At 36.4% G+C, this 144,179-nt stretch overlaps 7 protein-coding genes, 3 long non-coding RNA genes, 2 other non-coding genes and 1 pseudogene across 18 annotated transcripts; 6 read left to right on the plus strand and 7 right to left on the minus strand.

Annotated features, from left to right (window-relative positions):
• Positions 1-20,488: 20,488 nt before the first annotated feature.
• On the minus strand, positions 20,489-22,753 carry LOC147479371 (aerobic coproporphyrinogen-III oxidase (DUF1218)). Its single transcript, XM_086581552.1, has 3 exons — positions 22,448-22,753; positions 22,142-22,347; positions 20,489-21,033 (listed from the first exon to the last, which is right to left on the minus strand). The coding sequence occupies exons 1-3, from the start codon at positions 22,538-22,540 to the stop codon at positions 20,739-20,741; spliced, it is 594 nt and encodes a 197-aa protein (XP_086437678.1). The 5' UTR covers positions 22,541-22,753; the 3' UTR covers positions 20,489-20,738.
• LOC147479372 (uncharacterized) lies at positions 20,931-24,308 on the plus strand. Its single transcript, XR_015207017.1, has 2 exons — positions 20,931-21,065; positions 22,748-24,308. It is a non-coding gene; the product is annotated as an uncharacterized LOC147479372 (long non-coding RNA).
• On the minus strand, positions 23,769-31,707 carry REP (Rab escort protein). The gene is given in 9 exon segments (XM_086581551.1): positions 23,769-23,968; positions 24,422-24,502; positions 25,058-25,234; positions 25,236-25,248; positions 25,951-26,026; positions 26,123-26,372; positions 29,507-29,606; positions 30,257-30,379; positions 30,773-31,707. Coding segments are annotated over 9 exon segments (1,596 nt in total). The 5' UTR covers positions 31,465-31,707; the 3' UTR covers positions 23,769-23,884.
• A 1,868-nt stretch (positions 31,708-33,575) lies between these two features.
• Positions 33,576-36,314, plus strand: LOC147479374 (putative glutamine amidotransferase GAT1_2.1). Its single transcript, XM_086578396.1, has 4 exons — positions 33,576-33,987; positions 34,607-35,337; positions 35,444-35,650; positions 35,756-36,314. The coding sequence occupies exons 1-4, from the start codon at positions 33,894-33,896 to the stop codon at positions 35,987-35,989; spliced, it is 1,266 nt and encodes a 421-aa protein (XP_086434522.1). The 5' UTR covers positions 33,576-33,893; the 3' UTR covers positions 35,990-36,314.
• Positions 36,315-36,976: 662 nt separating this feature from the next.
• LOC147479375 (kinesin-like protein NACK1) lies at positions 36,977-45,505 on the minus strand. The gene is given in 17 exon segments (XM_086578395.1): positions 36,977-37,523; positions 37,687-38,012; positions 38,112-38,153; positions 38,155-38,442; positions 38,444-39,070; positions 39,172-39,264; positions 39,634-39,771; positions 39,987-40,185; positions 40,990-41,114; positions 41,217-41,276; positions 41,370-41,437; positions 41,614-41,695; positions 41,785-41,901; positions 42,067-42,167; positions 42,287-42,376; positions 42,490-42,891; positions 43,811-45,505. Coding segments are annotated over 16 exon segments (2,925 nt in total). The 5' UTR covers positions 42,731-42,891; positions 43,811-45,505; the 3' UTR covers positions 36,977-37,195.
• A 153-nt stretch (positions 45,506-45,658) lies between these two features.
• LOC147479376 (uncharacterized) lies at positions 45,659-52,105 on the minus strand (annotated as a pseudogene). The gene is made up of 6 exons (XR_015205396.1): positions 51,278-52,105; positions 50,986-51,194; positions 47,062-47,354; positions 46,866-46,951; positions 46,668-46,759; positions 45,659-46,520 (listed from the first exon to the last, which is right to left on the minus strand). The product of XR_015205396.1 is annotated as an uncharacterized LOC147479376 (transcript).
• LOC147479377 (small nucleolar RNA snoR80) lies at positions 48,848-48,981 on the minus strand. Its single transcript, XR_015207132.1, has one exon. It is a non-coding gene; the product is annotated as a small nucleolar RNA snoR80 (small nucleolar RNA).
• On the minus strand, positions 49,097-49,193 carry LOC147479378 (small nucleolar RNA Z157/R69/R10). Its single transcript, XR_015207143.1, has one exon. It is a non-coding gene; the product is annotated as a small nucleolar RNA Z157/R69/R10 (small nucleolar RNA).
• A 14,147-nt stretch (positions 52,106-66,252) lies between the features above and the next one.
• On the minus strand, positions 66,253-66,885 carry LOC147479379 (uncharacterized). The gene has a single exon (XM_086578405.1). It carries the CDS (start codon positions 66,883-66,885, stop codon positions 66,253-66,255), a length of 633 nt encoding a protein of 210 aa, XP_086434531.1.
• Positions 66,886-78,143: 11,258 nt separating this feature from the next.
• LOC147479380 (uncharacterized) lies at positions 78,144-80,023 on the plus strand. The gene is made up of 4 exons (XR_015203653.1): positions 78,144-78,257; positions 79,041-79,207; positions 79,319-79,551; positions 79,926-80,023. It is a non-coding gene; the product is annotated as an uncharacterized LOC147479380 (long non-coding RNA).
• A 36,376-nt stretch (positions 80,024-116,399) lies between these two features.
• On the plus strand, positions 116,400-124,403 carry LOC147479381 (mitotic-spindle organizing protein 1B-like). 6 transcript variants are annotated; one of them, XM_086577929.1, is made up of 4 exons: positions 116,400-116,541; positions 119,865-119,916; positions 123,284-123,533; positions 124,267-124,403. In XM_086577929.1, exon 3 carries the CDS (start codon positions 123,320-123,322, stop codon positions 123,527-123,529), a length of 210 nt encoding a protein of 69 aa, XP_086434055.1. In that variant the 5' UTR covers positions 116,400-116,541; positions 119,865-119,916; positions 123,284-123,319; the 3' UTR covers positions 123,530-123,533; positions 124,267-124,403. The 6 variants fall into 6 exon arrangements, with proteins under 6 accessions (XP_086434055.1, XP_086434053.1, XP_086434052.1 ...); XM_086577927.1 differs by lacking the exon at positions 119,865-119,916 and adding an exon at positions 120,965-121,031 and having other exon boundaries at positions 116,407-116,541; XM_086577928.1 differs by having other exon boundaries at positions 116,429-116,541; positions 119,829-119,916.
• A 12,268-nt stretch (positions 124,404-136,671) lies between these two features.
• LOC147479382 (uncharacterized) lies at positions 136,672-137,891 on the plus strand. The gene is made up of 4 exons (XR_015205289.1): positions 136,672-136,737; positions 136,826-136,892; positions 136,992-137,058; positions 137,162-137,891. It is a non-coding gene; the product is annotated as an uncharacterized LOC147479382 (long non-coding RNA).
• A 1,389-nt stretch (positions 137,892-139,280) lies between these two features.
• Positions 139,281-141,461, plus strand: LOC147479383 (uncharacterized). Its single transcript, XM_086581126.1, is given in 3 exon segments — positions 139,281-139,366; positions 139,460-140,148; positions 140,150-141,461. Coding segments are annotated over 2 exon segments (1,962 nt in total). The 5' UTR covers positions 139,281-139,366; positions 139,460-139,463; the 3' UTR covers positions 141,427-141,461.
• Positions 141,462-144,179: the final 2,718 nt, after the last annotated feature.

Raw genomic sequence — 144,179 nt, forward strand, 5'->3', positions numbered from 1 at the left:
ATAAAATTAAATTACATTGTAATATAGTTCATTAAAACACAACTCATTAAACACATAAGAACTTCTTGGAATTACATAGGAAATACATTAGGAAATACATAGAAAATACATTAAGAAATATATAGGAAATACATTAGGAAATACATAGGACATACATAGGAAATACTTTGGAACTTCATAGTTCACGTTAGGAAATACACTTTCATTTCCATTTTAATTTTTCCCTCCTTCTCCCTCCTCTGGATCCGACCAATTTGGATCATAAATTGGTACCGAATCTGCTGTTTCTTCAATACCAGTCCAATTAAAAACATGCTCAACTAAGTCCTTTTGAAGATTAGCATGTGTAACTTCATTTCTGATTTTATTTCTTGCTTCAATCATCTGATAGACAAAATGAAAACCATCATCTTCTTGAAAGAGCGCAGGCATTATTTCTTTCCTCTGACCTTTCCAATTCCAAACTCCACTTTCACGTTCATTCTCAACAATCATATTATGCATTATAATGCATGACTTCATTATGTCTCCAAGAACAACAACACTATGACAACGCGCAGAAGCCTTAACAATATGTCATCGTGTCTGCAAAACTCCAAATGTCCTTTCAATATCCTTTCTTGCAGCTTCTTGACGTTGAGTAAAGATCTTTTCATGCTTATTTCTTGGACAACGAATGACTTGAACAAATGTGCCCCATTTTGGGTAAATACCATCGGCAAGATAATATCCCATATCGTATTCATTATCATTCACATTAAATGCAACAGCAAGAGCCTCACCTTTGCTCTAATGATTCAAAACATGAGAACTTAACGATGAAGCACATTAATGTCATTATGCAACCCACGTAAGTAAGAAGCAATGCCAGTCCAATGAAGTTTGTCTGCAACAACTCTAAGTACCAAAGTTGGTTCCTTCTTGTACCCTACATGTGTTCCATCCCATCTAGTTGGACAATTCTTCCACACCCAGTGCATACGAATGATTGATCCAAGCATTCCCGGAAAACCCGCGTTCTTGCATTTTCAGCTAATATCCTAGCAAACCAAACCGCCTCAGGTTGGTTGTCTCAAGTACTCTTTCTCAAACGCCCGTGATTATTGCCTAGACCAACGCTTCATAGATACATTTGCTGTGGAATCTCCAATTTGTAAATACTCATCCGTTGAATCAGAAGAACAACCAGTTGCTAATTGTTCAACTGCAGCTAGTCCCTTCTGCAACCCAGAAGTTGCTTGCCAACCCAATCCATCCACCTTGTCTTTGAAGTAATCGTTGAATGTTGCAACAGTTTTCAGCATATACATAAAAAGCTCTCTTGTCATCTTGTACCTTCGCCTAAACTTATGAGGAGGCCACCTACAAGGTGTTGTGAAGTAATCCCTCATTATCTTTTGTTTACTGAAATCACCACCATTTCTAAACGTGCAATCTCTGCCCAACACAAATCCACCGCGTTTGTTTGTATCCACATCTTTAATTTCAATAGTTGCTTGAGTCATTAATGCCCCTACAATGGATAATAACTTCAACCTCCTCCTCCTTCGCCTCATCATATCATTATGTTTATCTCTTACTCTTTCCATGTAGTCATCTTCAGCGGAAGTACCAGAAGACGACCCGATAAAACCAGAAGACGAACTATTACTACTAGATCCTCCCCATAACCTTTGGTTAAATACAGTTCTTTCTTCTCTAGACATTTTTTCAATTTTTAGCTTGGTTGTGGAGAAGAAGATGGTTGTTTGTTTGTTTGATCTAAAAGAAAGAAGAATAAAACGAAATATGAAAGGTAAGGTCACATGTGATAGTTAGATTTTGGTCCACTCTCCAATTGACAACACATTTTATCATATTTTTGTTCACTCTCCAAGTGACAACACAATCTATCCAAATGTACCTTCAATAATTCCAAATGTATATATGGGCCACCATCAATAATTCCTATGTATTGAATGAAGAAGAGGCGCAGTGGCATGGACCTATAAACCAAACGGGATGTTACATTCCGTCTCAGTCTAAAAATCCCAGAAAGGATGTTACATTCCGTCTCGGTCTACACCATACACTATTCCTGTCAGAACCTGTCATAACCAAATCTGAAAAAATGAGTGATATTCCTTCAAAATTTCCTGTCAGAACCAAGACATAGGAAATGAGTAGGAAATGAGTGAAATGCAATTTATATTTCCTGTCATAACCAAGCCTGAAAAATGAGTGAAATGCAACTTATAATTCCTTCCTGAAAAAATTATACAGTATACTTTGGAAACATACTAACTTATAATTCCTGAAATTTTTTTGCCATAACCTCATTTGTTTTATTGACATATTCATATCCAAAACCTGCTAATATACTTTGGAAATAATAAATAAGACAAACAACAATCCTGAAAACACCCAAGTCTAACATAGAAACTCAGTAAAAAAACTAACTTATAATTCCTGAATTTTTTTTGCCATAACCTCCTTTGTTTAATAACATATTCATATCCAAAACTCATCAAAGAAAAACTTGCTAATAAAAAGAAGTTGTTACAAACAACAATCCTAAACGCCATATTACAAGTAATGGCGCACAATTTTTACAAACTAGAAAAAAAATATCTACTAAGACCTCCTCCCCCTACGAGAAGACTCGGTCGAAGAGCTTTCCCCCCTACGTCGTTGTCGCTGCTCTGGTTGAGGTTGAGCTTGAGGTGTGGCACTTGCAGTATTCTCCAACTCTTGCACACGTCTCTGAAACTGTAAAGTTTGATTTCGCTCTTGTTGTAAGATTTCAAAACTTTGATGAGATGACTCCATGAACGACGCACGCATGGCATAACTGAGAGAGCTGTAATTAAGGAGCTCCGACCTTACTTCATCCTGTTTAACAAAACAAATGCATGTTATATGTTATAGTGAATAATAATAACAAATCATAAATAAATTTAAATCATACTAACCATGGCTAACTGCTCAAACTGTTTTGACAAATCTGTGACCAATGCGGCATTTGCTGGTGGAATAGGTATGCTCATCTCTTGCCCCTGAGAAGTAATCATGCTCCAGTGCCAAATGTTAGACTCATCAAATATCTGTGGAGTTCTTTGTGGCATCTCAATATCATGAAACACCCTGGGTTATGACTGTGGCAACTCCACTCTTTCCGGGAAATGAATGTCATGCCTCAATGCTTCGGAAGTAACCCCTTCAAAATTGGTGCCCCGGTATAAGGCACCTAGCAAGAGAACCTCGACCAACCCAGCCCTCATCCAATACAAGTCATAGTCTCCCGTAAAAATGAAAGTTGATGCGTCTAGCCAATCATTTGGGTTTGCTCCATATTGTGAAAGAGTTGCAGGAAGAATATTAGAGGCTGTCATATCTATGGGTGGCGGGTAAGGTTTAACAATCTCTCCGGATACTTGACGCTAACATCATCCCCAAGGTACCATCGCGATTCTTGACCCAACAAGTATCATTAAGCCATTGATAAAGAAACCTTACTCTATGACACATATAGGATAGTCTACGATACTCGTTCTTCTGAACATCCGGAATATCCGCGTAAAGGGTCCGAAATATGAAGGACTTCGACCGGGGTTGCCACTCAATTTAGGTAGCTCCTAAAAACTCAATCTGTTGACGAGTATTATGAATATTTTGTGATAGATCCCCATACCCCCTCTGCCTGCGATGAAGCCCCTATGCTTGAATACGTGGAATCAGGTCATGAGTCTCATTCTCTTCCAACCTCTTCAACACAGGATGCATCACACAAAAATGTTCGTACCACCAATACTAAATCAATAGATAAAATACAATATCAATATATATATAAACATGTCAACATTAATAATTAGATAAATAAATGAAATGAAACAATAACTTAATAAATAAAACTTACCGGTATAATCCAAATAAAGCCACACAAATTACCTTTAGCGGCTTTCGTCTCAACTGCAAGGTCTAGCTAGTGGTAAAGGTATGCCAAGATGGATAAACCCCAGTCATAATTCCACATCCTCTCTACGTCTGAGACAGCGGCCATCCACCCGATACGTAAAAAACTATCAGCGTATCCGAATAATACCGCACCAACAAAGTAGAAGAGGAAGGCACGTACATATTCTTGATTCGACTCCTCACCAATATGATAGTCTTTCGGCTTCTCCTTTAGCCTATTCAAGTATCTCGAAGTAAACCAACTCATATTTATAGCTCCTCCCTTAAACTGCTCAGCCGATAATCTCAAGAACCCGTCTTCCTCATCATCTTCTACCAAATCAAAACCCTCAAAGAAACTCATTGCCGTAGTAAAAACCTCCAAATTTTCATCAAAAAGAACAACATCTCCATAACCAATTGGGATACCCGTGAGCATTGTGAAATCAAGAGGGGTAATCCCAAGCTCACCCCATGGGAAATGGAATGTGTGGGTAGATTTCCATCACCGCTCAACTATCCCAAACAACAATGCTTGATCATTTTGTCCCAAATTAGAATTCAAAAAGTTCCCAAATGGTGTGGCGGCTATAATGTTGGTAACCGTGACAAAATTAGGATCCGTTTTTTATTTCAAACAACGTCACCACGACACAGCATTTGAAAGTGCACAATGCACTTTCTATAGGTGTACTTCCTACATTCATATTACACGCAATACAACAAACTATTCAATACGATATAATTTAAACTCAAATTTTTTTAACACAATGCAACAAATTCAAACTAATTACACAACAACAAACTTGATATAAACTAACATAAATAAAAATAATTAACATAAAAAAAAATCTAAAACTTACTTGAGACTCCGCCACTCGATTTGCTACGTCTCGGACCGATGTTGACGCTAATGGTGTGTGTTCCTCGATTTCACAACACGGTGGAAAATTAAACCCAAGTTCAATTTCGTCCTCCTCGCCCACATTTTGCGTTCTTGACGATGATCCGTTTTGCCCCTTTTTTTTTTGAATATTTTAAAACTTCCAGACCATCTAAACCTACATGACTCTGGGAGCTTCAACACACCACTTTCTAGAAGAGCAGGAATGATTCTATCAAAGTCAGGAAATTCTGAGCACACTTTCTTTACAATCTTTGCAACTTCTTCAGGAGAAGACTTAAAATGGAGTTGTGAAGGAGGTCGATTTTTAGAATAAACAGATGCTTGCTCTAAAACAACTAAGACAGTTTGCTCCCCTAAGTCGATTCCCAACTTTGATAGAAGTAGACGAATTATATATTGTGGTCCACAATCCGTACCAGATTTAAGAAGTCTCTCGATATGGCTTCTTTTCTATACTTGACTATCTTTCCCAGATTCATTGGCAATGGTGGGAAATGTATTCAAAACTTTGACAACAGCTTAATGGAGCAGCTTGTAATTGAATCACTCCGTGGATTTAACACCTTTCCTTAACAAAACTGCCTAAATCGTAACATTTCTTAACTTTGATAAGAGAAGGCTTACGGATACCAATCTCTTCTTTAATGTGCTTCTCTGAAATCTTGTAAGTTTTAGCTACTGCCTTGATAAGATCAGATTCACCGATGCCAAGTTCTACACCTGAAAAAGAAGTGGCAATATATCTTGTTACTCGAAAGGTAAACAACAGCTGTCAGATCATTCGGCGTGGTAGTAATGACAATCCGAAAAGTGTTACAAAGAATTTCAGTCATCTTCATTCGACTTGATTTATTTATTACCATATACCAAATCAAAAACCTGGGCAAGAAACAAAAAACAGCACTGATTCTCCCTCATTCCAAAATGCAGCAAAATTAGTATCGAAATCTGCAAGGTTTTTCTCCGACTGAATGATACCTTGTCCAATCCTTTCCTATTTAATATTGAGTGAGTGAGGTTCATTTTAAGAAGGCCTTGGAGTGGTGGATTCTTTAGGTTTCTGGTTGTCTAACTTTGGTCTCTTGGATGATGGTGAAGAAGTATAGGATGATGGTTGTTTACGTGCTTGAGCTCGAGCAGCAGCCATGAGAACAACATTAGCATTAGCAGAAGACATCGTAGCCTCAAGAGAAGTCACAATGCAAAGCAAAAGTGTCGATGCATACCTAGAATGCAAACCCACATGGACGGTTATGTTGATATAGCGAAGAAAAAAAAACCCATGTTGTCTAAATGTCAAATTACCTGTAATAGAGGTAGATCTCGTAAAATTATGTCTAATTTAATAAACTTTTACGCTAAAAATTATTAAAGCAATCAAAATCAAACGAAAGGGAACAAATTGAAGACGATGATTTTGCGTGAAGAACAGCTACTTTCATAATCTGTTTTCACAAACACTTAAAATCCTATTTGAAAGCCATGTGAAAAGGTGGATAGATACAATCTATTATCACATCATTCATATGAACTATCAATACCACATTCATGTAAAACGGTTCACCCAAAAAAAAGTAAAAATTGCTCCAACATCGACCATAGATCTACTGTGAATAAAGGATGGTAGTGTGTTTGTTTGAGTAAAAAATAAAATAAAAAACTGATTACCAAATACTTCCTTATATTCTCGGTCCTTTTAGCTAACTACCTAAGTAAGTCAAATTTGATTGCACAATCTACTACAGTACCAATTTTACAAAATACCTTTTTATCATTTTTTGTTTTTACAAAATACCTCCAACCATATAGCAATTTGATGTGCATTCCATAGCTAGTTAATTCACATTAAAGTTGAATAAATAAACAAAATAAATGGCGCAGAGGAATAATGGTTACCTTAAAACTTGGAAGCAAACAAAGACTTTGATTTCTTCAAGCCTAAATGTAGTTGGCATATGATACTGCAGAAAAATAGGTGCTACTTGTGGCACAACCTATGTTTCCCATCAATATAAGCTGGTACATCTAACTTAGTTAAAAGCGCGATTCACCCCATCAAAATTGAACCTTGGGTCCGAATAGCCCAAACCAGGAATGCCTTTACAATTCAAACCCCTCGCCCGTATGGACCATTTTAGTTCAGAGATAAGTTTGGCTGGCTTAGTCTCACATATAAATGTTACCGAAAACTGTGCGCACATAATTCTCCACACAATTTTGATTTCCAAAATTTTACATAAATAACGACAAATTTATACAATAGCCAAAAATTATTTTCTGACGGTAACCTCAACCTATAGTTACACTAAAGCCCACAAAAATATAAACAATACTTCATGTAACGTCGGTTCTTTGTTAAAAAATATCAAGTTATGTGTTGAGGCTCTTAACATATAGATGAAAACCACCCTCCAAACAAAAGATGCAAGTGAACGGTGCAAGTGGTCAAGTACATTGTTCTAAAGTTTAAATGTATTGGTAAACCTAGTTTTCATTATTCCAATCATGGAAAAGTTGGAAACATAAATCATAGAAAAATTAGAAAGAGGAGGAGAAGAAGATACCCAGGGTTCAAATCAGGCTATATATTTGAAACCACTTGAGAAATACATAAACTAATGCCTTTTTACTTTAGCAGTGTCGAAGCCCTTACACATACCATCAAATATCAATCAATATGTGAATCATTAGTTTTGTTCCTAATCAATAAGAAGCAATCACATAAATAGATTAAATTCCATTAATAAGTATGTAACGATGAACACTGCTACATATGAAGTGAGCAAAGAAAACTAAAAGTATAAAATACATTATAAAGGTGTGCAATAGAAAAGTATACTTCTATGAATTTCATGCATAACGTAGATTGAGAGTGTAAATTGATATTATATGGAATGACCTTTAATGTTATATAACTTTGAGCAGCAACCTCTTCATCAATTGACGGATACAAACATTGTCCAATCAGTTATGTATTGCCTTCATAGAAATCTCTATGGCCCTTGGCCCTTACTTGTAAGCACACATTTGTCTCTTACTGCTACTACTTTTCGTTGTCGTGTCTTATTCGGTTCTCAATGCTACTGGATTAACCTGAAACAAAGCTAGAGCATAATCCTTAAATTACTTAATTCTAAGAGAAGTAAATAACAACGAAGAAAACGAAACAACCAAGTAAAACAACAACTCATGAAAGTTTTGGAGGATGGCGGCTCCCATAGCTTTTCGAGGTTGGGGACTTAAAACTAAAAAAGGTTTTGTACACTGAAGAAAATACAGTTGATAACAATAGTATACAATCAGACTTTTAAGCCATCAACGTGCCTTTAGAGGCCTCCTTCCAACCAGCCCCTCATTCCAAACTCAACCAAAAACATATGAAAATCACCCCTTCTTGAAAATAATATCAAAACGTTCTCAGAAATATATATTCTCAACACCAAAATCTGAACCAGATTTACAAAATGAAAGATGGATAACAACAACTTGGGCTGACAAGGGATGTAGTGATTTCAGTCATGTCGAATTAGTCAGAGTTTAAGCTCCTACTTTATGAACTATAAAAGAAATGTATAAAAATAAACCACATAATGTCTCCTAACCCCCACTTCAAGTATTGAGCTAACTTTGTATCACCAAGAAATACATGTGTTTCTAACTTCATTACATTTCTCTTTATGGAAAAACAGAAACCAACAACACGCTTCAAAGCGCTAAATCTTTAGTACCTTAATCAAGCAGGTGTATTTTAGAACCATTCTCGCTCATGGGGTGCATATCCTTATAGAGAAAAATAGCTTCAATATCCTCATTAGTTCATATCAAAGCCATCCAACATAATAACAATCACCCAACACAATCCATGTAGACCAACCAAATATAAATATCTCATTGTTCCCTTAAAAACAGTCAACAATTCTTTCCTAACATTTTCTTTTCTATTGTTACAGTAAAACTTTTCTAACATGTCTTAGAAGGATATGTTCGTGTAACCAGTAACTTGGCCCACAACCAGTAGCCGTCCCCCTAAATGTTCGGTTCTAGACTTAACCGAATAAACTAAAATCCAAAATTGTTTCAACTCCGCAAAATAGGAAATTTGCAAACAAACATGTGATAAAAGAGCAATTCATGACACCTGATTTTGTGGTTACTCATGTCAATCACAAGATATAACTTAGCTAAAAGAACAATTTGTCAACAACTAACATAAATTTATATGCCTGTGACTAACAAAATTCTAATAGTACCTCCACTGTTTTTTTCCCCCATCTATATGGTTTTTTATCTCCTCAACCAATACTTGAAAATCTCAGCCATTCCTTGACTGAGATGAGTCCAGGACATATATATGAAAAAACTAAGCTCATATATACATGGAAAACTCCAAGACCAAGTTGAAATGAAATGTTTGTCCAAGTTGAAATAAAATGTTTGTCTAAGAATAGTTAACAGCACGGCAAATAACACAAACATACAAGAGATGAATGATTAGTTTGATATTGTGATCATTAGTGAGGAAGCCATACACACATATTTAGCTCAAACTTTGAGAACTGGCCAAGATGCATTTAAGCTCACTATAGTTACTTAAGTTTCTTCATATCTTCTAAGATGTGATGCATACATATACGATGAACCCATAGATAAAGGACTATAAGAAAATCAGATTGTATCAATTCTTACTGAAGTTTATAGCGTATGTGTTGTCCAATGACGATCAAACCATAGAATCCATAGTTCCATACTGGAAGCCATCTGATATAATAAGCAGTGAAAAGCAAGCAAATCAACCTGAAGGGACTAAATAATTTTAATCCCTAATCAACTATAGGAACCACAATAACCACACCAGTCACGGTAAATGCAGTAGCATAACTTGTCTTCATTACCACCAAACCGAAGAAACTGATAAGTAACACAACATATTGAGTTACAATACAAAATCTTACACATTCACTTGGTGTTCAAGTCTTCGTCACCATTGTCGGATTGTAGTCATAATAACTAACTGTAGAAAATCAACCAAAAAAAATCATATAGACTTCACTCAAGGAGTACAAATAAAATAATGTTATAGCTAACAAAAAACTCCCAATATAAACTCACAGACCACCCAGTCGAAGGATGGTTACCCCCCAAATGTAGGAACCGTTATTTCATAATGTAAATTTTTACAAACCGTGAAAACCATGCGCAGTGGAATTATTGGCGTTCACAATTTTGATTGGAAAACATACCTTTTGATCGACTAAGATAACTCTGAGAATATAAGATATATGAATCAGCAACCTTTTGATCTTCTGTTGTATTCCTATTCTTAGATTGGACGTTATGTGGGCAACGATCTACCAACCCTTTCATTCTCTCTTTCCTTGCCTCTTTTTTCCAATAAAATGAAATCTTGAATAGTGAATTAACTTAGAGGAGAGAAGGGTTTCTATTTATAGGCTACAACAGGGGACCATGAGGAGAAATTAGGGTTGGGCCTCCCCGACGGGCTTGAGCTTCCCATGTTAGCCTGCACACACGACCCAAGTCCGTCAACAAATGACTTATTCCATTAAAGGCCATTATTGCACTACCGCCCTAATCCCAAATTACGTGTTACGTTTATGGGCTCCATATTATATGCTTGTTGATCTCCCCGTGTTTAAGATATCGAATGCCCGTTGATTAAGTCAAGTTACTGACAACTACATCAATCAACTTCTTATGTCCTTGAGTAGTACCACTCAATCTCATTGTCATGTCGGAATAAATCTACCTGCAAGGTTTACATGACAATCCTTATGAGCTCCTTAAGGGGACATCATCAACACGACTTCCTGCGGGTCACAGATTCCTTCTGTAATCAACAGCACACCTTACATACAATGTCATTACCCAATCCATCGAGTTTGTTTATTCACAAATGAATCTCACTCATTGATGATTTAAAGCAATATACAATGCACGTAAGTACTCATTATTATATCCGGATTAAGAGGACAATCATCCATAATAACAGAGGTTTTTGTTATCTTATATAGTCAGTATAAAGAGAACTAACCTCACTTGGTCCTGTTCAATACACACAAAGTGTACTAGTATAATCTTATAGTCAAGATAGACTAATACCAGATTATACTACAACCTGACCAATGGTTTGTCCAAATCCATCTAGGTTGTGAACGTTTACTTATACTTTATAAGATACTGATGATATGATCTTCTGTGTGTCACCACACACCATATCATCTACAACATAAAGTATTAGACACATGCATATAACTAATAACATATATAATATACATAATATTTGCCCATATAATTCTCATTCAAAATATAAAGAATTAGAGTTATTACAAAAGTAATAATTTTAGTATATAACCCTATCACAAAAGCCACAATACCCCAAATTAGTCACTTAAATGAAACAATTTTGAAGATGGGGGGAGGGGTTTAAGGGTTTAAGTGTCAAATGAAATAACAAAAAGGAACCGATAGTATTCAACTTCGTATTAAATTACTCCCCTGAGCATTTAAATAAATACTACAAAAACTAGAATAAAAAATGCTTCAGAAGCTCATTTAATTATAACCATTACGTTATGATACTTTAGCCTCTCCCTCCCTCAAAATAAACGAATTAAAGAGGTCTGTGGCCCTGCTTCCAAGATCCGCAATTTTGTTTCTTATGGATACTGATTTTTTCTTACTCATAATAGAAATATGTAAAGAGAGGGTGGTCTAATGACATAAGTTTCTTTCAAAAAACTATTTTCCATTTCTTAGTTGTCTTTGTACATAGTCTAAGAAATTATACTGGAAAATTTTATTTGAAAATTAAAATAAAAAATGCTCCACAAAAAGAAGCTTGAATTGATTGGAGGTAGATACATTGTAATATTCTTGACATTCACCAAGGCCACTCAAAAACAAAAATCAAGCAGAATGAATTAGAGTTGAGTTTATAACAAAAAAATCTAATATTACAAATTGCAGAATGAAAGAAACATAGTATCATGAACAAATATGCAACATATTAAACCTTTTATTTGACATCCAAAGGTTTGAAGAGTTCCGAACCAAATTTTTTAAAAAAAAAAAAATTGCAACCTATTTAAACAAAAATGGAAGAAAAAAAGGAAAAATATGGAATCGAGCAGATACTTTGAGGGCTCGACAATGGGTATAAAACCCCAGCAAGAAGATGGTGTAAAACTCAGGCGGAAGGAAAGTAGTGGTATACTATCAATCGCAATACACAACACTTATCAATCTAAAACATATTTTCTATATATACTCTAAGATCCAAATAAAAAGAAACTAACAACATAATGCTACAACTCAATTATTAAAATTTAACAACCCCTAGATAATGAGTGGGTTAGTATCGAACCTGAATAGTAAAAAGAAAAAGATAATTGATTTAGTATAGTCGAAACTGATTGAGGAATCAGAAGTTGTTGTTGTTAGTGTTGTTGCAGTTGGATTTGTGTGTGTTAGAGAAACTTATTGAGGAATCTAAAGTCGAGAAATTTTCTGGTAATCAAACAATTTGTTGAAGGTGAGAAGATAGGAATAAAACCCCAGCAAGAATTTGGAGAGCAATGAGAGAGAGAGAGAAGGGAGACAGAGAGATTGGGAGAGGAAGGGATTGTATAATGGCTAATTAAAGTCAATTAATGGCTAATTAAAGTTGGCAATAATGGTGGCGTACAATTCAAATGATGCGTGGAGTTTGTTTTTTAATTCACCAACACATGAAATGACCAATTACTCATGTTTAAAGTGTCATAAACAATACTTTAATTTAAGGACGCTATGGGTACCAAAAATTCACAAAAGCTAGAAAGACCAAGTAGTCCTTCTAATTATTATTTGGGCGTTTTGAGTTAATTATTTATCTAGGGATATTATGCGTAAGAAAAAAAACCCGAATGAATTTAAGAGTCCACGATCATTATAGGAGATACTACTAGTAGATATATAATAAAAGTTTACTTATAAAAGGTCTGTTATCAAATTGCAAACTTTTTACTTGGGGCTGTCTGTGAGGGAGTAATATTCACATCTAATTAGAGATGTCCATCTTGCCCGAAACCCAAAATCCACTCAAAACCCGAACAAAATACCCACACCGAACCCTGTCCGAACCCGACAAAACCGGAACCCGAACCCAAACCGAAATACATAGGGTAGGGTTTGGTCACACTCTCTAAACCCAGCCCGACCTGATAATTTAGCCCTAAACCCGTTAAAAGGGCTAAAAAATCCGAAATCGAACCCCAAATTCGGTTTCAATTGCATACTACTAATCTCATATATAAGAATGAGTTAGATAAATATTTGGATTATGATCTCATTCATACTTACAATGATAAGTTATTTAATATATTGGATTATAAAAAAAATTATGTCGGGATTTCCAATTTTTTCAGTAATTGCACGTGATCATGTGTCTATAGTTCATTCCGAGTCCATCTATTTTTAAATCATATCAAATAATTATGTCAGAGTATAGGTGATAATTACTTCCAAGTTTATTAGAAGTTTTATTTTGTTTGAAGGATTGGTGGATAACCGAAGAAGGAATAAAATGTAGATATATATTTCAAATAAAGTTTCTTATTGTCTTCTTTCTTCATTTATACCGGGTTTTATCTTACCCGAAATTCGAACCTGAGCCCGATGGGTACCCGAAATATAGGGTTAAGGTAGGGTTTGGTCACACTTCTCAACAAAATACTCGACTCCGAACCCGATCCGTTGAAAACCGGTCTGGGTTCGGGTAACCTGATACTCGTTCAAAACCCGAAAAGTCAGCTTCGGGCTGGGTCGGGTACCCATTTGGACATCTCTACATCTAATGAATATCAAGCGCGCGTCTAGCATAAGCAGAAATATCCTACCGACCTCGTGTCCTCGTCCCTCCGAGATCGCTTTATAAGCAACTCGCCTCATGTAGGTGGTCTACTTCAGCTCGTACTACAAGCAACGACATCAACACCCGATCTAAGATGTTCGTTCTACTAGCTCGCTCCAGAAGAACGCATGACGACCTCATGATGTTCGTCCTCGTCCTACTAGCTTGCTCCAGAAGAACGACATCGCACGACCTCATGACATCATCCCTTATCCAGATACAATCATTACCAAGGCCATACTTGCGCAACCCCTTACCGCAATATATGAACTACTGCAACCACTTCCCATCATTACAGTATTCGTACCAACATCAGACATACACACCTCTTCAATCTCAACTATACATCTATTCTTGTCAGTACACATGTCTTGTGGATCCTCATGTTCAACAACTATAAATACCCTCTACATGAACTACATGACTTGATTCAACTCTCCCCCCATAAGTGAGAGCTTGATACATAGGCAATTCGCTCAAAACGAACTCGGTCTTTCTAAATCTCCAAACCCATTCTCCTCCTAACTACATTTGTAAGGTAAAACCAAATCACACCTTTCCACTGTCAATTGAAATTTCCGTGATTCGGTGATTTGCTCTATGAAGTATGAATTGGTGATTTGCTCTATGAAGTATGAAGTAGACTAGTCAACAATATCTGGTTTGTGTGGAGGTATTGGATCTAAAGGAACAAGATCCTAGACACCTAGTACTTGAATCGAATGCCATATCATCAGCCCAAACAGAATGGCAAGAAGAAAACTTAAAGCTTTCATGCGTAAACTATTCAAAATTCTGCGCATGAATGCTCCTCGTACAGCAGGCAGCTTTGCCATGTGGGCGGCTGTTTTCTCCGTTTGCGACTGTTCTACCGTCTATATCCAGCAGAAAGAAGACCCGTGGAATTCAATTATCGCTTCTGCAGCTACAGGTAGACTTATGTGGATGGTGGAGTGAACTGCGTGCCGCTTCCAAGTCCGCACTAGGACTTGGGATTTTATTCGGTTTGGCGGAAGGAATGAATATCATCAGGAAGAAATTTTCAGAAGAACGAACTCGTGCACTTAGTGAAGCCAAGGTCGTGCTGCCTAATAAGGTCCAATGGTCCATGAGACAGAAATTTGGAAATATGTTGCACCCCAAGAGCTTAGTAATTTGCCAATGCAAAGTAATAATACGTCTGCTAAAGTTTTCAACATGCTACCTAATGAAGTATCTGAAAAACTTTTCGAGGTTCCAATGCCAATGCAAAGCAATACCTCTGCTGGAGGGATTTAGATGAAAAGTAATCAAGATTTATTAGTTACCAGTTGTAGCTTTGTTCGTTATTCTTAAACAATATTTTGCATATATTTTTGGGGGCAGATAAGCCAATTAGGATTCCCTTCCCCCTCTAAATGGGAAATTAGGGTCTCCCCCACCTAAAATGCCAGATTCATCATCCTTGACTCCTTTCAACCAAAAATAATGTTGATTCAGTCTCAATAAAATGATTCAACATGGAAATTGAAGGAATAAGGTTTGACAACGAGGAAATAAGGTTAGAAGATGAAAAAATTATGTTTAACAATAAAAAAACAAAGTTTCATGAAGAAATTAGATTGTACCATGAAAATTTTATTACTCTCTCAACTGTTGTTAATCATCAATCAGTGGTGTTGTATTTCTTCTTGTTCTTCTTGTTCTGTTTTTAACAAATAAGGCTCCCATCACTATTTGTTTTTGCATATCAATTCCACCACGCAAATTTAACTTTACAAAATGACTTTTGTATGCAAGTTTAGTATTACATAGTTAATTTTAAAACAGTGATTTTCCTATAAAAGTTTATTAACATTGTGATTTTTTATTTATCTATTCTTCTTCTACTTATCCTATTTTGAAAAAATCTAGTTTTCATCGCTATGAAAATTTGTTTTTGCATAAAAGTGTATTGTGCAAATTTATTTTTTCATAGTAATTTTTACTGCAAATCCGGTCAATCTGAAAAGAAAAAAAAAAAAAAAATCATAGAAATTTTACCATGCAAAGTTATTTTCACATATTGTTTTTCTATGAAAATTTATTTACACAATGATTTTTCTACAAAGTTATTTTGTTGTGCAAAATTGTTTTTTCACACAAATTTGAAAGTATGTGTTATTTGTTTGAGATAAGAATGTTTGAATCTCGAAATCAAGATTGGAACAAGTTTTTTTCAAATAATATCATCTTCAAATAGTTAAAAAATCAGATCTACAACCTTTCATGTCAGATCTACAACCTTTCAAGACCAACGATGTTTCACATCTCTTTTCGAAATGAGGCCAAAGTATCATTAATGCTAGATGGAAACTTCTTTTCGGTTTCGTTAATGATGGTTGGAAAATTCAACTATTTTTTTATCGAGGTTCCTTTAGGTAATTTTTTTTCCTGAGGGTATTAATTGTGTATCGTAGACTTGTAGTATCGTATCCGTAATATACATGTGTAGAGATCAGAGCACTGAACAAACTGTACATGTCAAATTTGGGCCTGGTGCAAGCTATGCTATCAATATCGGATTAATCGGCCAATTAATTGCCGATTAATCGCGTATCGCTCGTAAACCGATTAGTTTTTACTGATTTTTTTATTTTTTCTCACCGAACCGATTTAATCACTGAATTGACCGATTAATCGGCCGAGATGATCGATTTCTCGCTAAACCGAGAAAAAAAATTATTGAAAATATCGGTTTCCCATCCAAAAAAATACATAAAATTAACGAATTAGATTCTTAAACTGTATTAATAATAATAGAACTCAATCAATACACAAAGTTAAGAGTTTACTTATTTTTTCCTCCTTAACGAAAGTTAAATATATAAATTATTGTATTATCTCTCTAATAAATATTATCGCTTCTCAATCCTCTTATTCTTTTAAATATTTAACGTAATTTTTGTGTTTGATATATCTGTAGTATTCCAAAATTGAGCTAGTTAGATGTGATTATGAGAATTTGATATTTTTTTTTGTATCTCGGATCACTGTTTAGAAATATTTGGTATGATTATACTAATATATATTTTGAAAACATCAAATATATACATCCGATATAACCGATTAAATCACCGATTAATCGCATATCGCTCCTCGACCGATTAGTTTCGAAAACCGATTTTAACTGCTTTGGTTGCAAGAGCCACCAATGACCAAGCTAACTAGCTAGTAGCAGTATTGCCAGGTATGCTACGTGTGTATTGCACTGATAAGAAAATCAAGATTCGTTAATACAGAAAAGCTAACCTGATGGACCAATATATCAGGTGAATTATTGAGGACAATCAAGTGTTGATAAAGTGAGAAACTTTCATAATCACAGTATGGCGTGTCATGTTTATTGAGCCTTAGCCCTCACACGAGAAAAATATGATTAATCGGGTAAATCATTAATCATGCAGCTAAATTACCTTTTTTCCCTATTTATTGGGTTTTCCTCACACTCATTCATCTATAAATAAACAAGGTACCCTACCTTAATGCACCCATCCTTAAGCGTTCTTTCACTCGCTCACTCTTTGTTGCGTGGAAGAAGTTTAAGATGAAGGTATCCTACTCGGCTATTTTCTTCGCACTCTTCTTAGTATTGAGCGTTGCAAATGTCTCCATGGCACAAACTTGTAATCCATTACGGCTGATCTCTTGCGCGGGTCCTATTACGTCCGGAACTCCCCCAAATTAAGCATGTTGTAATGGTTTAAGGAGTCAGAGACCGTGCTTTTGCCAGTACTTGAAAAATCCTAGCCTGCGCAATTATGTCAATTCTCCCAACGCTCGACTACTTCTTAGCAGATGTGGTATACCTTATCCCAATTGCTAGACTTGACAAGGGGGGAGCACAACCATGGTTCAGGTTCATTCTACAGCATATTTTGGAGTGAACATATATAATAAGAATAGAAATGTTGGTGGATCCTATGTTTCCTTTTGAACTCTGTCTAGCTATATGCCTATGTTGAAGTCTGCACAAAGATTATGATGAAATGAAATATGTTCTTTAAAGTATAATATAATAAAAGTTACTCTATAGAAGGTCTGTTATCAAATTGCAAACTTTTTACTTGGCTGTCAATTGAAATTTCCTCGATTCGGTGATTTGCTCTATGAAGTATGAAGTAGACTAGTCAACAATATCTGGTTTGTGTGGAGGTATTGGATCTAAAGGAACAAAATCCTAGACACCTAGTACTTAAATCGAATGCCATATCATCAGCCCAAACAGAATGACAAGAAGAAAACTTAAAGCTTTTATACGTAAACTATTCAAAATTCTGCGCATGAATGCTCCTCGTACAGCAGGCAGCTTTGCCATGTGGGCCGCTGTTTTCTCCGTTTGCAACTGTTCTACCGTCAATGTCCAGCAGAAAGAAGACCCGTGGAATTCAATTATCGCTTCTGCAGCTACAGGTAGAATTATGTCGATGCGGAGTGAACTGCGTGCCGCTTCCAAGTCGGCACTAGGACTTGGGATTTTATTTGGTTTTGCGGAAGGAATGAATATCATCAGGAAGAAATTTTTGGAAGAACGACCTAGTGCGCTTAGTGCCTAATAAGGTCCAATGGTCCATGAGACAGAAATTTGGAAAGATGTTGCACCCCAAGAGCTTAGTAATTTGCCAATGCAAAGTAATAATACGTCTGCTGAAGTTTTCAACATGCTGCCTAATGAAGCATCTGAAAAACTTTTCGAGGTTCCAATGCCAATGCAAAGCAATACCTCTACTGGAGGGATTTAGATGCAAAGTAATCAAGATTTATTAGTTACCAGTTGTAGCTTTGTTCGTTATTCTTAAACAATATTTTGCATATATTTTTGGGTTAACTAGTATTACACTTCCCACTAGATGAGCCAATTAGGATTCCCTTCTCCTTCTAGATGGGAAATTAGGGTCTCTCCCCCCTAAATACCAGATTCATCGTCCTTTCAGCCAAAAATAATATTGATTCAGCCTCGATAAAATGATTCAACATGGAAATAAGGTTCAATGATGAAAAATTCATGTTTAACAATGAAGAAACAAAGTTTCATAGAGAAATAAGATTGTACCATGAAAATTTTACTACTCTCTCAACTGTTCTCTCAACTGTTATTAATCATCAGTGGTGTTGTATTTATTCTTCTTCTTCTTCTTCTTCTTCTTTTGTTTTTAACAAATAAGTTTCTCATCACTATTTGTTTTTGCATAGCAATTCCACTATGCAAATTTAATTTTACCTAATGATTTTTGTATGCAAGTTTAGTTTTACATAGTTAATTTTAAAACAGTGATTTTTCTATGAAAATTTATTTTACATTGTGATTTTTTATTTATCTATTCTTCTTCTACTTATCCTATTTTGAAAAAATCTGGTTCTCGTCGCTATGAAAATTTGTTTTTGCATAAAAGTTTACTATGCAAATTTATTTTTTCATAGTAATTTTTTCTACAAATCCAATCACTCTATAAATTTGTTTTTTCATAGAAATTTTACAATGCAAAGTTATTTTTACATATTGTTTTTCTATAAAAATTTATTTTACATAATGATTATTCTACAAAGTTATTTTGTTGTGCAAAATTGTTTTTTCACACAAATTTGAAAGTATCCGTTTGAGATAAGAATGTTTGAATCTCGAAATCAAGACCGAAACAAGTTTTTTCAAATAATATCATCTTCAAATTGTTAAAAAACTGGATTTGCAACCTTTTAGTCAGATATTCAGATCTACCACTTTCATCCTTTTTTTTGCATGAATTGAATCATGTTGAAGTGATTTATATGCAAACATATCAAAAATAGAGAAAAGAAGAAGATAGTAGAGGGTATTTCCGTCTTTATGATATTTTTCTATACCAAATTCTAAAATAAGGCTGTACCTGCGCTATGACATCCGGCCCTCCATCACAGAAGGGTGAGGGTGTATTGCATGGCAGGCTCTATATGTTTGCGCACCCATAATCCCGCATACTCCAGCAGCTCTATTTTTCTAAAGAGGGATTCTAGAATAAGCAGGATGCAACTTTTGCTGGTGGAGTACACATGCAGCATGCATATTCTAGAAATTGCATTTTCTAAAAATAGGAGTGTTTCGCGGGTTTGTCCGTTTTGGAGGATGTTTCATAGAACTGTTTACCGAGTAGGGAGATTTATCCTAAACCCGGCTGAAAAAAACACTCTCAACCCAATTTACATCAGAACTATTGGGATGGAGGGATGAATTGCCCTATCTTGCTGGGGAAGAGGTTGGGGATGGGTTCAAATCGAAGAAGAGGTGCGATTTAACTGGGGTTAGGTTTATTTTATTCAGTTGTAAATTGGTATGAATATGAAAATTTGTTTAATTTTTTCATATAGACCTATTGTGATTTTTGTAATGATCCACCACATTTCTTGTATCAATACTATCCCTAATTAGCCCTAGGTACTTCTATCAGTTTGGGATTTTATTTAGACCAGGTCAGAGAGCTTCTATTTCAATCTTCCTCGGGCTCTCTGCGTCTCTGTACGTCTCTCTTGGCCATTGTTCTGTAAATGAATCTGATAACTGAGAGTTCGTCCTCAATATATAATCACAAAAGTATATATGTGTGCTAAAATGAGCTTTATCGGTGAGGTTTACAATGTCTACCGTAGATAAATACTTGCAATGGGCATGAATCTATTTTTATGAGTAATGCCCATTGTAACCTGTTACTCCATGTGGATAGAACGACTGAAGTACTTACAACTGCTTTTGACAAAAACTTGAAGTTGTGATTTCGTGTAGATAAATCTTATAACTTTTCAGTTCACAAACATATAGATCCCCAGGAAGGAGTATCTGGTTGTTTTCGCTTACAAACCTACAAGGATCCTTCGACTTCGCCACCATTTTTAAACAAAAATATGTTACTGACCACTACACAATTCGTCTGACCGTCGTCTTGGCTGAGACACCCAATATATATTTCAACCTACAAGCAAAAACATAAAAGTATCCAACTACACCTTTTCAAAATCCTTTCTTTCTTGTTCTTCTTGGAAGGTAGAAGTCATTCCCAGTCCCTCATTCCGGTGCTTCTGCCATCCACCTGTATCAGCTTTTGAATGTGCCCAGTAGTACAAGATGGAACTAATCATAGAAATCAATGTTAATGCTGCGCCGGCACTAAATACTCCTTTACGGAGTGTAGCGCACGATAAGGCTTGTGCACCAAACCATCCTCGGTACTTGGTGTGATACGCATTCCTTGCAGATCCCGCCAGTAGACACGCCTCTGCTGCCAAGAAACCAGCCCTACAGATGATTTCATCAAAGACAAAATCCAAGTAAGTTTCATCAGATTCTGATATTATCGACAGATTTGTTCATATATGTAGAAATCTTTCTCAACTCCAATTTCCTTGTCCTCATTCAGAAAGAGAAAACTCTAGCGTCGGTAACTTGCACCAAAACCTACAGTCCCAAGTTTTGGCTGGTTGAAAAATCTAAAATCTTAAACCAGACTCAAGTATGTAATGTGCTCCCACTTCCTACTAATCTATATGAACAATGCCTCATATCACTCCTTTCGTATAAGAGATTGAAATTGCTAATATATCTCCACACAAGTGTTTTCAGGTGAACCAAAAAGCATAGGCATAATTTTGTCCTCACGAAAACTGCGTTCAGTCATTATCATCCTATCACATATAGTCCTATCACATTCTCTTCACCAATCGCCAGTTCGCCACTGAATAGTGAATACCTTTGCCGCCACCACCCATGAACAACTGAGACATGGTATAATGGGTGGTTGCTGGTAAAGAGAATAGGCTGCAAAGACAATGGGTGCCCCTAATAAGTAATTTTATCACTATTGCTTTCCTTCCGTGTTCTTAAGCATTCCAAATACACTTGGTTTAAATAAGGCTACTGTTTATATTAAAACTGAAAGTTAAACATATTCTACATTTAATCAACACAAGTTATCAAGGTTCATCAAGAATATTATAGAGGCTTTAGCCTGTATCCCAAAGCCGCATGAACAGAGATGTCACGCTAACTATGAGTCTATGACACATTTGAGTAACACATTGTCACGTCCGCAAAATCTACATTCCGTCGAAACTCATGACACTCGTTCGCGTGTCTCATGGGTCATGGTGCATTAGACGGGCAGTGTGTAAGTGTGTTACCCATTATCATCAATTTACCAGTCTTTCTTTTTCTGGTCCCACATTTCAAAGTTTCCACTAGGCCAGTGGAAACGGTCATGGTAAGTGGGACATACACGTGATTGGTCACCAAAAAAGACAAAGTTTCCAAACTATTAGCAACTTTACTAAAATTGACTGATTCAACTCACTAAAATAAACCGAACCAACTCAAACAAGGTGAGACTTGAGAGAGCTTGCTTACTTACCATGAAAGAGTGAAAAAGATGACGGTAATAACCTTCATACTCCCATCCATAAGTCCTTTTCCAAAACAAAGACATCTTGTAACGCTATTGACTAAAGCATGACTCAAAAGAAGTAATCCAAACGCTGATAATCCATACACAGTTGACGCGTCCGAAGTGTACTTGCAATAAGTTCGTTCATCATACTGATCGGGTACCACTTTACTCTTCACATAATAATAAAATATCACAAGTTATTTAAGCTTAAAACAACAATTAAGTAGAGAGTAAATAGTAAGACTGTAAGAGAGTGGGGAGAAAAAATACATTGCTCCGGCGGCTTTCAGCGCCTATAGCGAGTACGAATGCTATGAGACTGAGTGATGTTACAATTGCCAAGATCGAAATGGACATCGCCATTACTCTCTCTCGCTCTCGCTCTCTGTCTTTGTGTTCTTTTGGTGTTTGGTAAAGTGATGTATTTTTGTTTTTCTTGCTGAATAATTTAGCTTCTTTTTGTTTCCTACTTTAGAAAAGTAGAAGATATTTGCTTTTCTTTTTTTAGGATGTTATTGCTGTGAAAATTATTTTGGTTGATTCTTTTTTTCGGGTTTTGTCATTCGTTAGGTTTCAGAGGTGGGACCAAATATGTTTTTGAGATTCGGATTCGTGAGTGTGAACACAATTAGCTGGATGGTGGCTTCATTGTCGGGTTCCTTGTCTTTTATTAGAAGTGAAACTGTTAAAGTGACGACAGAAAAAGAAATAGATGGGTCATGGGTGTGAGGTCCACAACTTCACAATAAGTCCAGCCCAGTATGAATTATGTCTACAAGGCTACAATTTAATGGTAATGGAGCCTTCAATTGGGTCTATATGAAAATGGTTCATTAGAGCTCCATCAACATCTAGACAAATAAAAGATTCAAATGGTGTTTTGTCCATAGTAGTACTATATTGGACCTACTTTTTAGACCTACTATTGCGACTCATTATTTGGATAACGTTGGTTTACATTGCAATTTAAGTCAAATAAATGGGTGAATATAGCATTACTAGTTTTATGTGCATCATCCTTGTCAAAATCTTGAAAAGTCAAATTTGCATAAATGGAAACGGAATTGATGTCTATAATTTATCTCTATGACGAAAATTAGTTATTTACTGGGAAAAAATTAACTAAATCCTTTGGCAACCATTATAAGTATAAATAATTATGTTTTTAAAATTAATTCTAACATAAATAGTTTTGAGATAAATTCTCATATTATAAATGATAACAAAAAATAATAATAAATAAACAAAATATGGCAAGTCATTTCAACATAAAATCTCTATAATTTTTGTTTCTCATTTTTTAAGCTATTTTTTCTGTTTATGTTTTAATGAATTATCTCATTTTGAGAATTAAATAATGGTTTTTTTTTATTTTCACCAAACAACTTTTTTTTATACACAATCAATTATGGGACTCATAATAGATTATTTGTCATAAAATAGATTATTATAATGGTTGCCAAACGGCCCTAAAAGAACGCATTTCCATTCATATGACCTCACAAAGATTATCTAGAAGTTGGAGAAGGGCGGACATGTTGTGGCAGAATAACTTTTCGACAAGAAACAACTGACTGAAAGCATAACCATTCCAAAAATATATCAGCTGTTTAATTTCCAAGTAATATCACTGTTCGTAAGTTCTTACAGAACAAAGCACTGTCAATATATAATGGATTCCAAGTTTCCAACATACACTATTAGGAATTAGGGCTCTTGTTCATCAGCAATATCCTTAGTGGTGTTCCTCTCTGGCATGAATTCATCATCAGGATAGATCTTGTGAAACAACTGTCCAGTAAACATGCAATTTTTTCTAGTCAGACAAAATTTACTGCAAGAATTTGATCTGGACTCAAATCCCCTAAGGATTATGCAAGTTTGAAATGTGAATAAAAGAAGGTTTGCTCAAAATCTTGGAAATAGATTAAGTTTGACTATTTTCGTATAAGCCTTCTCTAATAAACTGTAAAACTTATAAGTGAATGGTAAACAACACTGACAAGAGAAAAATGTCTCTTGTTTAGATGTGTCCAAAAGGTACAAAGTTCTAAGACAACATTTGTGTCTAGCAAAGGGATCACATCGCCGCAACAAGGTGAAAATAAGATCCTTAAAAAATTAGAAGGCAGCTTGCATATGGAACTCAAGAGATTCGTGCAGATGGTGGTTTTCTTGATGAAAAGGGAGGTCTTCCATTATGAAATCAAGTAAAAAGGGGGAGTATATAGAATTCAAGAATACCTTCTCAGTTGATTCCAATACATTCCTGTAGTCCAGATTACCGTCTGGCATGGGACACGAGCTGATGGTATCGAATGAAAACTGCAGTTATATATGTTTGAATATAAGTCATAACCAAGTAAACATCACAAAGGTAGTACATTCATCTAAAATATACGAATCTTCACATATATAAGGTTATCTGTGAAAGACATCATAACACCTTCATAAAATAGAAGGCTAGTAAAGTTTTCATTCTTCTTTTACTTTCTTTTTGGTTTCTTGGCGGATGGGATCAATAGAATAACTACTTTTGTCCCACACAGGCTGATAACAGATACACAATTACACTCGACAAAAGATGCTGCATATATTCTGTTTTATCAAAAAAAAACGATAATGAACAAAATATCTTTTCGGCCAAGTATACAGTGGTTACTGCAGACCCATATGGATTGTATGTTACAATGTCACATTACTTGCTCAAACTGAGTCTGAACTCTGGATATACTATAGTACGTGGCATCATATATCTTTGCTACATTAAACAAGTGGGATCACAGTCTACCTACCAAATATACAATTTTTATTCCAACATAAGTTGCACCAGAAAATATGGAAAATCAGACTTCAAATAGAGCTCATCTAGAAACAAACCTTTGTCAACGGTTGGATATATATAGCACTCCATAATAAAGTCGTGGGTTCTACACTCTCATTCTGTTCTGATGCACTTGTGTCATGGCTTTCAGATATAGAAAATGTGAGAAGAGCCTTTATAGCAGCATGTACTGACTCCTTTCCTTGAGCATCATCATCACACAATGCCGACAAAGTACAAAACAAATCTGAGTAACAACAAAACAAAGAACTAGTGTTTCAAAATCGTGTGCATTCCTTAAGTGTTTATTGAAACAAACTTCGAAAGGGAACTTCTGTCATTCTATCTCGGAGATACATGCAAATCTAAACTCATGCTAAAAATCTTGTGTCTTGGGTTACTTCAAATCCGAAAGGTAGCATCAAAGCTTCAAGATTATATGCATTCAATCATCTCTCATTCCATAGATAATATTCGAGCTTTGATTTACATTAACAGATTTACAAGACCAACAGCTCAAACGGTCATACTCAATAGACCAGTAGAGCTTGAGAGGGGGGAAGGAACTAGCATCCACCTAAGATCTACAACCTATGTGAAGGGATAAGTTGAACAGTATGAATGACATGTTACCAACAATTGAGCTAGTCAAAATTGCAGACCTCAAGGTCTCTCCAATCTCTATGAATTCACCATGTCAGGATCATGAATGTAAGACACGGTACATTCTGATAGGACCCCTTTGTTGCAACTATGTTATTTCAGAATGTCCTAGTGTCTAGGTACTACTCTGTATATTGGACATACCTAAAAGTCTAACACAATTCTTCCAATGTAGAATCCATGACATCTCTCAGTATTGAGAACACATTGTTTAGGAAAATAAAATCTTTTAAAGAATAAAAGAGGAAAACTGGAAAAGCAGTGTGTTAGATGAAGGTAAACTTACAAGCCTGATGGACAAACGGCTAAACCACTACCCAACTGGAGTACTCGAACCGAAGTCACCTGTTCAGGATACAAAGCTGGAGGAGAAGGCACTCCAGTAAATATACTACTTGGGCATTCACCATAAAAATCAAAACATAAAATGTTATAAAATTTGAAAAGAGCAGTCTTACATCTAGGAGGAAATATAACCAGCAGGTTTGATACACCTGACACAATTGAACCCCGTGTAATGCACACTGCCCTAGCTACTTGTCCGTCGACATCTTTCACAATGGAACCATCAGATGTTTCTTGCTGCAAATCAGATAGTGGGGACGAGACTGATGGTGATGGAACTATAAAGGATGGACCAGTAACTAGCTTGTCACTGAATACATCTTGACCAGATGCCAATCTAAGACCTTTATACTGCCTACTTTCCTGCACATTATGAACTTTGATTATACTCAGTAAGTAGAAGTTGGAAACCATACAGCCAGAAACAGTTTATTGAAACTCTTTCACAAGATAAGGGATATAAAGAAATGAATGTGTACATGTGGTGGGAAAAAGTGAGACCAGAAAGTGATCTAAAATTTTGACAAGAACCAAACTATCTACAAACACATATAGTTACAAATGACCACTAGAGATCACAGATTCCCAACCAAATATGTCATTGTCCAATAGCATAGAAGAAACAGTTGAAACAAGATCAGAAAAAATAAAGTTCTGATCCCAACACCCAGACAATTATTTCAGTCTGATTTAGTATAGTTACACACCCACCAATGGCAAATGTGGATGGACTTTAATCACTGCACAAAAAGTCTACAACTAGAATAGTCTTTTTCTCAAAGCAAATTTGCATTCTAATTGTGCACAAGCAAGTAAGGGTGGAATTCGAGCTAATCAAGCCGAGCTTCACTATGCTCAAGCTCAGCTCGTTTATTAAGCAAGCTTTGAAAAAAGCTCAAGCTTGGCTTATATAATATATGGAAGAGCTCGAACCGAGCTTTTAGCTAGCTGAGCCCGAGTAGCTCGGTTATTTAACACTACGATGATGCTATTTGAGCTTATCGAGCCAAGCTTCATCAGGCTCGTTTGTTAGACGAGCTATAATACAGGCTCAAGCTTGGCTCATTTATTAAATGAACGAGCTCAAGCTGAGCTAAACAAGCCAAGCCCGAGCCTTTCGGCTCAAGTTCCACCCTTACAAGCAAGTTCTATTTGGTGCCTGTACATTATGGTGGCCAGCCTACCAATGATTCTTCACGCCTTCAACTAGAACAGAAATAAAATCTTCAACACATTAGTTTCTTCAACAACTTGAATAAGAAAGGCATGAAACTGAGGTTCCAAAAGCTACAAGAGAAGCAAATTGTAGCAATGTCCGTACCTGCTGCAGTAAGAAAAGAGCTACGGAATGCTGCTGCAGTACATCTAATGGTTCAACTATGGAAGACCAGGAACAAAATTCTTTTTGAAGACAAGAAGTTGAACACAACTCAACTGAAGAATGACATAATTAAGGGTGTTCGAGCTGCTGGCCTGCTTACTATAGGTACTATGTTCAATACCATGGAAGATCTAGACCTTCCAACTTTCTTTAACTTGAAGGGCAGGGACAAAAAAATCAATATTAGAGAAGTGATATGGTTTGCACCTCAGTGGGGAGTGGTCAAAGCAAACACCGATGGTTCTGTGTTGGGAAATCCTGGAACAGGTGGTGCCAGTGTGCTATTTAGAAATCATAATGCAACCGTTCTAGGAGTACTCACATATGGCATGGGAGTGACTACCAACTGTACAGCAGAGTGCACTGCCATCGTCATGGCAGCAGAGATAGCTAAGGGTGGAATTCGAGCTAATGAAGCCGAGCTTTACTATGCTCAAGCTTGGCTCATTTATTTAGCGAGCTTTGAAATAAGCTCAAGCTTGGCTCATATATTATATGAACGAGTCCGAGCCAAGCTTTAAGCTTATCGAGCCCGAATAGCTCACTTATTTTACACTACAAAGATGCTATTTGAGCTTATCGAGCCAAGCTTCATAAAGCTCGTTTGTTAAAATATAGGTTCAAGCTTGGCTCATTTAACTAAACGACCAAGCTCGAGCCGAGCTTAAACAAGCTGAGCCCGAGCTGCTTGGCTCAAATTCCACCCTTAGAGATAGCTGCAAGGCACAATTGGAAGAAGCTTTGGATTGAAAGCGACTCAAAGGCAGCTGTCCAATCTTTTGGGCAGAACCAAGTGCCTTGGATGCTGAAAGCAAGATGGCTGAGAGCAGTAAACAAGCTTGACTTTTGGTGTATTACACACATCTTAAGGGAGGCAAATTTTGGAGCAGATTCAGCTGCAAAGAAGGGTACTTCACTAATCAGCGGAGTTTCTTTATGGAGCTCTACCAGACCAAGCTTTATCACCTCTCTAGAGAGTCCTTTGAGAACCTACTACAGATTTGATTAGTCTTGCTTGTAACTCTTAGTTTTAAAAGCATGTAACAAACTCACCTCTCTGTAACTCTCTGTAACTCATTTCTGGTTCTATTCTAATAAAATCCCTACTTGTGTGCAAAAGACCACGTCCGTTACCTTCTCAAAAAGCAAAGCTCTTACTGGCATTAAGTAAAACCTGATCAAGAGAACATGGGATTTAGACAGTTAGAGCTTGTTAACAGTGATCACCAATAAAAAATCAATGCAGAAGAGAAGAAAAATAACAAAAGTTTCAGCAAAGATGAAGCTTGATCCATTAAAAGTGAATTTCAGGCGTTGTTTTTATTTGTTTTTCAAACGATGGACTAATTGGTCAATTGGAACGATAGCATCCTACTCTAGTGTCTTAAACTATATGCAGTGTTAGCCTCCGCCTAGAAGATTCCTAGGTGCTAGGAGATGCCTGCCGACTAGGTGGTGTGAGCAGATCAGGGATAATATTACCAGCCAAAACGGGCTAAAAAACAAAAAGCCCACTCCAAATATACAGAGACAAACAAAGCAACAGCATCGGTAAAAGCAACTAATCACTAACATAGAGTCGTATCCACGTAGTTGACTAGTTCATATTTTCATTTTGCGTTTGAGTTGTGGAAGATTCTTGGTTGGATAACCATTATGCCTTTTTTAAAAAAATTCTGGGCTTAAAATTGAGTAATGGAAAATCTTTGGTAGGAATACATATAATCGGCCGCCAATGCCTAGGCCGCATAAGCAATAGTTTACCGCATAAAAATTCTACAACATTAACTATATCCTAATTGCTTTAAAGGAAAAACTAACACAAAAAATCAATTGTCTGCCGCCAAAGCGAACGCTAGGATAGAGAAATGGTAAACCAGTCATAATGAAATCCAAAAAGTGGGACTTTTTTAGGGTAATAGAAAGTGTTACAATTTAGCGTATAACTCTACAAGTTTCACCTAGAGTATGAAAAAGCATTGGAAACATTCTTCCACACTATGCAAGCTACTACAAATGAAAATTTGAAAATAAATGTGCAAGTACCAGCATATTTATTGACATGTATAGTGTAGGAAGCACCAGTATTAGTGGTGGAAGCAGAAGGCCTACTTACATAAAGAGCACCTTTCACAGCAGCACAACGACAAAAAGCTTGTGGCAGTTCTCCTTGGCCATATATAGGATAAATTAAAGCTCCAAGTGCATTTGTAAACCTGAAAAGTATTGAGAACTTGAGATTTTAATAGTGAAGTATGAGTTCCAATTTATGCAAGACTATTAAGAAGAACATGGAGAAATGTCCATGTTTCCAAATGTATTGTATCCTGTACAGTACACTATTTCAAATTACAAGTTTCAAGTTGAAACAAAAGAAGACAAACTAATCTATTGCAAAAACTAATAACATATCTGTTAACAAAATTAAATATATTTAGTTTTCAAAAGAAACAGGTGTAGATAATAAAAAAATGGTGTCAAGCATTTAACAAAAACAAACATGGCGGATTTCATAGGCTTGATTGTAATAACCAACTAGAATGTTGATTGTAATAACAAACTAGAACGTTGATATATGACGGCTTTCATGGGCTTGATTGTAATAACAAACTAGAACGTTGATTGTAATAACAAACTAGAACGGCTTTCATAGGCTTGATTGAAATAACAAACTGAAAAAAAGTACTTTATTGTAATATTATAATGTTCTAGAACGTTGAAATATGTAAGAGAAAACTAAAAAAAATTATATTAAAAGCATATCTAAACTCATATGTAGCATCATTAGTTCAAGTAAACCTGTGTGTATGTAATATCACAAATTGTATATGAAAACTTCATAGTGAAAAGAAATGCAATAGCGGACCTGCCAACCGAGGAATGGTAAATAGCTAAACTGTCAATTCCATCTTTTGTTGTGACTAGATTTTTGCAAAGCTCTGGACTCTCTTGATCATAATCTGCCATGGCTATCGCATATAGAATTATCCTGCAAATAATTTAGTTAATATAGTGACAATGTCAAAGCACAATAGGTAACTAAGCATGCAAACAACAAAGAAATATCATTTGATATTTATACATGTATAAGATATATAAAATGATATATGAATACGTATATATCACTCGAACGACAAGATTGAAGATCCATTCAGTGGAAACTCTACATATAAAACTAAAATTCCTACTAAAGTGTAGCTCACACCAGTTAAAAGATTAAGTTATTAAGAAAATACCCATCATATGTTATCAGTTTTATATTTCAAGTAATTTTCAATAAATTGAATAGCCTAGACAGAATTATCTCATGCTCAAATTGTAATTTCAAGCACAGAAACAAGAAAGCTTACAAACAAAAACAAAAGGGCAATGCGATCAGTACGATTTTATCTTCGGCGGCAACTTTTGGTTTGTTAAGAAATCGACAAATGGGCTTTCCAAATCATCATTGGATATCATTTTATCCATCTCTTGTGTTTTTTGGAATTCAATATGTTTCTGAACAAGCTTGAAAAACCTCATCAATTGATTCTTCTCCATCAGACCAAGAGTCCGGTCTTTAAAAATCGCAGATCGAGAATCTGGAACAGTGTATAACTTCCCATCCTCCTCACTGTATATAAAACTAGCATCTATGCTTTTAAATTCAACATGATGGCTAGCTCCAGACTTGAGCATTAGTTCCACAGCAGAATCAGCACAAAACATAACCCTAGGCCCAGATAGATCCAAGTTGAACTTTCGAGAATCCCCCATATCTTCCGACGATCCAGGAGAGGATATCTCAACATCAGTATAAAGACAACGGTGTTTTAAGTAAACAGAAATGAAATCGCTACCTCCATCTCCGGACTGCAATTGTTGTTGTTGGGAAGTGAGAAAAGAGGTAAAGTCATCAAGACAGAGAGAGGAAAAATGTCCTCCATAAAACGAGTTAGGGTCAAGATGGAGAACGGATTTTCCATTGGCTGAAGAAGAAGCAGCGACGACAGACTCAGGTAAGCCTGTCCCCACAACAATGAGATCAAACTGAGAGGGTTCGATCGATGGATATGACACGTCATCATCGTCCATAACTGGTTAACAACTGTTAGATACTGATGTTGTTTGGAGAAAACTTCAAACGGTGACTTAACAAGCAAAAATGAATAATTCAAGCACAATCAAAGGCAATGGTATACACTATATATATTTTGCTTCTCCAAGAAGTTTCTAAGTTGCCGATCCAAAGTTTCACAAAACAACTCGTTTCTAAATTTTAGACTGAAAGAAAGACGTGAACGAGGAGAGGTGGAACTTGGGTCGGGATCGCCCTAGGCCGATGGACTAAAACCCGATTTTTATTGGTTCTGGGCTGACATGTCAGATCTGTGGTTTGGATTTGGTTTTGTAAAATCAAAACCCGACTCGGTTTTAGATTGGACTTGGGTTAGAATATTAAAAAACAAAAAAATTCGAGCCCATATGGTATGCATATATGTACGTATATATTTCATTCCTTCTATTTTTATAAAAAATAAGATTGAGAATTTCTATTTTAGAGAGAATAATGTAGTCAACAAAGTTAGTTTTACTTTCAAACAATCAAATCTCTTTGATTTCATTAGAAGATTTCAATTTCGGTGTTTTGTACTTCATAATTCCGAAAAAAATTTAAAAAATTTGACCAACCTAACATAACCCGACCCAATCTGAATTGGTCAGGCTAGGGCTTAGGCTGGAAACTTAAGGACCGACTAAGACTTGGTCCCAAGCTCGGGTTAAAACATTTGAAACTTGGATTGAGCTCGGGTTATACCTCAACCGGCCCAAGTTCCACCTTTATGAACAGACCAATAACGAGCTGGGCCATGGGTTATAATTTGAAGTTAGAAAAGCCCATGGGTTGATTAATTGAGCCCAACTAATTTATTTGGACTGGGTTTAGATTTGGGCCCATGTAATATGTCTAGGCGTCTGTTTGGGTTCGGACTTCGGCCTTTGATCCGTTATTTTAGTTCGTACTGGCAAAACTACGTAATTGCAATGGACTGGATAATGTTTTTTCTTTTTTGTACCAATTTAACGTCTTTTATTTAGCAACTGAACGATGTGGGCATCTGTATCTGTCGTGGACACTTTGACAAAAGAAAAGAAAATTGAGTTCCAATATAAGCTTGATGTGTTTGATTCATATTTCTACAACTTTCAAAAACTGATCGATTGTGCTGACGCCTGACGGCCATGTAGGATTATTACAAGTGAAGTCAAATAAAATTGAAAATTGCTGCGGGTATTGCTTAGATTTAATTCTTATTAAGTTGGGCTTAAGTGGACTAGTTTCATAGTCGTGTTTGATTTTGATTGCTTTTAAACGTTATTCAGCCTTTGTGCATGGAACTTTGTCTCATTTTTGCCTCAAATGATGAATTAATTAAAACCTTGGTTGCCAATTTGATAAGCTCTTCCTAGATGGATCCTGATCGAAAAAATAAAAAAAATAAGTTCTTCCTACATCCTTGTGCATTTTCTATTGAAGCTCGTAAAGATCATCTACCATATCCCTGGAATGTATGTTTCAAGAAGATTGTTTACAAAAGAAAAAACTAAGGTGCATGTTAAACATGGATTTCCTAGGTGTCGTTGATATCAATAGTGCAAGCTAGCACGCATTGCGCGTGCTATTTATATAGTGTTTTCGTTTAAAAAATAATAATAATTTTCTTTATGTACTCTTGTGATATCATATGCTCACATGGAAAATGATCAACATACCGGTAATACACACTGTAAATTTCCCTTATATCATGATCATATCATAATCACACTCATATGACAACTAGATTACTAGAGATCGAATGCAGGAAAATACATTCTACCTCATCCTGTCATCCACCTACGAAAATCTAAAGATAGAACTGCATCAGACAATGCCTTCACTGGTTAGTTGCAGTGTCGCACACACAGAAGAAGCTTTGGATATGCACATTGAAAGTGACTCTTCATAAAGCCCATCCATCATATCTCAGCACCTGGTCAACATTGAGATCATCTCCACGTGTTGGATTGGTACTAATAAACTGTGACCACACCATTTAAGATCACCTGATTCAGAGGCCGCTGACCTTTTCAAATTACCTTTTACCAATCTCATGTTGTAAAAAGAAGACCATGCATGTGAACTTGAGCTTCGATCATTTTATAAACTTTAGGTCACTACTTACTAGGAATGGTAGAACATCCACACATCAAATAATGCTCAACATCAAAAATGACAAATCGTGGAAACTGGCAAACGCGGCGCCTAGACAACTAGCCAAAGATAGAAACAGTCATCAAGGTCAATCTAAGATTTATATAAAATGGACATTTAACCCGACCACTGATAAGATTTCTATAAATAGAACAAACAAATAACCATTTTAAGATCACCAACTAATAAGCATTTATAAAGTTTCCATATTCTACAATCCGCTCTTATCTGTCCCTTGGTATAAGTTGTTGTTTCTCTCTCATCTATCACCATGACTTTTGAGCTTGATCTATCTATGATCCTTCCAAGAGTGTTGATCGTCTCTAGACGTACTGTTCGCAAGAATAAGTTTGTTAATTTTGTTGGTACGTTCTTTTTTCATGTAGTTTTGTTTTTTATGTATGCACACACGCCGTTGTGTTTGTTTTTAGGAATATAATACTAGTATCTTCTCTTGATTGCCCAACTGAAATCATCCCTTGGTTTTGTTGTAATCGTAACTTTTTATGTGTTAAGTAATTTAGTGTTTAGGAAGTATGGGATGATTACTCAACATTTGATTCTTATGGCCAGGTTTGAGTGGAATGAGGTAAATGTTAGGAATGTTGGAAACGTGGTGCAATCCTAGCTAGGTCCCTTGTTAAGTGATTAACTCGATCGGCTTAACAATATCTTCATTTCCTTTCAGTAAAAGCTTAATTTACTTTCATTTCAAAAGGACATTTTAGATTATTTTGACAAAAGCAATGTGAAGAAAATTAATAATTCAATTGTATAATCACAATTATATATTGATTGTGTGTGTTCATTTCTTTTTCTTTCCTTAGGCCAATCTAAAGTTAGATAAAAAAAAAAAAAAACTGTTGTTGATCATTTATATGTATTGAATGCATATGTTTCTCGAGAAAGCAAAGAAAAATTAGGATGGAGGTATATTAATTTTAGTTTAATTAAGAGCAAAATGTCTCTGCTTTTTTTGTTTAGGCGAGTATCATCTTGATCTCATAGTAAGCTATGGAGCAGTTCCAGTTATCGTACCCCGTGTCACAGGAGTCAACATGCTATTAGACAGCTTTGAGCCAATACATGGCGTTCTCCTCTGCGAAGGCGAAGACATAGACCCATCTCTTTACGAAGCTGAAATGTCAGTTCTTTCTTCTGAAGAGCTAGAAGAGATTAGACGATTTCATGCTAGCGACACAGCCATTGATCAAGAGAAGGATTCAATTGAGTTGAGACTTGCCAAGCTTTGCCTAGAAAGGAACATTCCCTACTTAGGGATATGCAGAGGGTCACAAGTCCTTAACGTTGCATGTGGGGGTACCCTTTATTTAGACGTAGAGAAGGAACTGTCAAAAAAATGTGAGGAAGGTCATAGAGTTGTTCACATGGATTACGACAACTACGATGGACATCGACATGTTGTTAAGGTGGTGGAGAAAACCCCTCTGCAAGACTGGTTCAAGGACTCATTGGAGGATGATAAAATGGAACTTTGGGTGAATAGTTATCACCATCAAGGTGTAAAGAGATTAGCACAACGTTTCGTTCCAATGGCCTTTGCTCCTGATGGATTGATTGAAGGATTCTATGATCCAGATGCTTATAATCCTGCAGAGGGTAAATTTATAATGGGCTTGCAATTCCATCCAGAGCGAATGAGGCACCAAGACACAGATGAGTTTGATTATCCTGGTTGCCCAGCTGCCTATAAGGTATAATCTCGTATGAATCACTTCTTCTAGTATATTCTAACTTTGATGGTAGTGATGCTATAAAACATAAGTGGTTGATGTGAACAAATTCATGTTAATCATGTAGGAATTTGTAAAGGCGGTAATTGCATACCAAAAGAAATTGAATAGCTCGACATGCGTACCGAAAGGACTAAAGCTTGATCAAGAAATGGAGAACAAGAGAAAGATTATAGTCAGGAGTTTTTCAATTGCAAGGAACATGTATGCAACAGGATGTGACATGCCACCATCAAATTTATCTGTTCTAGAAGCCGGAGCAGAATTCCTAGAGGTGACACATAAATGATAGACACAGTACTCACACTTTTTGCATTTTGGTTGTTCAGTTGGGTTTATCATATCACTAATTTGCTTCTTGTTACTTTTTATTTTGTAGTCAAATACAGCTTTAAGTAGACAACAAGAGAAGAGATTGAAGCAGATGGGTGCAACAGTTAGGAATGCTTCCTCATTCCTAGAAAGGTTGAATGTAAATGAGGAGAGGCAGAGAGTAGCAAGGAACATAATGGGGAAGATGTCAATAGAACAGTTGTCTGATCTAAGGTCTTTCTACCACATGATGGAGCAGATTAGCTCGGAGGTATTGGAGAAAAAGGTTCAGGAGCAGTAGTAACTGAAGTTAGTAACTGACATTTTCCATTCTGCAGAACCTGTGTGCATAAGGGCAACAAGAATGGACCTGCTCTTGAACGCCATGCAAGGAACTTGAGTGGCCTGTCCCTTTCCCTTTTATGTATTCCTTTGCTCCATTTTTTTCGTTTTTCTTTTTCGGGTCTCACACTGTCACTTAGTCACTTGTACATTTCATTTTTTTCTTTTTTTACGAAATAACTTCTGAGTGCATCTTTGCGTATTTCATTTCTTTTGTTGTTTTTACAAACAACAGTCTTTTATACCAGACGTTAATTATTATTTATTATTGGACTGAACAAAAACTAGCTAGTTTCTCAAATTATTTCTGGATTAAATCAGAAACCCAATCATGTCAAAGTTCAAAAAGAGTCGGACTCATATTCCTCCATCCACTTGTATCTATTCAAATGTAACAAATCATTTCTCGATAGTTCAGCTTGTATACGGGCTTAGTTAACCTAGAATATGGACAGTACTCTTCTCAAAAAAATTGTATGCATCCAATCTGACAGGTGGAATTGTACATAGACGAATTTATTCTGATGTTGTAAAAGCTGCAAGACCTTTAAGCTTAGGTAGAAGAACAGAACAAGCACAATATTTATTAACTACAGTCTAAACAGGCTTATTGATGTGAACTAAGCCTATTACTTCACTTATTGATATAATGTTGCTAACATGATCTAAAATATCCAAGACTGCACAGATTCACCAAAGCTACATGTTTTTAAGTTGTAGAGTTCAAATATTGCAGCGCATTTTCAAAACATTAACTCTAGAATCTTATAATCTGGTGATTATGTCTTTGTTGAAGACGCCCATAGTAGCTTGGTTGGTCGGGGTACGGGTGGCAAAACATTACAACATACTTTGGAGAAGCATGGTGCATAGAGGAGTGTGGCCAAAGACAACAACTTCTGCTCATCATTTGATATCATTATCCGCTTACTGGCAAAGGATAGAGAAAAATTGATTTCTTTATTACAAAATTCGAAAGTTACAAATATCTACTAGCTAAACCATCTCAAAGATGTAGTTTGAATTCCCAAACTACTGCTTTAGTTGAATAAAGAGTACGGTTGAAACACCACCTTTTATGTACAGGAGAGATTTGCATTCTAATAATGTACCTATGCTTCTCAAGGAGGATATCTTGAACGAAAATGTAATCCACAAACACCTCTTACAAGTGAATGAGGTTTGATATTGGGTCCCAACCCAAAAACCACTGTCTCTTGTCTGACGGAAGAGCAAAATTCAGTTCAAACATTTCCTTTGAGGCATTACCACTTTCACAGAACCCTGCCAACTTTGCCACTATGCCAGCACTATCCTGAACATGCTTAGAATCATGAGGATCTGTCCATAATTTGTTAACAAACTGTAGTTTCCTATGCTTCCCATCAAGTGGTACGTCCCACTTTATGTACAATGCATCTCGCTCCTCTACAGACAACCTTGTGATTAGCCTCTTTGCTAGGAACTCCCTCTCGCGCTTCAATGCTTTGATACTGCACATACCAGAAACAGAATATATATGACTACTCAAACAATTCATGTCCTATCAACAACAACAACAACCTCCTTTGAAATACAAAATCAGATACCCTACTTACTTGACAGAAACTGATTTCAAGTGGGAAATGCGATATTAAGAAATCATTCATGGCATACCTTGCAGATAGAGAGATTGGGGGCTTGCTGTCACCCTGCACTGCTGGGCTTGCATTTCCTAGTTCTGAAAAATGCTGCTGCAACCAAGTTAGACGACGAAGCTCCACCTCCATGTATATCTGATCAGCTGGATCACCCTTGAATAACAAGTAGAACTGAGTCCGATGAATAATTGACACTTGGCAAACATCCCATAGTTCGATGATCAGTTGTCTCTGCTCTAGAAAAGTTACATGCCAAGAAACAGGAGGACCTTGTTGCTCAAAGAGGTTTTCATCGTTCTCCATTTCATACCCAGCAGCTTCATTTGCTTCTAACTCAAGCACCTAAAGACATAATAATATGTAATGAATTGCTTCAGTTTTGTGGACGAGGATAATAACATTAATGAGAAAACGTGAAACAAAAGGGGATTGGCCCTCAACCTGGCAAACAAGAAGTTGCTTTTGGTACTGTAGCTTAGCCACCACGTTCTTTTAGTTCTGTCACATATGCTCTTATGCTTCTGACATTCTCTTCAGCAGCAGTCTGGAACATCTTTTGCATTTTTCGCATGTTTACAGAACTAGACCGCTGAAAGCATGGGGTGCCTTCCCTTGATGATACATCCCCATCTTCACTCTTAGTTGGAGTAGGCTTCTCATACCCTTGCAAAGTCTCACTAGACAAAAGATCATCATCCTCTGGATCCTTGTTTTCATGCTCAGACTTCGGATACTCTCGAGGCGGCGGCGACAGGGGAGTGCATGGAGATCGTTATAAGACTCTGTATGTTTGGGCTGCTACTTGAGCCCAAGGGCAGCATCTTCATCTTCTTTGACTGAGTTTTTGATTTCGGATTTGCCTCATTGTTGGATTGCTGATTGTTATTACTAGGTAAAGCCAGTACCAACTTGTCAATAGACTTCTGTACATTTTCAAGCTGCTCCTCAAGATCTGCGATTGTGCTTCCCTGTGTATGAAGTCTAGTGATCTCTTCTTTAAGATTGGCACTGACACTCCTGTTGGGAGCAATTCCATCTCCTACTTGGATTTCTTTAGTTGATGATCTCACAGTGCGCATTTCCCTTATTTCTGCTTGCAACTTGGCTATAGTCTCAGCTGCATCTTGATTACCTAGTCTATGACAAGCAACCTCCTTTTGCAGCACTTCCAGAGCCCGGTTAGCTTCTTCTCCAAGCTGCTCCTGGAGCTGCTCAAGTTTGCGAATTTCATGCACTAGTGTGAATGGAGTAGCTGAAGATTGTCTCATGGTTTGCCTCCCCATTGTCTTTCTTGTTTTATCACAACGAGTAAGCTCCTTGCCAACACGTTTTGGAGTTGTTTGGCCAGAAAAGGAAAGGCACTTTTTCACTTGATGAGGTGATTCAAATGGGCTCGAAGTCTGAAATGTGATTTACAAGTTAAACAAAAAGACTGAAATTAATAAAATAAAATATAAAAAATAGAGAGTTAAAGAGAAAATAGAGAAAGGGCAACTCGTACCGGTTGCTCCTCCTCAACTTTCCTACGCAGTTCTTCCACTTGGTATTGTGCAAGATCTCTTTGGCGCCTTAATTCTTCTATTTCCATTTCCATCTACATATTATCATATCGTAAAACAGATTAGTTCGTTAGTAAAGTGATGTCAGGTGGCTTTTGTAACTCCAACCAACTTGCTAAGTGAAAGGTCAAAGTTACATTAAGATGACAATAGAACCAACTTAAGATGCAATATACTTCTATGGTCAATTTGTGTCAACCTACTCTCAAAGTTTGGAAATACACGTAGAAGGACTAAATTAACAGAGACCTCAAAACCAAAATGCTCACGATACCATAAATTGCCATTAAGATTATGACAATTCTATTAATATATTAGAGACTCATATATGTCTTAAGATGCAATATACTTCTCTATGATTTTGCTACTCAAAGTCGATCCTCGGGACTAAATTAATTTCTTACCTGCTTAATTTTTATATCTTTCTCCCTCCACTCAACTTGTGGACCAGACCGAGCAGATGCATCTGGAGTGCGTAATTCTGCTTCAAGACGAGCTACTTCTTTCTGCAAATGTTTCACCAGTTGCTTGTCTGAAACAACCTGTTCAATAAAGAGTGAATTAAAAATACTTCAAGACCAACATTAGTGTGTAGCTGTTGCAGAAAGAATCCCTTTTAAAAAACAAAAAACAGAAAAACAAACAAGGGAAATTGTTTACAAGAATCAGTATACTTATATGTTGTATCTTCCAGAGGAAAGAATGAATGAGATATATAACAAAAAAAATGCCATTGAAAATCACCAAAAAGACATACCATGTTTACTTGAGCATTATTTGTGACTTCCTTTGCACGGGTGGCAAAGGACAAAGTGTTGCGAGATTGCTCTACATGGGTCATAGCTGGACTTAGAGTACATATAATGGCAGTACGAGCATTTCCCCCAAGTGAATGCTGTAAAATGCGTGTAAGCTTCGAGTCTCGATATGGTATATGACCACTTCTTTTTCCAACACTGCTTGACATTTAATAGATGAAAACATGAAAGTCAATAATATAATGGCAATATCAGAAGTTGTATTCATCTCAAGAAGCATAGACTCACGAAAGCATGATATTTTTTGACATGAAACAGAAAGCATGATCATAGAATCATAAGTCAAGAAACAAAACATAATGAAAAACATTAGCAACAAAATTGCATGTAAGGGTAAGAAAGTCAAATTTTCTGGGTTACCCTTTGAGGACATACTTAACCAAGAAAGGGAATTAGTCCAAGCCTAAAGAGATTAATGTATCTCACATGTTTGTTCATACATGCCTTTTAGCAAGTGAATACATTTAGCAATGTTCTCATTCACTGTACCAGCTTCTATTAGCAATAGCCGTTTAACTTTTCGTAAACACTTTCTGTCAACAACCACCTCAATCTAATCTTTATGTAGCTTTGAAGAATATAAAATATCAATAATGCCTTATCCAAACTATACAACATCCAAAACAAAAGAATTTATTGGTTGCATGAACATTGTTCTATAAGCTTTTCACCACAACCATGTGTTGTCTTAACTCAACTCTCCGTTTCTTCTCTCAGTTCCAACTCCGGCTTAATTGCTTTTTATCCAGAATAGTTAAGTTGTTATTTCACACAACATCTTGAAACCAAAGAACCTATAAGATTTTAGTGATTTCATGTTCAGAATTACTTTCCTGTGTCATAAAGAAACTAATAACCACAAAAAAAAAACCTGCATCATGCCACACCCAAGTGCTCTTCAAGAATGACTAACAACATAAATGCATATTTACAAGTTCTGACCTGAGCTTTCTGATTACGGTTGTCAGGGTCATCAAGCTAAGGTTAATGTGGCAACCTTCCCTAAGTCTAGCCCCATCCGCCTGTGTCTGCGAAGCTCTTTCACTTCCCGCAAGGTCCACAAAGTTCTGCAGTAACAAACCAACAATTAGCGTGCATGCACACACACACACACACAAAATGCAGTTTTATGCATTTGGTTTTGATTAAGGAAATGAAAATGACTTTACCAGGCTAGCAACGAAAGACCTCACACAACCTGAATTCTCCCGCAGGCTACTCTCGATGGTCTGCATTGACAATCAAAGAGTTAATTATTTAATGATCCTCATTTGAAAATTTCAAGTTTGAGCACATAAAAGAAAAAGGATCGAGAAAATTACCAGCCTTATTATCTGATGTGATCTCGAGCTGGTATCATTTAAAGCAGTCTCACCAACCTGCCTTTGAGCTGTAAAATTTATCACTTTTATTAATTAATAGAAGCTTCAACCACACTAAGTAAGTATCAAGAGAAAAAGGAAGATTTCCGATAAAAAAAAATAACAAAAAGGATAGAACAAGCATAGAAACTATGGCGTGCTCGGTACTTCCAAGCATCTAATATAATAGTTCTTCATTTCTCACCTTCGCAAATACTAATCAGATGTCTCAAATGCTGATCACCATTTGCAGTTTCTTCTACCAATTTCTCAACCACGGTACCTTTCTGCATATGAAGTCAACGATATAATCAGTTCAAACACATTACAAAGAAAAATGTTTAACTAATACATCCAAATAGGTTGTAATAAGTACCTCAGGATCATCCAAAAGTTTAAGATTGCGACCAGAATCTGAATTCAATAGGTCTCTTACATTCTCATTGTAAATTTCCAGTCCAGAAATCTTTATGGAAAAGTCTCTTTCCGGAGTCTGTGGAGTATGCCAAAACAAACGCACAAACAGCATCACATCAGGAATTACTTTAAATTTCTCAAAGTAGTATTAATACATTCACATTAGAATTTTCATTTTGAAAAATATTGACCAAATTGAGTACCAAGAAAACAAAAATGTCAATCAGAACCCAAAGCTTACATTTAAAATATGATTGTATATATCGTTTACAGCCTTTTCTGTTATTCCTCTCATGGTGTATGTCTTTCCGCTGCTAGTTTGCCCATAAGCAAATATAGTGGCTGCCAAAAAAAAAATGGTACCAGGAAAATGTTAGGTTCATCCAGTCAAAGGGGGTAAATATCATCGAAACATAAGTAAAACTTTATACATAACCAAAATAAGCCAAATTTGTAGTTACCATTTATGCCCATTAAAGCTGACAAAGCAACATTCTTTACACCTTCTTCATAAACTGCTTCGGTTTCAGAAACAGGTCCAAACACTTTATCTGGCAGAAGAAATATATCACCACTTCAACATTCAAAAGAACATTGATATAACGAATCTCTAGATAGATTTATATGTTATACACAAAAAAAGAAGATAGAAATAAATCAATACCAAAAGTGTAGGAGGCTGATGCAATTGAACGCTCCTGAGAAGGCGGCTTATAAATGATAGTTTGGTCGTCTACACACTCCCATGCCACTTGATCTTTAAGATTCAGTTCCCTTTTACTTAAAGGTCGTAATCTCACTGTTACAACAATCTTCTCTTCTCTTGCTTTAGGCCCACCTGGTGTAGAAGCAGGTGTCCTGTCCATCTTTGATGCAGGAGTACCAGGAGTTGTTCTAGTCGACATCTTATATGAAATGTCTTTTCCAGCTATCCTCAGATGCAAAAATGTAGAGAAGGCCAAGTAGAAGTACAACACAGACCTCTCCTTAAGAGAGGCCAAGGAGATAGAACTAATCCAGGTACAAAGATTAATATACAGTCTCAGTATTCTGACTCGAAGTACGTCTGGTAAAAACCATTCACTAGTCAGCACTTTAAAGCATCGAGGAAAATGAATTAAATGCAACAGATTTCAAGCAGCAATTATCAATCCTTTGACACTGTGCAGACTTAATTAAGTTCTAAAACTGTGGGCAGGCCTAACCTCTACATTGACGTAGTGATATAATTTAAGTACGTGCTCTTCTATCATAAGCTTGAAAATTTTAAAACAAGCTCACATTCCATATCGGCAAAAGGTTTTTTTCAAATAATCAAATGAATGCATTTCTTTTACTTTGCGAGAAAATCCTTAATTCAATGGATGCAATTGGTGGGATTAGATCGAACATGTATGGAATTCAAGTGGGTAAATACGGAGTAGATGGAAGCCACCCACTCAATAGGTTGCCTTCACATCCCTCAATTTTGCAATACTGAGCTTTGGAGGAGCAATCCAAGAAACTTTTGTCCAACAAAAGAAATAATTAAGCAATCCTATATTCCTATTATCAAATTAATAAAATAAAAATAATACAAACAGATATCCTTTATTCGTATGTATACATATAGTAATTGGTCGAGCCAAAAACAATCTACAGAACGCATTTATTCAGGCAACTACTAGTTAGTTCTTCAAACATCTAAGATTTCTCATTAGATTTTGATAATGAGCAGATATTTAGCTCTTAAATATGATCTTAAGATCTTAACTTAATAAAAAATAAGAGTACCCAATCTAGAAAATATTCTTGAAACATTGGAAGAAAAAAAAAAAAAAAAGTTACCATTTTTAGCATTCAAGAAGTTTGGAATGAAAATCTTTATTCATATCTAGAACTTTCACTTGAACCCAAGAATGGAAACTATCCAAAACTAAATCCACACTCATATAATAAGCAACAGAGTAGAACCTGAAATCTAGAAAACAAAGATATATACTCACATATTTGTCAAGAAAGAAGCTTTCCCCACACTACTGGTGTATTGTCAATAAATTAGAGTATTCAGATATGGGGAAGAGAGAAAGATGAATGGTAGAGAAGAAATGATTGGAGGTGTTTAAACGTTGTAAAAGAGAAATGAAGATGCTACTAGAGAAATAAACCTATGATTTTTGAATTTGAAGGTCTAACGGCTAGTTCAATTTATCACCAATTTGTCGGGAAAAGTAATTAAATTTATCGAATGTATCGAGACGATAAACGGACTTTAATAAAAGTGTAACGGTGATTTTGGGGATGAGACAAAAAAACATGAAATGAGGACGCGGCTGGTGAGGAACGTGGCTCACATGCAAGAGCGGGATAGTGGACCTTCAGTGGACCACCTAACGATCATAGGCTTCATGAACAGTAATTACAAAGTGTTTCGAAATCTGGCGAAACATACGAGGTACATAGTTTTCACTTTTCAGATTTTTCAATATTCACCATTATTTTGGTACGACAGGATAATTCTGGACTTATATAGTCATCTAGCGAATTTTCCTTTCTGTCGATACAGTCCTTGGTACATTGGAGATATCACTCAGTACTATTTTGATTCAAGATTAAGAGTTTGTTTAATGATCGGATCGAGGGTGCTGAAAATAGGCATGTAATCAGCAAACATGTTACTGAATGGTTAAGAGTAGATGTTGAGGCAAGATGCAATTTAAAGGGACACCCATTCTAATAATCCTTTGATAATCAAAGGTGTACGTTTGCATTAGTTTTCCATTTCAGCATTTCCTCATGAGCGTACAATTTTATGCATTTTATGTGGGTTTTGCTGGCAGCTTAAAACGTAGAAGCAAACCATCATCTGTCCAAGGCGTGCATTCAGTCTGAATCGTGTATAGTCCACACCGTCACATAAGGGGGCAGGTAAACTTACAAGACAAACAGTGCTCCGGAGAACAGAGGCAAGAGTTTTAGAAAAAAAAACACTATGCCGATGCTCTCAGCACTCGAGGTGTTCATTGGAGTAAGTCCATACTGGGTCTATGTTGGATAGAGAAAAGTCATTCAAGCAAATTCTCGATCCATCACAAATTAGATACGGGGTTTTTAAGAGATGGCACCAGCGCCCACGAGGGCGTTCCCATATCATTGAGAAATTCCAACTCTCAAAATTCATTCGCTATTCAAGATACAAGAACGATTTAAATCAAACTGCAGCTTAAGACAAGACAGCAGCCTATGTAGGAAAACAAAGGGGATCTCTCTGTCAAAGACCCCAACCTTCTGACGCTGCAGGTGTTAATTTGACTTCATATAGCAGAAAATAAAACCAAACAGATGCACACAAAAGGAAAACACAAGTTCCTAGTAAGATTTCGTGCCATCCTATTAGATGAGTTGTTGAGAAATGCTTAGCAAGGAAAAAGCACATCTGAGGAAATGGAGATCAATATTCATTGAAATCATTTAACATTTCTAATCTAATACGCATTCTACTTGAACTGCCTTCATTTGACAAACTTAAGTATCCAATGAAGTTACACACATGGCAATGCATCCATTTTCTTATATCATCTTAACTCCAGTAGTCATTTAAAATCACAACTCGGAGTATACTTCTGTCATATACTTAGAGACCCAATAACCCAACTATCTTTTGAATGACATATTCAGTGGCAGAACCACATTGGGACTTACGAGCTGACAACCAAAAGATCAATAGGAACATGACCTGACAGTCTGATAAAACTTTGTGCAGCTGAGCACAGGATAGATGCTGAATGAATATAATGAATCTATAGCATTTGCATAAAAATAATAATAACAATAACAAATAAACAATCACAACATACCTAAATTTCAGTTTTTATTACTATAGTTCACCAAATACTACAACTGCTAAATCCTCTGTAAATAAACAACATAAATTACTCTTGCACAGACACTAATATCACAAGGGGAAACTAAGTTCTCGTCCTACAACATCAACACCAAAATCCCCCTAGAAAGTTAGAACTAAAAGAAGAAAAACACTCAGGAGGGATGAAAAAAACCCTTGTTTTTCAGAATATAATCCTATATAGATATACTTATAAATATCTATGCTTAGAAGAAGAACATATCACTGTACCAGAACACTAAACCATCCTCAAGATGGTACAGCCCTTTTACAGGCTTTCTATCCATTTGTTTCAACTTTCTGGAGCCTTATTCTACTTCTTTCCTATTTTATGGCACTTTTACTCTATTGATCCTTTTTATCTTCTTATTATTTTTTTTTTCTTTTTTTTTCCTTTTTAATAATAATAAGAAATGCAAACTGACCAAGTTATACTTGTGTGAGCTATAATCTTGATTTTCACAAGATTAAAGCATGGTAATATCAGTCAGCACGTGCATTATGGCAGCTGAGTTCAACCATCTTGAAGAACAAAAGAGAGGGCAATGTCTTCATCTTCTGCCTTCACATGGGGACTGTACCATGTGAAGCAAAGAACTGAAAATCTGGGTGATTAACCTGAAGCAGTCTCAGCCACTTGTCTGCAGCCTGCAGTAAGGAGTTCGATAGTTGACGTTCAGAACCTCCACTTGGCGTCCACATGGATCCTTTCAACTTGTACGATGCAAGACCAAAAACAGGTAGGGAAATTTTATGAACACCATCCATCCCATCTGGATACGTCATAACTGGACCCTGTGCATTGCCAGCACCTGCAATAAGTTGAAAGGGCCATTTTAACATAACCTATCAAACAAAAATAAGAGATTGGGAAAGGCTAATTTACAAGGAGACAAGCAGTATACGACGGGTAAAATGAAGACGAAATAAAACTGAATAACAGATAAGTTATGGATCACCTGTCATTGGGGTAGACAGAGTGTGAAATGTTAAAAAGCATGCATCCAAATCTTTTAACGTAGGTCCTGTTGGTATCCGGTATATTGGGTACCTGTATTTACACCAGAAATTAGTTACTGGTGGAACATACATTCAGAGACAAATCCAAGTAAGGGTATCCAACTTAAATTCCACAAGTTGTGAGTAGAATATCTTACCATGCCACAGAAATCCAACTGGATGACAGCAAGTCACAACTCCTTAGCGTCTTCAGTTGAGGAAATCTTCGTGCAAGGTCCAATATCTGTGACAGAAAATACACTGTCAAATGACAGAAAACAATAATGTATAAACATAAAACAGAAGATTTAATTAAGTTAGAAGATTATGCAACATCACTAATAAGATACTTGCCTTGTCAGCCAAAGGTTCCCCGACTGTATGGAGTATCCCGTTCAAGAAACTCAAACAGCAGGCAACCTTCAGAATTCCCGGCTTCGCCATCATCACTGGAAGAGCCTTCTTGGAGAGCAACATGATTATCTTTCAGAGAAAGTCTGTCCACTCTGAGAGGTGCCTCACTTACTAGGTGGGGACGATTCCATTGCTCCCTTAAATATTTTGATCTTGTTTCAAGCTCATAATCACTGCTTCCATCACTACTGGAATCCCTTGAATAGTCGCCATCACTCTCCTCACCAGGTCTCCTGAAACACAAGATAAGAACAACATTATAGGCTCGTCTTTGTTCTATTGCCAAACATGTTTAAATTTCACTTTAATTTTTCCATCTGGGACTTTCAGTTTCTTAACAAAACTCAGAATTCCCCCAAAGGAACCCTCCTTTGACCACTTCATATTGTCCAATATACATGCTCTAAAATGAAATGAGCTCAAAACGATTGTTTAGAAAACGTGAAGATTTATCAATTACTGATGTTAACTATGGTACGGAACTCAGATCTTAGATGGTGAGTTGGTGATGGAGGTGCATGCAATTAAAGGTTAACATGAAGAGATTTTATTTTCTCATAAATACAGTCCAGAGAGCGAAAAAAATATGTAATATATAGAAGCTGAATTCATAAAGAAAAAAATTCTATTTTAACGCAACAGCAAAATTTAATGTTGTTAATTACACATCATAACCTCGACTGAGATTGGCAGATTGATAAGCTTGTAAGAAAAGGAATCTGCTATAGATGCCACAAACACCAAGCTTCGTCTCCCAAAGATCATCATGTATCATTTAGAAATTTGAAACTTATCGGAATGAACAGGCTTTCTAAAAAGAATTCTAAAAAGAATCGATTGCATTATAAATGACAACGGTTCATGGACCAATCCTTTCAACCGTAAAGGAACAATTTTAAGAAACTACAATCCTTTTGCTTTCTTTTCATGCAAATGAAAGAGAAAAGTCAACATTATGAGGACCAAGGTCATAAATAAAAGCTTTCTTTTTTCCATAAATCACAACGTTAACAAGCAATGAGCCAGAAAAATAAACCAATCCTATACAGCCCAGCCCAATGCACAAGGCTCCCACCAGGGCGAGGTCTGGGGAGGGTCAGGGCGCACAGCCTTACTATCGCGTGCGGAGAGTCGGATTCCCAATTTGAACTTGTGACCTCCAAACAACCTTTCCGATGCACCAAGTCCCACCCTCTTAGCCTAGACAATTAATGGTTTGTTATCATGGTAGGTACTTAGCAGTGCTAAAAAAAACCATTCCATTTCCAAATCTGTTTGTACACCTAATTGCTAATTATCATCTCCACTTCCCTATTCAATCAACAAAAGTGTCTCTATTCCACTTTCATATTGCCATCTTGGAACTTGAGCCTATTAACCAAGATAAAGCTCAGAGTGCCCTCAAAGACTCCGACCACTTCTTCACAATAACCAAAAGTTACTGCTCAGAAAACCAAATGAGCTCAATAAATCTGATGAAAAATATTATTAACTACTGTAGTTGTACGACACTCCAATGTTTGATGGTAGCATAAGTGAAGTCATTTAGGCTCTATTCGGCAAGCTGAAGAGCATATCCTATGCACTTAGAATAAAATATGGAGTGTCATACTATTATGTAACTACAACCTAGACTTCCATTTAAAGATTCTGTGTTTGGAGGAACTTAAATTATGTTCTTTCTTTCTTTTTCTTGATCCGTGAAAACTGTGACTAGTTTATGTACTGATGTATGTGGCGTTTCCAGGATAAAATGACACGGTTAAATAAGCCAAGAATCAGGATAACCACATAAAGAAGCTAATTATGGCGTCCCAGCCATTATACCAAGAGGAACAAGATTGTCCTCCTTAAATTGGCAAAGGTCAATTTTCATTTCATACCTATATACTAATATACATTGAAAAATCAAATATAATTATATAAATAAACAAAGATGGATTTTATTTTAAATTTTAAATTTTTTTTGAAGTTTTTAGGTGCTCAGACAGCCAAGGGTTAGTCTTCAACTTCTGAGTTAGACCCAGATCAGAAACTCTAGTCCTAATTATAGACCTCATCACCGCACCAGACAGACTTACTTTCTTTCAATCTCTATCAAAAACAAAAAATTAAAAACCAAATTAACAAAACAAAAACATGTAGAAGAACAACAAATACTAAAAAGATGATACTAATAACTCCTTCAGAGCATAAGGCAATATTGAGGGCCGAGGCCAAAGAGCAGCACATATGTTAACTATGTTCTTTCATCCTTGAAATATGAGGACCTAAGATTTCTCCACACCCGTCTTTTCGTGGTTTTATGACGCGCTCGTCACCCACATGCACACGGTAATCTCTTACAACTGAAGGGAACAGCCCAGTGCACAAGGCTCCCGCCAGTGCGTGGTCTGGGGAGGGTCAAGTATACGCAGCCTTACCCCCACATGCGGAGGTCCTATTTCCGGATTTGAACCCGTGATCCCCAGGCTATACTGGAGTAACCTTTCCGTTGATCAAAGGCCCACCCTCTCATCCTATACAAAGTTAATGTTTATTATTATGGTAGGTACTTAAGTAGTGCTTGAACGAAGACCATTCTCATTTCCAAACATGCTCGTACACTCGCTATTCACTACTTATGCATTTCCATTTCCATCTTCAATCAACTAATTTCCTCTTCTGTATTGCCAAAGCATCTATATTCCTCTTTCATTGCCAGCCTGGAACTTGAGATTATTAACCGAGACAAAATTCAGAGTGCCCTCAAAGAAACCCTCCTCCGACCTCTTCTTCACAATATGCAATTGGTGCTCAGAAAATCAAATGAGCTAAAACGATTGGCTATAACATCATATTAGTTATGGTACAACACTCTGGTGTTGGATGGTAACAAATGCGAAAGTATTTATTTATCCCCCATTAGGCAAGCTATATAGACCATCCTAAGCAATTAGAATATAATACAGAGTGTCATTTAGGCATATCCCAAACTTTCTTTAGAAGACTCCGCCCTGAATCATCTAAGCAATTGTTTCGAAAAAGTAGATTACGTCCTTTACGTCTTGAAGTTAGGCATTCGAGAAACTTAGATTTCTTCACACCCGTCTTTTCAAGGGTTTATGATCGCGCTCGTCACCCGCATGCATGCAAAAGGTATTGCCAATAAAGGCAGAACTGGCGGATCAAACAAAAATATACTACATACAGCTTCTTATCCCACGAAGAGAATATACTCTACGTGTTGCCAAATATATACTCTGGGTTGCCAAATACGGCCTTAATTGTGTTCACAAAAACAAAAGATTCTCACAAATCAAGACCAAAACGTGTAAGAATACGGTCTATTAAAAAGCTGAACTCGGACAAAATGTTGCTATTTCGACGTACTAGCCTATATACTCCACATTCTCCAACTGATTCAAAAATTTAGGGCAAACAAAGATAGATAAGAATTTTCTACCAGCACATACAAAAAATGCAAGCAAGGTAACAAAGTCATGCTTACCAGTAAAAGAGGCATGACTTAAAATATATCAATCAAGGTTCAGGTTAACAGTCTTGAGAAAATGTTATTAAACAAGTTCAAGTTATCTATCAATCATTCATCCCATGTAAATAATATTGCCACTAACTCTTTTTAAAGCTATTTCCCAAACTCTAAAAGTCTCAAACTAATTTATATTTCAACTTCTTCACTAGCATAAAAATTGTAGCGAACATTTCTAAGCATAATGCATGCACAACCAGCATCTACTACCTAGCAGAATTCAAAAACACAAAACTAACATACATTTCCACAATCTCAATACACAAGCTAACAATAGTTCAAATAACAAGACAAAATATTCCAAAACCCATCATTCTGTACAGAGTCAATACCTTAACTTAGGCGATTTCATCGAGTCGCCATATATTTGAATGCCAGATAAATAAGGCACATAGTACTGAACAACAGAGTCACTATCATTGAGTATTAAAGGTACCCCAGCACCATAAGCACTCCATTCTTTAAAAGACTCCCATAAGTCAGCTAACATAAAATAAGGTTGGTACTCCACATCACATGTCCTCAACCCTCTCATCCTTGTCTACACACAAAAACAAAAACAGTCAATACCAAAATCTAAAACACTCAAATTAAAACAAATAATAAATAAAATGTAACAACAACCGTTGATAGATATTGAGCCGGGACCGATGGCGTAGTCGACTCGAGAAACCGATCAAGATTATTATCATTATTATTATTAACAGTCAAAGCAGCCGGGACAGTTTTTTGAACATTCTCTTCTGCCTTTCCGGCTCGATTTTCCGGCTCGATGTTATCTAGAATGACAGATTTGCCCTTGTTTGAAACAACTGGTGGTCCACTACTTCCATTATTGTTATTGTTGTTCTTATTAGTTCTTGAAAGCTGGTTATGATTTTGAGGATGAGGATAATGGTGTTGGTTTCTTCTTGCTTTGACTGGATTATAAAACCTGTCTTCTCCTTGTACACCACCTCGACCAAATTGTAATCCCGTTCCCAACATCTTTCAGAAAAACCCTAATTGAGATCGTTATAGACCTCAAAACCCTACGAACCCTACGATTCTCACAGAAAGATACGATTTTTGATAAAATTTGAGAGAAAACGATCGATCTGAGAGAGAAACCCTAACGGAAAATGTTTGATTTAACGGTAACGGAAAATAAAGATAACGGGAAAAATAAGAGTTTGAGAGATAGAAAAGAAGAAGAAGAGTTATAAATGGGGAGAAGAAGATTATATTTTAATTTTAATTGGTTATTAATTATGAGATGATTGAGATTAATAGATAATCCTCATAATTTAATGATATATATTAGACGAGAAGATGTTGTTTTTGTTTAAACTCGGTCACGTGTTTTGATTGGTTGAATATTGAGTGTGTGGATTACGCGCAAGACATAAAGGAGATATATGAGATGACACGTGGAGAAGAGAATAGTGGGTTGGACAGCTGCATGGATGAGATTGAATTTGGTGTGAAGTGTTAGTGACTAGAAGGATAGGGTTTGTGATTGCTTCGAGGAATGAAAACGTGTTTTTGTATTGAGGAAATTCATGCGGAGTGGGGACGTGGGGTTGTTTCTGTTTTTTAAACAGGCAATCACTTTTGAGATGGGCCAGATTTGAGGATGTATCTTTTTTCTGGATCAGTTAAATGTTGACGGTGCCCACATTGTGGAATTTTGTCCCACTTGATGTTGACGCCTGACGGTGAAATGTTGAGGATTTATCATTCCTATCAATATGCGAAATTTGGTGGAACGAAACTTTTGTGTTTCAGAGTTCTTCAACAATCTTTTTCTATATAATGAAAAGGTTTGGTGTGGGCCTGTAGCTCCGTCGGGCTCATCCAGTTATAATTGTTTCTCACAAATTATAATATGGCAGATCCAAAGTCTTATAGAATATGTGGAGTTTAAAATATTAATTTGAAAAAGTACTAGATCATTGTTGATTTGGACAACAGTAGTTATTTTGTTGGTTGGGGTTCTTTTGGGCCTAATTTGAAACAGTATCGTGGGCACAGACTATATACTAGTATTACAATACATGGTATGAAAGAGATTTCAATACTGGGATTTTTGAGAACTTCATCTTTCACTCTTTCAGACCCTTGATTTGTCAATCAATCAATTCACTAAAATTATACTTTTCAATATAATAAATTTTCATTCTATTTTCTTGAACCACCTACATTAAATCTCGTGAAGTAATAATACATTTAGTAATATACTAGAGTTTGGACCCGGGCATATGCCCGGGATCTATTAAATATTTTTGTGTGCTGAAAAGGCTTTATAAAATGTCTCACACAAATTTTCGAATCAGAATATATTTTTATTGGAAATAAATTGAAATATGTCAATGAGCAGTGATTATGGTGCATAAGTACTTAGAAACTAAGATGTCAAATTGAGATAGCATCTTCACTTTATGGTTTAGGATATTAATCCATAATTTTCAAATAAAATTATCTTAAACTCGATCTAGCTTGTATAATAGTTTTTTTAGATTTATGGTGATTTAGCGACAAAATTTTGAATCAAAATATATTTTTATTGAAAATAAACCGAAATATCGTTAATGAGCGTGATTATGGTGCATAAGTACTTGGAAACTAAGGGGATCAAATTGAGATAGTCGAAAGCAGCGATTATGGTGTATAAGTATTTGGAAACTAAGGGATCAAATTGAGATAGCCTCTTCACTTTGTGGTTTAGGATATTAATCCGTAATTTTCAAATGAAATTATCTTAAACTTGATCTAGCTTGTATAATAGTTTTATTAGATTTACGGTGATTTAACGGTAAATCATCACCGCTCAGCTTACATACTAATGTGTACAAATCACTAAAACAGATTGATTGTTTCCATATCCTCAAAGAATACACTACTCCCACTTGAAAAGATTCATCACATGAACGTGTCCTACGAACGGGTGCCGTTATATTAAATTATTCTAAAAAATATTAGCAACTATGCATAGCTATGAGATATGAAAATTATATTAATTACTCAATTAAATTTCTTGTACCACTCTCTATGAAAAGGAAGCATCAAACCTTGATAAAACTCATCGACTTCTTTTCATTGTTAGTTTTAACAATAGAAGTTTGATTGAAGTTTTTTGAGAATGTCCAATTTGGTGAAGATAATATTAAAGCTACTTGAATAGCAAGGCATTCTCAATCACAATAAAAGAAGTATGATAAACACTACTTAAAATGCAAAACTATATTTGTCGAGACATTTATTCCCCCTACATATAATACAAATATATTTTAGGGTTATTAGTTGAATGCATTTGCATCAAGTTTATGATTTTTCATTAATTATTCTTTTGAGGTTAGTTTAATGTAGTACGTTGCATCCAGTTTCCCAATTCTCATTAATTATTCTTTGAGGTTAGTTCAATGCGGTTAGATCAAGTTTCGATTTCCCATCAATTATTATTTAAGGTTAGTTCAGTGCAATTACATCCATTTTATGATATCCCGTTACTTATTCATTAAGGTTAATTCAGTACAGTTGCATCCAGTTTTTTATGCTTCGTTAATTAGTATTTGAGATTAGTTTATTGCATTTGCATCTAGGTTCTAATCTCTCGTTAATTACTCTTTGAGGTTAGTTCAATACATCTGCATCCAGTTTCTGATTTACTGTTAATTGTTTTTCTAGGTTAGTTCGATAGTTTACAATTTCTATACAGTTTGCATACATGTAAGAGTCTGTTTTTTTTTAAACTCACTTTCATTTTGGATTCCTAATTACTCGTAATTACTCATGTGAGAAGGCTAAAAAAGCGGACATTTATGCTTTGAGGTCAGTGCGATGCAGTTACATTCGACTTTCGATTTCCAGGTTAACTATTTTTTTGAGGATATTTCAAATGCATTTGCATCCAATTTCTGATTTTCCGTTAGTTAATATCTTATTTTAGTTTAATCTGATTTGCATCTAGTTTTTGGTTTTCTGTTAATTATTCTTTGAGGTTAGTTTAATGCAGTTGCATTTAGTTTTTGATTTTCAGTTAATTATTCTTTGATGTTAGTTCAATGCAGTTGCATCCAATTTCCGAATTTATGTTAATTGTTATTTGAGGTTAGTTCAATGCATTTGCATCAAGTTTTTGATTTCCCGTTAATTATTTTTTGAGGTTAGTTCAATGCAGTTACATCAAATTTATAATTTTCTGATAATTATTCATTTAGGTTAGTTCAGTGTAGTTTCATCCATTTTTCAATGTTTCGTTAATTAGTCTTTGAGATTAGTTCATTGCATTTGGATCCAGTTTTCGATTTCCCGTTAATAACTATTTAAGGTTAGTTCAATACATCTGCATCTAGTCTCTGATTATTTATGTTTTGAGGTTAGTTCGATGCAATTATATCTGGTTTCTGATTTCCCATTAATTATTTTTTGAAATTATTTCAATGCATTTGCATTTAGTTTCCGATTTCCCACCAATTATTCTATGAAGTTAGTTTAATGCAGTTGCATTCGGTTTTTTTATTTTATGTTAATTATTTTTTGAGTTTAGTTCAATGCATTTGCATCCAGTTTCCGATTTCTCGGCCCATTAATTATTATATGATGTTTGTTTGATGTATTTGCATACCGTTTCCGATTTCCTGTTAAATATTTTTCAAGGATTTGCATACAATTTCTAATTTCCCTTTAGTTATTATCTGACGTTAGTTTAATGCAATTGCACCCAATTTTCAATTTCTAGTTAATTACTTTTTTAGTTTAGTTTATTGCATTTGCATAAAGTTTCCAATTTCCGTTAATTACTCTTTGAGCTCAGTTATGCATTTGAATCAATTTCGATTTTTTTTTAATTATCCAATGTGGTGTATAATACCAACTTCTACTGATCCATCTGTAGTGTCCTTGCAAACATGACATAAAAAGTAAATTATGTTTGATTTACTATGTGGGATCATTGAAGATTATCCAGTTCCCGATTTCCCATTAATTATTCTTTAAATTATGCATGACTTACTATGTAAAATCTTCAAAGATTATCTACGAACGGGTGTTGTTATATTAATTATTTTGAAAAATATTTGCAAATATGCAAAACTATTATATATTAATATTATATTGATCACTCAACCAAATTTCTTATAACGTGAAAACCTCATTCTTCATTAAAAAAAAATAACTCATGTACCTTTAATAAAACCATTCAACTTCATTTTGTTGTTTAATAATAGAAGTTTGATTGAAGTTTTGTGAGATTGCCTAATAAAGTGAAGTTCATATATATTGTAGCTACTTGAATAGCAAAGAGTTCCCAATCATACGGAAAGAGATAAGGTAAACATCATTTTAAATGCAAAACTATACTTATCGAGACATTCCCACAACATATAACCCAACTATGTTTTGAGGTTAGTTCAATGCATTTGCATCCAGGTTCGATTTCCGTTATTTATATTTTGAGGTTAGTTCAATCTGATTTAAATCCAATTTTCAATTCCGTTATTTATTTTTTGAGATCGGTTCAATCTGATTTGCATCCAGTTCGATTTCGTTAATTATTCTTTTCAATTAGTTCAATACATTTGCATCCAATTTCCATTCCCCTCATTAATTGTTCTTTGAGGTCGGGCCTCAATGCATTTGCATCCAGGTTCTGATTTCTTATTAATTATTCTGTGAGATTAGTTTAATGCATTTGCATCCAGTTTCTGATTTCTCATTTATTATTTGATAAAGTTACATTTGCATCTAGTTTCCGATTTCTCATTAATTATTGTTTGAGATTAGTTCAATGAATTTGCATCCAGTTTCCTATTTTCCATTAATTATTTCTTGAGGTTAGTTCAATACATTTGCATCCAGTTTAATTTTTGAGATTAGCTCAGTGCAGTTCCATCCGGTTTCCGATTTCCCATTAATTATTTTTTAATATTAGTTCCACGTATTTGCATCATGTTTCCAATTAATAATTAATTTTTCTTTAATGTTAATTCAATACAGTTGCATCCAGTTTCTGATTTCATATTAATTTAATCTTTGAGGGTTAGCTTAATGCATTTGCATCCAATTTTCGATTTGCCGACAATTATTTTTTTATATTAGTTTGATGTATTTGCATCTAAGTTTTGATTTTCCGTTAATTATTCTTTGAGGTTAGTTTAATACAGTTGTATCCATATATATTACAATTTTCTATTAATTACTCTTTAAGATTAGTTTAATGTTTGCATTTGTATCCAGTTTCTGATTTTCCGTTAAATATTATTTGAGGTTAGTTCGATACATTTGCATCCAGTTTTCGGTTCCCCATTAATTGTTTTTTTACGTTAGTTTCATTTAGTATTATATATATTTTAAAATATTTGTCATTATTGCTTTGCGTTTTTTTTTTTTTTTTCCATTTTCTATTATATATTTTGTGATGTTATTTTTTGTATAATTGTTTTTAACTATGTTTTGAGGCCGTGTTAAGGATATATTCGAAATAAGTCAGGTGTTTTATCATAGACACTAAAATTGTATGATTTGTAGTAGGGAATTAGTTTATACAAATTACATATTTTTTAGCAATTTTTTTTATTTGATCAAATATATAAGAATTAGAACACTAAAAGTGTTTGATTCATAATAGAAAATTACCTTTTACAAATCACCTATTTTTTAGCAATTTTTAAAAATATTTGTCATTATTGCTTTGCCGTTATTTTTTTTTTCATTTTCTATTATATAGTTTGTGATATTATTTTTTGTATAATTGTTTTTAACTATGTTTTGAGGCCGTGTTAAGAATATATTCGAAATAAGTCGGTGTTTTATCATAAACACTAAAATTGTATGATTTGTAATAAGGAATTCTACAAATTACATTTTTTTTTTATTTGATCAAATATATAAGAATTTGAACACTAAAAGTGTTTGATTCATAATAGAAAATTACCTTTTACAAATCACCTATTTTTTAGCAATTTTTTTTATTTGATCAAATATGTAAGAATTGGAAATACACTCAAACTCTCCAAATATAATAATTAGAAATACACTCAAACTCTCCTAAGAGGTTCTATGTATGTGAGATTGTAGAAGCTATTAGAAAGACTATCTTTCATATTAGAGTGCCACATAGGAGAGAGAAAAAACTAACTCTCTCATATTAGAGTGCCACACAGGAAAGAGAAAATCCTCAATTAGAGGTCTCTGCTTTAGTATATAGATAGTAGATAATATAAATGTTAATTAACTGAGATTTTAAATAGAATAATACTAATTAATTCAGGATTTGAGTTTAATCTCTCCGATTAAAAATTGGGTCCATTAAAACCCCCTCAAAATTGTAACAACTCACAAAACCTCTATGCTTTTTAGAAAATAGGAAACTGACAAAAATACCCCCACTTAGCAGACCACCCGTGAATATTTATATTTTTTATCTTCCTTCTCACTTCCTTCTCTCTAGCTTTTTATATCTAAAATAGCTTATCCTGTTAATCTAAATTCACATTGTACAGGAGAATAAAGTAGATGAACCATCAACAAAAAAAAATGAAATCAACAAAAGATAAAAGGAAGAATTCTACAATTTTGAAAAAGCTAAAAATTCAAACAAAAAAAAAATAAAACCTTCAAGTTCTATATAAGAAACGGAGATGGAATTGAGAAGATGGTTACTCCAAAAACTATAGTGAACAAACCAAATCTGATGAGAATCTTCACCCTTTAATCATATTTTTATAAATTTGTATGACAAAATGAATTTTCATATGCATAATTGTAAATATGAATTTACATTTGTTAAGTGATTTTACTCGGTATTTTATAGTTTTAATAGTTTTGTAATTTCAAGTTTGGATTTATTATGCATTTTTATGTTTGTGTATGTAGTAGTTTTAGTATGCATTTTTATATTTTCGTAATAATTTTTACTCTGCATTCGTAAATTTGCGTAGTATTTTTAATATGTTTTTTATGTTTGTGTAATGTGTGGTGGTAGTGTTACTTTGTATTCTCTTAAATTTGTGTAATAGTTTTACTATGCATTCTTAAATTTGCGTAGTAGTTTTACTTTGCATTTTCATGTTTGTGTTGTAGTTTTACTTTGCAATTTTAGATTTGTACAATAGTTTTACTTTGCATATTTAAATTTACATATATTCAATGTGATTCAATGGGCTTCACTCATTATTATTTATATAGTACGTCCTTCTATTCATTTAAACTTTTTTGTTATATTGTTGAACAAACTTTGCTAGTACTTGAGTATAAGTCCCACTAAACGTAACCACCTGTTAGGCTTTAAATTGCAAGTATTGTTTTAACTTTTAATCCAATGTGTGCTATGAACTTTTAAAGTCATTTCATGATACTCAGATAACATAAGTTCTTGCAAATTCTAAACTTGTGTTAATTGTTATTTGTTTACACATAAAATGAATGCCCATCGATGGCTTCTTGTACATGCATGGTCGATTCCGAACTTTATGGTTTTTGCGATTTTGGAGCTGATAGGCGGAATATGGTACTACTATGCATGCGTATTGCTGGATTTTGAACTTTCAACACAAAAAAAATTTGTGTAGATATTTTGATACTTTTGTTTGTGTGATATTGAAATACTCCAAAAATGGATTGTTGTTTCTCTTAATTTGGTAGTGATTGGAATTGTTTACGTAGCTTTTATGTGAAATGAAATTTCAATTTAGATTCTCATTCATAGTTTTATGTGGTTTTAATACACAAAATTTATATATATTATATATTAAAAAAACACTTTTTGCCGCGGCCATTTGCTGCAAAAAAAAAAAAACAAACCAAAAAAAAAAACCAAAAAAAAAAACCAAAAATAATGTCTGGAAAAACATTTATTGCCAATAAATACTTTTGGCAGCGGCCGTGCTCGCTACAAAAAGAAATTCATTTATTTTGACAAAATTAAATTAATTCAAACAAAAAAAATATGTCTTGCCACAACATGGCCGTGGCTAAATGTTCATTTTCTTGCAGCGGTGGCAAAAGTCATGGCAACAAATTTCTTTCCACACCTTTTTTCGCCTCGAGTGTGGCTAAAAGTTTTCTCATGACAAAACACATGTTGTCACGAATTTTGAACTTTTCACCACCACAACTGGCCGCAGCAAAAAATCATATTTTTAGTAGTGATAGTAGTTTTACTATGCACTTTTAAATTTGTATAGTAATTCATTTATACATTTTTAAAATTTTCATTAATAATATTTGTTATTAACTGGTTTTCTCTCATTGTAATAGAAGGTAAACAAGAATAAGTCGTACAAGACCTTTAGAGCTTCCGCATTACCTACGATTGGTCTTGTGGCAGATTTTGAGAAAGGCTTAGAGTTAACCATATCCCAACAAAGAACATGGAATCCAAAAGAAGAATGCAATAAAGGATGAGTTGATTTTTGTTTAATCAGCTCTTGGTGGATTTGTTAGATCTTTGATGTAATAACTACAATTGTTAAAATTCTGGAAGTAAAAAGGCTGATTTGGCTTAATGTGTTGTTGGTAAATGATGTAATGGGAATCTGTTTTATCTTTTCAGTTGGTTTATCGTTTTAGCTGGTTTTTCAATTGGTAAAACAGTTGGGTTTGTTCTGTTTCAGAAATATATACCGTGTAAAAATAATTTTGCATGGGTTATGATCGATCTGTTTTTTCTATGAAAATTTTACTTTTCATACAACAAGTTACTGTGTGAATTTAAATTTACATAGATTAGTTATGTCGGATATCAATTGTAGTAATCTATTGTGTAAAAATACATTTTAACAAGCTAGTCGTATAAAATTACATGAGTTCGTTCTATCAGATGTTAGATTGGTCAATTTCAAATCAATGTTATGTGAAAACAATTTATCATGCATAATTTTTTTATTTTTTTGCAGACTTGTAAACACACTATTCTAAATTTAATTTTCCATATATTAAGTTACTATGTAAATTTAAGTTTTTATAGCTCCAGTGACTATGTAAATATAGTTTTACATATATTCTGTCAGGTGTTAAGAAATTTTCAATCCCAAAAGTTACTATATAAATTTAAGTTTTTATAGCTCCGATGATCATGTAAATGTATTTATGTGTGTGTGTGTGTGTAAAAATACATTTACATATATTTAATCCCAAAAGAGTTAAAAAAATAAATAAGATGAAACGGGAAATAAAAAACGGACAAAATTTTATCTCTTTTTTGGAAAACAGGGAGGTTATTTAATGAGACCTAAATAATAAGAATGTTACATGGTATGGCCGATAGGACTTAGGAGGGAGTTTATACTCAACCAGGTTAGAACCAAGGGGCTGAGCCTCATTTACTGCTAATTAATTTATGGGAATTTATAATGTAACACAAAGTGTTACACTCACTATATAACAACCCAATAAAGAAACCTGTTACAACACAAAATGGTAATGGCAAACTCTTCTTTAGATTACTGATTACAAATGGCTATCTTCCACTTTCCTCCCAAGACACTCTCTTTCTCCTCTTGGCCGCCTCCTCTTGCCCCACCCCCCTTTCTTTTTTTCTTTTCTCTCCCCTCTCCTTTCTTCTCTTCTCTTCTCTTTTATATCCCCTCCCCCTCTCATCTCAGCCCTCCACCTGTCTTTTCATCTCCTGGTCCACTCCCCTCCATGTGTAGGGTTTCCGTACCGCGACCACTTTTTGTCTCCACCCTCCACCTGTCCTTTCATCTCCTGGTCCACTCCCCTCCACGTGTAGGGTTTCCGTACCGCGACCACCTTTCATCTCAACCCTCCACCTGTCTTTTCATCTCCTGGTCCACTCCCTCCATGTGTAGGGTTTCGTCGCGACTGACCACGTCTTTGCCATCCCAATCTGGTGCCGCAGCGCCCTCAGAGGTTAAAGCTAAGTCCGGCCCAAATCCCAATGCTATTTCAAGACAGAATCATGCCACTACAGATGCCCCCTCTCGAGTCCGCGATGATATCTTGATCGTGGAGTCGAGAGCTCGCCCCCTTCCTCCTTCCGACCGTGGTCTTCCCTCTCCCCCTCACAGCTGGGTTCACGAGTGTTCATGTGGGTTCACCTTCTGACCCTTCGTTTCGCGTGCATCCACATGTCTTTCGTTGGCTGGCTCCTTTTGGTGTCCCCTCGATTTCAGCACCCCTGCAATTACCCCTTTGCCCTTACCCTCTTATAAAAAGCCCGCTCGATTTCTCTTCTCTCTTTCACTTAGCCCTTCTTTCGCCTTCCAATTCCTCTTCCCCTCTTCTTCCACTTTTCTTCTGTCTTCCTAGCTCCGGTCGCTCGCTCGGTCGATCTCTTCAAATCCTGTGGCTGACACTCTTGCTCCGGTTGCTCTCTCTTTTCCTCAGGTTGGTCTCCTTCTCTTTGGCTACCTTTAATTGTTATAGTGCGTATTTCCCTTTGTGTTTGAAACCTGTTCATCTTCATTCCCCTTTTTGCCTTCTTGTGGACTGTGTCTTCCACCGTCCTCGATGTACGTCTCTAGATCCGCCACCTCCTCCTCCTCCTTACACCGCGCAGCCTTGCCCCGGCCGGACCGAGGCCCCTCTACCTCCGGGCAAGCCTTTACCCTTCCGCCGCCACCACCACGTAGTCGTAGACCTAATCTTGAGGCTGTTAAAGCGGCCTACGGGATACCCGCTGACGTCATTTTAGAGCACGTGCCCGATTTAACTTATTACCCACATTTGGTTCCCCACAAGCCAGGGTGTCTCGTGGCCACGGTCGGCCAGATTGTCGCCGGCCTCCGATTGCCTCTCACTCGTCTTGATGTCGAGGTGTGCAATCATTTTAACATCCCCCCATGCCAAGGTATTGGCAACTTCTAGAGGGTCATGTATGCCGCGAACCACTACAACCGCTCGGAAGTACCTCGGATAACGGTTCGCGACATGGCCGCCCTTCTACCTCAAGAAGAGTACCAAGGAAGTCGATTAATGGGCTATCACTCATTCTGCTTCATACCTAAAAACAGACTTTTATCCTTCGTGATCACTTCCTCCGACAAATTGTGGCACCATTACCCTCTCTATATATCCGGGAAATTCCTCTCCGCGGATCTTCCACCTGAGTTGAACCTCCGTCACCTGTCTTTCCTCCCCAGAGGTGAGTCCCGCTCTTTATCTATCCCCATTGAAATATGTCTTTCGGCAATAATTCAACTTGTTGTTTTGTCTTTTTCAGGTTGGCGGCCCGACTCGATATCGCGACCCTACGACAACATCTTTTCCACGACCTTCCAGAAGATTCGTGATTTGGGCGCGGCTCAGTCCGTGATACTCGGCATTGACCCGGCCACCGCTACTCCCCTACTCTCCGATCCTGAGCTAGCATCCATAGGGAAATATAGCGCCCCATTCTTCCGTCCCCTTCCCCCTAAAGAAAGAAAGCCCCGTGTCACTTCCCCGGAAAAACGCCGCCCGCCGCTTCTTCACACCGACCCCCACGCTTTCGCCCGTGCAGCTCATAGCTCCGCAGCCCCCACTCCGTACCGCTCCCTGAAGACTTGGGAAGACCAATACTCCCCATCTCATTCCTCTTCCCCCTCTTCTCCCCCTTCAAGCATGGGGGCTAACAAACGCAAACTTTTTGATAGCGACTCGGATGAGGACGTTGTCGCCGCTGCCCCGATCCACCATCTGTTCCCCATCTCCTCCCCCCGCCTCCAAACGTCCACGGCCATCCGACCCTGGAGAAGGCCCTCCATCTAAGGCCGCGCCCCCACCTACCGCGCCTTCTCAAGTGGAACAACGTCCCGGGAAGGAGGTGGCGTCCTGCACCGACAAGGAGGCCGACGAGCCCATTCCTCTATTTTGCCCCTCCTTCAAGCTCCGGAACCGCTCCCTGACTGTCAAGGATTCCGCTTTGAAGAACCCGGCAGTGGCTTCTTCCCTGTTCTATGGGTCTCACCTCCCCACAGATATGGCATACGCCGAAGGTGGCTCCTTTGAGTCTCACCGGACTTCCTTCTACACAGGCTGGGAGAAGGTACTACTTTCTTTACATTCGACCTCTTTCTTCTCTCTCTTTAGGTTTTCTGACTTTTGCTATCTTCTTCAGATGAGTTTGGATATATCCTTCATGATCCGCGGCCTATTTGGTGCCAGGGCGCGGATCGATGAACTTGATAAGGAGGTGGCCCTGTTAGCAGAGAAGAACTCGGCCGCGGACCTAGACAAGGTCCGGGCCCCAAGACGAAGCCGAGGACCAGCAGAGGCCGCCCATCCGGGCGTATATGAGCGCTGCCGCCCTCAGTAGCGAGTCCGCTTCAAGAAAAGCCTGCGCTCTGGACTCCCCTTTCTCGGAAGCACCGGGAAGCTCTTTGCGGCAATCCATCGCGCGGATGAGGCCGATATGGACGAGCTCGGGATATCTACCGGGCCCGGGCGAAGAGGGTGGCCAAGGGTCGAGGAAGAGATTGACCGTCTCACCAAAGAAGGCCTTCTTCCTGGCACCCACCGCCGCTCGCTATCGAGGGCGTTATTGCGGTCACGGGGACTTCGGCTCGGCGGGAGGGGACGCCACCGAACGGGTAGCCGAGGCTATAGACACGGCTGCCGGACCTAATCATAGAAGAAGCCGCCGATTCGGTGATTCTGGAAAGTACTGTTCCTTGAATATAGCCTGTTTGTGCCCTGGCTAGGCGTCTCTTGATGCTATGTGTTGTCATACTTTTTCCGCTACTTGTTACTGTATTTTCGCTCCCGCCAGTAGGGATGTACATATTATGTTTTTGCTCCCTTTTATCTGATTGTCTTTGTTCCTTGTATTTTCTGCTATCTGTGTGTGTATTTACCCTTGTAAAGACTGGCCTCCGTTAGCGCATCCCTCCCCGCCGGTTGGGGATGTTTGATTTGTCCGCCCCACGCCCCACTTGGAGCTCCGTGGCTCTCTCTACCTCTGGCAGGCACTCGCCCAGCGGCATCGCGAAGCCTCTTTGCTTCCTCACGCCTAATCTCCAATGGGTTCAGCGGTGACTCCTCCTCACCCCTACCGAGACTTTTACCTTAGTGGGGCAACTCCTTCTTGCCCCTCTAAGGTTTGGACCTCTCGTCCTTGGGGGGCTCATCCCCCCCCTTCCCTTCACTCTAAGGGGTAATGAAGACTCAAACAATAATAGTTCACCTCAAAAGTGTCTTCTACGGTTTTATATATGTACAAATAGCTCATGCGGTTTTCGGTCTCCCTCGTTACATTCACTCATGAAATATTTTCAACAACCTTACATTCCACGGCTTATCCACCACTGTTCCTCCAAAGTTTGTAACTTGTAGGTGCGGTTCCCCTACCCGACCACCACGTAGGGCCCTCCCACGTCGGGCCCAACTTTCCTCACTGGCTTTTTGGTCTTTGGGAGTCACTCTCCGAAGCACCTTGTCTCCCACCGCGAATCTCCTCACTCACTCGACTTTTTTTGCGTCTCCTCTGCTCGCGGCGGTGATATTCCTCCAACCCGATCTTGTGGCCCCTTGTCCCTCCTTTCCTCTGCCGGGGTTCAAGTCTGCGGCCAAAATGCCCCGGTTGACTTATCCTCCACACCGCGGGTCCTAGTGGTCGCCACCACCATCTCGGTTGGTATCCGCGGCCTCTACTCCATATGCCAATCGCGAAGGGTCTCATCGGTGGATGATCGTTAGGTCGTCCGATAGGCCCAAGATGCCGACTTAGTTAAATCCGGCCCGGACCCTTTCACGCCTCTCGGTTTTCTCTTGAGATTGTTGAGTATGGTTTTGTTAGAGGACTCCGCCTGCCCATTTCCTTCGGGGTTGTATGGGGCTGAGAATCCCTGTTTGATGTGATACATTTGCAGGAAACCCCTAACCTTTGAACCAGTGAACTGGGTTCCATTATCCGCGATTATAGCATAGGGCAACCCAAAACGGCAAATGATATTTTCCCACAAAAACTTGATCACCTGCACCTCTTTCACCTGCTGCAGCGCTGCGGCTTCAATCCACTTTGTAAAGTAATCGGTCGCGACCAATAAGAACCTCCTCTTGCCGCGGGCCATGGGCAACGGTCCCACTATGTCGAGGGCCCACATCGCGAATGGCCATGGGTTTGGACCTGCTTGTCGCGGCTCTGCTGGGGCCCATATCAACTGAGAAAATCTCTGACACTTCTCACATTTTTTGGAGAATTCTACAGCGTCTCTCTTCATGTGAGGCGGAAGTAACCTGCCGTCGATAAAAGCGGTTATCTTGTCGTCGCTCTTTCTGAAAGTGGCTCCATGATCCCCCTTTGTGTAACTTCGGCGAGCACCTCCCCGAGCCGGATCCGGCCCAAGCACTTCAACAAAGGTCCCTTTGAAATTCCTCGATATAATTCTCCCCAGCTAAGGTGTATCTCCGAGCCGTCGCCGTTTCCAACCTTCGTCTCTCCACAGGATCCACATTCTCCCTTCTGTCAAAACCGCTTGATGGGCAACATCCACCCTCGCCGCTCTCCGCGATTACTCATTACTCCCAATCGGTTCCTCTATACTTGGTGCATCCGGTCTTCACTTCTATAGTCCTTCCTTCCCGGATCCCGGCATGGCGGCGCCACATATGCCGGGGCATCGGCGTGGAGTTCTCTCCCACGGTTCAAATGTATAAACCCGAATCTCCGCGAACCGGCGCTACCTCCGGAGGACCTCCAAGTATCTCGCCATCCGGGGACACCGTGCCGCGAATCCTCCATTCGCCTGACACACCACCAAATTAGAATCGGAATACACCGTGAGTTTCTTCAGCCCCAAGCCTTCTGCCATTCCCATGCCAGCGATTACCGCCTCATACTCTGCCTCGTTATTGGATGCCGCGAACCCCAATCTCATCGTCAGCTCTAGCCTGTTATTGTCTGGCGTAACCAATACTGCTCCTATTCCACTGCCTGCATCTGTGGCTGACCCGTCGGCAAACACTCTCCAACCGTTACCTTCGTCCCATGGGTCCGCGCTATCAGGTTCCTTTGCTCCCTCGTTTTCCAACACCATCTCCTCCCCCCAAGTAGGGTCCTCTGCGGGGAACTCCGCCAAGAACTCGGCCAGGGCCTGAGCTTTCTCTGCTGTCCTAACTTGATACTGGATCTCATATGCACTCAGCATCACGGCCCATTTCAACATCCTTCCAGATTTCTCTGCCCTCAGAGCCTGCTTAAGGGGCAAGTTTGTGACCACGATCACTGAGTGTGCTTCGAAGTAGGGCTTTAGTTTCAGGGCCGAAAATATCAAAGGCGGTGCTTTCTCCACGACTATACGGGGTTTCCGCATCCAACATCGTCTTGCTCAAAATACACCGGTCTTTCTATCTTATCCACTACTCGAACGAGCGAGGGAATTTGCGTAATCGTGACCCTAGATCTGATACAATTTCTCTCCCTCTTCGGTCAGCGACAACAAGGGGATCTCCCCAAATATCTTTTGAGCCCTGGAATGCATGTTCACACTCTGTCGTCCATGAAATCTGCGGAGTTCCTCAACCGGTCGGTCAGTGACTGCATTTGTCGGGGCGACCGATATGAATCTATTGAGGCCGCGACCCTTCCGATGACCGGCCGCACCTCCTTTCTTGTCTGCTTGGCGAGGGCATCTCTACCAATGACCTAATCTGCTGCTCGGTTTGCCTCTATCCCCCGCCGCATCACAATATACCTAGAAATTTCCACGTGGTCACTCCAAATGTACACTTCTGATTGAGCTTCAAATTGTGGGTCCAGCGGTATTCGAATGTCTCCTCCAACCCTCCAAATGTTCTGCTCCGTCATGCTCTTTTCCACCATATCATCGATGTACACCTCAATACCTTTGCGAATTTTGCCCTCGAACATCTTCTCCGCCAGGCGCTGGAACGTGGCCCCTGCATTTTTCAACCCAAACGGCATTCTCGTGTAGCAGTAGGTGCCTCCTTCCACTACGAAGGAGGTCTTCTCCTGGTCCGGACCATACATCGCCACCTGGTTGTACCCCATCGATGCATCCATAAATGAGAACACGCTGAACCCCGCCGTCCTGTCTACCAACTCGTCAACTCGCGGCATCGGATAACTGTCCTTTGGGCACTCCAAATTCCGCCTCGTGAAGTCAACACACATCGACCTTGCCATTCTTCTTTGGGACCGCGACAATGTTGGACAACCGGTCCGTGAATTCCACATCCCTTATAATTCCGCGTTCTTCAACGATAACTTCTTCCGGATTCCTTCCGGCGTATTTGGGCCTCACACCCCTCATCTTACGTCTCACCGCCCGGCGTCCTCCCTCCCTCATGCGGGGATGACAAGCCAATCTGGATCTAAACCCGGTGATATCCTCATCCCCCCGCATAAAAACGTCTTTGTTTCTCTGAAGCATTGTATCGGTTTCTCCCTCCATTCCTCTGCTAAACTTCGACCTATCGGCGTGAACTTCTCTTCCTCCCCGCCCCGTTTTCTTGTCTCTATCTCATCAAAGTTTTGGGGTCACCGCGGCTTTGCTCCCCTCTTCCACGGCCCCACATTCTTCTGCACGCTGCCCTCTTCCCCGGCTCGCGGCTTTATCCTCGGTCCAGCGGGACATCCTTTTGATTGTATTAAGTGACTATTTTTTGGATGCCACCGATCTCCGCGGGACCTCATATGTGCCCATTTGGGGTAGGGAATCGAATAACTTGATAAGTGCGTCGGCGCCCTTTGCCTCATCTCATGTGTATCCATCTCCTTCCCGGGGATTGCATTATCTTTGGGGCGGAATCGACCACCATAAACCGGAGAACAACATCAGCAGTCCCATGATTCTTGGCGGCAAGAGTTCCCCATAGGCTCGGTGGCGGCTCCCCATTGAACCCGTACAAGTTTGTCCTCGGAGGTCTCCGGTTGCCCGGGTCGATTCCCATCTCCTCTAGAGCCCCTTTGAACGATGAATCCGCGGTAACGCCCGCGATCTACCGAACCCTTTTGACCACATAATTACCCATCGCTTTGTAATGACCAGCGCGTCTCATGCGGTGTGTCCACGGCTTCGGAGGTCTGCCTTGGAGAATGTAATTGTCTCTTCCATTGTCTCCTCTCGTATCTCTCGTCCCCGGTGTGACTCGTTGACTGCTTTGGATACTTTCGCGGTCCTTTCCGACCTTGTCTCGGTGGGCATTATGGCTCGATGCTTCCCGCTGAAAATAACATTTATAGTTCCCGGTATTAAGCCCGGCGGCTCGCTCCCTATTTTGAGGTTCACCCACAAATTCCCTAAGCATCCCTTCTCCACCAATCTGGACTAACCATTTTAAGGCATAACAATCGTTGGTCTCGTTGATTGTGCACAGTGATAGTCGCGGTATGGCTTGTTAGGCATTTCAGCCGGAATGGTTCGCGACCGCTTCATATCCTTACGCGTTTTTTATCAACGGCAATATCTCACTCAGCGGTCTCGTCAGCGGGACGGTCTCCAATTCGTGGTATGGCTTCCTCTCCCTCTGTTCTCTTCGAACTACTTCCCTCCCTCTTTCCGGCCTCGACGATTGTCCGCGGTATCTCTCTTTGCCCCGGTCTTTTCCCCCAGTCTTACCGCGTTCCCTCTCTTTCTCCACTGCTGATACTGTCTTGCCTCCTCTCTTCGATTCCTTCTGCATGGTATCTTCGTACCTGATGTACTTTTCTACCCGCGGGTATAATTCGTGCAAGTTCGCAATCTCGTTCTTAGCCACCGACTGATGGGATCATTAAATTCAGCCCCCTTTCAAACGCTATTACCGCCGTTCTCTCATCCAGATTCTCCACCTTTAAGGTCTCGGCCTTGAAGCGACACAGATACTCTCTGACCGACTCCGCGGATCTTTGTCTAACATTGAATAGGGCCGCGATGTCTACCACCCTCCTCTTCTGATGTATAAAATGGTCCACAAATGCCCGTTCTAGCTCTTGGAAATTCGTTATGCTCTTTGAGGGTAATCGATAGTACCAGTCGGAGGCCCCACCCTTAAAGGCTAGCCGGGAACATCATGCACCGAACCATCATACCTCGCCTCTTGCGAGGCATCTGGCTATCTGAAGTGATGGATGTGATCCGCGGGTCCCCGTGCCGTCATACCTCTCGAACCTCGGCCGGTTGAAGCGTTTTGGTACCTCGGACGTCCATATCGCGTCCGCCCGGGATTCGCGATTCAAACCTGCCACCACTCGATCGCCGCGCCCGTTTGGGCCCTTAATGCGCATTGAAGATTAAGCCTCTCTCATTGCCATTAATCATTTTCCGGACTGCTCCATTGTTAATCCGACCCGCGAGATTGTCCACCAAGGCCGGTCCTTGCTCCTCGCCCTCCCCTTTTCTCTCCACTTCCTCTTACGTCTCCTCCCACCTTCCTCCTCCCTCTCTCTTTTTTCTCTCCTCGACTCCTCATTTTCCTCTCTCAAATCCCCATTTCTTCTTCGCGTGAGCAGCGCTTCCTCCTCCTCCGCTCTTTCCTCCTCCCTTCCCTCTCCTTCTTCCATCACCTCCGGCGTTTGCTCCGTCTCTCTTCTTTCGGGGCTACCCAATCGCTTCTTTGGTGCCATTTCTATCTTGTCGTCCCCACAGACGGCGCCAAATGTTACAACACAAAATGGTAATGGCAAACTCTTCTTTAGATTACTGATTACAAATGGCTATCTTCCACTTTCCTCCCAAGACACTCTCTTTCTCCTCTTGGCCCTCCTTTGCCCGCTTTCCACCCCCTTTTTCTTTTCTCTCCCCTCTCCTTTCTTCTCTTCTCTTCTCTTTTATATCCCCTCCCCCTCTCATCTCAGCCCTCCACCTGTCTTTTCATCTCCTGGTCCACTCCCCTCCATGTGTAGGGTTTCCGTACCGCGACCACTTTTCGTCTCCACCCTCCACCTGTCCTTTCATCTCCTGGTCCACTCCCCTCCACGTGTAGGGTTTCCGTACCGCGACCACCTTTCATCTCAACCCTCCACCTGTCTTTTCATCTCCTGGTCCACTCCCCTCCATGTGTAGGGTTTCCGTACCGCGACCACGTGCTGCCATCCCAATCTGGTGCCGCGCGGCCCTGTAGGTTAAGCTAAGTCCGGCCCAAATCCCAATGCTATTTCAAGACAGAATCATGCCACTACAAAACCCCATGTGGATAACAACTTAAGAAATTAGTAATGGGGGTACATTTGCAAAAATAAATTGTCTTTCTTACTCTACTACCATGGTCCAAGGCTGCCACCACACCACCACCATGAGAGCTGTAACACCTGCATTTTTCATATCTTAATTAGTAGAGTACACCATAATTAACATGAGCTTTTAAATTGGACCAGCCTTTTTTCTACCACTAAATACCCTTGATAAAATATTCAAACAAATTATTCAATGCCTTTAAAAAAGACTATTTGGTCATTTCAATTTTTACTACGTACCGTTTATACCTTTAACTTAACATAGGAAAAAGAGGGTGTTTGTGTAAATTCAAGTCGAAAACCAAATGCACGCAATATACGAATTATACGTCTATATTAATTATTCATAAATTAGACTTTAATTATCATAAATACACTCTACTCATTTTCCCTTTCGTCTCCCCTATTTTGGTAAACAATAACTTCTTTCCTTTCATCTTCTTTTTTTGTCTCCTCATTTTTTCTTCTCGACTCAAAAATCTCTAGACACTCATCTCTTTCTTCTTTCACGCAATATATGAATTATATAAGTACTTATTATTAATACTAACAGTGGTGGGCATGCTGTTATTGTATTCATAATTGAGTTCTCATGTAAGTTATTTATGATTTACAATCTATTTTCGATTAGTTTGATTTTTCTCCTTTCTCCATTAGCTATCATCTTCAGGCCCCAATCGAATCATTTGAAAGTATTGAATTTAAATATCTTTCCGACATGCTAACAACCATTCCACTATTTACGATGTTACAGATTCTATAAGTCACTTCCTCCGATAACCAAGGCGTATGGAACCGTCTGTTTTTTGGCCACTGCAGCATATCAATTGGGAATATATAATCCTGGTCATATTGTGTTAATACATTAACTAGTCTTTTCACGCTTTCAAGTATGAATTTCCTTCCTTCCTCCCTATATATATATATATTGCAAAGTCTTACAGTGTTTTGAATGTATATTGGTTTATAAGGGGAAAAAATGTGTTAACAGGACATGTATGCAAAGAACCCGGAAGCCAAGTATTTGGGTGCACTGTCAATGGGAATTCTAGGAGAAATAGCAGGTTTGCAGGTTTGCATGAAGCTTGGTTGAAATATGGGAAACTTGCTTGGAGAACACTATTCCAACCTGCTATAACACTCGACAGAGATGGTTTGTGGTCATGACTGAAATATGGTTGAAGTATTTGGGTGCACTGTCAATGGTTGAAATATGGTTTGCAAGAGCCATAAAGAACTTTGGGGATATGATCACGACTGACCTTGGCCTGCGTCAAGTGTTAGCACCAAATGGGGAATTGTTGCAAAAAGGTGATACCTACTACAATATTGAACTTGCCCACACTTTGGAGGCAACAGCAGAATACGGGCCTCAAGCATTCTACAATGGGACTGTTGGTGAGAGCTTTGTCAAGGATGTGACAGAAGCTAGTGGGATTTTGACAATGGAGGACCTCAGGAGCTACAAAGTGAAAGTAATGGATGCGGTGGCTGTGGATGTAATGGGCTCCACCATCTTAGGAATGCCACCTCCTTCAAGTGGTACTGTTGGACTCTCTTTGGTAAATGATTCTCCTCATCTTAACTGTGTTTTAGTCAACCTGATGCAAACAGCTTCTAGGTTAGTCGCAGGTACACATATTGGGTTTGATTTCATCGTTCAAATTTAAAGTTTTTCAGGCTTGCAATGTGTCAACGTAACTGGGAGTTTTGAGGCTCTTTCCCTTGAGAATTATAGCATCTACCACATCAAACCATCTCCTTACTAAAGGTAAATTACAGTCCATAAAAAAAATTATACTTTGCACTTGCTTAAATTAACTTATGGGGGTGGTATTATGTAGTAAAAGCTCTAAATTTCAAGGGAAAGCGACTTATCTCTTCAGCCTTACTCCCAACACAACTTAATGGTTATTTCGTCGTTCTTCAAATGCTATAACGTGCATGTTCATCATTTAGACAATAAAAAGTATTGAAGAATTAAAGAATAATCTGACATAAGGGGTTTTCTCCAATGCCAATGTCTATCCCAATCAAAAGAAAAATGTTAGGACTATTAAATTGATTGTACTATTACTCTCTCTCTCTCTCACTCTCCGGTCTCCAATACCATTTTTTATTTTATTTTCTCTTGATTGAATGGTTGATTCATGGCTTTTGTACATGTATTTTTGTCTATACCAACTTGATCGAGTTTTCGAATATATATGTACGTTATTGAAATTGGTATGTTTCTTCTCTTATTCTTCTATTGTGTATCTATTTTACATCAAGGTATCTATTCTTGCTGGGATATGAGTAATTTAGGTTACTATAGAAATGATGATTTTTGCTGGTATTTTTACTTACTTGGACTCAACTCACTTATGTTATTCCTCAAGCCTTTCTTCTAAGTTTACTAATTCTGAAGGCATGTGATTGTTATTTCTGCAAATTAACGACAACGACATTAACAAGGCAATAAGGTAGAGAAGATTTCGATGACATTAACGACAACTATAACGAAAACAGTGATGAACCTGACCATTTAAGAAACAGTATTCCTAATGATTTGTTTTTATTATCCACTGTAATTCTCATGTAAAACTAGGGTGGGCTTGGCATACTCAATTGTTTTTTTAGCTTTTTACATGTTGAACACAGTTCACCCAATTCACAAAATTCACATGGATGTCACCCAATTTGAACTTTTTAAAAATCTGATAATTGTGAGACAACTAGGGGGGAAAATAGCATATACGATATTAATAAAATGTGTTATCAACAATCGAAATAGTGACAATGTAACAAGCTTCAAATACATGATATAAAGTTGCTTTCTGAAACAAGGAAGTTGACATTGATATTCGGTTACAAAACATTTAAGGGTCTTCTGAATTTAATTGAAAAAATGGGGTTTCGGTTTTGGAGTCAGTGCTTAATTAATTTCCTTCTAACGGTTTGAAACGTATGTGGGCGTATTCTTAAATGGGTTATAGTGTAAGTATTGAGAATGGTTCCACGTACCTCTTTTACATTGTGAAAATCAAATATATATCATCATAGAAAAATATTTTTCTATTGTTGTCGCAAGGAGGAGAATCTCTTAGGTTCCACTTTACCTTTGTTATTTTGTTTGAATGCTCCTGATTTTTGTTGTTAATAATCTAATTAATATGTGTTTACTTTTTCATTTTTGTTGTCGTAATTGTATGAAAAGCTAAATAGATTTTGTTCTTTTGGGTTGTAGGTGATGCTTTCATCCAACAATTGATATTTAGTTATTGTTAATTAATATATTGGATTCGCCATTAAACAACATTGAAGCAACTATATTATTCCTTCAATTTTGCTTGAACAGGTAAGTTTATTTATTTATTTATTTTTTAATTGTGTGTTAAAATGAGATAATTGCATAACACTGTAGGTATTCTATCCCTCAATAATCTCATTGAAAATCTAAGTGAATTTGTGTAGTAGTTTGATGGTATTGAAAGAAATGTGTTAGAATTTATAGAATTTGATAATTGCTCGATTCTTGATTATATCGATTCTTGATATAATTTGTTGCAACAATGACACTTGCATTTGAATGGTTGGGTATCGGTAGCAAAAATGGGAACCAAGTGTGCATATGTGTCATGAATTACTTGACATATATTTTTATGCAAGTAAAAAACAATTAGTTTTTTAATGCATAACATTTTATTAATTAAGTTCTTAGTCTTGACTACTTGAGTTTGGTTGTGTTGTCTTTTTTATATAAAAAAAATTATTAAGAAAGGAATTTTGATAGAATTCAAGATTTTCGTAATAATCATACTACTAGCTATTTTTGGATATGAGCTCTAACTTATACATGGTTGTTAGAGCTCATATATAACTTAAATTATTGCTTGTTGACATTAGTTAATGTCAATTAGTAGAGTACCCAAATCGTTTCGATGAGTTGGTCAGGTGGGTTTGAATTTTTCATGCAAATTATTGTCGGTTTTCATTGTTATTGGTCTGGTATGTGCATTTGTGGTGAAAAGTTCCTGAGGTCAATGATACGCCTCTGCCGGAAAGAATTTTGAACGAATAAAATAATATGGTTCATATTTTACTTTGCTTTCAAGTTAGTTTCTTAGAATATTTTTGGTTTTTTATATATTTTCTTTTGCTGGTAAATGTTGAGCAGTAGTAGGGGTGGGAATTTGGCCCTAACGACCCTAATCCGGCCCTGAACGACCCGACCCTAAGCTCTATAAAGCCCTCACAACTAAAGCCCCCTCCAGAGTTTAGGGCCGGCCCCCTAATAATGCCTTCTAGGTGGGGCTAGGGCTAAGATTCTAAAACATAGGCCGACCCTAACCAAGCCCTAACCCGCTTGTTTCACACTTTCACTATAAATACACATACCATAATTGTCCAACTCTTTGTTAAATATTTTCAATTAAAATAACATTGTCCTTTGTAATTTATCACTTACACCCAAGGGTACTTCCAATAACTTGTCTTATATAATAAAAACTTGTCAACTTAATGACCATGAAGAACAATGAGCACTAGCCTAATAAAAATAAGACTTTATTCCTTTGATCATCAAGTCAAAGTCCATAACTTATTATTCTCAATTTCTTTTCTCACTTATTTCTTATAAATTATATTTTTATTCACATCCAAGCCAAGTCTAAAACTAAAGATTTCCTTCCACACCATTAAAGCAAAATACAGAGCAGACATTTGTAACATAGAAAACCAAAAAACAACCTTTGTCAAAAAAATGACATTTGTAATCTCAAACCTTTCTCCATCACTTGTTCAAAAGCCAATATTTTCATTTCCATATACAAAGCTTGAATCACTTTTAAATTAGAAGAAATGTAATATTATATTTGTTTGAATCTATTATAGAAATAATTTATGATATTACAAATAGTTTAACAACTTCCATGACCCTTAACCAAAACTATTATGTTTCTTCTTTATATCTATTACTTCTTCCTTTAAAATGATAATATAATTGTTTGTCTATGTATTTCAATTTAAAATGTAATTTTAGTGAGGTTTGAGTACAAGGAAGAACAAATTCGAACTCTCAATGTATTTCGATTCATTAGATTGTGGATGTGCATTTTAAATTTTTTTGGACTTATACTGGGATTATTACTAGATTGGTTGGACTTTGAGTTTGTAGATTATTGTACATTTTGTAATATAAATGAGTTTTAAAACCTGATGTAGTAAAAAAAAGAAAATATATAGGCCCGCCCTAAAGCCCCCTAAAGCCTTTAAAAAGAGGGCTTAGGGTAGGGTAAGGGCTTGAGGTTTAGACTTGTGACCCGACCCGACCCGACCCTATGCTGACTTTAGGGCCGGGCCAACCCGGCTCTAATATTTGAAGGGCTTTAAATGTTTAGAGACGGGCTAGCCCGACCCGGCCCATTGCCCACCCCTAAGCAGTAGTAGTGGATTAAAGAACTCAAGAAGATATTTGATTGGATCGACGGAACCGATTGTAACTATTGAGTTACGAATATGACTGTACTGTTCAATTAACGGAGACACTCCCTTTTTTCTTTTTCTTTTTCTTTTTTTTTCCCTTTATTTTTTGTTAATAACTTTACTACGAAACATGTGTTTGGTATAGAGGTTGATCTGTAATGAATCCCATGCAATGACATGTTTAATCAGATCCCTAACCACCTCATAGCAAAACTTTTATTAGTCTTGCTCACTTACAACTCGATTTATACACTTGCTAATGGTTATGTGTACGACAACCATTGCTATATGAAACAATGGATTATAATTTTAAGACTTAAGCTTATAAATAGATTTGTATGGACAAAATCCATTGCATAAAGCCGCCATTGTTATCTTGATAGTTAGATCATTGTTATATCCTAAAGCTTAATTTGGGTTGTTGAATACATGTATTAGATCTCACCTTTATATTTCTTGGACAAGAGCTTATTTGTAAGCTTCTGTCACTATATGCTTATTTGGAGAAGGGCTTATTTTAGTACATTTTGGCAAACAACCTATATGAAAGAGATATCTTAATGGTTACCTAAAAAGTCACTAACTAAAGTCGTGATTGTTATAACAAACAAATCGTATATCTTCTTACCTCAATGAAGGTTAGACGGCACCTTAGCGACTCCTTTGACACCATATGGAGGAGAATGAGGCCAAGTGAACTAGGCTCAATTAGAGAGTTGCCCGAGAGTTCACAGCATTTGCATGAATTTTGTTGATGAGAATTCAATGCAGCAACAAATGGGAATATTAGGTGGAGGAAAAAATGTTAATGGGGTAGTTCACGGAATGTCGGGGTTTCAAAATATGTGGCTTAGACCAAATGTTTGATGTTTCTCATGACCGGATTCCCACCAATGTTTTATGGGGCAGTGATGGATTGATGGTTCCAAAGAAACTTTACTAATGGTATGATTTTGTGGATTTTTGAAACTTCTGTTTGAATGCATGAAGTTATGTTTTCTACTAATTTTTTTTATTTTATTCATGTACCTACTTTTTCGTAATTTTTCATATGTAGAATTCAAATATATGCAAGTACACTAATGTATTGACAGATATATGATAAGAGTCTACCTACATACTTCCTTTTATTATGTTGTATTAGTGATCAATATCGTATTTCTCCTCCAATAATTGAGAATATGTGGAAACACCTACCGTAGATGTAAGTTCGGGAACCAAGGATCATGTATACTGTCCAACTGTGTTAGTGACTTGCAAGGTCTATGTAAATACCGTACCGTACCGTTCAGTCGTTCAATAATAAATGGTGTTAGTTTGGTACCAAAAAAATTAATAATAAAATTTAACTTCTATATTAATAATAAAATTATAATAAAATTAATAATATATATTGTATACTATCCAACTGTCCAAAGAAGAGTACTCATCAAGAGGACTTAACTTCTAACTTTATTACACATGGGTCGCAAGGAAGAACCTGAGACAAAAATAACATTACAGAATGAATCTCCATCTTCTGACGACATTCATATATAAAATCGTGTTATGACCCTCTGTTGTTCAAACTTAACTCTTTTACTTAATTCTCTTTTATTTGCACATTAAGTCGATTGTATGTTGAATTGTGAGAGTGAGGCGGCTTCTATGTGTGTTCCTAAAGCTGATGCCTATTTGCATCTACCCATTGTGGTGTATATTTATTCTTTTTCTTTTTCAGGGGAATGCACGTAGCAAAGGAGCTGTGGAACTTCAAAGTGGGAAGTAGGGCGTCACTGAAAGAGGGACTCTAGTCTATGTCAGATAACTGGATCTGTACGTTTAGGAGATAAAGTTTATCTCTTCCTCTTTGTACATTACTCTCTCCCCTGATATTTTAGATTTAGTAAACCAAAAGCAGACTTTTGAATATGGTAATATAAATTTTAACTAACTTTAACATTATTTTTCTTGCAATCATTAGTTCCACAGTAAAGTGGCCATTAATCGGAAAAATAATTATGGCTTTTGAGGAGGGTTCAACTTCAAACGCAATTTGATAAGGTACGCCTCACTGACAAATTTTCAGGTTCTCCCTCATTGTTGAACTCTCTTTTACTATTTCTCCTTTTAAATTGTATAAAGTATGTTAATGGTCTTTGTTGAAATTTCTCTATGATTACATAAACCTTGAAAGGGTATCCGAAGAATAAAAGAAAATGGAATAACAAACTACAAACTTAGCTGAAGGCCATTGCTATCTCAATCTGTCAGACAAAGCTTTGTTTTTGTTTGATTTAGTAAACTTAAGTTTTGTTTTGTACTTCATAAATCTGATGGATAGATCATTAAAAAGGAAAGAAAAAAAAGTCGTGATACCAGTTATGTTGGGATCAAGATTGGTTTATTGAAACACGCGTGATTTATGCTCGTGCATTCATTGGTTTGACAACTATTCATTGGTTCACTTGGCATTGACATATGATATGCATCACATGTTGTGTACCCCATCAACTCATCTTAATGCTCATCTAAATAGAAGTCTTGCCTAATCCAAAGTTTTATTTTTAAAAACATCGAGTGATTTGCATGCATACCACATCCCTGATGATATTTCTTTTGTGCCTTGGGAATTGTTCGTTCAATTACACTTCAATGATCCCTGTTAACATAACTGTTCTTTGGTGTAGTTCTTTGTACATAATCCACTTGAATGGTTGTGTATTGATACTTTTGTTTGTTATTTTAGATGTCATTTAAACCCACTGGCTACTAAACAACAGATTATGATACCTTACCAAAGGGTTTAGGATTTCATGTAATACCTTTTTGTTTGTATATTCGTAGGGCATGTAACATCAAGCATGTAGGAGGTCTCACTAGCTGGTTTCACTTGGTTCTAAAAAAGGAAAAGAGTTGGCGGCAGGGCACCCCTCATTATAGTAACTTTTCAAGCTATATGTTGTTTGTTAAAGGAATTTGTTTTCTCTCATGTCTATACCTACTTCTATGTGGTATAGACATGTTAAAGGAAGAAGCATTTCACTTTATCGTTTCATCCTCTCTCCCTTTGTTAGTTGAACTTTGATATTGGCATGTCTGAATGTGTTTTGAAATACTTGCAGAGAGTTGATGAGATGATGGACTTTGCTGCAAGTGAACCAATTGGGTCTTTGGGTTTTGGCAAATGGGACAAGTTAAAATCATCATATTGTAGAAAAGACCACCAGTTTGCTTATCTCAGTTTCATTGGTTCTTTTCTAGCCAATTTCTTACGAACTCCATTGGCTTCTGAAGTAGATGGTGACATTGTGCTATACTTTTGATCTAGATCAGACATTTCATTGCACTTCTTTAGGTATGTTGCTTTACACATATGATTTAGCTGTTATTTAAATTCTAATGACAAATGTATGCCTCAGGCCAAAGTTCATATTGTAATATTGTGCTTATATTGAATTGGATATTTGTATGATAGCCTTATGACATAACCCAATTGGTGCTGAGACTAGTAGCTATGTAGTTTGAGGTCATAGTACGCTACTCAGAAGTATTGTTTTTGAAAATCCTCTAGCAAAAGAAAAGATCTTTTTATAAGTTTGGAGTCACGTCAGAGAGAAGGACGAATGCAATAGCCTTGAAAATTAATTTGCACACTTAAGTAATTTGCACACTTAGTAAGTCTAATTATTTATTATTCACATGGAAGTCTAATTGGCTTATTCCTTACAGGTGGTTAATAAGAACAAACAAACAAATGGACCAACAAAGAGAAAAGAACAGGCACCAGCAGGAATGGAGTGTATAATGTACATCACATGGGACTGGCGACACATACGTAAGTGTAAGAATTACATTATAGTATTATACATGTATTGGTTGAGGTAACATATATGTGTTCTTACTTTGCCGTTGATAGAGTTGTGTACGTCTTTATAGTGTGAAGCTCCCTGGTTAGGAAAGTGGAATGTGGAAGTCGAGCAATACATTTGTGATTATTATTGCGTCATTTGAGGCTCGAGGTTGATCTAATGGAATTAACACAAGTGCAACTGTTACCAGATCACCAATTGTTCCTTCAACTTCATCACATAACAAATGAAGGACTCTATCTGTTTATTTTTTGACCATGCCATATGCTGGGAAAAACAAATATTTTGCATTAAAATGACAATTGTTTTTGCTCTATTAGTGTATATGCTTTTCTCTCGCAATAGTCTTATGCTCTCTGTTGGCTCTTACAAACAATCATGTTTTTAAATAATAGAGAATTAGTGATTACAAACAATCATGTTTTTTGCTCTATTATTTGACATCGCGTGCAGAGCACGTGCATCTTGCTAGTTGATATAATTGTTTAAATAAAATATATATTGTTGTAATATGTTTAAAAACAAATATTTTTAGCCCACATTAGTGAGAAAACCCAAACAATGTTGGTATATGGACCTTGGGCCTTTTTTGGACCATTTGGAAGTCCATAATGACAAGAAAATGTGTTTTAATATTTAGGTTTTAATTAAATTCGAAAATAGATTTTATTATTTATTTTTTCAAAAAAAGTTGAAAACCTTAGCCTCCAAGAACAAAAAAATATATGAAGAAGAAGAAGAAGCCAAAAAAGAAAAATGAAGATAAAATATTATTTTTATTGTATTTGTTTCATATTTCTTCAACAAGGTGAGTTATGATTTTGGTTTTTCATAGAAACATGATATGTTGCTCTTATATTTATTGTTTATATGAATGTAGAAGTAGGAAACCATATTAGAATGTAGGGTTAATTAGACTAAACCCCCCAAAGTATGTACCAATTTAGATTAAACCCTCTATTGTTTAAATTATTAGACTTAAATACCCATTATGGTTTATGTTTCACTTAATTCCATAACTACCCCTATTATTTTTGTCCTCGATCACTCTCTTACATTTTTGCTAACATTACCACCATATCTATACAAAATTACAAAACTTTTTGCACTATCTCTCTTCCAATTCAAAACAGCCCCACATCGTTAAGACTCAAATCTAACTTACCTTACCTAATTAAAAAACTAAGAGAATATATATGTATTGATATAAGCATTTAAAGCCATTAAGAAGACCAATTTTGCTAGAAATGGGTTTAAAGAAGTTGGAAATGGATTAAGAGTGAGAAAGAATAATTGGTGGGGTGAGGAGGAATTCAAAATGTGTGATTATTGAGTTTAAATATTTTGAATGGGAAATTTATTCAAAAAATTGGTAGGAAAGTTTTAATGAACAAAAATAGAAGTGAGCACTCTTGGAACGGAAGATTTTAATTTTTAATCAAAACTCACGCAATCCAATTTGTTTTAGAATAAAAATTCGAGAAATATAATTGAATATAATTGGGTTTACTTAAGGTTGGGTACGTCATTGGCCTGACATTGGGGTTATGGGACGAGTGATCGGGGAAGACGATGGAAGGGTCAAATATTGGAGGGGGGGGGGGGGGGGGATAATGGGTATTTAAGTCTAATGATTTAAACAATAGGGGGTTTAATCTAAACAGGTACATACTTTGAGGGGTTTAGTCTAATTAACCCTATAATGTAAGGGTTTATATGACGACGATGAACAGTGATAGTACACTTAAAATATGCACATTGCAGTCTTTTAGTACTGCTTGGATGGGGACCTTCCCAAACTCGTAATTATCTCTAATTTGATCTATAAGCACACATAGTAGTCATACCCATTAAGATGTCAGACCTATCTGACGGTGGGATGCCAGTCGAGGAATGGAAAGACGTGCCTCTTGGTATTGATTAAGTAGTAAATGGAAAATAGTTTATTTTATGAGTTTATTTTTGTTTTCAGTTATTGTGCAAGATTTTATACAACCTGGAATTTGTTATGTATCTATCTCAAGTGTGATTTTGATAATATTGGTGTGCTAGCATGACAATTGAGTTAGTTTGTGAAAAGTGTAGCTCTTTGGAGTGAAATAAGAAATATTGCACGGGAAGACTTTTGATCTTGGGAATTTACTTCGTTTGTTGTAATTAATATATTATATAGATGTGAAATCATTATAATAACTATGACTTTACTAGACTAAGATGGAAATTTCATATACTCGTGATTATAACGTATTTCATCTCTAAGAGATGTGATGTAAATATGGGATTAGAATTTACGGCTAGGTTTCATCTTTTAGGGGAAGAACTAAATGTCATTTGCCTCACTAAGAGATATGACGTAAACCTTTGTTATATAGATTCATGCGATATTGGTATGTTTATTGTTATCATTGAATTAACCATGTTTTTGCATGAGGGTGGGCTATATCTAATCCTTATTACAGGGATGAATTGAAGCTCACTCTAGGCAGCGAAGTGCTAAGGTATTGTATATATTTATTTTATTTATTATTTAGATAATTGGTTACAATGTTATATTAATTTATGTAATATATTGTTATGTATTACAAATATTGCACGTTAAGATCAACTAAATTCTCTTGTTGGTTGGTGACAAGGGATCGATGTTTCTAACGTAGCCGAATGATGTAGACATAGTATACGTATCTTCATGGTGACAATGTGTGTTATATTATTGTTATGAACTATCATGACATTGTATTTAAGACACTCACACCAGCAAATTCATTGTTTGCTTTTATTTTGAAACGGGGATGCGATATTGGGAGCGTTCTTGGTGGAGAGCAGTGACGTGAGACGTTGGACTTGGATTCGCTAAGCTTTGGAGTCATATTTGTTTGTAGTTTTTCTTTATTATTACCTCTGGAAGGATTGTAATTAATTTGGAATACTAGTTTACGTTGGTCAAAATTATGTAATGGACTATTTGGATAATAGAGGTGGAGTTTTAATGGATATTTATTGGAAGTTGGTTGTTTATTTATTTGAAGTTTACATGATTGAGTTGGTTATGATCGAGATTACATTTGTAGTTTTAAATGCTTTAATTATGTTTATCCAAACGTGGACACATATGTGTCGTTCCCATTTCACACCCTAGGTATTGAATGATTAGATATTAGTCGGAAATGTGAATTTTTGATTGAATATCTTATTACTCATCAAAATTTGGGGTGACACTGGTACTCCGTCGCCATCCTCTTCTTCCTTATATCTTAAATTTGATTCATTTTTTTTATATACAAATTAATTTATTCTCATTTCTCTGCAAACGTCACCATAATCAAAATATGGCACTTTCATAGTTTAGTACAATGAATCCATTAGCTAAGTTTTTTTTTTCGTCGGATTTTTAATCTAAAAACTTGAAACACAATTTAAAAAATATATTTTGATTTATGATTAGTTTGTAAATTTTTGTTGCAAATTTTTGGGGGTGTTTTTTATTCCTAGATAAATCCTTTCAAAGATGATGAGTAGTTGAAATAGATGGTGGTGGCGTTGGTTCCTGGAATTGCAAACATAGAAGAGGATGGGCAGTCATCTGGTGGAGGGATTTTGTTTATTTTCTCTCTCAATAACTGGTTATTCTAGTTATTAGGTTGTCTTGTTGACGTGTCAAATTTATATTGGTCCATGTTATATGAAAGCGTAACACGTTGTGTTACATTATAACGACTCTTTATTTATTCACTAGCTAATGACTTAATGAGGCGGTTTCATTTGCCATTTATGAACACGATTATCGTTATTATACGTGCTATTGCTTTCTGAACAGTCTCAAATGAAAATATGTAATAGGAATTTGTGTGGTGAACGTTGGTGGAACAACCATCAAGGAGAAGAAAATATACCAATATATGAAGCAAGGTAGAAGAAAAGGAGGAGATTGACATGATAGTTAGTTATGAGAAGAATCACTCGGGAGCATCAATCCAAGAGATTGGAGATGTGAAATAATAAGTGATTAGCTAGAGACACTACAACAGAGGGCTCTTTTGTAGTGCACTCTTTTGCCACGCCAAAATTTTGTTGTTAAAACACATCTATTGCAACGCCAGTTGGCGCTGCTAAATGTATTCCATTCCATAAGACCTGGTTGCATTCACATATCGAAACGCCTAGGCGGTGGCAAATGCTTGTTTTTATTATTTTTAAGAAACAATAACATTTTTTTAAGGGATTTTAGCATTGGGTAACGCAGTTATCGCTAATACAATACATGGAATTATTTGCAACATCGTATTCATTGTTATAAGCTTTAATCAATTTAATCAAGTGAGCAGAGCAAACGTTTTGAGCCAGAGAAGGGGGGGGGGGTATGTGGCCCAAAGTGTCAAAGGTTTTTGTCGATTTCATGGTCTCCTCTCTCTCTCTCTCTCTCTCTCTCTCTCTCTCTCTCTCTCTCTCTCTCTCTCTCTCTCTCTCTTTTGATAACTCCTCTCTCACTCTCGTCTCGATAGCAGGTCCCAACATCATCTCACTCCTTGGATCTTGCAACACATCTCGACAACAAATATTGGTGAGTTTTCTTTATCTTAACCTGTATAATTCATGTGTGTTTATAACTTTTTCTTTCTAAATTTTAGTTGATTTGTTTCAAAGTAGAACACTAATTAAGGGTTTCGTAGCTTTGGTTTCCAATTTTTGCGTGGGCTAAATTTATTCAAAGTAAAATAGCAATTGAATGCTAGTAATATGGGTTTTATTCGAATCGATATGTTGTTCCGTCCTTCAAGTCATTTCGACTTTCGAACAAAATAAATCTATTTTAGTTTTGCGTTAACGACTAAAGTAGAGCACTTTTCACAAACCCATATCCAAGAATTTCTAAACTCATGTTTCCCTGTGTACTTGGACATAGACAATTAGAAACAAGTATAGATACCTATACAAACAAACATAAATAGTAATAAAAATGAAAACAAACAATATTCCCAAATATAGGAGAGAAAATTTCAATAATCCGTTATACAAGACAATTATTTCCATAATTAATAAACTAGACATAGGTGGGCTTAAGTGGGACAATTGTGTGAATGTTAATTAATTGGTGTGGGGTACAACCATTCATTATCTCTTTTAAGTTAAGACTGACTGGTTGCAAAGGGAAAATCTATCTTACTTAACATTTTCAAAAAAAATATTTTGATCGTGGTTTTTTTATATTGAAGTTTGGTGATTTTGACTCCTGGAAAATTATTAATTTTAGATGATGCGTAGAAAGTGTGATGAAATTTCTCTGAAGAATACTTTGTCTGTTAATGCTATTCTTTTGGGGTTTGAGGAGGTTTAGTTGTGGGCTGAGAGTTTGAGTTTGGTTAGAGTAATGTGTAGGTTACGATTGTGAGTATCATCAGTTTATGTTTGAGTGTTTAGATATGTTTTTACAATTCAATTGGTTAGCAGCAATTGAATTGGGTAGGCAGGTGCATTGTATTGCAATATGTTCTTTACACATGTTTTTTTTTTAGCAATACATATTACTTATTCCAATGCCTCATGTGAGTATGTCAAGTTGTGTATTTACTTTGACGCAGTCATGATCTTATCTAGTTATCTCCTTATGTTGGTTTTCTATAGGACAGAGCAACGATTTAAATGAGTGATGATAATATTATGTACTAGAAATGGAGCTGGTGAAAATTGCATATATTGAAACTTGTTAAGTTGCATAAATATTGGAACTTGTTAGCAGTTTGTAAAAATTGAGTATATCTATATCTTAATATTAAAGCTCCCACAATGGGTATTTTTTTAGCTCTATTAAAATTCCATGTCATCAACTTAATAGTTAACTTAAAACGGGAAACTCTTTTTCTTTTAGAATCCAACTTCAAACGACTCTTTTTCAAATAACATGTAGCATTAATAATTTAATATTTTTATTTGGTTTTCCTTTTAAAACCAAAACTCAAATAGTAGCATAAAAACTTTTTATTTCAAAATTAAAATAGGATCCCTCCCCCAATTAAAAAACACGGGTTTTTTAAATTTAATTAAAACAATTTGTTAAGAAATTAAAACGGGTTAAGACTTGATTAAAACAATTTGTTAGGAAATTAAAATAGGTTAACGATAAAAACAGGAATCACAATTTGTTATGATTGTTGAACAAATTTTTAAAAGAACCAATACGCTTGCATGGGTCGATCTACTTTCTAGTCTTACCTTATAATTGATTTAGTTGTCTTTATATATATATTATAGCTCTACCCTCGTCAATTGAGGGAGAGTTTTCAGAGTGTCCACGTGTCAAAACTAATTACTAAAAAGTAGGTGTTAAAACTGGAAATTTAGCAATTCCAAATTCACGGTTGGGCGTTTATTTACGAAACAGGAGACAAATAAGGAATTTTCGAACAAAACCACACTACACGAAAACCCTTTATTCTCAAATCTCAATCACTCAGTCTCCAACTCTCTATAGCCTGTGAAAAAAACAAAAAAATCTACGTTGCCAACATCACATTTGCCTCTTTCTCTCCCCCCATTCCCTCAAAAAGAAAAAGAAAATGAATTTTTCAGAGCAAGATGTATTTAGAGAAGAAGAAGAAGATAATTATCATAAATGGTGGGTTCATTGCAAATGTTCAGTGCGCTGAAGTATGGTGCCCAATGATATAGGAGATCTTTGCTAAATATTTGAGAAAAGAAAAAGCAGATATGTGTTATTCTGCTTCAATTTATTTATATATTTATTTATTCATTTTGAGTAAGTGTATAAGAGCCAATTGAAATTGTTTGATAGGTTTCATACCTCTTAATTCTTATGTTAGGCATTGACATATACTATCAGCTTTAGATCTGTTGATGTAACCTGACTCAGGGTCCGATTCGGTAAGTTGCCCTTGCTAGATTGTAAAGGGTATATGGCCTATTTTTTTTTATGTGATGAGGATTATTTAGCCTCTCTTATTTTGTTTTGAATGTTGATTAATAATGAACTATGTTACATGGACACGCCATATTTAAAAGCAATATGTGTCGAATACGTGTCCACGTATCCATATCGAGCACCCATGGCGTGCCCCAGGTTAAATGTTACAAGAACTATCTACACATAACTACATAATTCTTGTTTTTGTCTCGAGACAGTAAAAAGTGTGGAATTCCCACATAGTAGGCTTTATAGTCGTGTATTCATACTCAAATGTTGTTTTTGTATTATCAACTATTATCTCCAATTGAAGTGATACTAAAAAGAATTTTATTACACTTGAAAAGAACGTTATATTAAGAAAAAAAACATCTTCGCCATGAATTTTAACTCTTTACGCATTAAATAAAGTTTACTTCACGATTTTGTGACCCAGTAATTAAAACTTTTGTTAGTTGACTGTGCTGAAAAACCAAAGCTTCAGGGGACGACACACACGTATGTTGTATGTGTTATAATACCTCACTTTGGTTTTTCTCTGTGTTAGGTTGGACCTTACGTATCCATGTTGGACACAAACATACGTATCAATGTCAGCGTAAGTAAGAAAAAAAAATGTGACTTTCCCATAACAAAGTAGGAACAAATGGATGCATGTTGACACATATATATTTTCTCGAGTTAAGAGTTATTATATATCCCCCTCTCATGTTTCACACGATCTCTTTCTTTCTTCAGGCACTTTATGTGATGAATCCAAATAAGTTCAGGGCTTGCGAGTTCCTGATTCAGTTTCATGAACCGTAGCGAGGTGGCAAAATTATTGTTTTGCACTCACTGAGTATGTCGTGAAGCTCCGTAAACCTTTGATATATGTGCTACCATGTTTTTATCCGTGTGACAGATCATTTGTATGAGTTTTTCTTTATGTATTGTGAACGTTTGGAATCCTAATAGGCGTTTTGTTTGCTCAGCCATTAGGAGAGAACAAGAATTTTGCACGCTTTTAAGAAAAGTCCAGATGTAAACACAATTTTCCTTTCAAAGGTACTTAATTATATATGTCATGTTTTATACCTTTTTAGGTGAATTTAGACTTCTTGGCTCCATCTCTGTTCGGCTCAAACTTAAGGTACTTAATTTAGACTTTTTAGGTGATTTGTCATGTAGATATTGCCATCAAATCTTTCTGTATGAATATAATCTTGATATGTTTAGGAATCATAATAAATTATTATTGTTTTTGTTGTTGTTACTGTTGTTGGGAATTAATGGTTATATTGATATATTATTCTAATGCTGGTAGATTAAATTTCAACCCTACATATTAATTATTTGAAGAAAGTCTTCATAACAGTATTACATGGAAGGAACACGTGGGTTTTCTTCCGATAATATATCTCTTACCGTTCTCTCAATGCATCTACTCATCTGTAAGTCGTGGTATTACTTGGTTATTGATTGATTTTTTTGTTTCGTGGTAGTTCGAGAACTAAGAATGTAATTCACGGAGTAGATATTTACAATTATTATTATTCTTATTATTATTTTGAAATGTGTGTTGCAATATAAGCTTTTCATTGAGGTACTGTTGTGCTTAAATTGATAATACTACAATGAGTGTTAACAATAAGAACCCTTCTTAATTATGGTCTGTGATTGAGTCCAACCAAATTGGAAATTGCTACAAAGCTACAATAATTTTTCTAGGCTATGACATACCTACAATCGACCTGGATTGTCCTTTTAAGTTAAAAGGAACAAATGTGAGTTTTTCGACTTCTTATTTTGGTTTTTGATGTTTCATCTTAACTGAAGTTATATGAGATTATACATAGCTATGAGATTATTGGTCGTTATTGGTACTTGCATAAATGCATAGCCCGTAAGTTTGTATTAATTTCCGAAAGACTTCTTTTCGACAAGATTGAATGCTAAATCTTTAGCATTTTTAACATTCAGTGTCAGTATCTTGAATAGGGCAGGGAACGGGTCGGGTTCGGCTATATCCGAATCCGAACCTTAATAGTTTGACAATATCCGAATCTGAATCCGAATAAAACCGAAATTTAATATCCAAACCCAAACTCGACTAACCAGATTGGATAACACTAAAAATTAAAAAAAAAAAAACAACAAAAACAAAAACAAAAACCCAAAAATTATATCCGAACCCGACATACCCGAATCCAAACCCGACCCAAATAAATAAACATATATGAAAATGCATCCGAACCCGATGTATTCGGTAATCGGGTCAGGTCAGATCTGGGTCTACCCGACCCAATTCCCTGCCCTAATCTTGAAGTGATGGCCATGGTTTTCCCTTTTCACTAAGTTTCTATTTCACTTTCAAAACTATAATCATAAAAGCAATCCTATAATGTAAGGCCATGTAGACGGCAATTAGAAGTCTGTCCAACCATACCATGAGTCACTCGTGGTAAAAGTGTATAAACCAGTGTTAAATGGGGCGATCTTTGCGAGATTATATTACTTAGTAATGGAGAGTTAATATTTCAAAATTTATCATAATATTTATCTTCCTTTCCACATAGTGGATAGTTGGCTCAAAAAATTTACTTTCACACTATCTTCTCCCTTCTTACATCCTCAAATCTCAACTAAATTCGGTAAGCTATTGAAAAGAGCTTATGCCTTTACTTTATAAAGAAGCAGGATGTTGTTAGTTTAATGCTAATTTTCTAAATGTCCTCTTCAAAGGCAAAGCAATTAAATTCTTCAATGATCGATCAGACTTATAATTCCATTCATGCACTCTGTTTAGTTTACAATATTTTGTTTTAATTTTGCCTTGCATCACTATATAAGTTGGACCTGTGACACATTTTGGAGGCGTGCGGGTACACAGTAGCAACATTTAATGATCAGAGATCGCCATCAAGCTCTTTTCCTTCATGGACACACTTTTGATTTTATTATTATTATTATGTTTTGGTAGTTCAAAGATGTTTTAAAAAAAAAAAAAATGTTCAAAATTATTATTTTTGTAATCAATAATATACGTGATTGGCAGGTATATATTGCACTTGGGAGAGGCAGCTACAGTTTGAACGTCCTTATGTTATACAATCTACCGTCCAATAATTGGTATGCAAATATGATAATGCAAATGAATTAAAGGAAACAAGGATGTTGGGGTGGAGAAAATACCAAATTGCAACTAAGTTTAGGTCAAATGGTTTAGTTCATAAGTTCGTGTGTTTCAGGATCAATATCTCCAAACTCTGATTTGAAGTGTCTGCGATAAGAAGATATCTTAATAGTTTTATAAGGCGCCATATCCAACTCTTTATGCATTGGAATGTGATAACTAGGATGCTAAGCTCTTCAATTGTGTTCAAGTAATTTCAATTTTTAAATAGCTAGGATATTTGTTTTGTTAATTATATTATTAAGGTTTTTTTAGTGATGGGAACTAAATTGTTTTGTTGTAGAAAGGACATCAGAATTCCTAAGAAATGGTGCCAGTGTTCATTTTGGTGTTGGGTCTTGGTGAACTTCAATATTATGTTGTTGTTGCTGGTCTTGGATTGCCTTTTATCTTGAGTCAGATTTTCTATTTCATAGATTACTTTCTTGGTAATCCAAAACCGAAAGTGAAAGTTGGGTTATTATAGATACATAAAGACATTGCTCAATGAGGCGATCAATCTATTTGTTGTATGTATAAGTCTTCATTGGTTAAAAATTGCTCTATTGCACACCTAATTGTGGTTATCAAATGAAGAATTGAAGAGTAAGTTTTTACTAAAAATGCCCTTAGATTGGCATTGCCTTTCACATTAATGCCCTTATATCATTAATTAATCTTTATTTGGCATAGCCATATGAAGTCTTTGCACAATTTTCTTTTGAAGAATCAATGTATTTGTGGATTCTAGAGCAATGAAAAAAACGAACAAGGAGAAACGAGAGCACAAACGAGGATTTTTGTGAGTCCCCCGTGGAGTAGGATAAATCTTGATAGAGTTTGAATGCAACAACTAATGCATTGGATTATTTCTTAGTATGTTTACTTGCTTTAATTTTGCAGCTAATGGAACAAATGGAATACCTTAAATTCTTCAAAGTTACAAATTACAAAATGGGGTAAACTTCGATAACTTTATCATGATCAAAATTTTAGTTTTGTTAGATAAATTGGGGTCTAACTAATTATTAAAGGGTGAACTAGTGTTACCCCTACTAGGCGAGCCAATTAGGATCCCCACTAGATGGGAAATTAGGGTCTCCTTCCTAAACACCGCAGTCAACTTGGTTTGATCATTTAACTTTCAAGTCAAACAACTGAAAATGACATAAATGCCCTCATTATTTTTCAAAATGAAAATGTTCAATTTTAATTAGGTGGGGGCATTTGTGTCATTTTTAATTGTTTGACTTGAAAGTTAATAGTCAAACCAAGTTGACCGTGTGTTTAGGGGGGAGACCCTAATTTCCCATCTAGTGTGGGGAAATCCTAATTGGCTCATCTAGTCAAGCATTATTAAAATGCTTCACTAAGTTTGTTTTTGTAGGGTTTTTTTTGTGATGGCAAGGGTTCGAATTGTGGTTGTATCTTTGCTTTTGTTGTGAAAAATATGATGGAAGACTCCTCTAAGATGTTCAACTTGAGTGCGTGATGTGTCAACCAGAATCTTTAACTTTGATCGTACCATTTTACAAGTTACTACCCTAAGAGCAAGTCCAATGGGGACCGCTGAAAGGGCAAAAATGAAATTGGGACTTCCCTCTTGCTTTAGGAGTTGACTCCACAATTTTACCATACTAATATTTTGAGTTGCATTCTAACGTAAACTCAAAGAAGAATAATTAATAAAAAATAGGAAACTGGATTCAAATGCAATGAACTAAACTAGAAGAATAATTAATAGGAAATCGAAAACTAGATGAAGCTGCATTGAGCTAACCTCAAAGAAGAAGAATTAACAAAAAATCGAAAGCTAGATATAAACACATTGAATTAATCTCAAAGAATAATAATTAACGGGAAATCGAAAATTAGATGCAACTGCAATTAACTAACCTAAAAGAATACGAACTAACAATAAATCATAAACTGGTTGCAAATGCATTTAACTAAACTCAGAGAATAATAAACGAGAAATCAGAAACTTGACGCAACTGCATTATTCTAACCTCAAATAAGATTAATTAATAGGAAATCGGAAACTGTATGCAAATGCAATTAACTTAACTCAAAAAATAATTAACGGGAAATCGGAAAGTGGATTCAACTGTATTCAACTAACCTCAAAGAAAAAAAATTATCGGTAAATAAAAAAACTTGATGCAAATGCATTTAACTAACCTCAATAAATAAGTAACGAAAATTGGTTGCAAATGCATTGAACTAACCTCAAAGAATAATTAATGAGAAATCAAAAACTAGATGCAACTATATTGAAATAACCTAAAAAAATAATAATTAACGAGAAATTATAAATTGTTAACTTACCTCAAACAATAATTAACGCACAACTGAAAACTGGATGCAAATGCATTGAACTAACCTCAAAGAAAAATAATGAACAGAAAATCAAAAACTGGATGCAATTACATTGAACTATCCTCAAAGAAGAATAATTGGCAAAAAATTGGAAACTGTATGCAAATCATTTAACTAAACTCAAAGAATAATTAACGAAAAATCGATAACTAAATGCAACTGCATTGATCAAACTAACCTCAGAGAATAATAATTAACAGGAAATGGGAGACTAGATGCAAACACATTGAACTAACCTCAAAGATAATAACTAATGGGAAATCGAAAATTGGATGCAACTGCACTTAACTAACTTAAAAGAAGTTAAGAATAATTAATATGAAATCAGAAATTGGTTGCAAACGCATTGAACTAAATTCAAAAAATAATAAACGAAATTATAAACTGGATGCAACCGCATTAAACTAACCTCAAAAAAGAATAATTAATGTGAAATCGACAACTAGAAGCAAATGCATTGAACTAACAAAGAATAATAATTAATGGGAAATCGGAAATTGGATGCAACTGTATTGAACTAACCTCAAAGAAAAAATAATTATCAGTAAATTATAAACTTGATGCAAATGCATTGAACTAATCTCAATGAATAAGTAACTTTAAACCGGGTTGTAGATGCATTAAACTAACCTCAAATAATAATTAACGGAAAATCATAAACTAGATGCAATTTGCATTGAACTAACATAAAAAAAATTATAATTAATAAAAATTATAAATTATAAACCGTGAACTTATCTTAAACAATAATTAATTAACGATCAACTGAAAATTGGATGCAAATGCATTGAACTAACCTCAAAGAAGAATAATGAACAAAAAATCGAAAACTGGATGCAACTACATTAAACTAACCTCAAAGAAGAATAATTAACGAAAAAAATGAAAACTAGATGCAACTGCATTGAACTAACCTCATAAAATAATAATTAACGGGAAATCGGATACTATATGCAAACCCATTAAACTAACCTTAAAGAATAATAATTAATGAGAAATCGAAAACTGGATACAACTGCATTTAACTAACATAAAAGAAGTTAAGAATAATTAATAGAAAATTGAAAACTGGTTGCAAATGCATTAAACTAAACTCAAAGAATAATAAACGAGAGATTTGAAACTGGATGCAACCGCATTGAACTAACCTCAAAAAAGAATAATTAATGATAAATTAGAAACTTGATGTAAATGCATTGAACTAACAAAAAAGAATAGTTAATGGGAAATCATAAACTAGATGCAACTATATTGAACTAACTCCAAAGAAGAATAATTAAAGGAAAATAAAAAATTGTATGCAAATGTAACAACTCAAAGAATAATTAACGGAAAATCGAAAACTAAATACAATTGCGTTGAACTAACTTCAAAGAAGAATAATTAACGCTAAATCAGAAATTGGATGCAAATATATTGAACTAACCTCAATGAATAATTAATGAAAAATCGAAAACTTGATGCAAATGAATTGAACTAACCTCAAAGAAGAATAATTAACACAAAATCGGAAACTGGATGCAAATACATTGAACTAACCTCAAATAATAAGTAATGGAAAATCAAAAATGGATGCAAATGCATTGAACTAACTTAAAAATAATTAACATTAAATCAAAATTTGGTTTGGAAATGCATTGAACTAACTTCAAAGAATAATTAAGAGAAAACACCAAATATCGAATAATTAATGTGCCGGATATCTCAAACCCATGCAAATGTAGTCAATCTAACCTAAAAAATAATTAATGGAAAATAGAGACTTGGATGCAAATACATGGAACTATCCTCAAAACTTAGTTGTATTGTATATAGTGGAATTTGGAATGTCTCCACAAGTATAGTTTTGCATTTAACATGTTGTTTATCATATTTCTTTTTGTATGATGGAGAATGCCTTGCTATTCAAGTAAACTGATATGATATTTGCCTTATTGAGTATTTTCACAAAATTTCAATCAAACCTCTATTATTAAAACAATAACAAAAGAGTCAAAGAGTTTAATTAAGGATAGTGGTGTTTTCACTTTGCAAAAATTCGGATAAGTAATCAATATTATATTCATATTTCATAATTCTGCATAGTTGCAAATGTATTTTAGAATAATTTAACATGATGGCACCGGTTTGTAGTACAGGTTCGAAAACTTGTGGTAAACTTGATTGACATTGCTGTGTATATTCAGTCTGCTGTGCATGCAATATCTAATTTCTTGTTTGTTTGTTACGCTTTAAGGTTTTATTTGATTCACACGTCCACATGCAAAACAGCTGACCTGTAAATAGACAAAATCTCCAATATTAAGTTGAGTCCCAGGAATTATTTTTAAGTTTTATTATAAAAAAAAAAACATGTTTTAGTCCCACATCGTATTTTTATACAGTGTTTATTACGTATTTATTAAATTTGATACTAGAAACAGATGCTGAGGACTCGGGTCACTCGAGTGGAAACCCCACTCCCCGACGAGGCATCCCACCACCTACCGCCCCACTTCCTGCTGAGGACTTGACCGGGGAAACACGACCCCTCACTGAGGCTGAACCCCCCCTGTCATCGAGGCACTTCCACCCCCTTCTCGGTGAAGGGGCTCCGCCCAAATTTTTTTAACTTTTTCAAATGGTTTTGTTTCCAAACTCTTTTAGAAAAAATAATAATTTCTCACTGTTTTTTCTTACCAAAGTTAACATGAAAACTCAATGTGTTGTGTGATTCTTGGCCAATATGCAGATGCTGAAATGTGTAAGACATTCAGTGGTATGAGTTTCTCTTCTGTTTAGCTTAACTTTAATTTTCCTTATCCAGTGTGTATATATCAACTCTGAATTTTGCAGAATTATTAGTTCAAGTGCAGATACATTCCGGGGACAACTAAAATCTGTTGCTTTCTTTTCCAAAGAGTTCCTTCAGTTTTCTATGTTTACTTGTAGCTTAAACACCAAAAGACTAACTCTATGCTTAACTAAAGAGAGGAAACGAAAAGGGAAAACTTAGGGGTTTTTTGGAAGTAAAGTTTTCCAACGTATTACACTTTTGCCACTTTTATGCAAAATATACCAAAATAATTGACTTAACATAGTTTTGGTGTTTTGTTTTTTGTTTTGAGACTTTGAATCCTTTTTAAAGATTTTTGGTTTGGGTCTTGGGTTCATATGCCAGGATGCTAGAATAACTTAATCAAATAGACCTAGTGCTATGTTCTCAATCCTATGTTTGTGTAGCATCAATTATTTGCTTCCTTTATATTGGTGTGTAGGATTATTTCGAGGAATTTGAACGTTTTTAGGTAAAATTTTAAATCAGTATAAAACATTTCTCTCCTTTTGTGTTCCTTCTCATAATATGAAGTTCATCAAAGGGCAAAACAAAAAGTTGTAGACGTGAGGGCAGATGGGAACTAATGGCTATTAGGCGATTCAGCCGAAAGGGTGGATGAAGTAGCCTTGATAGGTGACGTGGTGCATGTACAAGTTTGAAAGAAGAAACTTAGGTTCAAATTCAAGTCTACTTGGTTTTTGTTGTAAACTAAGTGACTGCTTTTTCGATGTTAAGTGTACTTATCTAAACTTAAATTTTAGGATTGGGTGGATATGGAAAGTATATATGCATCATTCTGTCTATATTCTTGATTTTTACATGTAAGTTACACCCCGCTTCAAGTTCAGGATATAAATGCATAAGAGCTACCTATGTTATATACAGTCCCTTTCGAGATTGTGCATGTGCACACATGTAGATATTCGATATCTTTCGCGTTGCAATGGTAGTCCTCCACGTCAGAAATCAAGGGCAATTAGTACATGTACAGCCATGCTGAATTCCATTTAGAACTTTGTAAAGCTTCTCCCCGTGGTCGTGTTTATGTAATCTCATCATATCCATTGTTAGTCTCAAAAGTACCTTCCAAAATGTCCACTAAGATGTGTCCCATATATGTGAGTTGTGACAATTTTAAGGCTCTGAAAGGAGTCTCAGTAGGGGTTCTTTTATAAACCTTAAGATAAGTAGTTGTGCTATATTTGGAGTAGCCTCCTGTTACACTGTTAGACTTGGAGAATAAGTACAATTGTGTACACTATGGCTTAACTGTAAGTAACTCATATGTCATACACTCATACCCCTTGGTGAAGTTGTTCTCTGTTTAACATATATTTTGTTGCATTTATACATGATCCTCAAAGGCTATGCTGCTAGCACACTGTTTGGTGTACAAAAGGTTGTTTTCCATATATGTAAGCTTTCATGCTTATGAATAAGGGTTTCAAAGTGTTATTTCAAACGAAAAGCTTATAGTGCAGGAAGAAGTGGCTAGCGAGGACATTGTTGAAATTCTTGAAGTTTTAATGGTAAATAGTTGAAAATCTATGCATAGGCAAGTAAGGGTGTAAGATCAAAGGAATGATTTTTCAGCCTTTGTAATTTACAATCTTTGAGACTTATTGCCGCTTTTCAAAAATTTGATATTTTTAGTGTTAGCCTATGTATTCCTATAGTGTGATATATAGGAAACCACGGATAACGGAAAGCCATTGGAAATAAGTATAACATTTTATTTTATCTGTCATACTTCCTTTGTAATTTTATGTGTGTGTAATTGTATTGGTCATAATTATCTTCTACACTAGGTGTAGTCGCATTGGGTGTCTGATTGACAGCTCTTTCTTAATATTTACAAACGACAATAGAACTATTTGTTGGGATACAATCACGGATGGTTGGTTTTGACTGGCATTCAATTGTTGTTGCTTCATTTTTGGTTGTGTTGTTCTTCCATTTGTAAAGATATATGGAGAGTACGTCTCTGAAAGTGAGTATTTCTGGCAAATAATAGGTACATTTATCTATGCTAGGAATGATTGGAAGATTTTAAATGTGAAATAGGCGGATGATGGAATTTTTTTAATGCAAATCAATGAAGCTAAATTAATTTGCAAATTAAATATATGTTTCCCTCATTCATTATCTAATTGTTTTATCGATTTCTCCTTTGCCCACCATGTTCTTCTTCATCTAAATGTCTTACCAGAGTAGTGACTTTGGATAGATTAAAATGCAGGAGATATGGATGGTTTTTTAATTGATAGCAACTAATTTGTGTAGCTTTGTTTGGCATTAAGAGGATTTGAACCAAAATTTTGCTTATGTCCTGAATCGAGTTTTTGTGTTTCTCTTTGTAAGTTGTTGTTGATTGTCAATGTGTGTGCGTGCAACAATTGATGAAATAATATGACAAAAGGGACAACTCTTTGTTGGTATGGTGTGATATGCAGTGCAACAAATTTGAGTAAACTTATGTTCACAAAATGAATGAGAAAAATAATACAATCTAATTCAGGAAAAAAATATATAGTTTTAGAGTGATACAGTGATTACATTTTTGTTTGAAGAAAGTCCTCACTGAAAAGTGATTCTGTTTCTTTGGAGTAGTTAGCTATTTTTGACATTGTGGGTACTGTTTTTTAGGTTCTGTTTGGACTTTGGAATTGCATGAAAATGTTAACGTTCTATTTCAGTTCAACAAGTATAATGCATGTCAGCATGTGTTAACTGAAAATATTCATATTCATATAAGTTTTTGCATTTGGAACTCTGTTGTTTGAAGTTCTATTACCCATATTCACCATATCCAATATGGTTTACTATGTTTTTAGCTTATGAATTGAACTGATATAAGGTTTCTACAATGTAGCCTGCCAAGTGTCAAAGCTAGAAAAGAAGATTGTAGATCAATTACTCAAGATTGCCTCTTTATTATGGTGCAAACAAAGAGGTATGTCCCATTTTCTCCATATGAGCATTTGTTTTTTTTAAGAGCTAATATGAGGTTGTTATTGATTATTGAAACTTGTTCTCAGTATGAGGGTGCTATGGGATATCTGTTTATTTTCTTCTACTGAATATAAGTTTATTCTGTATGAGAAATAAGGATTGTGTGTATACACACCAAGAGTATGTTATAAATCCTTTTTAGCCTTTTTTCTAGGACTTAGATTTGGTTATTATCTAACTTGACTGACCTCATTTGATTTTACTTTTGAATAAATGAAAAATCTAAGTTTGTAACTTTCCGTTGTCTATACGAATATAGTATATATCCTAAATGAATTATTGAAATCCACTAATACCTGGATGTAAGCATTTAACTACGATTCTGGAGTCTTACATGTTTAGAGTAGATTCAAACCTAAGCAACCTGTATGCCGTCTACCACTAAGCTAAGGAAGATTTTCCCGAGATTGCAAATAGTAGTACTTGTGCATTCATCCAGAAGAAAAGAGTGAGGAATTTTTTCAGAGACTACTAACAGTATGAGTAATGGTTCACAGCTTGGTTGTGTGGCTCTATTCACATTGCACACTAGACCAAGACTGCCCAGCCCCAGTCCTGCATTGAGTCCTTTCCTTTCTACAGTTTCAGAAAGAACTTGATTTGCACCAGAATCAACAAGAAATTCAAAAATTAGATAATTGGCCTAAGGGGGATAAAAGCTCATTTGTACCAGGATAAGCTGGAAATGAGAACACTGATGGATATCTAAAGGGAAATGAGATTGAGGTGTACGATCCCGTTGATTGATATCTGTATGTTGATTCTATGTATCATCTCTAAACCATCACGCTTGAAGAGCTTACAGTCGATTACTAAGAAATAATAATAGCCTAATAGCCATTTTAGAATGAGATTATAAACGCTCTTACAATCTAAAAGGTAAACTAGTAGTACTTATTCTGTTTTACCATACTAGGAAAGAAGTGAATCATATGGAAGGGGACTCCGGTTACTTAATTTTCGATGAGTGAAAATATATGAGGCACGTGAAGTTGAATGTTCCACTGGACATCTAATTATTTTCGTTTAAAGAACAGATTAAGAAGACTGTATCACTTGCTAAATCCACTGAAGTAACTATATAGCGGGGTGAGATAGGGAGTAATTTGCATGTCTTTTTCCAAGTATCCTGTTCACACACAATTTCTATCCATTGGCGCGTTAATTTTTTATCAGTTTTTGTTTTCAGAAAAACTATATCTAATGGGTGAAAGCTGCACATGGCCAAAGATCCTTGACATGTTTTTGTGAAATAGTTTAAAATTATGTGCATGTTGCTATGTCTTGTCTTCCGGCTACCTGATACACTTTATTACCAGAGTATGCCTGACCAAATATGTAATATTAGTATTATTACAGATGAAGAGTATCTAAGTGCTTCGCCTTCATCAATCCCAAAGCATACAAAGCTTATGTCCACTTGTTTACTTTGCCATCAATTTCTTCTTCCAAAGGTTTATTTCAGTTACTCTAGTTTCAGTTTGCAATATGGCTTGGTTGGTTTTTCATATCTTTACATGCTATGTCTTGACTGATGAGCAGGGGAGAACCAGAAAGAAATATTAGAGCTAGTTTAACTCTGCGTCCTGAGCAGTCCTGTCAAGTTCAGGTAGTTTCTTCTTTGTTTTCTTTATTTATCTTGGATCTAAATATTGCTGCCGTGTTTCATCTATTTAAAGTAGACTCTGATTAGTAAAATTTATATCAGATGTTGAGTTTAATACTATTGTTTCAAGGGAAAATTAACTGCTCCAGAAAGAAACCTGCATGCTAAGGTATTTCCCTGATTTCTTTTTTGTATATTACTCCTTATCATTTTTTACTACGCTTATCAAGATTACAATACTCAAAATTTAGGATTGGTATTCTTGATGGCAGGTAGGGTTTGACGAGGAAGGAGAATTCATTGATGTCAAACGATACACGGCGCTGATTTCTTCATACACAAACACCGTCTTCTCATTTCATCACTTCATTTCCATGCTCCGTTACCCTAAACTCCCCAACGAGCGCATACCTTTGCATCTCTCTTCAAAACCTCATGCATCTCTTTCTTCGCTACCTTTTGGTCTTCAACTTCATTCCTTTTCTCTTAAACTTTGTCTCTCTCACTTACCATTCACTGGTTCTGCTTTGGTTCATTTTTATTCAAAATGCCGTCTCCCCAATGATGCTGTCAAGGCATTTCATGAAATTCCTGACAGAGATGAAGTTAGTTTTTCTGCTATAATTGTTGGTCTTGCACAAAATTCTCAGCCAATCCATGCTTATCCCTTTTGCTGATATGGTGTCTAGTAATGTTGGATCTACTATGTATAGTGTGTCAGGTGCGCCGTGCTGCTGCTCACCTAATGCATTGCCCCAAGGTCAAGGAACTAAATTTCTCACTTGCTGTTGTGGGTTCATACTTCATACACTTGTTTCAACCAAAGTAATCTGTTGTAATGGGGTTCATACTTCATACACTTGTTTCAACCAAAGTAATCTGTTGTACTTCTCGCTGCTGCTTTGTACATGCTATAAACAACAGTGGTACTGTACTACTCCTGCTTTGTACATTCTTAATGGTGCTATTTCAAAGCACTTCAAATGCAAAATGTTTTTGGTTTATGAAGTGTTCTTGATGGATTTGTTGCATAAATGCTTATCTAGATATCAGATATTTAGATGCCTGACATAAGATTGTTTTGTTGTTTTCATTGCTTTCATGATTTAACTACAATGTTTTTCATTTCTCTTGGTTGATTTGTTCTCTATTGACTTTCACCCTTTTTAGGTTTGACCTTGTATCTTAGTTGTGAATAATGAGTTGTTTATTTAAATGGCATCTGCGGTTACTTGATTAAATGTGCTGTTAGTGCTGAGTATTGCGTTAGATTGGTTTTTAAATTGGTTTATAATCCCTTTCAATTGGTCTACTCATTGAAAGAATCCCTGTTTTCCAAATCGTTGAATTGTTTCATCCATTAATAATGTTTTTTATTGGTCTCAGATTTCTAAAGTATCCATGTGAGGTTTTCTTTTTAAGTAGTTAGTTCAATCCTTTTCATTCCCCTCTCAGTGATTGGTTGTACATTAGAATCGGCCTTCATATTATTAATGCCTTGTGAGGTTTTCTTCTAGGTAATTGGTTCTATCCTTCATCATTGGTCATTTGGCTGTACATTAGAATTCTCACCAATGAATCCCTCCAATATTCTGTGCTGTATTATTTCATTTTAGATGTATCTCTCATGTGACTTTGGGGACTTGTCAGCTTGTCAGAACTTGAGTTTGATTGAAGAAATGCATCGCCTGCTGGTAAAGTTTATAGGTTTTTCCATTAATAAGTGCTCTTTTCAGTTTATATGAACTTGTATAAGACTTACTTGGGACACTTGCTCCCCTTTTTTATGGAATTTCCTGTCGCTGGGAAGTTCAAAATGCATCTTTTGTCGAAGTTACTATCTTTCTTTTCAGTGTTTCTACAGGTTATTGAGGACTTAGTAGCAAGCAATGACAGGTTGACACTTGACAGCCCCGCCCAAACCCAAATTGACATCAATGAACTGGCACCACATAAGAACAACTTTTCCCGCTTTACACATGCAATATAACATCAACTTCAGCCTTGATTCCGTTCTTTCCCATCAGATCAAGCAGTTGTTTTGCTGCTTAAGCAAAAAGGCTGTTTACTGGATAATCTTTGGAAGCTCTTCTGCACAACTGAACTTGAATCAAAACGGTTATAGGTGGCAGTGGTTGGAGGAGTAATCATATATTTAAACACTTTGATCTTCTGCCATTGCATTTTACGTAGTCCTATGGAGAAGTCAGAAGTACCGTTTAACCCACGCTCAAAATTGGGTTCCTTACAAAATGCCAGCGATAAATCACGACATCTAGGTGTCGATATGTCGTAACAATATCAGCTTTTCCATCAAAACGTGTCGTCTGGTTAAGTTGCACGGAAGCAACTCTCTCCACTGTCCCCGCACTTGAGAAGCAAAAGCTCATTTTTTTAATTCCTCCCAACTCTCTCTCAAGTAAACTTCCTCACCATGCAGCAGAACATAATGCACTAGAGAAGTTCCAAAAAGACCCAAGTAAGTTCTCTTTGTTGACAATTTTTGTGTATGGAACAATGGGCACTGTTTTATTTTTCATTTATTTAACTAGGATATCTTTTTTTCTTTCAGAAAAATGGAAGCAGCACTAAAAGAAAAGAGGTTGGCAGAAACACTAGTGAAAATAAAAGACTACAATGGAGCTAGAACAAAATTACTAAAAGCCCAAAAACTATTTCCAAAACTCGATTATATTACTGACATGATCAAAGTTTGTAACATATTATGTGCTGCTAATGTTCATGGTTGTTTTAAGGATTGGTACTGCATTCTTGAGATAAGTGTTGATGCTGATGGGTCTCGAATTCGGTCCAAGTATGAAATGTTAGTTAAGTCTTTGGAACGGATAAGGAATGTGTTTCCGGGTACTGATTCTGCACTCACTGTTGTTAAAAACGCGTTTGATGTGCTTTGTGATAAGAAAAAACGACTTATATTTGACTCTGAGAGAGAGCGTGCTTGCAACCCTTTGTGTATTGTGGAAGGTTTTATGCGGAATGCTGTAGCTGAAAGGGAAGTGGGTTTGGAGAGAGTGGAGAGGAAGAAAAGGGATATCGTTCATGAACTGAATCGGGTAAGTTGTGGTAAGAAATCTGATTCTAACCATTATGACTTTGGTAATAATAGAAAGGCTGAGTTGTTTGCCGTGGGGACAGATTTGGGCTGCTTATGATGAGGAAAGAATGCCTAGATGCTATGCTCGAATTGATAAAGTTGGACATTCGCCTTTTAGATTGGGTGTTACATGGTTGAAACCCCCGTACAGACAATGAGAAAAGATGGTCTGAAGCGGGATTGCCAGTTGTTTGTGGGGCTTTTGATCTGAAAAGAAGTAATACCGTGGTGTGCCAACCGACTGTGTTTTCACATTTGGTTTCTCGGGTTCAACGCTTAAATTTTGAGCAAGTTGAAATTTGCCCAAAAAAGGGAGAAGTTTGGGCACTTTTTAAAGATTGGAGACCATTTGATTGGTGTTCTAATCCCCAAAAAAGGGAAGGATGTGGACATGTGATGGTAGAAATCCTTGTGGGTTACTCAAAGGAGGCAGACATCACTGTTGCACCTTTGGCAAAGGTAGCGGATTTAGAAGTGTTTTTAAAAGGTCCGTGGATGTAGATGGTGGTTCTACTTTTACTATTCCTGCAATTTACTTGCTGAGATTTTCTCATAGCGTGCCAGCGTTTAGATTCAAGGATGGAGAGATAGCCGGAGTTTCAAACGGGATGTTGGAACTGGACCCGTTGGCTGTGCCTAATGATTTGGTTGAAAGTATGGCTAAACCATCGGGGAAAACAAATTCCAGCTACTCTTCTAGTTTTAGTGACCATCCTGGTCCAGTTTCTTCTTCCATCATTTTGGATCCAGAGAACACATCAATGGAGGGTAAATGGTGCAGAAAAGATTTTACCTCAGGTCAGGTATGGGCTGTATATGATGGTTCAGATTCCATGCCTCGCCGTTATGTTCTTGTAAACAGTGTAATTTCTGCGGTTGGAGCTTCTGTGACGTTTTTGGAGCCTCATCCAGTGCTCTATGATGAGATACATTGGGTAGAAGAGAATCTACCCTTTGTCTGTGGATTATTCAAAACTGGGAAAACCACAGTTAACTTGGGAATGTCACAATTCTCGCATTTAGTTGAGTATGAATGGAGCAAAACGGATTCTTTCTACAAAATTTACCCAAAAGAAAGGTGACGCTTGGGGCCATGTATAAGAACTGGAAACACATATGGAAGAGTTGTGATTATAATTGTCATCAGTGCCAGGTTGTTGAAGTCCTTTCAGATATTTCTGAAGGCACTGAAATGAAGATAACCAGTCTGGGTGAGGTGGACTGTTGTAACACTTTCTTTCAGAGGCAATATTGTGATGGTTTTGAGTTGATTCAGCACCATTCAAGAGGGAGATGCTTAGTTTCTCACACCAGATACCATGTTTTAATGTGCCAGGTATCGAAAGCTATGGTATCCCTGAAGGCTCTTTTGCACTTAGAACCTGATGCATTACCTCCCAGACTTGCTGTTTAGCTCGTGCAAGAAAGTCTTCAGGTGCATATTGGTCTTGTTTTATATCAAATGTGAATGTACTCCTATACTTTAAATATAACTCATGCAAACTCTTTTGACATAAACGTGTATCGTGAACTATAACTTTATAGTGTTTTTATTCCTTTTTCGTTGATACATACTGTTTGTAAGTAGAAATAATTTATACAGTTGAATGACAAAATGATATTGCATTGCCAAACCATTAGTTCTGATAATGAAAACACAACTACAATGATGATGCTTTTAGCACCACTTCTTTGTTACGTTTCCGTTCCATTCATAAGTTCTAGTATTGATTAATGATTAGTACATATTTGAAATGTCTTATGTATATAAAGCACTCATTCGGGATCCTCCAATCTTAGAATATTCAAAAGAAATTGCTTATGAGGAATAGGAGGGGGATGCCACGAGTTGATGGATTGGAAGGAGACAAGGCGAGGTAGGGTGACGAACAAAGCAGGAGGCTTGTCAATAGTGCTTCAATGGTCGTTGGTGGTCCAGGCTTCGTGGAATGTGTTGGGGTTCTATGAGTTTTTCTTTTTTGCTTTTTCGGCTTTCATATTTTTTCCCCTGTTTTTTTATTGTGTAAGGAATTGTTCTAGTAGGGTATTGGGTGTATGGGGGTCTTGGGTATCAAGTCCTGGTGGGTATCAGCTGCTGGCTAATTTTAGGTGTTGATGTAATTTCTTAACTATATCAATATTGAATTTTACGGGGAAAAAAAAAAAAAAATTTTGCTTTTCTGATTGAAAGTTACATTGGAGATAGTAATAAAATAGTAATAGCGCTGCTAGTGCCTAGGTCTTAAGTGCTTAAGCCATTATGTTTTGGTAAATTCAGTTTTGGCTGCTCATCATCAATCAAGAGTGCCCCTTCCATATGGTAGGAAACTCCAAATTGAGTTTTACCTGATTTAAAACAGTCCCATGGATGATGAGAAGAGATGGTGTGAGGCAGGTTTTCGGGTTGCTTGTGGCTTATTTGAGCTGAATCAAAAGATGAATGAAGAGAAATACGCAGAACAAATGTACTTTTATAGACATGTTTTTGGGTTCAGGATGTAAGCGTAACAGACAACACTTTGAGATTTACCCGAAGGAAGATGGTGTGAGGCAGGTTTTCGGGTTGCTTGTGGCTTATTTGAGCTGAATCAAAAGATGAATGAAGAGAAATACGCAGAACAAATGTACTTTTATAGACATGTTTTTGGGTTCAGGATGTAAGCGTAACAGACAACACTTTGAGATTTACCCGAAGGAAGGGGAAGTTTGGGCAGTGTTGGGGGATTGGAAGTTAGTTAAGTGGTTGTCAATAGAGTTTGTTAAACTGTAATCGATTTTGAAATGTTTTGGCTATCTCATTCAGTGAAGTACTGGAGTAGCTAGAATCAGTTCTTATACTGGATTAGTCCCAAGAAAGGAAATTTGAGCTATATACACAAATTGAAATAAGAACTGGAAGCAGTTGACTATAACAACGACCAATATCTGGTTTTTGAGATCCTCGAAGAGTTCTCTGAAGCAAGTAAGATGTGAGTTGCCTGATTGGTTGAGGTTAGGTTGTATGACCTTCCAAAGACATTATTGACATGGCGGCTTTGAGTTGCCAGTGCAGATCTAAAAGTAGAGAGTCAAGCACTGTATTTCATTGTGGTTGTTAGTTTGTTCTAAAGCCTCTCTACTTTACTGTTCCAAAATAAGCGCATTCCAGAATTTACTGTTCCAGGAATCAAGTGCTACTGCATTCCAGATAGCTCGATACGCTGGAAGCTTTTGCATCGCCCAAGGTCAAGGAACTTATTTTCTTTCTTTCTTTCTTGCTGCCAAGGATTTCAATTATGATTGGGTGTAAGACCTTACACTTATTATGATCACAGTAATTTGCTGTACTTCGCTGCTGTTTTGTTAGTGACAAACTAACAACCATGATGTGGTACAGTGCTTGGCTCGTCCTTTGTACTTGCGAAGAGTTCTATTGCAATGCACTTCAAAGTAAAGACATTCTTGGTCTACCGAGTTCTATCGGTGGATTTGTTGCATAAATGCTTATTTAGATATCAGATATTTGTACTATCGAGGAAAAAGATATCAGATATTTGTATCTATCTCATAGGGATTTTATGTCAGTTTTCATTGCTTTCATGATTTAAGTACATTTTTCCTTTTTGTTTTGGTTGATCTGTCCCTAATCGACTTTTATCCTTTTTACTGTTTTTATGTTCAACCTTGTAGTTTAATTGTTTGAGAAATGAATAAGTCTTGAAAATGCATCTGTGCACTTTATTAGTTATGTCGGTAGTACTGATTGTATTTAGTTTCCTTTAGCTAGGTTCTTAAATTGGGAAATGATAGCCACACTCATTTGGTCGGGTAGTCAGTGAATGCTTTTTCTTTTGGACTTCGATATCTACTTTTTCATGCATGTCCTATGTGTAATAACATGGCATAGTTGTTTGAGAGTGCATTGTTGGTGACTTGGTGCCTATAATTTTCGTTCCAGTAGTGATGCTCAATTCAATTAGTATTCATACTTCTGTGCACATTTGTCTTGATCTGTTATCTTCCTTGTGAGGTTTTCTTGTAAGTACTTGATTCAATCCTTTACCCACCCCACCATATGTATGTATATATATTTATACATACACTGTACATCTGTAGAAATAAGTTCTTTCATTTGTGTATGCGACTGTTATTGGTTGTACTGGCGTTAGCATTCTTGTTGAAGTATTTTCGGTTGTTTTGTTTAACAGCTGTCCCACACGGCCACACCTCTCTCTCTCAAATTTTCTTTGTATTACCTATTTGTTAAAAGAAGTTCTGTGACTTTGTGGACTTGTCAGACGTCAGCACTTAATTTTGTATCAGGGATTGCCTGCCTGCCTGTTAGTATCTAGGTTTTTCCATTAGTAGGAGCCTCTTTTAGCCTTCCAAATATTTTAAAATGACTGGTTCCATACATGAGTAGGAGCTTCCATTGTTGAATTCAACAGTGTAATGAATTTCATATGCAACAAATTCATGAATTATGAATTACTGGGTTATAGTGCTAATATATATGATTGGGAGTCTGGGATATTAACATATTTTTAGTTAATAGAAATTACTTTTATGTTGTTTAATAAAAAGTAGCATTAGATGTCATATAGGGTGTTCTTGTTGCAATATTTATTTGTCAGAAAACCTAAGATTTTCACACATCAGTGATTTTTGAATTTTGTGAGTGCCTTCAGTTCAAGGAGATATACATGGCAAACAGGATGAGGGAGAAGTTAACTCTGCAGTTGACTCGCTGGAGTCCGCCATGGATGCCGGGGAACCCAAGTATTGACAAATGTGAGGACCTTAGTAGCTTGTAGTTTAGATTCGATGATACAACTAGGTGCCTACTAGTAGGGATGTCACATAGGGTTCTCAAACGCGTAGTTCTATTTCTTTATACCTTCTTAATTTTACCTTTTCCATACGTTTAGCATCACCTCCAATATGATCGCAACACCATTTGTTCCCCACGCTAGGTGCTACGGTTACTGTCTTTTAGCTACATCAATCATCATCAAGCCCCATTAATTGGCATCGACTGCATGTAGAATCATTTTAATGCGCGTGGAGAAAGTTCGTGTTCCTCCATCCCCATCAAGTGGAGCAAATTCATGACAAAAATCAACGAGCCATCAATGAAGTCGACATGAAATTCATCGAAAAAATACACATAGCATCAGAACCATCTTCACATAAACTGGTCGATCTCCGGACTACCGATGTCGTAACCTACAACAGTTCAGTGAATGAATGTGAATATAATGCACAAGCGAACATGTTTATTTGAAAACTATTTTGCCGTTTTATAAATAAAAACATGTTTTAGTCCCACATCGTATTTTTATACAGTGTTTATTACGTATTTATTAAGTTTGATAGTAGAAACAGATGCTGAGGACTCGGGTCACTCGAGTGGAAACCCCACTCCCCGACGAGGCATCCTACCACCTACGGCCCCACTTCCTGCTGAGGACTTGACCGGGGAAACACGACCCCTCACTGAGGCTGAACCCCCTGTCATCGAGGCACTTCCACCCCTTCTCGGTGAAGGGGGCTCCGCCCAATTTTTTTTTTCACTTTTTTGGCCGACGCAGCTTATTTATTGAATATTTCCTTTCTTGGGGTCCCATTCTTGAAGGGACCATATCATGAGGAAATATTGAGAAAAGTGGTACACATATAAGTATGTCATGAAGTTAGCATAGTTTAAGAACATCTTTAGGAGTGATATCAATCTAATATCAAACACCAAATTTTCAAGAATTTGGTGTTTTTTCAACTTCAGGAGAGTGAGAACATCTTTAGCAGAGCAACAAAAAAAACACCAAAATTTTGAACCGAAAAAACACCAAACCAAAAAAACATCAAGCAACTTTAGGAACAACATCAAAAAAACACCAAGCAACTACGCGGTTTTGCCAAAACCGCGCCATATAGCCCACGCGGTTTTGCCAAAACCGCTAAAAAAAAGTTCTAACTAATCAAAGCCCAAGCCCACGCGGTTTTGGCAAAACCGCGCGGTGTTCTGAACACCGCGTGCTACTTCTATATAAACATCTCCAAAGCCGCGCGGTTCAGTCACTTTCACCTCTTCTCACAATTATAAAACCCTCTCCTTAGTTTAAAAAAAAACAAAAAGCTACCTAAACTCTTAAAATTTGATATGAATCCTTTTGAACCTTTCGACTGTGATGATTGGCAGTACACAAACGACATTGGCGATGAGGGAGAAGAACCTGAGGAAGTAGAATACGGTGGGGGAGAAGAACCCGAGGATGTTGCGCCGACTGATAGACATCCCTATGTACTGGAGTATCAGATGAACGACTTCGATTGGCAATTTGCACCTGGAGAAGCACTTGATATGGAAGTTGTGTATTCTACACGTGATACAAAACACGGTCGAAAGTCACGATGGCTAATACTCAGGTAATTAATTAGTTTTGATTAAATATTTTGAATATTAATTGGTTGAGTTTGACCAATTAATTATTTATCTTATACGCATTATTTTTTTTTATATAATATCAGCATGTTGTTGACTACTGAGTTAGATCGGCTTTACTTGGTGTTAGAGAGTGGTGGAAGGTTATTAGGAGTTTGGATGAGTTTGTACATATTAGAGATAGTATTTTGTATACACCTTTGGGTATTTTGATTGATACTGGATTATGAGAAGGTCGATTGGCAATGAGTCATAGCTTTAGTAGAAAGATGGTGGAGTAGAACTCATACATTTCATTTTCCTTGTCGCGGAGTTAGGGTTCACACCACTAGACTTCACTATGATTTCGGGTTGAGTATCGGTATAGGCCAACCGATACCTTTTCATACAAATTATGAGAATATGGATAATATGCTTATGAAGTTTTCCTCGTTTGGGTGCGGATGCTTATGATTCTTCCGGGATTAAGCTATCTCATATTAAGATCGCATATATGGAACCCCTCTTGCATCCCGACGAAAGCAAAAAGTTAGCTTTGACCGTTCTACCGGGTAGTGGTGGTCTTGTCGAGATGTTAGGGCATTTTTGATGTTTTTTATTGGGCATGTTTTGTTTCCCAATGGTCATTCTACGGTACGACTGGGATATTATACTTATGTATCTGATTTGCATACTATGAGAGATTATAACCTGGGTAGCTCAGTATATGCCACATTGATATCGGCGTTAGATAAAGATTCACAGACATTTGGAAGTAGAAGTCCTCAGATTGCAGGATTCACGGGACTTTTAGATATTTGGTTTTATGAGTACTTTCGATGTCTTTGTCCTAACATAGACATGATTGTTGATACTAAGCCCTAGATTTGCTAGTTGGTCGTATTCTCACTCGACTTCGTAATGAGGGGCGATTAGGAATAATATATATATGGCTCGCGTCTTCGATTGATATTAGATCATTGTCATCTATTGAGTGGAGACCTTGGCGTTTGTCTACTACCTTTGATGATCCAACCAGACAAAGATGCTTGTGTGTTGTCACGCGCCACGAGTTATGTTTTGCCGCACGTGGATCAGTATGGTTTGGTATTGTGGCGACAGATGTTGGAGGCAGATGACTGGACGTTATGGAGTTCCATGTGCTCCCATGCCAGATGTTAGTTGTAACGCCCATATTTAAAATACGTATTTATTTATTTATTAATTTAATTATTTATTTAATATTTGATTGGTTTGGATTTGGGATACGTGAGCCTGATTTTCTGGGCCCGAGTCTGTGTTGGGCTTGGGTTTCAAACCCAAGTATATAATCACATTGTTATAGAGAATAGGATTTTGGGAGAATAAAAAAATAATAAAAATGGAGGCAGAGATAGAAGCTGGATTTTCTATAAGCGTTGAACGCCGATTTATCTCGACTAGGAGGATTTGTGGAGCTTGGGATTAAGGTGAGTAGTTATTTTTACTATTTCACTAAATCTACAGTTTTCCGTGTATCGATACGGACATTTTCTCTGTCCAAGGTTTATGTCTGTTATTACTACTAAATTTCCTGTTTTTATTTGGCGTTTTGTGTATTTGGTAAATTCGGTTGGAGTGTTAAACTATGGAATACTTAATAGAACCTGCTGAAGCTTTGGAGTTTAGTTAATGGCGGTGAGCCAAAACAACGATAAGATATCGATTTGACCGTTTGTATAATGATTGAAACCGTTAGATATTAAATCTTGTTGGTTGATTAAGGGTTGGGCGTCGGGATGGAATTTGGGTGGATCAATTGAAGCTATGAACAAAGCGTCATGGAGCGCCGATCCATGAAATCTTACTGCCCTTATATTATGTTGTTTTGTTTTGTTGTGTTATTGTTGTTATGTTTTGGTTGAGGTCGGGAGTTTAGAGAATAGACGTCGGGATTGAGGAGTGGGGTTGTTCTAGTTAAATTTTGAAGCTCAGAAAAACGCAATGGCGGTCAGAGAATCGCCAGTAAAAGTATGGGAACTGGGATTGTTGTGTTTTTTGATTGGTTGTTGATGTATGATTGAAATAGCTAGTGTATTGTGCGTGGGGCTGTCGAATGGGGGATGACAAAGCTCGGAGAGGAGCGTTAATGGCGGCGGTAATATTTTTAGATCTAGTTTGATGGAGAATCGGGATTGAAGGATTTGGGGATTTTTGTTTTATTAAAGTTGTGGGGTTTTTCACCCACACAATTTTCGATGGGTTTGTTTGGGGTGGTGTGTGAAGGTGTGGTGGTCGGTTTGGTGTTGGTGGTGGAGGAGGAAGCTTGAAGAAGATGAATTGTTGAACGGCTGGGCTTGGGCTTGGGCCGAGTTCAGTTTTTGGGCCCGGTTTGTTTTAGTTGTTTGGGCCCGGATTTGATATTAGTTAGTGGTTTGGGCCATTTTCTATTTGTTTAGTTTGGGCCTGTTTAATTTAAAGTTTTTGGGCCGGTTTCAGTTTAATTTTTGGGCCGAACCACTTAACTGTTTTGGGCCAGTTTCTAATATTGTTTGGGGCCAGTCCATAGGACTTAATAGAGATCCAAATGGGTCTTTCAACATTTATACTTTTGGGTTCTAAGGTTTGGGCTTGGCCAGTTGGGTCAGAACCATTACCTTAGTCATGATCCCATGAGCCATGCACCTTGACCTTAGCCATGAACCATGGCTATGACCACGCACCTGTTGAACATATAAACGACAGTTTGACTTCGACCATGATGCGTTGACTTTGACCATTGACCGTTGACTGTGGAATGTTGACTTTTTCCAGTTTTTCTCATATTTAAGAATATGGACAAATATAGTAATAAAATATTGTCGAAAATTATATAACGTTGTTTGTTATTATCTAATTAAGATTTGACGTGAGTAGTGTGTAAAGCATATATATATTGGGCTTTGATTGTGGACTGTGGACTGTTTAATTGTGCTACATTTTATGTTGTAAATTGTATGGACAAATCAAATGCTAAAATGCTGTGGAAGCTTGTATAAATTTGGTGGTCATTATCTAATTAAGATTTGACGTTGATATTGTGACATTATATAATATATTGGGATATGTATATTAAATGCAATAGTTTTGGAGAAATAAATGTATCAACACTCCATTATTTTATCTGTGAGATGCTAGTAGAGTATTTGTGGATATTTCTCACGGGATTGTGGCGTAGTGCAATAGTATATTGCACGCGATGAATGAAAATGGTTATGAGATATATTGAGATATTTCTAAATATTGTGGTTTAGTGCAATAAGGTAATTGACCTGACACGACGGGATATAGTGGAATGATTCTGAGATATAAACGTATGACACTTGAATAAATTACGTAACGAAAATCCTAGAACCTAGCTACCACAACTCATGTGATTTGCCCCGTGGGCGCAATTTGATTGGCCCTTCTGACGTTTCAGTAAATCTGAATGGCCTTCGGGCGTAAGTAATGTGATTGGCTCTTCTGGCGTTTCAGTAAAGCTTAATGGCCCTTCTGGCGTAGCCGAATAGTGGCTTGATTATTCCGTTCGCAAAATAGAACAAGACGCGTGATATTTTATGCCGAATAGTGGCAGTACTTACATAATGGCTTCCGTGTGAGGGTTACCTGGTGTGCGGCATCCCGCTCAGGATAGTTACGCACGGAGTGGTTCATTATGTAAGGGGAGGCATGTGGATGTACATGTTCGGCATTAGGAAGCGATTGTGATAGCCAGGGAAACTAGGTAAGACATAGATATGACGTGATTTTAGAGACACGCAAAGAAAGCCTTAAATAATATAATTATGGTAATATGTTGGTTATTTGTTTAGTTAGAACCTAAGACGCCTCGATGGAGGAACTACATGCCTTATTTATTATGAGTATAGTTTGTTGTGTGGTTAGTGGGAAGTTAAGGCGCCTCAATGGAGGAACTACATGCCTTAGTTATTGAACTTAAAGATGTTGAATTAGTCGTGGAAAGTTAAGGCGCCTCGGTGGAGGAACTAACTGCCGTAAGGATTGTGTATATATTTGGTATAAGTATATGTTGTATTTTAGAGCTACTCACACCAACATTTTTATAATGCTGACCCGATTTGCATGTTTGCTTATCGGGTGTGTTCATTAAATGAACATAATTGATAAGTCTTGACAGATTTAGTGTTGAAGAAGATTGGTTGCTGCTTGTGGTTTGCGTTAGCGTTGCATCTCAGGATATGTTTTGTTTTCCTTTGAGGTGATATAGATTTTCAGTTGAGATAAGGTTATTTGCATTTTCATTTGTTAATTTTTGTAATGAAGAGAAATTTTGTTAATTTGAAATTTTTATTGGTTTTTAAATTATCCGCATATTTAAACTGTTTATGGGTTTTTGGGAGTTGAGAGTGCATCACACCTCGGATATCGAAGAGTCGGGAACAAATAATGTTTTTCTGAATTCTGTCGAAATTCGGGGTGTGACATTAGTGATGCAAAGTCGTGGGGTAGAATTCAAGTTCATGAAGTTCATGCCAGTGGTGGTCCTTGGCCAGATGCGTCTTCTTTTGTTGTTGAGCAGACTGCTGATCAGTATTATAGATGGTGGAACCGTGTCTCCATGGGTCCGTTGTTGCCTCCTATTGGTCGGGCTAGCAACTTCGAGTTTGTGGGCCTGGAAGGGATGAGACGTGAGCTACGTATTCCTCATCCGCCACAGCCTGTTTACAACCCACAACCTCTGAATGCATATCATCCAAATCACGTAATGCGCGCCAAGAATCCTCAGATGTTTGCCGTGTGTGGACCTGATGGGGAGCCTACTTATATTTCCATTCCTGAGGTGTCTCATGCTCGTTTCTCTGAGTTAGAGCCGCATATTGATCAGTATACCATGATGAGTTTAATTGTTTTATTTATCTTTTTCATTATATATATAATATGTACTCACACTGTATTTTCTTGGATTTTTAGGCTGAGGTTATAGAAAGATATGAGAACCAGGTTCTTATATTTGATGGGATGAAGACTGCCCTGTATCATTATAGGCAAGAAAGAGAGGAGGCATATTCTCAGACATATCAGCAATCCCAGCGTGCGTATGACGAGACTCGGAAAGCGTATGAGGATATACAGCAAGTGTACACGCAGCAACATCAGGGATATGAGGAACTTCAAGCTGAAGTAGTTAACCTCCGTGCAGACAGAGAAGATCATAATTCTCATATTAGGAACTTAGAGGAGCAGCTTCGGAACGTCCAAATAGAGAGAGGAGATGGATCGAGTGGTAAGGGGCGTAAAAAGAGAGCTAAATAAATTTGATGTAATATGATAGGTTTTGGATTATTTTGGATATTATATGATTATATCATAATCATATATTTTTTATAAGAGCCCAAAACTGTAGTTTTAACCCCGTAACAGTCATACTTTTAGACCAATTGTGTGAGTAATAATTAAAGAGTTAATCATCGATTCGTGTTTTTATGCATTTCAGGCTTCAAAGTCCATTATGTACGTAAATGTGCCACTTTAGCGAGATAAAGGAGCAAAGGTCGGTTCTTCTTAAGGAGTTTCGGATTAAAGGCTTTAAGAAGACAAAGCCTTTCTAAAGCCCTGGCCAAAAGTCGAAAAGTCGACCTTGGTAAACAACACACAAAGTCGTGAGAACTTCCGGTCGTCGATCTTTGGACTCAAACTTCGAATAACGCCCTTAAGTAGGTTCTCACAATAATAGTCAAGATACAACACTCACGATTTTTCCACTCGAGTTTATTACTACTCAGGTGTCGCGATTGGGCACACTTTACCTTACAATCTCAATGACAACAAGAAAGCCGGTGTCGATCAAACACATCTGCCACTTACTATCACACTAATCTATTCCTAATTGGGCTAGAGGTCTTTATTAGGTGTTGTGGGCATTAGGAGATGGTTTAAGAAGGAATGAAACGGATATTCAAAAAGGACAAGTCTGAGATAATAGAGTCTTCACATTATGTAACTTAGAGAAAACCTTGTTATTTTCTTTTGCTTTTATACTTTGTTTCCATCCTTAGCCATATTTTTTTTTTTTTTTTCTTTGGGCTTTTGACTCCTTTTATTACGTTTTTGAGTTTTTATTTATTTATATTTTTCTTTTTTCTTTTCTTTGGATGGAAACTTAACTTCTTTATTTTCTCAAGAATTAACTAACTTTTTTGTTTACCGTGTTTTTCTTTCTTCTTTCTTTTACTCATTCTATTCTCGGTGATCTAAATTGGGTAGGTTGAATTTTTATTTTGTTTTGTTTTTGTAAAAGGGTAAAAGAATTGTGGTTTATGGAAGGCTAAAGAAAGGCTCGAGGCGACTAGCGGAATATAATTCATAGGTATGAATTTACGGCTATATCGATCCAAAGAGGGCCTAAATTCTCGCTTTTGGATATGACATAATGATCAAACAAGTGGATATGTGATTTCTCTCCGAATTTTACTTCTCCCATGTCATTTCTTTTAAAATGTTTAATTTCATATAAAGGCTTTAGCTTTATATTTTCACAGGATTTGTAGAATAAATCTTTCTAGCCTAGATTTGAAACTTCATCGCTAACAATCATAGATACTCATGTATCTATATTTATAGATAGATCTGAAAGATTATTACCTACATATTAACCTAAGTTTCTAAAAATTATTCTAACGCAAAAGCTACGTTGAGACTTCTAGATTATTAAGAGCATAGAGAAAGAAAACAATACCAATATTCTTAAGTGTATAGCATAACTTATTTATTTATATTTTTGATTTTTTTTTTTGAAATTTTAACTAGGAAACAAATACATATTATACATATTTATATCCTAACAGATGCCTTAATTACACGTGCTTTAATAACAAACTTATCCACACACTCACCCCAACCAAAATTCTTCGCGGGCTTGCTTTTGGGTTTGGCTCGAACAAAACTACAAAATACTGAAAATAGAAATAACGACATAATAACAAAAAAAAAAAAAAAAAAACCCACTTCTTCTCTCCAACCGCTCCCTCCCCTCTAGTTTCTTCAACAAAAATTGCTATTGCTAGGTGGCGTCAATCTTCCACCCCTGAATTAAGGTTAGTCTTCTTCCACATTTAACATAATTCAGATAAGCTTTCCAGATTTCTCGCGATCTTTTTTTTTTTTTTTTCATATTTCATATTAAATTTCAAAACTTTGTCATACTTTACACTACTGGAAACCCAATCAACAATCCGCGAGCCAGAACCTAATTCCACATTATCCGGGCAATGTCTTCCTGGGTATTGAAAAAAACTCTCTTCTTCTTCCTAAAATTTTCAGGCATTTGAGATTTTTCAGTCCCAATACACCTTCTATAATGGGCTAATCTTTCAGTACAAATGAATAGAATCGCTTTACAATGCGGGGTGAATAGAGAACAAGATAAACAGACAAGTGACATTTGCAAAAAGAAGGAATGGGCTGTTGAAGAAAACTTTTCAACTGTCTGTTTCTTTGTGATGCTGAAGTTGCTCTTATTGTCTTTTCTAACAGAGGCAAGTAAATTTTTAAAAACAACGTTAAAAATCTAAACTTTTTTACTACCAAAGTAAAAAATTACAATCCTTTATCTGATGGTAATCTTCAGATGGAACAATTAGAGCATCAAGTGGTGGATTATGTGCAGGCCTCAATGCATCAAGTGGGTCCCCCATTTTTCTTTCTCTCGTCTGTTTTTCTGGTTTCGTGATTCGTTTTTTTAGAGAGATGGAAAATTGCCGGTCCGCAAACACCATCGAGGAACGAACAAGAAGAGAAGGAACTCTTTTTGTTCAAGTAAGTTTCCCATCCAATTCTTAACCTTCTCTGTCTGCCTGATTGCAGTCAGCCTTACATTGTTGAGTTTGTTTTCACATGGTTTCTGCTAATAGAATAGTTATTTTTTATTTCTTGCTGTTGGTGGTTGTATAGTTTGCATCACTGATTGAAATCCTCTACGTTCTCTCTCTTTGATATTATGTATTTATTAGTGGTTGGTTACTTATTTGATTTCGGCGGTACATCATGACTCCAAATACTTATTTATGGTATTGCATATGGGAAATCAACTTGAAGCTGGGTACCATATTCTAATGTCACTACGTGGACTACCTTACAAAAAGGAATCTTAAGATCCCAAACTGAAGGAATTCCAAGAAGTTCAGTTAGTAGCTTCTTCTAATAGTTTACTCCTATTGAGGAGCGAAACCGCATTACAAGGATAACTGAGCTTCACATAACAACGGGTTTTTAGAGCCATAATACCAAACAAAACTCCATTTATTAGAAACTCTTGATTTTCCTCTCTATAAAAGACCAAAAAAACTTAACTATATCTCTGTCTCTACGTATGCATATACTTTCTGTGAAGAACTTTCTCCTACTTAGCCAATGGTGTGAACAACTTTCACCTACTTGGTTTACATTAGCACCTGTTCTTAAGATGGCATTGTTATGCTGTTAAAGTTGGGTTGGACTTTGATGTACGCCAAAATAGGATGGGTTGAAGAGGCGAGGCGTTTGTTTGACGACATGCCTGAAAAAGATGTTGTTATGTGGAATGCAATGCTTAAGGCGTACATGCAGTTGGGTGGTTTTGATAATGAAGTATTTAGGTTGTTTTTAGAGTTTCATCGTAGTGGTTTTCGTCTTGACGATATTAGAGTGAATTGTGTTCTTGGTGAGTTATCTCAAGGAGATGCGAATGAGGAGTTAAGTAAGAGTGTTGATCAGGTTTGTGCTTATGTGGTCAAAGTGAGTTTGTTAAGTGATGTTAGGGATGTATTTAAGTGGGAATAAATGCTGGTGAAAATCGAGCTGCTCTTGAATGCTTTTTAGAGATGACAAGATCAAATGTAGAATGTGATAAGGTGAGATTTTTATCATCGCTCTTAGTTCAGCAATAGCAATGGGTACTGATGATTTGAAAATTGGACAACAAATTCAATGAAATCTGGTTTTGATTTTGATATTTCTATTGCAAATTGTCTCAATAACATGTATGCAAATATGGGCTGCTTGAATTATGCACGAGCAATTTTTAGCGAATGGAAGAGTTCGATATGATTTCTTGGCACTCCTTCACCAGCACAAGCTAATTGAATTCATTATGTTTCGAAGGTTATAAGCTCCTTTTCTTTTATATTGTGCACAACTGCACACATAACATGCTATGTGGAAATTCCTTGGTTCAATACACGGAACTTCATTTGATATCTGTTTAGTTGAATAGTGGGTCATTGCAATTGTGCTGGTTTGCATTGGCTTTTAATTATCTCAGTTAGACCCTCATTCAGACTATGTTGACCTGACATGTGTGATCAATAGCTACCTAAGCTATTTTTGCTTCGGTTTATGCTTTGGTATCTTTGAGTACGTCCTCAACTATATGTTATAATGGTACTTTTGGATACAATGAGAAAAAAATATACATAATGAAGGCATGTACTTTAGACGGACGTATTATATATTTACATTCTTTATTTGCACATTAGTATTTTGATATTACATAATGGTAAAGGAAATGTATTATACCTTACCAAGTTTTGGTATAGTTTCAATCAACCTACCATCTAAAAACTTTTCATTTGGCCCCTTCCAATTGCCCATTTATCTATGGCGCTTTAGAATGAACTTTTCAATTATATTGTTGCAGCATGCATGTGTAACATTATTGGGTATTATTGGAACGACTATGAATTCTCTTACATTGTGACAAGGTTGGAGAACATAGTTGGTAAAACCCTTTTTTAGTTTAGTAGCGGGTCTTGGTTGGAAATGAGATTAAACTTAAACTTTTGAACTCACCTTAAAGAGCCTCAATTGGTGAAAGCATCAATTGCATAAGGAGAGCGTTGATGATCATTTTTCTTTCGAGGTGCTTAAAATAGTTGTTTAGCGTGAAATTGTACAATACAAAAATGTTGTATGCACTTTTGAAAAAGTAGAGTGCCGTAGGCACTGGTCATGACTAGTGTACTTACACTACACAAAATTATTCAATTGAGTTTAAAATTATAGGATTGACGATTTCCCGGAACCCCTCCCTTGCAGTGGCAACGGGTCGGGTTGTGTTGGGTTCGTGTAAGGTCATATTCAGAGCACGTGTAAGGAGAGCAAACCTAAACCCATCCAATTACTAATTGAGTCAAGTTTGTCAAATCCAATGGTCATTATCGTGTTAGCCAGGGTCGTGTCTTTTTTAGTTTTGTATATTCTCGAAATTTATAAGCACCTCCCTCCCTCATGTATCTAAAATTATTATACTACCAACTTTTCTGTATCCTGAATCCTGAAATATTAGAAACACCCCCTTCCAAGTTTTTTTCGCATAAACTTCATTTCCAACTCTATCACCTAACAGAGATTTGGGGTTTTCATATGGGTGACTCCGAATTAGACTTTGTTCGACAAGATTGATCGGCTTCAATACTGCTGCCAGTGATTTTGAGGTAATTAAACCCTTTTTCATCAAATCCATTATTTGTTGTCGTCAAGCGTCGTTAATAATTGGTATGTTGGGTTTTACTTTGATACGATTTATTTTTCCATTTTGAAATTTCTTTACTTATTGTGGAAATTTGAAACCCGTTGAATCACACCCGTTGAATCACACCCGTTGAAGAATCACACCCGTTGAATCACAAGCAATGCAAATTGTGGATTTCTTAACGACTCGTAGGAAGGTGGGATTCAATATTATTATTAATGTATTGACCGCAGTCTGCAGTGAATTAAAAAAAACTATGTAGTTATCATGCTTTTAATTTGATACTTATTGCACTTTTTTTTTTTTTGGGGTCGATAAGCGAGGTTTTTATAGAGGTCCCCTACCCCTTTTATTAATAATAAAATAAATAAATACATCATAGGTTGTTACAATCTCACTCTCACTGGGAAGTAACTCTATGTAACTAGCTGTGGAAAAATACGAGCTAAAGTATTAGCTAGTTTATATGATTCCCAAAATACATGCGCAAGACCAAAATGTTAATTACAATATCACAGTCCTGGACTCAGCTTGCGCCCTGCTGATGACGTTCCTTAGTACCATACTGATTTCCTTCTCCACTGCTTGCATCTCAATTAGCTCGATGGATTTCTTGCTGGCCTTTCCAACTTGCTGCACCCACTTCTTGTTCCACATTGTGAGTGATTGCTGCCCATCCACTCACCAGCCCTTGATTATTACCAAACTCCCAGTTATTTTTAGTAAGTTTGCGGGGAGCTTTTAAGCAAGGTTGGCCTCATCTATTCTTGTTTGTATGTCATCCTTAGCTGCTTTAGTCTCCCTTTCAGAATCATTATTTGTCTTGAATAAGTGTTTAAACCAGTTTTCTCCATGCTGCAACTGTAAAAGTCTCACTTTATTATTCGCTGCTTCTTCTTTAGTTCTGGCAAATAAACTCCCTTCAGCTTCATCATTGTTCATGACAAAATTCTTGCATCTGTTATCTCTGTGCTGCATCAGTAACAACCTCATTTTCTCTCTCTCTGCAGCTGCATTAATTGGCTCTTGTGATTTCCTCTGCATCACTACCGCTGCTAGAAACAGAAGTGAAGCAAAGTAGGAGAGTGCAAATTTTTTTGAATTTTTCTCCCACATTCTAGATGGCTATGATTTGTTGTGCTGCTGGTCCTTGTTCCATCTCTATTGCAAATATCATGAACTTGATTCTTGTTTCCTCAATCACTAAATCTAATTGATGTGCGTAAACTTCATCTTGCTTAAAAGCTTCGTTAAATTCCCTCCTTTTCCACCAATCAACCTGGCTTAAGCAGGTGGGGGGTGTCTAAGGTGGTATTTGCCCCTTCTTTCCTGTTGGTACTGACCTTTTCACTTTTTGATGAGGTTCCTTGATGAACTGACTGTGTTATGGCTTTCTTTGCTTCTGTACCCTCTTCCTGTTGTGCTGCCGATCTAATCAAGTGCTTGACTCTGTTTTCACCCTGCTGCAATAGAGCCCTTGGCCTCATGTCTTCTGTTCTTTCTTTCTTGTTTTTGTCAAGAGCCCTCGAGCAGCTGCCTGTTATCTTATTTCCATCCGATATTTGCTCAGTACTTGTACTTCTTGCTTTGCATCTGTGTTTTTTCTTTGGGGATTCCCACCCTGTTCCATCATCAGGAGAGTGCACTTCTTGCACTTCCTGTTCTTGTGTCTCTGTTTTTTCTGTATCCTCTTTTTGTATTCCTTCTTTCACAGTGGCTGCATTCACATCTTCAGTTTCGGGTCTTTTCAGCCATACTTTTTTAACCTCCCTCTCTACCTTAGGTTCCTTTGGGCATGTTTGGTTGGTATGCCCAAAGACATTGCATGTACTGCAACACGGGGGTTTCCAGTTATATTTGAAGGATACTTTGTAAGCTCGTCTTTGATCTAACACGACTGGTATGTCTGTTGGGTATGGGCACTTGGAGTCAATCTCTATGCAGAGTCTTGCATAAGATGTTCTAGCCATGTTCTCTGTAAGTCGGTCTATGAACATAGGTATTCCGAACACTCCCCACTTGACTGAAGCCTTATTCCACATTTCCATTGGTAATCCTTTAACCACAACCCATATCGGAATCGTCTTCAGTTCTCTCGTTTCTGTCTCTACAAAAAGTCTCCAAGGCCTAATCACAAACAGTTTGCTTGCTATGTGGAATGACCCACTTTCCAACACTGCTATACGATCATCTTCCTTCTCAAACTTGAATGTGAACATTGTGTCACCATAAGGTTTCATAGTGAAACTCTTTAATCTCCAAGTTCTACTAACTATTTCCTTCACATAGTTGTAGTTTAACCTCTTCCCTACAAACGACCCAAACACCAAATTTTCGAACTTCTTATTGTACTCTGTGAATTGCGAACTCTGGACATGGATGATTGGTTTACCATTGACTAGAGTTAGTGGTATGAAGTTCAATTCTTCTTTTCCAGCAGCTTTCTTCCCAATCACATCAGCCCATGTGCTTTTAGTATTTAAATTCCGGGTGATTTCTCCCGCATCATGATGGGTCTCTGTGTACTCAAGGTGAGATCTACTCACTGAGCACCCTTTCGCAGCAGCGACGTTCTCGATTAACTTTGCCCCCACTCCTGACGCTCCCAACGCCTTCTTCTCCTTGCTAGTTGTGCCTTGTGCTGTAAAGGTTGGGCCTTGCTCATCCACTGCTAAAACATCCAGATCCGTTGTAAAGGTGGATCCTTGCTCCTCCACTGTTGGAAGTTCTAGCGCCTTCTTCTCTTCCTCATTTTCAGAACAATTGAGGACAATATCCAGTGCCTCCTCCTTGATCTTACGGCCTTCAGATCTGATTCCTTTGCTTTTGAGCCTTCTCCTGAATCTCTCCAGCGAACCTAGTCCATACTTCTTAATGAACACAGACTTGATAAACTCTATATCCTCCTTCTCACTTGTTGGTGAATTGCTCTCAATCTCACCACCCTCAGTTGATACCCTCACTGGTGTGCTAAGGATTTCGGCTGCAAGCACCCTAAAATCTCTTGTATTTCTTGTTTGAGTTTTGCTCTCGCTCTCATCTCCTTCATCGCAACCAGTAGGTGTGTGAAGACTTGCGGCGGCACTAACCCTAAATTCTCTTGAAATTGGCATGTTTTTCTATTTTTTTCGATAAAAGACTGAAATGCCTCTAAGTCTTAATATTGCTCCTTAAAGGTCCCCATTAGAGCAAAACCGCCTATTCTAATCTTATTGCACTTATTGGTTACAACTACTTAACTTATTGTTTACTAAAGTGAATTGTATATTTGTATTGATCCAGAAACTCGTTAGAGTTGACTGTACTGATTCGGATTCTTACAAGTTCAGGGTTTGCCACTGAAGTTTAGTAATGCGTAGTCTATTATGGATCCAGAAGCTGCGAGGAATGCTCGGGAGTCGCTTGATTTGGCATTTCACATGTCCAACATTCTGGATACAGGACTTGACAGGCACACCTTGTCACTTCTTATTGCTCTCTCCGACCTTGGTTTGAATCCAGAGGCGCTTGCTACGCTTGTCAAGGAGCTTCGAAAGGAACCTCCTCCTACAGCAGCAGCCCCCTCGGTTCCTTGAACAGGTTAGCTCTTCAGTATATCTTGATATACCCTATCTTCATTGTTAACTACATAGTTCTCATTATGTATGAACTCACATGCTAGACACGTTCTAAAATATCCTTCAGAGAAAGTTTTGATAGTCCGTATTGTAGCTTTTCTATAGACATTCATTTGTATTTTAAGCACAACTTAAAACATTTTGAATATATAGATGCGCACCCTGGCTCCCTAGAGATGTATGATATAGTAGTTATTGGACTTGTCTTGTTTTGAAACACGAGTACTTTGAATATGTGGAAGGGAAAAGAAAGAGTTATTGCACCAATGAACAGAGCTGTTTGCTTCTAAATGGGTGCACATATATTTGCACGAGCTATCCCAAAACTAATTTCTTCAGGACACGTGTAATTATTAGTTAAAAAGAAGGGGGGTAGAAGAAAGAACGATGAGAAACACATATATCTGCCATATAGTATCTTTATGAAGTGTGTCCTAGTTGAGGATTTTTTTTTTTTAAAATGCAAACATGATTGGATTGGTGAGGTTCATTGTTGTCATCTGGGAATATTAGTACAAGATATTTCTTTTCCTTCTTTTTACTTTTTTTAATCTGGTTTCAGTCTCTGTTTGCAATTATCTTAGAAGAGCCCATACCCATTTTGAATGTGGGCTTTATGTTTATATTGCACTTGCCTTGCAACAAATATGATATTTTTGTATACCTGCATATTGATAGTGGACTGTTTCTGTCAGACTACAGTGGAACTATGCAATCCTCTATCAGGGATGTGGAGATTTACAGCCATTTCAGTTTCAATAGTCTAAAGGAGTGCTGAGAGTTCTTTGCTGCCTCATGTAGGAGAATGTTTGAGTTGGTTTAAATACAGGTGCACACCTTTAGAGCAAAATTTGGGATCATTCGTGTTCATTGTGGTAACTGTAAGACAGACGTTTCTTGTTTATTATGTTGTGAGAATTATGGGAGCTTTGAAATCTTAACATATTGTAAATTGAAAAACATTGCTGATATGCATTTTTTTTTTCATTTCTTGCAATTAGTAATTGTTCCCAAAACTAATCTTTTGTATTGCAACTTCAACGGTCCTCCTACATGCAGATATGCAAGCTACAGAATCTGTGTATATGCAGTTGTTCTTGTCTTGTTGTTTTGTTTGGAGTTCGTCCCACAAACATATTCTTTCAGTGCCATTTGTGTGGCTGGCTGTAAATGCCAAACAGTTTGTTTTGTTCTTTGACTCCATCGCAGAGTTATACAGTCTGCTTACATATGTGTTGTATGTGTAATCTGTTGATCTGTTCAACTTGCGTGGCTCAGGTCAGGTTTCTGTCCAAGTAAGAAGGTGCTTAGAAGGGTTGCTGTTTTGTTTCAATGTCAGTATGTCCACAATAATTTGCTACAATGTCCAAAAGCGTGTAACAGTAACGATGATCATCTATTAGACAAACCACATTTATTTTTATCGTGACGTGCTTCTTAACTTCTCAAGTTGATGGTCGCTTTCATCATAAATTTTTGATCTCCAAACGGCACATTATATGCTTCTTAGTGTTACGTTGTTTTTGTTGTGCCAAATTTTTCGTGACAGCAAGTCTGCAACCAATGACAAGTTTCTATAAAACTAGTGATGAGATTAAGGTTGGTTCACACGATCAAGCCCTTACCCAAGCCCGATTACAAACCAAATTTGTTGGTCGGATTTCATAATGTCATTTCTCAGTCAAACTCCAACCACATGTGAAGCACCACATTCCACACCGACCCAAAGGAAACAAGGAACGTGGACCAACCAAAATTGCAAATTGCAATCCAAATAACTCGATGTGGTTGGAGCGATCGAGAGAGAACCATGAAGCTCTTTGGCAAACACATATTCCCAACACATATTCACGGAGTAGATATTTACAATTATTATTATTCTTATTATTATTTTGAAATGTGTGTTGCAATATAAGCTTTTCATTGAGGTACTGTTGTGCTTAAATTGATAATACTACAATGAGTGTTAACAATAAGAACCCTTCTTAATTATGGTCTGTGATTGAGTCCAACCAAATTGGAAATTGCTACAAAGCTACAATAATTTTTCTAGGCTATGACATACCTACAATCGACCTGGATTGTCCTTTTAAGTTAAAAGGAACAAATGTGAGTTTTTCGACTTCTTATTTTGGTTTTTGATGTTTCATCTTAACTGAAGTTATATGAGATTATACATAGCTATGAGATTATTGGTCGTATTGGTACTTGCATAAATGCATAGCCCGTAAGCTGTACACTTCAGAAAGACTTCTTTTCGACAAGATTGAATGCTAAATCTTTAGCATTTTTAACATTCAGTGTCAGTATCTTGAATAGGGCAGGGAACGGGTCGGGTTCGGCTATATCCGAATCCGAACCTTAATAGTTTGACAATATCCGAATCTGAATCCGAATAAAACCGAAATTTAATATCCAAACCCAAACTCGACTAACCAGATTGGATAACACTAAAAATTAAAAAAAAAAAAAAACAAAAACAAAAACAAAAACCCAAAAATTATATCCGAACCCGACATACCCGAATCCAAACCCGACCCAAATAAATAAACATATATGAAAATGCATCCGAACCCGATGTATTCGGTAATCGGGTCAGGTCAGATCTGGGTCTACCCGACCCAATTCCCTGCCCTAATCTTGAAGTGATGGCCATGGTTTTCCCTTTTCACTAAGTTTCTATTTCACTTTCAAAACTATAATCATAAAAGCAATCCTATAATGTAAGGCCATGTAGACGGCAATTAGAAGTCTGTCCAACCATACCATGAGTCACTCGTGGTAAAAGTGTATAAACCAGTGTTAAATGGGGGCAGTACTGCAGTATTATATTACTTAGTAATGGAGAGTTAATATTTCAAAATTTATCATAATATTTATCTTCCTTTCCACATAGTGGATAGTTGGCTCAAAAAATTTACTTTCACACTATCTTCTCCCTTCTTACATCCTCAAATCTCAACTAAGTCGGTAAGCTATTGAAAAAGAGCTTATGCCTTTACTTTATAAAGAAGCAGGATGTTGTTAGTTTAATGCTAATTTTCTAAATGTCCTCTTCAAAGGCAAAGCAATTAAATTCTTCAATGATCGATCAGACTTATAATTCCATTCATGCACTCTATTTAGTTTACAATATTTTGCTTTAATTTTGCCTTGCATCACTATATAAGTTGGACTTGTGACACATTTTGGAGGCGTGTGGGTACACAATAGCAACATTTAATGATCAGAGATTGCCATCAAGCTCTTTTCCTTCATGGACACACTTTTGATTTTATTATTATTATTATGTTTTGGTAGTTCAGCATGTTTTAAAAAAAAAATGTTCAAAATTATTATTTTTGTAATCAATAATATACGTGATTGGCAGGTATATATTGCACTTGGGAGAGGCAGCTACAGTTTGAACGTCCTTATGTTATACAATCTACCGTCCAATAATTGGTATGCAAATATGATAATGCAAATGAATTAAAGGAAACAAGGATGTTGGGGTGGAGAAAATACCAAATTGCAACTAAGTTTAGGTCAAATGGTTTAGTTCATAAGTTCGTGTGTTTCAGGATCAATATCTCCAAACTCTGATTTGAAGTGTCTGCGATAAGAAGATATCTTAATAGTTTTATAAGGCGCCATATCCAACTCTTTATGCATTGGAATGTGATAACTAGGATGCTAAGCTCTTCAATTGTGTTCAAGTAATTTCAATTTTAAATAGCTAGGATATTTGTTTTGTTAATTATATTATTAAGGTTTTTTTAGTGATGGGAACTAAATTGTTTTGTTGTAGAAAGGACATCAGAATTCCTAAGAAATGGTGCCAGTGTTCATTTTGGTGTTGGGTCTTGGTGAACTTCAATATTATGTTGTTGTTGCTGGTCTTGGATTGCCTTTTATCTTGAGTCAGATTTTCTATTTCATAGATTACTTTACTGGTAATCCAAAAAACCGAGTGAAAGTTGGGTTATTATAGATACATAAAGACATTGCTCAATGAGGCGATCAATCTATTTGTTGTATGTATAAGTCTTCATTGGTTAAAAAATTGCTCTATTGCACACCTAATTGTGGTTATCAAATGAAGAATTGAAGAGTAAGTTTTTACTAAAAATGCCCTTAGATTGGCATTGCCTTTCACATTAATGCCCTTATATCATTAATTAATCTTTATTTGGCATAGCCATATGAAGTCTTTGCACAATTTTCTTTTGAAGAATCAATGTATTTGTCGGATTCTAGAGCAATGAAAAAACGAACAAGGAGAAACGAGCACAAACGAGGATTTTTGTGAGTCCCCTGTGGAGTAGGATAAATCTTCGATAGAGTTTGAATGCAACAACTAATGCATTGGATTATTTCTTAGTATGTTTACTTGCGCACAATTTTGCAGCTAATGGAACAAATGGAATACCTTAAATTCTTCAAAGTTACAAATTACAAAATGGGGTAAACTCGATAACTTTATCATGATCAAAATTTTAGTTTTGTTAGATAAATTGGGGTCTAACTAATTATTAAAGGGTGAACTAGTGTTACCCCTACTAGACGAGCCAATTAGGATCCCCCCCACTAGATGGGAAATTAGGGTCTCCTTCCTAAACACACGGTCAACTTGGTTTGACTGTTAACTTTCAAGTCAAACAACTGAAAATGACATAAATGCCCTCATTATTTTTCAAAATGAAAATGTTCAATTTTAATTAGGTGGGGGCATTTGTGTCATTTTTAATTGTTTGACTTGAAAGTTAATAGTCAAACCAAGTTGACCGTGTGTTTAGGGGGGAGACCCTAATTTCCCATCTAGTGTGGGGGAAATCCTAATTGGCTCATCTAGTCAGAAGGCATTATTAAAATGCTTCACTAAGTTTGTTTTTGTAGGGTTTTTTTTGTGATGGCAAGGGTTCGAATTGTGGTTGTATGCTGCTTTTGTTGTGAAAAATATGATGGAAGACTCCTCTAAGATGTTCAACTTGAGTGCGTGATGTGTCAACCAGAATCTTTAACTTTGATCGTACCATTTTACAAGTTACTACCCTAAGAGCAAGTCCAATGGGGACCGCTGAAAGGGCAAAAATGAAATTGGGACTTCCCTCTTGCTTTAGGAGTTGACTCCACAATTTTACCATACTAATATTTTGAGTTGCATTCTAACGTAAACTCAAAGAAGAATAATTAATAAAAAATAGGAAACTGGATTCAAATGCAATGAACTAAACTAGAAGAATAATTAATAGGAAATCGAAAACTAGATGAAGCTGCATTGAGCTAACCTCAAAGAAGAAGAATTAACAAAAAATCGAAAGCTAGATATAAACACATTGAATTAATCTCAAAGAATAATAATTAACGGGAAATCGAAAATTAGATGCAACTGCAATTAACTAACCTAAAAGAATACGAACTAACAATAAATCATAAACTGGTTGCAAATGCATTTAACTAAACTCAGAGAATAATAAACGAGAAATCAGAAACTTGGCGCAACTGCATTATTCTAACCTCAAATAAGATTAATTAATAGGAAATCGGAAACTGTATGCAAATGCAATTAACTTAACTCAAAAAATAATTAACGGGAAATCGGAAAGTGGATTCAACTGTATTCAACTAACCTCAAAGAAAAAAAATTATCGGTAAATAAAAAAACTTGATGCAAATGCATTTAACTAACCTCAATAAATAAGTAACGAAAATTGGTTGCAAATGCATTGAACTAACCTCAAAGAATAATTAATGAGAAATCAAAAACTAGATGCAACTATATTGAAATAACCTAAAAAAATAATAATTAACGAGAAATTATAAATTGTGAACTTACCTCAAACAATAATTAACGCACAACTGAAAACTGGATGCAAATGCATTGAACTAACCTCAAAGAAAAATAATGAACAGAAAATCAAAAACTGGATGCAATTACATTGAACTATCCTCAAAGAAGAATAATTGGCAAAAAATTGGAAACTGTATGCAAATCATTTAACTAAACTCAAAGAATAATTAACGAAAAATCGATAACTAAATGCAACTGCATTGATCAAACTAACCTCAGAGAATAATAATTAACAGGAAATGGGAGACTAGATGCAAACACATTGAACTAACCTCAAAGATAATAACTAATGGGAAATCGAAAATTGGATGCAACTGCACTTAACTAACTTAAAAGAAGTTAAGAATAATTAATATGAAATCAGAAATTGGTTGCAAACGCATTGAACTAAATTCAAAAAATAATAAACGAAATTATAAACTGGATGCAACCGCATTAAACTAACCTCAAAAAAGAATAATTAATGTGAAATCGACAACTAGAAGCAAATGCATTGAACTAACAAAGAATAATAATTAATGGGAATCCCGAAATGGATCTGCATGTATTGAACTAACTAACCTCAAAGAAAAAATAATTATCAGTAAATTATAAACTTGATGCAAATGCATTGAACTAATCTCAATGAATAAGTAACGGAAACTGGTTGTAGATGCATTAAACTAACCTCAAATAATAATTAACGGAAAATCATAAACTAGATGCAACTGCATTGAACTAACATAAAAAAAAATTATAATTAATAAAAAATTATAAATTATAAACTGTGAACTTATCTTAAACAATAATTAATTAACGCACAACTGAAAATTGGATGCAAATGCATTGAACTAACCTCAAAGAAGAATAATGAACAAAAAATCGAAAACTGGATGCAACTACATTAAACTAACCTCAAAGAAGAATAATTAACGAAAAAAATGAAAACTAGATGCAACTGCATTGAACTAACCTCATAAAATAATAATTAACGGGAAATCGGATACTATATGCAAACCCATTAAACTAACCTTAAAGAATAATAATTAATGAGAAATCGAAAACTGGATACAACTGCATTTAACTAACATAAAAGAAGTTAAGAATAATTAATAGAAAATTGAAAACCTCGGTTTGCAAAATGCATTAAACTAAACTCAAAGAATAATAAACGAGAGATTTGAAACTGGATGCAACCGCATTGAACTAACCTCAAAAAAGAATAATTAATGATAAATTAGAAACTTGATGTAAATGCATTGAACTAACAAAAAAGAATAGTTAATGGGAAATCATAAACTAGATGCAACTATATTGAACTAACTCCAAAGAAGAATAATTAAAGGAAAATAAAAAATTGTATGCAAATGTAACAACTCAAAGAATAATTAACGGAAAATCGAAAACTAAATACAATTGCGTTGAACTAACTTCAAAGAAGAATAATTAACGCTAAATCAGAAATTGGATGCAAATATATTGAACTAACCTCAATGAATAATTAATGAAAAATCGAAAACTTGATGCAAATGAATTGAACTAACCTCAAAGAAGAATAATTAACACAAAATCGGAAACTGGATGCAAATACATTGAACTAACCTCAAATAATAAGTAATGGAAAATCAAAAATTGGATGCAAATGCATTGAACTAACTTAAAAAAATAATTAACATTAAATCAAAATTTGGCTGGAAATGCATTGAACTAACTTCAAAGAATAATTAAGAGAAAACACCAAATATCGAATAATTAACAGGCCGGATATCGAAAACTGAATGCAAATGTAGTCAACGAACCTAAAAAAATAATTAATGGAAAATAGGAGACTGGATGCAAATACATGGAACTATCCTCAAAACTTAGTTGTATTGTATATAGTGGGACTGGAATGTCTCCACAAGTATAGTTTTGCATTTAACATGTTGTTTATCATATTTCTTTTTGTATGATGGAGAATGCCTTGCTATTCAAGTAGCTTCAATATGATATTTGCCTTATTGAGTATTTTCACAAAATTTCAATCAAACCTCTATTATTAAACAATAACAAAAAGAGTCAAAGAGTTTAATTAAGGATAGTGGTGTTTTCACTTTGCAAAAATTCGGATAAGTAATCAATATTATATTCATATTTCATAATTCTGCATAGTTGCAAATGTATTTTAGAATAATTTAACATGATGGCACCGGTTTGTAGTACAGGTTCGAAAACTTGTGGTAAACTTGATTGACATTGCTGTGTATATTCAGTCTGCTGTGCATGCAATATCTAATTTCTTGTTTGTTTGTTACGCTTTAAGGTTTTATTTGATTCACACGTCCACATGCAAAACAGCTGACCTGTAAATAGACAAAATCTCCAATATTAAGTTGAGTCCCAGGAATTATTTTTTTTTTTTATTATAAAAAAAAAAAACATGTTTTAGTCCCACATCGTATTTTTATACAGTGTTTATTACGTATTTATTAAATTTGATACTAGAAACAGATGCTGAGGACTCGGGTCACTCGAGTGGAAACCCCACTCCCCGACGAGGCATCCCACCACCTACCGCCCCACTTCCTGCTGAGGACTTGACCGGGGAAACACGACCCCTCACTGAGGCTGAACCCCCCCTGTCATCGAGGCACTTCCACCCCCTTCTCGGTGAAGGGGCTCCGCCCAAATTTTTTTAACTTTTTCAAATGGTTTTGTTTCCAAACTCTTTTAGAAAAAATAATAATTTCTCACTGTTTTTTTCTTACCAAAGTTAACATGAAAACTCAATGTGTTGTGTGATTCTTGGCCAATATGCAGATGCTGAAATGTGTAAGACATTCAGTGGTATGAGTTTCTCTTCTGTTTAGCTTAACTTTAATTTTCCTTATCCAGTGTGTATATATCAACTCTGAATTTTGCAGAATTATTAGTTCAAGTGCAGATACATTCCGGGGACAACTAAAATCTGTTGCTTTCTTTTCCAAAGAGTTCCTTCAGTTTTCTATGTTTACTTGTAGCTTAAACACCAAAAAGACTAACTCTATGCTTAACTAAAGAGAGGAAACGAAAAAGGGAAAACTTAGGGGTTTTGGAAGTAAAGTTTTCCAACGTATTACACTTTTGCCACTTTTATGCAAAATATACCAAAATAATTGACTTAACATAGTTTTGGTGTTTTGTTTTTTGTTTTGAGACTTTGAATCCTTTTTAAAGATTTTTGGTTTGGGTCTTGGGTTCATATGCCAGGATGCTAGAATAACTTAATCAAATAGACCTAGTGCTATGTTCTCAATCCTATGTTTGTGTAGCATCAATTATTTGCTTCCTTTATATTGGTGTGTAGGATTATTTCGAGGAATTTGAACGTTTTTAGGTAAAATTTTAAATCAGTATAAAACATTTCTCTCCTTTTGTGTTCCTTCTCATAATATGAAGTTCATCAAAGGGCAAAACAAAAAGTTGTAGACGTGAGGGCAGATGGGAACTAATGGCTATTAGGCTTATCAGCCCGAAAGGGTGGATGAAGTAGCCTTGATAGGTGGCGTGGTGCATGTACAAGTTTGAAAGAAGAAACTTAGGTTCAAATTCAAGTCTACTTGGTTTTTGTTGTAAACTAAGTGACTGCTTTTTCGATGTTAAGTGTACTTATCTAAACTTAAATTTTAGGATTGGGTGGATATGGAAAGTATATATGCATCATTCTGTCTATATTCTTGATTTTTTACATGTAAGTTACACCCTTCAAGTTCAGGATATAAATGCATAAGAGCTACCTATGTTATATACAGTCCCTTTCGAGATTGTGCATGTGCACACATGTAGATATTCGATATCTTTCGCGTTGCAATGGTAGTCCTCCACGTCAGAAATCAAGGGCAATTAGTACATGTACAGCCATGCTGAATTCCATTTAGAACTTTGTAAAGCTTCTCCCCGTGGTCGTGTTTATGTAATCTCATCATATCCATTGTTAGTCTCAAAAGTACCTTCCAAAATGTCCACTAAGATGTGTCCCATATATGTGAGTTGTGACAATTTTAAGGCTCTGAAAGGAGTCTCAGTAGGGGTTCTTTTATAAACCTTAAGATAAGTAGTTGTGCTATATTTGGAGTAGCCTCCTGTTACACTGTTAGACTTGGAGAATAAGTACAATTGTGTACACTATGGCGAACTGTGCGTAACTCATATGTCATACACTCATACCCCTTGGTGAAGTTGTTCTCTGTTTAACATATATTTTGTTGCATTTATACATGATCCTCAAAGGCTATGCTGCTAGCACACTGTTTGGTGTACAAAAAGGTTGTTTTCCATATATGTAAGCTTTCATGCTTATGAATAAGGGTTTCAAAGTGTTATTTCAAACGAAAAGCTTATAGTGCAGGAAGAAGTGGCTAGCGAGGACATTGTTGAAATTCTTGAAGTTTTCGTGGTAAATAGTTGAAAATCTATGCATAGGCAAGTAAGGGTGTAAGATCAAAGGAATGATTTTTCAGCCTTTGTAATTTACAATCTTTGAGACTTATTGCCGCTTTTCAAAAATTTGATATTTTTAGTGTTAGCCTATGTATTCCTATAGTGTGATATATAGGAAACCACGGATAACGGAAAGCCATTGGAAATAAGTATAACATTTTATTTTATCTGTCATACTTCCTTTGTAATTTTATGTGTGTGTAATTGTATTGGTCATAATTATCTTCTACACTAGGTGTAGTCGCATTGGGTGTCTGATTGACAGCTCTTTCTTAATATTTACAAACGACAATAGAACTATTTGTTGGGATACAATCACGGATGGTTGGTTTTGACTGGCATTCAATTGTTGTTGCTTCATTTTTGGTTGTGTTGTTCTTCCATTTGTAAAGATATATGGAGAGTACGTCTCTGAAAGTGAGTATTTCTGGCAAATAATAGGTACATTTATCTATGCTAGGAATGATTGGAAGATTTTAAATGTGAAATAGGCGGATGATGGAATTTTTTTAATGCAAATCAATGAAGCTAAATTAATTTGCAAATTAAATATATGTTTCCCTCATTCATTATCTAATTGTTTTATCGATTTCTCCTTTGCCCACCATGTTCTTCTTCATCTAAATGTCTTACCAGAGTAGTGACTTTGGATAGATTAAAATGCAGGAGATATGGATGGTTTTTTAATTGATAGCAACTAATTTGTGTAGCTTTTTTTTGGCATTAAGAGGATTTGAACCAAAATTTTGCTTATGTCCTGAATCGAGTTTTTGTGTTTCTCTTTGTAAGTTGTTGTTGATTGTCAATGTGTGTGCGTGCAACAATTGATGAAATAATATGACAAAAGGGACAACTCTTTGTTGGTATGGTGTGATATGCAGTGCAACAAATTTGAGTAAACTTATGTTCACAAAATGAATGAGAAAAATAATACAATCTAATTCAGGAAAAAAAATATATAGTTTTAGAGTGATACAGTGATTACATTTTTGTTTGAAGAAAGTCCTCACTGAAAAGTGATTCTGTTTCTTTGGAGTAGTTAGCTATTTTTGACATTGTGGGTACTGTTTTTTAGGTTCTGTTTGGACTTTGGAATTGCATGAAAATGTTAACGTTCTATTTCAGTTCAACAAGTATAATGCATGTCAGCATGTGTTAACTGAAAATATTCATATTCATATAAGTTTTGCATTTGGAACTCTGTTGTTTGAAGTTCTATTACCCATATTCACCATATCCAATATGGTTTACTATGTTTTTAGCTTATGAATTGAACTGATATAAGGTTTCTACAATGTAGCCTGCCAAGTGTCAAAGCTAGAAAAGAAGATTGTAGATCAATTACTCAAGTATTGCCTCTTTATTATGGTGCAAACAAAGAGGTATGTCCCATTTTCTCCATATGAGCATTTGTTTTTTTTTAAAGAGCTAATATGAGGTTGTTATTGATTATTGAAACTTGTTCTCAGTATGAGGGTGCTATGGGATATCTGTTTATTTTCTTCTACTGAATATAAGTTTATTCTGTATGAGAAATAAGGATTGTGTGTATACACACCAAGAGTATGTTATAAATCCTTTTTAGCCTTTTTTCTAGGACTTAGATTTGGTTATTATCTAACTTGACTGACCTCATTTGATTTTACTTTTGAATAAATGAAAAATCTAAGTTTGTAACTTTCCGTTGTCTATACGAATATAGTATATATCCTAAATGAATTATTGAAATCCACTAATACCTGGATGTAAGCATTTAACTACGATTCTGGAGTCTTACATGTTTAGAGTAGATTCAAACCTAAGCAACCTGTATGCCGTCTACCACTAAGCTAAGGAAGATTTTCCCGAGATTGCAAATAGTAGTACTTGTGCATTCATCCAGAAGAAAAGAGTGAGGAATTTTTTCAGAGACTACTAACAGTATGAGTAATGGTTCACAGCTTGGTTGTGTGGCTCTATTCACATTGCACACTAGACCAAGACTGCCCAGCCCCAGTCCTGCATTGAGTCCTTTCCTTTCTACAGTTTCAGAAAGAACTTGATTTGCACCAGAATCAACAAGAAATTCAAAAATTAGATAATTGGCCTAAGGGGATAAAAGCTCATTTGTACCAGGATAAGCTGGAAATGAGAACACTGATGGATATCTAAAGGGAAATGAGATTGAGGTGTAATGATCCCGTTGATTGATATCTGTATGTTGATTCTATGTATCATCTCTAAACCATCACGCTTTGAAGAGCTTACAGTCGATTACTAAGAAATAATAATAGCCTAATAGCCATTTTAGAATGAGATTATAAACGCTCTTACAATCTAAAAGGTAAACTAGTAGTACTTATTCTGTTTTACCATACTAGGAAAGAAGTGAATCATATGGAAGGGACTCGGTTACTTAATTTTCGATGAGTGAAAATATATGAGGCACGTGAAGTTGAATGTTCCACTGGACATCTAATTATTTTCGTTTAAAGAACAGATTAAGAAGACTGTATCACTTGCTAAATCCACTGAAGTAACTATATAGCGGGGTGAGATAGGGAGTAATTTGCATGTCTTTTTCCAAGTATCCTGTTCACACACAATTTCTATCCATTGGTAGCGTTAATTTTTTATCAGTTTTGTTTTCAGAAAAATATATCTAATGGGTGAAAGCTGCACATGGCCAAAGATCCTTGACATGTTTTTGTGAAATAGTTTAAAATTATGTGCATGTTGCTATGTCTTGTCTTCCGGCTACCTGATACACTTTATTACCAGAGTATGCCTGACCAAATATGTAATATTAGTATTATTACAGATGAAGAGTATCTAAGTGCTTAAGCCTTCATCAATCCCAAAGCATACAAAGCTTATGTCCACTTGTTTACTTTGCCATCAATTTCTTCTTCCAAAGGTTTATTTCAGTTACTCTAGTTTCAGTTTGCAATATGGCTTGGTTGGTTTTTCATATCTTTACATGCTATGTCTTGACTGATGAGCAGGGGAGAACCAGAAAGAAATATTAGAGCTAGTTTAACTCTCGTCCCTGAGCAGTCCTGTCAAGTTCAGGTAGTTTCTTCTTTGTTTTCTTTATTTATCTTGGATCTAAATATTGCTGCCGTGTTTCATCTATTTAAAGTAGACTCTGATTAGTAAAATTTATATCAGATGTTGAGTTTAATACTATTGTTTCAAGGGAAAATTAACTGCTCCAGAAAGAAACCTGCATGCTAAGGTATTTCCCTGATTTCTTTTTTGTATATTACTCCTTATCATTTTTTACTACGCTTATCAAGATTACAATACTCAAAATTTAGGATTGGTATTCTTGATGGCAGGTAGGGTTTGACGAGGAAGGAGAATTCATTGATGTCAAACGATACACGGCGCTGATTTCTTCATACACAAACACCGTCTTCTCATTTCATCACTTCATTTCCATGCTCCGTTACCCTAAACTCCCCAACGAGCGTACCTTTGCATCTCTCTTCAAAACCTGCGCATCTCTTTCTTCGCTACCTTTTGGTCTTCAACTTCATTCCTTTTCTCTTAAACTTTGTCTCTCTCACTTACCATTCACTGGTTCTGCTTTGGTTCATTTTTATTCAAAATGCCGTCTCCCCAATGATGCTGTCAAGGCATTTCATGAAATTCCTGACAGAGATGAAGTTAGTTTTTCTGCTATAATTGTTGGTCTTGCACAAAATTCTCAGCCAATCCATGCGTTATCCCTTTTTGCTGATATGGTGTCTAGTAATGTTGGATCTACTATGTATAGTGTGTCAGGTGCGCTTCGTGCTGCTGCTCACCTAATGCATTGCCCCCAAGGTCAAGGAACTAAATTTCTCACTTGCTGTTGTGGGTTCATACTTCATACACTTGTTTCAACCAAAGTAATCTGTTGTACGGGTTCATACTTCATACACTTGTTTCAACCAAAGTAATCTGTTGTACTTCGCTGCTGCTTTGTACATGCTATAAACAACAGTGGTACTGTACTCGACTCCTGCTTTGTACATTACGAATGGTGCTATTTCAAAGCACTTCAAATGCAAAATGTTTTTGGTTTATGAAGTGTTCTTGATGGATTTGTTGCATAAATGCTTATCTAGATATCAGATATTTAGATGCCTGACATAAGATTGTTTTGTTGTTTTCATTGCTTTCATGATTTAACTACAATGTTTTTCATTTCTCTTGGTTGATTTGTTCTCTATTGACTTTCACCCTTTTTAGGTTTGACCTTGTATCTTAGTTGTGAATAATGAGTTGTTTATTTAAATGGCATCTGCGGTTACTTGATTAAATGTGCTGTTAGTGCTGAGTATTGCGTTAGATTGGTTTTTAAATTGGTTTATAATCCCTTTCAATTGGTCTACTCATTGAAAGAATCCCTGTTTTCCAAATCGTTGAATTGTTTCATCCATTAATAATGTTTTTATTGGTCTCAGTATTTCTAAAGTATCCATGTGAGGTTTTCTTTTAAGTAGTTAGTTCAATCCTTCATTCCCCTCTCAGTGATTGGTTGTACATTAGAATCGGCCTTCATATTATTAATGCCTTGTGAGGTTTTCTTCTAGGTAATTGGTTCTATCCTTCATCATTGGTCATTTGGCTGTACATTAGAATTCTCACCAATGAATCCCCTCAATATTCTGTGCTGTATTATTTCATTTTAGATGTATCTCTCATGTGACTTTGGGGACTTGTCAGCTTGTCAGAACTTGAGTTTGATTGAAGAAATGCATCGCCTGCTGGTAAAGTTTATAGGTTTTTTCCATTAATAAGTGCTCTTTTCAGTTTATATGAACTTGTATAAGACTTACTTGGGACACTTGCTCCCCTTTTTTTATGGAATTTCCTGTCGCTGGGAAGTTCAAAATGCATCTTTTGTCGAAGTTACTATCTTTCTTTTCAGTGTTTCTACAGGTTATTGAGGACTTAGTAGCAAGCAATGACAGGTTGACACTTGACAGCCCCGCCCAAACCCAAATTGACATCAATGAACTGGCACCACATAAGAACAACTTTTCCCGCTTTACACATGCAATATAACATCAACTTCAGCCTTGATTCCGTTCTTTCCCATCAGATCAAGCAGTTGTTTTGCTGCTTAAGCAAAAAGGCTGTTTACTGGATAATCTTTGGAAGCTCTTCTGCACAACTGAACTTGAATCAAAACGGTTATAGGTGGCAGTGGTTGGAGGAGTAATCATATATTTAAACACTTTGATCTTCTGCCATTGCATTTTACGTAGTCCTATGGAGAAGTCAGAAGTACCGTTTAACCCACGCTCAAAATTGGGTTCCTTACAAAATGCCAGCGATAAATCACGACATCTAGGTGTCGATATGTCGTAACAATATCAGCTTTTCCATCAAAACGTGTCGTCTGGTTAAGTTGCACGGAAGCAACTCTCTCCACTGTCCCCGCACTTGAGAAGCAAAAGCTCATTTTTTAATTCCTCCCAACTCTCTCTCAAGTAAACTTCCTCACCATGCAGCAGAACATAATGCACTAGAGAAGTTCCAAAAAGACCCAAGTAAGTTCTCTTTGTTGACAATTTTTGTGTATGGAACAATGGGCACTGTTTTATTTTTCATTTATTTAACTAGGATATCTTTTTTTCTTTCAGAAAAATGGAAGCAGCACTAAAAGAAAAGAGGTTGGCAGAAACACTAGTGAAAATAAAAGACTACAATGGAGCTAGAACAAAATTACTAAAAGCCCAAAAACTATTTCCAAAACTCGATTATATTACTGACATGATCAAAGTTTGTAACATATTATGTGCTGCTAATGTTCATGGTTGTTTTAAGGATTGGTACTGCATTCTTGAGATAAGTGTTGATGCTGATGGGTCTCGAATTCGGTCCAAGTATGAAATGTTAGTTAAGTCTTTGGAACGGATAAGGAATGTGTTTCCGGGTACTGATTCTGCACTCACTGTTGTTAAAAACGCGTTTGATGTGCTTTGTGATAAGAAAAAACGACTTATATTTGACTCTGAGAGAGAGCGTGCTTGCAACCCTTTGTGTATTGTGGAAGGTTTTATGCGGAATGCTGTAGCTGAAAGGGAAGTGGGTTTGGAGAGAGTGGAGAGGAAGAAAAGGGATATCGTTCATGAACTGAATCGGGTAAGTTGTGGTAAGAAATCTGATTCTAACCATTATGACTTTGGTAATAATAGAAAGGCTGAGTTGTTTGCCGTAGGACAGATTTGGGCTGCTTATGATGAGGAAAGAATGCCTAGATGCTATGCTCGAATTGATAAAGTTGGACATTCGCCTTTTAGATTGGGTGTTACATGGTTGAAACCCCCCCCCCCCCCCCGGTACAGACAATGAGAAAAGATGGTCTGAAGCGGGATTGCCAGTTGTTTGTGGGGCTTTTGATCTGAAAAGAAGTAATACCGTGGTGTGCCAACCGACTGTGTTTTCACATTTGGTTTCTCGGGTTCAACGCTTAAATTTTGAGCAAGTTGAAATTTGCCCAAAAAAGGGAGAAGTTTGGGCACTTTTTAAAGATTGGAGACCATTTGATTGGTGTTCTAATCCCCAAAAAAGGGAAGGATGTGGACATGTGATGGTAGAAATCCTTGTGGGTTACTCAAAGGAGGCAGACATCACTGTTGCACCTTTGGCAAAGGTAGCCGGATTTAGAAGTGTTTTTAAAAGGTCCGTGGATGTAGATGGTGGTTCTACTTTTACTATTCCTGCAATTTACTTGCTGAGATTTTCTCATAGCGTGCCAGCGTTTAGATTCAAGGATGGAGAGATAGCCGGAGTTTCAAACGGGATGTTGGAACTGGACCCGTTGGCTGTGCCTAATGATTTGGTTGAAAGTATGGCTAAACCATCGGGGAAAACAAATTCCAGCTACTCTTCTAGTTTTAGTGACCATCCTGGTCCAGTTTCTTCTTCCATCATTTTGGATCCAGAGAACACATCAATGGAGGGTAAATGGTGCAGAAAAGATTTTACCTCAGGTCAGGTATGGGCTGTATATGATGGTTCAGATTCCATGCCTCGGCGTTATGTTCTTGTAAACAGTGTAATTTCTGCGGTTGGAGCTTCTGTGACGTTTTTGGAGCCTCATCCAGTGCTCTATGATGAGATACATTGGGTAGAAGAGAATCTACCCTTTGTCTGTGGATTATTCAAAACTGGGAAAACCACAGTTAACTTGGGAATGTCACAATTCTCGCATTTAGTTGAGTATGAATGGAGCAAAACGGATTCTTTCTACAAAATTTACCCAAAGAAAGGTGACGTTTGGGCCATGTATAAGAACTGGAAACACATATGGAAGAGTTGTGATTATAATTGTCATCAGTGCCAGGTTGTTGAAGTCCTTTCAGATATTTCTGAAGGCACTGAAATGAAGATAACCAGTCTGGGTGAGGTGGACTGTTGTAACACTTTCTTTCAGAGGCAATATTGTGATGGTTTTGAGTTGATTCGCACCATTCCGAAGAGGGAGATGCTTAGTTTCTCACACCAGATACCATGTTTTAATGTGCCAGGTATCGAAAGCTATGGTATCCCTGAAGGCTCTTTGCACTTAGAACCTGATGCATTACCTCCCAGACTTGCTGTTTAGCTCGTGCAAGAAAGTCTTCAGGTGCATATTGGTCTTGTTTTTATATCAAATGTGAATGTACTCCTATACTTTAAATATAACTCATGCAAACTCTTTTGACATAAACGTGTATGCGTGAACTATAACTTTTATAGTGTTTTTATTCCTTTTCGTTGATACATACTGTTTGTAAGTAGAAATAATTTATACAGTTGAATGACAAAATGATATTGCATTGCCAAACCATTAGTTCTGATACGAGAAACACAACTACAATGATGATGCTTTTAGCACCACTTCTTTGTTACGTTTCCGTTCCATTCATAAGTTCTAGTATTGATTAATGATTAGTACATATTTGAAATGTCTTATGTATATAAAGCACTCATTCGGGATCCTCCAATCTTAGAATATTCAAAAGAAATTGCTTATGAGGAATAGGAGGGGGATGCCACGAGTTGATGGATTGGAAGGAGACAAGGCGAGGTAGGGTGACGAACAAAGCAGGAGGCTTGTCAATAGTGCTTCAATGGTCGTTGGTGGTCCAGGCTTCGTGGAATGTGTTGGGGTTCTATGAGTTTTTCTTTTTTGCTTTTTCGGCTTTCATATTTTTTCCCCTGTTTTTTTATTGTGTAAGGAATTGTTCTAGTAGGGTATTGGGTGTATGGGGGTCTTGGGTATCAAGTCCTGGTGGGTATCAGCTGCTGGCTAATTTTAGGTGTTGATGTAATTTCTTAACTATATCAATATTGAATTTTACGGGGAAAAAAAAAAATTGGTTTGCTTTTCTGATTGAAAGTTACATTGGAGATAGTAATAAAATAGTAATAGCGCTGCTAGTGCCTAGGTCTTAAGTGCTTAAGCCATTATGTTTTGGTAAATTCAGTTTTGGCTGCTCATCATCAATCAAGAGTGCCCCTTCCATATGGTAGGAAACTCCAAATTGAGTTTTACCTGATTTAAAACAGTCCCATGGATGATGAGAAGAGATGGTGTGAGGCAGGTTTTCGGGTTGCTTGTGGCTTATTTGAGCTGAATCAAAAGATGAATGAAGAGAAATACGCAGAACAAATGTACTTTTATAGACATGTTTTTGGGTTCAGGATGTAAGCGTAACAGACAACACTTTGAGATTTACCCGAAGGAAGATGGTGTGAGGCAGGTTTTCGGGTTGCTTGTGGCTTATTTGAGCTGAATCAAAAGATGAATGAAGAGAAATCATAGAACAAATGTACTTTTATAGACATGTTTTTTGGGTTCAGGATGTAAAAGTAACAGACAACACTTTGAGATTTACCCGAAGGAAGGGAAGTTTGGGCAGTGTTGGGGATTGGAAGTTAGTTAAGTGGTTGTCAATAGAGTTTGTTAAACTGTAATCGATTTTGAAATGTTTTGGCTATCTCATTCAGTGAAGTACTGGAGTAGCTAGAATCAGTTCTTATACTGGATTAGTCCCAAGAAAGGAAATTTGAGCTATATACACAAATTGAAATAAGAACTGGAAGCAGTTGACTATAACAACGACCAATATCTGGTTTTTGAGATCCTCGAAGAGTTCTCTGAAGCAAGTAAGATGTGAGTTGCCTGATTGGTTGAGGTTAGGTTGTATGACCTTCCAAAGACATTATTGACATGGCGGCTTTGAGTTGCCAGTGCAGATCTAAAAGTAGAGAGTCAAGCACTGTATTTCATTGTGGTTGTTAGTTTGTTCTAAAGCCTCTCTACTTTACTGTTCCAAAATAAGCGCATTCCAGAATTTACTGTTCCAGGAATCAAGTGCTACTGCATTCCAGATAGCTCGATCGCTGGAAGCTTTTGCATCGCCAAGGTCAAGGAACTTATTTTCTTTCTTTCTTTCTTGCTGCCAAGGATTTCAATTATGATTGGGTGTAAGACCTTACACTTATTATGATCACAGTAATTTGCTGTACTTCTCTGCTGCTGTTTTGTTAGTGACAAACTAACAACCATGATGTGGTACAGTGCTTGGCTCGTCCCTTTGTACTTACTTGAAGAGTTCTATTGCAATGCACTTCAAAGTAAAGACATTCTTGGTCTACCGAGTTCTATCGGTGGATTTGTTGCATAAATGCTTATTTAGATATCAGATATTTGTACTATCGAGGAAAAAAAGATATCAGATATTTGTATCTATCTCATAGGGATTTTATGTCAGTTTTCATTGCTTTCATGATTTAAGTACATTTTTCCTTTTTGTTTTGGTTGATCTGTCCCTAATCGACTTTTATCCTTTTTACTGTTTTTATGTTCAACCTTGTAGTTTAATTGTTTGAGAAATGAATAAGTCTTGAAAATGCATCTGTGCACTTTATTAGTTATGTCGGTAGTACTGATTGTATTTAGTTTCCTTTAGCTAGGTTCTTAAATTGGGAAATGATAGCCACACTCATTTGGTCGGGTAGTCAGTGAATGCTTTTTCTTTTGGACTTCGATATCTACTTTTTTCATGCATGTCCTATGTGTAATAACATGGCATAGTTGTTTGAGAGTGCATTGTTGGTGACTTGGTGCCTATAATTTTCGTTCCAGTAGTGATGCTCAATTCAATTAGTATTCATACTTCTGTGCACATTTGTCTTGATCTGTTATCTTCCTTGTGAGGTTTTCTTGTAAGTACTTGATTCAATCCTTTACCCACCCCACCATATGTATGTATATATATTTATACATACACTGTACATCTGTAGAAATAAGTTCTTTCATTTGTGTATGCGACTGTTATTGGTTGTACTGGCGTTAGCATTCTTGTTGAA

Source organism: Coptis chinensis, chromosome 8 (genome assembly GCF_015680905.1).
Source record: "Coptis chinensis isolate HL-2020 chromosome 8, ASM1568090v1, whole genome shotgun sequence".
Classification (NCBI taxonomy): domain Eukaryota; kingdom Viridiplantae; phylum Streptophyta; class Magnoliopsida; order Ranunculales; family Ranunculaceae; genus Coptis; species Coptis chinensis.

Excerpts from the sequence above, each read along its gene's own strand:
- LOC147479371 (XM_086581552.1), bottom strand. The coding sequence starts at position 22,540 with ATGGCGATGTCCATTTCGATCTTGGCAATTGTAACATCACTCAGTCTC. Across the intron at positions 22,348-22,447 it reads CTGAAAGCCGCCGGAGCAAT|AGTAAAGTGGTACCCGATCA; the intron begins GTATTTTTTCTC and ends TATTATGTGAAG. Across the intron at positions 21,034-22,141 it reads ATCTTTTTCACTCTTTCATG|GGCTGGTTTCTTGGCAGCAG; the intron begins GTAAGTAAGCAA and ends AATCATCTGTAG.
- LOC147479374 (XM_086578396.1), top strand. The coding sequence starts at position 33,894 with ATGACTTTTGAGCTTGATCTATCTATGATCCTTCCAAGAGTGTTGATC. Across the intron at positions 33,988-34,606 it reads TAAGTTTGTTAATTTTGTTG|GCGAGTATCATCTTGATCTC; the intron begins GTACGTTCTTTT and ends TTTTTTGTTTAG. Across the intron at positions 35,338-35,443 it reads GTTGCCCAGCTGCCTATAAG|GAATTTGTAAAGGCGGTAAT; the intron begins GTATAATCTCGT and ends TTAATCATGTAG.
- LOC147479379 (XM_086578405.1), bottom strand. The coding sequence starts at position 66,885 with ATGCGGAAACCCCGTATAGTCGTGGAGAAAGCACCGCCTTTGATATTT.
- LOC147479381 (XM_086577929.1), top strand. The coding sequence starts at position 123,320 with ATGGATCCAGAAGCTGCGAGGAATGCTCGGGAGTCGCTTGATTTGGCA.